This window comes from Dromiciops gliroides, chromosome 3, assembly GCF_019393635.1.
Source record: "Dromiciops gliroides isolate mDroGli1 chromosome 3, mDroGli1.pri, whole genome shotgun sequence".
In the NCBI taxonomy this organism is placed as follows: domain Eukaryota; kingdom Metazoa; phylum Chordata; class Mammalia; order Microbiotheria; family Microbiotheriidae; genus Dromiciops; species Dromiciops gliroides.
The window spans coordinates 21,199,377-21,343,555 of NC_057863.1; the positions used below are offsets into that span (position 1 = coordinate 21,199,377).

Sequence of the window (144,179 nt, forward strand, 5' to 3'; positions counted from 1 at the left end):
TTATTGGATTAGTTGGGCACCATACATCATAACCATGGTTTGCTAGGGTAGAAACCAACTTCTCTTTCCAGGAATTTTTCTGACTGATGTGGGTAGAAATAAGTAGAGGGCAGATTAAAATGCTTTTTAAAAAGCAAGGCTGGCTGCCCCAGGCCCCAAATAGACTCAGCCATTGTGGCCTTGCCCAAATTCTCTACCTCCTACACAGAGGACAGGCCGCAGCTCCCTTCTTAAGCCGGACAAATGAAGCATCAGCTCTCACCAGGGCCACAACCATGACAATTCCAAATGAATATTGCTTTTATTTGTGTAGGGTGCTAGCTTGGAGTCTGCCCCCCACCCCATCATTTAGAATGTCTTCCATTATCAAAGGGGAGATATTAGGTCATGACACAAAGGAAAAGGAGATTGTAGGACTCCCTTCTTTTTATAGTAATATATATGCCAAAAATAAATACATTTCTGCTAAGATGAGGTTAGCATGAAGTCTTTCATAATTTAAGGGGCAAGAAATGTCAGAGGAGAAATTTCTTGATTCATCTGGGAGAACATGATCTTAGCAGTCTAGACCCAATTCTGCCATTAAGTAGTAGTTGTCACTCCTCTAGGTCTAGTTTTTTCATTCACAAACTAAGCTTTTTCCAGGCTAAAACTAATGCCTGACTTCCCCAGGCACTTAAACCCAAGTGTCTTGTCTCTCTTCTGTCTCCTGCCCTTCTCAGTAACCCCCAAAAGACCCTTCTTCCCCTCCCCCCAAATGGGGAAGATAGCAAGAAAGGCATCCTAAAGAGAGATCGCAGGACATCAGTCAGAAGGTCAGAGCAGGCTGCCTTACCTACATTCATGCCTATAACTAAGAGGTGTGAACAGGAATCACAACGGCACTTTCTGTAGTTTATGGAAAACCCAAGTGGGAGAGTAAGTAGTTTTCCTTGTTAAACCTACCTTAAACAAATGGAAGTCTTTAATTCCTGGTTTCCTTCTAAGCTGGGTGAAATGTATTCACTCTAGCATGACCCCCAAGGAAGAGTCAGTGGCAATCTCTTAAAAAATTAGCTAGAAACCAGCCATTTATTTTTCACCTCTCCAACCTCTCCTTGTCTCCCCTTCTCACCCCCCAGAAGGTACATCCTAATCTAGGGTTATGGACACAACTCCAATTTAACATTTGTCCTGGGATGGAGGTAAAAGGGGAGAAGAAAATTATTTAAGAATATTCTTAGTCTTTACCTATTTTTTCCTTCACTGAGAAATAATGAAGCCCTATTTTAGGTGAGCCAACTTCCCAGAGTTAAGTTTATAGCTGTGTTTAAATACATGATCAGTTAATTATTAACATGTCAAGAGAAAATAAACTTGAAAGAGAATGCAGACATTGATCTCCTGGAGGGGGGACAAGAGGGTAAGGGTTTAAAGCCATGGGTTTAAGGGGAAATATGTTTGAAGTATGAAATAGCCCTTATATTTAATGAGATGTCGTGTGGTTCAATAACAAAATTTAAGCAATAAGCTCGCTAGTTTCATCTTTAAAAGTCATATTTACCAAAAGAAGAAAAAAAATGGAAAAAAGGGCCTATGGCTTGATGAAATTATTTAAGGCTTTTAGCCCATTTCTATTGTAAACATTCATTACTAAATCTCATGTGAAAATTATATTTTTTGCACAAAACCCATCATTCACGTGATATTGACATATATCAATGCTGTCAGGGTATAGTTCTAAATATAGTTGAAGCCTTTCATAAGATCATTCTTAAGGGAAAGGTTATTATATGAAGGGAGATAGGATACATAGGTTTTCCCGTGCAAATTCAATGGTTAATAATATTGTCACATCTTGAGGAAATGAAATTGTACAACTAAGCTGATAGTCAGTCTCCTATAATTCTTTTGGTTTTGAGGCAGGTCAAAAGCCTAAGAGGTAAGAAGGTGAGAAAACTTTTAATAAGTGGAATTGTTATGTTGTCTTGTCCTACAAATAGAAAGCCCCTCCCGCAGCGCACACACACACACACACACCACACCCCGTGTAAAACATTGCTTTAAGTTTTAATGTTTATTTCCCCAAGACAGCCTAGCCTGCACTCTACTTGGATAAATTTTACAAGCTAGTTTTCTGCTGCTTCTAGTTTTAAACTTTAACCATGTTCTGATGACAAGGAATGCTGCAAAAATACTCTAGTCCAACAAAGAGTTATGATCACAAAATAATCTTTATCCATTCTACAGTGTTTCAGAATTACCAGTTGATTTTTAAACACAAAGTAGATAACGATGCTAATGGTGGCTAATCTGGTATGTTTCTTATAGCAAACCGCTGTTCATGCAACACGTGTGCTCGAAGGGGAAGGCACAGGGTTTCCTACAATGAGCCACCTTATAAAGAGTTTTCCTTTTTGTACAAATTTATTTGTGTCACATTTAATTTAGTGTGCAGAACCTCAAAACTGAGGTATTATTCCAATTTATAAAAACCACTTGCATGCCTTTTATGCAAGTTTTAGAAATACAAAGTTTTCTCCCTAAAGTGGCTCAAAATAGATTGTTCATGGCTGCCTACATCTAAGATAAAAAGATTCTAAAACGATTGAACAGATCAGGCATATTATTAAAGGTGTTCAAACCATTCCTTGATTTGTACATCTATTCACACCTCGTCATCGGTCTTTATTCGGCAGTACATATGCACCAAATTCCATTTTAGAAGTTTCCATATCATTTTCATAGAAAACAAAGTTTGAAAGCAAGTAACATTTAAACACAGCACGGGATTCTACCACAACTGAAAACTTTTTTCTCTTCTTTACAGGACTCAACAAAATCTAAAACTGAACTAGGCTGTAGATTATTACCACATGCAAAGAGCTTTGTGTTATCTTTGAAAATGAAAAGGACGGCTTTTAGAAAGCACATTTTACTGTTTCTTACTATTATGGCAACTTGTGTACTGCAACACAGTCTATTTGGAGGGAAATTTTGATTTTTCATGCAAAAGTCTACACAAATTAGTTTTGATGATATGGAAAGCTTTTCATAACATCAAACATTCATCTGGTGCAAATGCACAGGGACTCCTTCCTGAAAAGTTATCTGACTTGACAAGCAACTAATAAAGCCATACTGGATAAAGTAATTAGGGGGGAAAAAGAATGAAAAGAAAAAGAAAAAGAACAAACAGAAAGGAAAGGAAAAAAAGGTCCAAGAGAAAGGGAAAGGAAACCCAGGCTGCAGAAGTAAACCAAAGTCTGCTGCTAAACCGGTCTTTTATTTCCATGTCCAGTGTACGCCAACACTTAGGGTCTCCCCCTGATGATTCCCAGGTTTGTCCCCAGCCCCTGAAGGCGAATCAAGCTCCCATGCATCCCCATACAGCACCACAACCACACTCTCGCACACGCGCCCCTCCACAACCGGGGTCTGCTCCCCGAGGGAGGAGCCCTGGGTATGAAAGATGAGCTGGGCTCCCCACCACGGAGGTCAGAGCCTGCTCAATGTCTCCCATTCACACAGGGCTGAAGTCACAGCAAGACCGGGGCTCTCTCTCCTCGGGCTCCGACGGGCCCCCTGTTCTCATTAATGCTTACAAGGCTGGAAGATGGTGCTTCTGCACCCCCCACCCCTGTTGCTCTAGCTCTAGTCCATGTTCCTTCTCAGGCCCGGCACCTCAGTGACCTGAGCCCTTTTCCTTTGAACGACCTAAATGAGCATTCGTGTGAAGTTTTTCATTACATTTTGCCACTCACTCTCACTCGCACCCACTCGCCATCTTGACTTCATTTGGGCTTTCTGTGATTCCAAATGAAATCTTCACGTTCTCTTTCCCCGATTTAATGCAGCAGCAGATCCCATGAGCCAAGCTTGATGGATCAAACCTTTTTTTTATATATATATATGTATATATATCAGTGCTGCATTGTACCCAACACTTCCACAACATCTTTCTAAAACTGGAACCCTTCCGTCGGTACATTGGCAGAGGAATTGAAACCAAATGTTCCCCCTTGTATTGCCTCTGGAACAAGGCTAGGGTCTTCATCAATCTGGAAAGGGGGTGGGAGGGGCAGGGAGGAGAGAAAGGAAAAAAAAGTTAGGGCTAGACATCTTAAAAGTAAATCTTACACAGTTTCAGAAGATTTTACATCAGAATGATTCCCCTTTTAAAGATAAATCTATGACACTTTAAAAAATCTGTAAGAAAGCAGACAAGTTAGCTCAGTGCTTAGCGAATAGCCATGAGCCAAGAATAGTTTTTATAATTTCAAATACTTTATGTGAAAAGATAAAAACCATCCCTAGTTCAATGGGCATCACAAACACCAGGCCTGGTGGATTTAGTTTGTTGAACCCTGATCTATTATGATCCAATTGTCACATTTTAATAAATGTTTCTTCCCACTATTGTTGTGGTTTATATTATAAATCAAATATTAGTTCGGATATTACGTTAGTCTGAATCTATTTTTGGATTCTATTCCTCTAATAAAAATTTCTATTTTAAAATTAATACAATCTTTAAAATATTGGCATTCTTATCTTTTTCTTCAGGTGAACTTTATTGTCTTTTAGTTTTAAAAAATCCTCCTTCCCTGGGGAATTTAATTGGTCCTATATTTTCAATTATATATATTTTGACAATTTTTACAATGATAAAACTTTTAAAAGCTGTTATTTCATGTTCTCTTCATATCTGCTAATTCAGTGAACTGCATCAATACATTTACTCTTTTTTTTTTTTTGGTGAGGCAATTGGGGTTAAATGACTTGCCCAGGGTCACACAGCTAGTAAGTGTTAAGTGTCTGAGGCTGGACTTGAACTCAGGTCCTCCTGAATCCAGGCCCAGTGCTCTATCCACTGTGCCACCTAGCTGCCCCAATACATTTACTCTTTTTTTTTTTTTTCCCGGTAAGGCAATTGGGGTTAAGTGACTTGCCCAGGGTCACACAGCTAGTAAGTGTCAAGTGTCTGAGGCTGGATTTGAACTTAGGAACTCCTGAATCCAGGGCCGGTGCTTTATCCACTGCGCCACCTAGCTGCCCCTCCGATACATTTACTCTTAACAGTCTTTCCAGGGAGAAAGAGGATGGAGCAGAAATGATGCTAAGATTTTATTTTATTTTATTTGGGATTTCTGTGTTTGTGTTCCTAAGGATTACAGGGCTATACTTTTGGCATTCTATTTCTCTTCCTTGCCTCATATGTTTTCTCCATTTATTACTGGAGACTTGATGCTGCTCTACTTTTCTGATACTTGGAAGGACAAAGCTTACAAGTTGGGTCCATAGCCTTTTATATTTTATATTTCTGAGGTAATTTCACTTGTTGAGTTTTCTTCTAAGTGGAACTTTGTGGGTAAAGGTACTAAAAGGGATTTTTGTCCAGATCAGTGATTCTTCTGGTGTAGGGAATGGAAGCCCCAGTGAGACTACCCTCCTCTGCCAATGCCAATCCCCAACTGTTGTGGGGATTTAGAATCAAGTCATAACATTTGCCTGCTAAGGGTAATTTCAGAATAAAAATGATTGTCATTTTATGGATAATCAGCCTTTTAACAATCTCAAGTAAACAGCCAAGTAGCTGATATTGTTTTGCTATTTTGTTCCATCCCCCAAAAAGTACCCTTCAATCCCTACTTTCAGTTTTCTTCAAAAATAACAGAATTAAGGAGGCAGCTGGGTGGCGCAGTGGATAAAGCACCAGCCCTGGATTCAGGAGTTCCTGAGTTCAAATCCGGCCTCAGACACTTGACACGTAACCAGCTGTGTGACCCTGGGCAAGTCACTTAACCCCCATTGCCCCACAAAAAAACAAAACAAAACAAAACAGAATTAAGTTAAGAAATAAACTTAAAGTTAATACATCATCTGATGAGAAGAACTGATCAATGATCTCATAAGCCAGCTTGTAGATGTCTTCATTTTCGTGATTTTGAAGCTGTTCAATCTTTTCAAGGCCTGCAAAAAAACAAAAACCAAAAAAATCCCCAACATTTTATTAAGTGAAAGAAACCACTAATATTCAAAAGCAATGACTAGCAAAATAATTAATTAGGTCTCCTTTGAAATCTTGTGTTTAACTCAGAGAAAGGTCCCTCTAAAATTTCATTCTGGCCACAGTTCTACATGGTATAACTATGTTACTTGAAAATGGAATCAAAGAAAAGGAGGCATGTGCTTTCAAATACTAATTGGTGTATTTATTATTCATCATTTGGAGCAAAAACAAAAAACCAAAACCAAAAACCCCAAAATCAAAAACAAACAAAAAAACCACCAAAACAGAACAAAAACCAAAACCAAAACCCAAAATACCCCCCAAATACATAAGTATTTCTACCCAAAGGCCATTAATTTACTTGTAATATCGACTCTGAGAATCCAGAATCAGTCCAAGCTTTCTCCAACATCTAACTCTTTAAAATAATTTCAGTTTTGTAATTGAAATCTTATATATTACCTTATAAAACAGAAGACATTAACGCTGGACTCACCTCCACACTCTTCTATTAGGTTGGCTATGGTCTCGGCCTCGTCTTCAGCCATCTTTAATATATTACTCAGCCCGTCGAGTACCACCTGCACAACCTGAGCGTCTTTCACAGTCAGCAAGTTGCAGAAAGGCGGGATGACATTCTGCTGGATGAGGTAGGCCACCTAAGGGAAGAGAAGGCAGTGAGTACTAGAGGGTTAGTGCTGGAGGGGCTTCATCTCACACATCAAGGTTCGATGAGTTAGCATGGTTTCCCTGGCAGAAGTACTGAGAAAGCAGCAGCAGAGCCACGACTGAATCCAGGTCCTCTGACTCTTTCCATTGTACACACAACGATCATAAACAACATAATGGAAAAGCAGCACCAAAAAACCACAAAAACCCCAATAACCCAAAACCAGACTTCAAATCACTGCCATGACAAGGTTTGGCTTTTTGACTCCCCCACTCCTGTTGGTGGAAAGGTAGTTGGCTACATATTGGGAAGAGGCCAATATTGTGAGAAAGGGTCCGTGTGCTGTTTTGTTTTTCCTTAAAAGTACAGTTAAAATAAAAAGCACACAAAGGCATTACCATGAGAATTAAATGAAGGCTCAATTAAATATAATAATAAAGCAATTAAATAGATTCTCTTCTTTTTCAGGAACATTGCTAGGGTTCTGTGCAGAACATCAGTTAGGGTCAAGTATTATACTCCAAAGGATGAAAACCAAGTCAAATGCGTTGGTGGTAGATATCACCAACACAACAAAATAAAATTCTAACAGGAAAAATGGTCAGAGGGAAGTGTTACCTAATAAAAAATCTTCTTTTAACAACTCTTTAGGAAATCTTAAATAAAGCCTTATACATTGTCTGTTGGAGGCACCAAACCCAAGCTTCTCTTCCTGGGAGAAGCACTAAAAAGATCCAAATTAGGACTGGGTAAGGCGTGGATGCCTCTCACCTTGGGTTTCTCCCAAGCCTTCCCCAGCATAGGTGTAATGATAGGTGTGGAGCACACTGATGCCTTCCTCACCTGGTCTTTTCTTCCACTGATTGTTAAGTTACTTATGGCCCAAGCAGCTTCTTTCTGAGTTCCAAAATCACCCTGGAAAAAGCAGAAGACAGTCTGAGACTTTTCAAAATTAACCAGTCCTGGAGGGCATGCTAAACACAACATCTGCTTCAATGAATGAGGATGGTCAACAACCAACTGTCTCTTATTCCAAAGAGTGTTAACTCGGAACCTAGTGACCTAAGGACAGATGACTAAATGGATTTCCCTTTCTTGGTCCATCCAGGTGCACTTAAAATCGATGGCAGCTAGGTGGCGCAGTGGATAAAGCACTGGCCCTGGATTCAGGAGTTCCTGAGTTCAAATCCAGCCTCAGACACTTGACACTGGTTGTGTTGACCCTGGGCAAGTCACTTAACCCTCATTATCCCACCAAAACAAAAACAAAAACAACCCCCCCCCCAAAACAACAACAACAACAACAACAACAAAATCGATGGCTTCACCAACGGCAGCACTAAGGAAGGAAGGTAAGCATCATAAAGCTCTATGTGTGACACATCAAAGGGCGAAAGACTTTCGCTAGTGCATTATTTGAGCATAAGGTGCCAGATCTGCTTCCACCCAAGAGACCCACCACAATTGCCAATGGCCATGCCATTCTGGATGTTTTTGTGGTGTAGTAATATTACGTTTTAGAAAATGTTTCAATTTTTGTTTTATTATGTTTCATATCTAACAACTAAGATTCTGAATTCCCTTAGACATGTTTTTAAGAACTCTCATTGTTTGATTTGATTTTTTTTTTTTTAGTGAGGTAATTGGGGTTAAGCGACTTGCCCAGGGTCACACAGCTAGTAAGTATTAAGTGTCTGAGGCCAGATTTGAACTCAGGTACTCCTGAATTCAGGGCCGGTGCTCTATCCACTGCGCCATCTAGCTGCCCTGTTTGATTTGATTATTGACAAAGCTATTTTAAAGTTGTGTTAAGCTCAATTTTGTAGGAAATTTTCCTGGCTGATTACCAGCATCCACACATCAACCCCTGAAGACTTCCATCCCACGACTACATCCAGAGGACATTCCAAGAATCATCTGAGAAAAGACTTCCAAAGACTCAAATGGACATTTTCTTGTTTTTCTTTTCCACATTATACACTGTTTATAATGTCCACTTACTAAAGGGGAGTGCCCCCTCTAGCTTTTGTCAATACATCGCTCAATTTCTTTTTCTCTCTCCCTTTACTTAGTTAGTCATAAGCATCTGTAATGTTATTGCTTCATGTGAGGAAACCATGTTTCTTCATTTGAAACACAGGGGGACTGTAACAACTGGAGTGACGCCACCTGCTGGAGAGTTACTGTAGGAAAGCTCTGCCATGAGGAGAAGGCGTCTGAGGGCAAGCCATGTGGTTTGAAAGGTCAGTTCCTTGGCATCAGGAAGTGCTGTTTGCTCGTGGCCAATTAGCTTGAAGCTCTGTGTGTGTGTGTGTGTGTGTGTGGGGGCGAGCTGTTTCAGTTTTTGGGAAGAGGCTTCTGGGAGGAAGAAGGAAGCGTTGGGTCCTTTTTGTTCCTGACCTCACCAATGGCAGGTCGGATGATGGGGTCTCTTAGAAATAATTAGATTTTTACCTTTCTCTCTGATCATTAGATCCTAATGCCAAGTCTAAACTCTTGCTAAAGCTTCTAATTTATTGGCAACCACTCATTAGATATTTTTAGACAGTATAGCTAGATAGCAACTTTACAGTGGGATGCCCCACTGTGGCATGAACAACACATTCAAGAGGGACGAAGACAGAGGGAAAAGTAACAAGGTCAGAAAATTCAAAATCTCTGAGAAAATAATGTTTTGTTTCTTAAAAATAAGGCAAAAAGGCCTACTGGAGCTAATGGAGCTTAGAAGAAATTTGATAACTCCAAGGCTCCAGTGGCATTCATGGTCCTTAAGGGCAGAGTCTGCTTGGCTTCTGTCCCTCTACCACCACTGCCATGCACATAACAGGTGTTTGATAGATGCTTCTCATATGTTTATAAATAACTGCAGTATCTTAATTACCCCTCTCCTACCTCTCTGTACTACAATGTTTTTTAACAAGCTTCTAAGAATAATTAAAATCTATGCAAGAAGAATTATACATAAAAACCAAGGGAAATATTTTCTATATTAAAAAGGATTTATAAAGTTAGGTATAATAAAGTCTACTAAAATTTGCTGTTTTTCTATCACTTCATTATCAAACCAATCCAGTTACTAAATATTAAAACCACATATAACTTAACAATGGTCAGGCAAGCATTTCCTACTATGAGGATGGAGCCAACAATTGCCCCACAGAATGTTGCCTTGTCTAAAAGGTGCATGATCATGGTCATGAGGCTGGTGGCAACCTATGGGTACTATGAAGATGGGCCCACATGCCCCTGAAGAATGCTCCCTTACCTTATCTAAGAGGTGTATGATCATGGGCACGAGGCTGGCATCAATCACCGCCTGAACCTGTTGCTGATTTCCTGCGGTGATGTTTGAGAGGAACCACACCGCCTCCTAGAAAACAAAATCCCTTCAATAATCGATAGGATTAATTTAAAAATATTTAACTGTTAACAAAATGAATAACCTTTACCATGCTGTCAAAATAACTCATCAGATAACACACTCCTGTTCTCAATGGTGTACAATAGTTATCTGAGATGGCTTCACAATTGCTTAAAATTTAAAAGGAAGGTCCTGTCAAAACTGGCCCATAACAATAAATCCTAAACACAAGATTCAGTGCAAAAGTGAAAACCAAACTAAAACCACATATAAGAATTGCAGTGAATATGTTTGAGAATTTTAAAAAGTAGTTTAAAAGATTGAATGCAATCGTGGTTTTTATTTTATAGAACAAACTTAATTTGCCTTTTAAGGTAATTCTTGATATTAGCCACTAAGCATTTGGTCCCACTGTGCTTCTAGGTCCTAGCTGACAGAGACAAATAACAAACGTATTTTTGTCTTTGTTTTTTTGTTTTGTTTTGTTTTTGCGGGGCAATGGGGGTTAAGTGACTTCCCCAGGGTCACACAGCTAGTAAGTATGTGTTAAGTGTCTGAGGCCGGATTTGAACTCAGGTCCTCCTGAATCCAGGGCCGGTGCTCTATCTACTGTGCCACCTAGCCGCCCTCTAACAAATGTATTTTAAAAGGTCTTGGTGTCTTCTCTGCTCAGGAACTAGGACCAGCAGCAACAATTATAGACAGAAGGAGCTTCCTGCTTTACTGTTTCCTCTGATTGATTTTTTTTTTTTTTTAGTGAGGCAATTGGGGTTAAGTGACTTGCCCAGGGTCACACAGCTAGTAAGTGTTAAGTGTCTGAGGCCGGATTTGAAGTCAGGTACTCCTGACTCCAGGGCTGGTGCTCTATCCACTGCACCACCTAGCTGCCCCTAAATATTTGTATATATTCTTTTTTTTTTTCTGATTGATTTTTGTTCCTATTTGTGATGAAGATCCTTTTAATCACTCTTACCAAATGCTTTGTATTTTTCACCAAAAATACTAAAAGCCCATTAAAAAACACTAAAACCACTGCTCTTATAATGAGCAGAAGGAAAATGCCTGTACAGCAAGTTAATAGAATTTATAGACTCCTAGAGGAAAAAACAGTATAATTGTCCATTCTTTTAGCTGACACAGGGGCAGGGGAAGGACACGTTACTCCAAAAATAAATGACTCATACTACTCAATGAACACTTAGCTCTTATGGATCAGATCACAGGTCCACATTTATGAACCTGTTAGAGACTGTAGGGTGCCAGGCAGGTAGGTGAGCTGTTCCTGGTTATAATCATTGGCAAAGTTGTAATAAATACTCATGTATTTTTACAACAGCCTCAGATGCACTCCGATATCTGCATTGTCAGTCAGGGCTCCCTTTCCTTGGCCTTTATATTTACACCCATGGACACACACACACACCCCCCTACATCCCTCCCGCCCAATTTTAATGTTTACTTAATTTTATAATAAATCTTAAAATGCTCAAATCACACACCATTCAAATGCACCCAGTTATCTCTGTTTCATCATTTCCAAGAGAGCTAGTTTTAAAAAATCATTTTACAACTGCCTTTATGCACCTATTTGATAAATTATCCTTAAAAAACCCATGCTATGAGACAGCATCATAGTTTACCTTAATTTCAAACCTAAACAACTACTTAAATTAATCTGAATTTCTTATTACACAAAATTTGCAAATCTACTCACAATGGAAAGAGGTTTCCAAGCCCAGCTTTGAAAACACATTTCCAATTAAAAGCAAAACTAAATAAGTGCATGTCAATCTTAAGTCAAAACTATCTTGATGCAACATGATTTATGTTAAAAAAATTTCAACCCTATTGAGAAGTCACACATACAAGGCTAATTCTTTAACACAACATGTAATCCTCTTAGACTTAACTCAAAGGTCACCTGTAGAGGAACGAGGACAAAGCAAAATCAACCAGTGTCTGGTCTCTGACAACCTAGTGCAGTATGGGGTTATTATATACAGTGTCTGACTAGGAAATCTGGACCAAAGGAAAAAAATGACTCTTCTCTGTATGGCTCTGAGGATAATGAATTTAGGGTCTTGTAGCAATCAGGCTAAATTTGTAAGTCTTTTTAGTGAACAGGAAGTTTTTATTCCCAAACTTAAACAGTTCATCAACTTTAAAATAATGATGAGTGCTATCTTCTGCCTAGTTAGAGTCACTTAGAAACCTGTCAGAATTAGGAAACCACTCATAACTAAGTTCCACACATTTGAACACTTCTGACAGTCACTGATTGATTTTACAATTTGCATCTTGGGATACTAAGGCCTGAATCACCTGTAAAACTATGAAGTACCTACAGTGGAAAACTAATAAGACTCCCAAATTTAATTTGTCACTATTTGAGAAAATTGTTAAACTTACTAACCATTTCTTTACTAGGAAGACATATCCAGCAAGTCTGCTCTAAAATTTAATAGCTTCAGCTAACTTGGCAGTTTTCTTTTAAAGGGGAAAACAAAAAAAGGCCTAATTACCCCCAAATAGCAGCTGTCAACTCAATCTGACAAGTGACTTCCAGTTTATTCAGTCATAATAACTTAAGTGCTTGAGTTTCACAGACCACAGAAGACAAACACCTGTCAATGTGAACAAGGGAGCTGACAGCGAGCAGGCTGAGAGAAGAAGGGGAGCCAGGGAGGCCATGCTGAAAGCAGTAGCTGAGAAGAGTCTAAGATATTTGAAGTCCTAGAGCTTCAAGTTCTGAACCACCCCCCCACCCCATCCCCCCAAAAGGATCAGGCCCATAGGCACTCAATACGTACCCACCTTATTGATTTTTTCTTTGGGATGTGTCAGAAGTGCAGGGAAGTGTGAAAGAGCATCGCAGTTCAATACTACCTGCGTCTGCTCATCAGTACCGGTGACGATGTTGCCAACGGCTCGGAGTGCAGCCGTCTGAAAAACACAAACGTTTTCTGCACTCTCATGCTATTCAATACAATCAAATGTGAACAGAATTCAAAGGTTAAATACTGTGAACTAACTATAAGCATGGAAAGGTGCCTTGGAAGGACATACAAGATTGTCAGAAATCAATCGATAAGCATTTCTTATGTGCCTATGATGTGCTAGGCACTGTGTATGTGTGCTTACCCAAGTGTGCAGAGGAGGGGATACAAAAACAAAACAAAACATTGTTCCTGCCCTCAAGGATGTAACAGAATAGACGGAAAGTAACCTTGGAGGGGAATTGGGTTTCCCACTTTTCCTTAACGTTCCAGTCCAATGTATGTCATGTCATATGTATCTATTGGCATGACAGAGAATCTCCATTTTTTACTTATAGCAAGTTTTCCTGGTTCACTATTGAGTAAAAATCCAACTACCCAAAATGTCTAGGGAAACTGTTCTATTCCCAAAGGTTCAACATCTGTTATCCAACATGTTTCTGAAATGTAACCCCTGGCTTTGGTACAGTACACGGGACATAGAAAAGGCCTAAGAGAAGCAATTCAACTGATTGCCAGAATGCCCCATTCAAGTCTTGCTCTGCATTAATAAATTCTTTCAGATTGGACATTCGTTTTATGGTCCAGTCTATAAGGTTTCAAGAAAAGGGACTTGCAAATACTTTACTTGGAGGCTTTAAAAGAAGTGGTTAACTAACAAATTTAAGTAACTTCTTTTAAAACTCTTTGGGATGGGGGCAGCTAGATGGCGCAGTCGATAGAGCACCAGCCCTGGAGTCAGGAGTACCTGAGTTCAAATCCGACCTCAGACACTTAACACTGGCTGTGTGACCTTGGGCAAGTCACTTAACCCCCATTGCCCCACAAAAAAAAAACCCCAAACCCAAAACCAAAATAGAGGGCGGGCAGCTAGGTGGCACAGTAGCTAAAGCACCAGCCCTGGACTCAGGAGGACCTGAGTTCAAATCTGACCTCAGACACTTGACACTTACTAGCTGTGTGACCCTGGGCAAGTCACTTAACCCCCATTGCCCCGCCCCAAACCAACAACAAAAAAAACCTCTTTGGGTACCCCTAATTGGATCCCCCCCAACTTTTCCAAGAAATTCTTTACCCTCATCTTAAAAAGGATTAAGTACGTGAACTGTGCTCTGCAGTTCTATTTCTGTCCCACCTATTTATTGTTTTAGCCAATCTTTTCTTGTTTACATTTGGATAAAAAAACCAAACCAAACCCCAAATACACTTACAAAACACTGAGAACAGATAGCAATTGTACATCATAACCTTTAGGTGATGCAATGATGTATCTATGTTCAAATAACATAAGTGACTTCTTCATTCTAATCAACTGATCACTAATGACTAATTAGCTGTTGCCAATCATTTAAGTTTTCCCCAGCTTCATTTAGTTGTTTTCTTTCTTTCTTGGTGAGGCAATTGGGGTTAAGTGACTTGCCCAGGGTCACACAGCTAGTACGTGTCAAGGGTGAGGCCAGATCTGAACTCAGGTCCTCTTGACTCCAGGGCCAGTGCTCTATCCACTGTGCCACCTAGCTGCCCCTTAGTTGTTTTCTTCCAAGATGAATTTAAGTTTCCCAATCTCTGACTTCACAATTCCTATCCCCCGGATCACAAAACATTTTTGTAAAAGCCAAGCCAACCCAAAGCCTTGCTTCACTCCTGGAAGAAGGGTTGGCTGGTTTGCCCACAACTGCCCAGCACCCTCTGCCAGTGGGGGGGTCCCCTTCCCCGGCCAGCGCTGTGGGAGCCTCTTGCTCATTCTCTCTCCTCCCCGTCACCACTTCAGTTCAGCTCAGGTCCTTCCCACACTCAAATGCATTCCTGCCACTTTCTCCTAATTAGCATCCCTCATCTTGGACCACTAAGAGCAGATCTACTCAATAAGCTCCGGTGGCTCCTGAGTGAGCCCAGCATAAAATATCAACCCTTCTTCTGAACCCTGAAATCGCTTCCCAAGCTGCTCGACAACCGCATTTTCTTGTCTCCCTTGACACTGCTCCTATCCCTCTCCATCCCCAGCCAAACTCTTGGTTTCTCACATACACGATGCTCCACTGCCCATTTCTGTTTGCACTGGACACTCCACATGCCTGAGATGAAGCCCCTTGCTCTCGTCCCTCAAGACAAGAGGAAGCCCTTCCTTATCTAGCCAGACTCCTTCCCATCAAACTTCTCTGTACTGACTGGGCTGTGTGCCTGAACAGACTTTATGCCTCCCCTCTAGAATGAGAAAGGACTGTTGCTGCCTGGGCATTCCAGGTAGACCCCAGCCTCCCCAGAGATCCCTACCTCAGGAGGGCAAAAATGAATACCATCTTGTGCTCTTATGGGCAGCCAAAGGAAGGTTTGAGGCCAACATTGAGCAACATGTAGTTGTCCCTTGTTCTTGTTAGGAGCTGAACTTGCTCAAGCATGCAATGAGCTGCAGGGGACAATGAGGTAAAAACAAGTGCTTCAGAGAGCAAGAAGCCCTGAGGTCTGGGCTATAAGGAAAGATGAAGCTCATCTGGAGTCAGGCTTGGGAGCTGGGATGCGGACGACGATGAGATGCCCCCTGTGTCTCATCATTATCCAAAGACATGCCATATTCAGGACTCACCTGCACCTTCACCTCCTGGTGGCTGAGCAGAGGGACTAAATGAGGGACAATGCCCGAGTCAATGACCATCTGGATTTGCTCATTGCCAGCATCAGTCAGGTAAGAGAGGGCCCAAACAGTGTCTACCAGTATCTACAACAACAAAAACAATCAGACACTTCAAAAAATTTAGAAGCATCACAAAGGCCAAAAGCAAGCATCCCATCATTTCCCCTTTCCCGTAACCCCCATGTTTCATCTCACCACTGGGGAGCTGCTACCCATCTGATCTAAGAATGGTTCTTGTTACCTCTTCCTCCCCATAAGCCATACTGGGAGGCTTCTTGGTGAAGTGATGGCAACCCCAGTTATGTGAGTCAGTCCCAGCAGAGCAGCATGACCCCTTGGAGAGGCCTTGCGGGGCCAGGGAAGGCTGTGTCTGTCCTGGGACTCAGAGATATTTTTCCAGCAGGGAGGCCACAAAGGGGGGGTGGAGTATGTTTTTTGCTTTACCATCTCATAGAGGCATCTAGTACGGTCTGGAGGGGTCTCCATCTGCACTGGTGAAGAGAGAATCTTAAGCAGTGAAAAGAGACTGGAAAGTACTAAAAAGAAGCCTGTCATGGCACCCAGGTTTCTTTGAACTACAGGGTCTCCGGTGCCGCTTCTACTCATTCTTCTTATCTTCAGAAGTCACTGAATCTTTCCCTCAACTTCCTCTTTGAATTTCCATAAGTATTATAATGTAGTTCATTATAATACAAAGTAAAATATTTGTGTACGTCTATCATCACTATGATTATACTATAAGCCCCTCAAAGATGGGGGCTGCCCTTATTATAGTACCTTCCCCTTTATATAGCATTTTATAATTTGCCAAATACCCTTCTCCTAACACTCCCATGGGGTAAGCAGTCTAAGGACTCCCAGAGGCCAAAGGGCTAAGTCACACTTTCTTTTTTTATTTTTTGGGTGAGGCAATTGGGGTTAAGTGACTTGCCCAGGGTCACACAGCTAGTAAATGACAAGTATATGAGGCTGGATTTGAACTCAGGTTCTCCTGACTCCAGGGCCAGTGCTCTATCCACTGCACCACCTAGCTGCCCCTAAGTCACACTTCCAATGGAGACGCCATCTGCCTCCTAGTCCTCAGAAGATGCTTCACTGTGACTCCCGAAGATCACACTTCCCACAGCACTGAGCAGAGGGCTAGAAGTGTAAATGCACCCCACCACCTCCAAAGTGCTTAGTACAGTGCCTGGCACACATAGAGGTGCTCTATAAATGCCTACTCTCTCCCTGATGCTGAGGGACGTCAGCTGGTCCAAAGGCTGTTGTGGTAAATCAATGTAAATACCGTACTAACAATGGTCATGGCCCTGATCATCAGGGGTACATCCGAGCAAAGCATAACTGTGTGTCTCCAGGTCAGTCTGATTTGAGCACTTTAAACAGCTAACGCCCACTGGTTGAGGGGGCTTTCCCTAACAGATTTTCCCTCTCAAGAAACCTTCCTCAAGCTATAGATATCCACCATCCTGGGAATGCTATAAACTGATAGTTCTGCCACACCAATCATACGTCCCTTTAAATAGTCTTGCTCTAGAAATGAATCATAATTCTCTACATTTTTCATTATTTTACTTTAATGTAATGTAGTCTTAACTCCCAAATTTAATAAATGCTTGACAAAAATGCAACAATAATATAGATGTGACCTTAATCTATAAAGAATCTTCATTGTAATTCAAAGATTTATTGACAAAAGGCAACCTAGGAAAAAACTGAGTTAAATTTAAAAAATTAAAAAAGGAAAGAAAAAAAGAGGGGAGTTACTTGACATTATTCCTCTTGAAAATTTTCCAAAGTTAGAAATCTTTAACATGGGAAGAAAAAGATATTGTCATCAAATGTTAACATTCATGGGCATGCTTATGTCACAAATACATGTAGGACTATACTGCCGTGTAGGTATCAGTTTCAATTTGCAAATGACTGAGATCTCACCTTACATCAACTTATGCCCAAAATAGTTCACATAAGGCAAACATCTTTGCTGAGTCAGATGACACATGAAGACTAAGTAGTTAAAATTTTAGTTAACTTTTTTCTGTTTATTCTTAAATGTGTCTCTTTAACATGCTCAGGCTGAGCCAGAAGCTTTTATTGGTCACCTACCTCAAAAAAAAAAAAAAGAGAGAGAAAGAGATAAGAAAAGAAAAACAGAACATACATCTTTGCTTATCACTAAATAAGATGGAAATTTTTCAAAGTGTTGCCTTTTACGTATTTAGGATTGAAAAGATTTCCATTAGTTATCAAACTTAAAGAAGCCAAGATTTACTTCTTAAAAACTGCATGAAAAAGCCAGAGAAGCTAAGTTCATCTCCATTAATTTCATTTTTCTTCATTACTGAAATATTGGCATCTAATTCTGTGACATCTGACAATGCTCGTGGTCTCTGCTTCCTTGGCTCCCCCATCACACAGGGACTGCTTGTGATCCATCAGTTTCCAGATTCCTCAAGGTTCTTCTCTTCTCCTTCATTGATCTTGTTCACTCCCAAATCCACATTCCAACTTTTCCTCTGTGTTTTGGGTCTTTTCTTTGGACCCCACAGCTGATGAGCTACCAAGCCCTATACATTTTATCTCTGTATCTCTCATGAACGATCATGATCTCCTCTCATCTACTTCTGTTCAGGCCTTGTCACTCAAGACTCCTGTCTGGTGTTCGTGCCACCAATCTGACACACTCTGCTCAAATAATAAGATAGAGGCAGGAGGCAGGGTGGCATAGTGGACAGACTTTGGCCTTGGAGTCAAGAAAAGCTGGGTTCAAGCCCTGCTTCTGACTCACAGTTGCGATTACTGGCTGAATGAACCAGGCTCTCCCAGACTCCAAGTGGAGAGCAGGCACCAATCTTTCTTGGCAGACAGAACTTCCTAACTGGAAGCTTGCTCTACCAAGAAAATCACTGGCTGAAATCTAAAAACCAACCACTCTGATTCTGGTCCTCTTTCATGAACAAGCCTTTAATGTCCCCCACTATCTACCAGACTATTAATTCCTGGATTCTGGATTTGATGGCCCTCTACAATCTGGCTCAAACTGACTTCAGGACACTCCTCTACTCTGAACCAACTGGACCCATGTTGAGGTCCTATTCCCATTTTCAGGTCTTTGCCCATGTTATGCCTCCCATCCTGGGTGGCCCGATGGAGGGGCCACCTCCATGTGATGCTCCTCTTCCCATTCTCAAGCTCCTCACAGCCCTATCATTGGACATCTTTTTTGTATTTATCATACTCTCCCTTGTATCGCATCTTTTTGTATAGAACAATGTGTATGTCCTATCAATCTTTCTATGTCCTGAGACATTAAACCCAAAGTTCTGGGAGTCTGAAGAGTAGTTTGCCTAATGAAGAACTTAAGAGATCACTGAATTTCATGATGTAGCCTACTTTTAATATTATGTCCCACATTGTATGGAAAGATCATGAACATCACATTAAAACCTTTAGAGTAATGATTTTTTAAAATTGACAATACATTTAAACAGGATTGTCACTTGTTACTTTGGGGCAAGTCAATTAACTTTCGTTTCCTCATCTCGGAAATGAAGCTGTTTGACTAGATGACCTTAAGGCTTCTTGGGGAGAACGATGCGGTTACCTCCCCCACTGGTGTACAGATGCCTCATGCCCAGGTTAACTTTCCTCCTCTGACTCCACGGCTACTTGAGCATTTCAAATACCGGTTCTGCTCCCCTCACCCATCCTACTTCTAGCTGATAGTTAGAGATGGTTTCCTACCTCACACTCAGGGTTTTCATTTGTCATTTCATTTTCATTTGGTCTCCTTTTTAAGGAGATGTACTTAGCTTAATTCCATTAGTTTGGGTCATCAAATATAGCTTAACTGGTTAATCATTTCAGGAGAATAAAAGTAGGCTTAATGAGCAGCTGACATTTATATACAGTAAATGTTTATGCAATTTAATGTTAAAAAAGATAAAGTTGAGGGCAGCTAGGTGGCGCAGCAGATAGAGCACCGGGCCTGGAGTCAGGAGGACCCAAGTTCAAAGCTGGTCTCAGACACTTAACACTTACTAGCTGTGTGTCCCCAGGCAGTCACTTAACCCCAACTGCCTCACCAAAAAAAAAAAAAAAAAAAAAAGTAAGGTTAATATTTGTGCCAGTTTGTGTGTACCTAGGTGCACAATTCAATGCCTTTCTCATAAAAGCTAGTTAATAAATGTTTATTGAATTGACTCTTTTAAAAAGAAGGATAAACTCTAGAAAAATAATAATGTAATGTGGTGAGAAGTAAAATTTTTGGATATTCCCATGGTTTTCAAGGAGATGTTCAAAGTTTATAACTTGTCAATTATTTTTTTAAACTATTCAAAGACTAAATAATAATGTGGACACCCTGAATATTTTAAGGGCTAATGCCTTAAAAAGAACAATCTTTAAGCTGGATTTAGGAAAAAAAAGAAATGCCTTTGTTCAGACCCAATGTAAAGTATTTCTATTTTGGCCAAGATATCACTACCTTGAGTTATGTTAGAAACACTGTGCCTCCCTGAATTGAACTTTCCTCTCTCTTCATCAAATTTATGCTGAAGTAAGGTAGACAGAACTGGGATAAATACTTATAATACTCCCCATTTAACTGGGAGCTGAAACAATAGACAATGTGCACACCACAAGCTTTGCTTTGTAAAACATTATTTTCAGACCACTACCAACAGGCCTGTGTACAGTCTGAGCAGCCTTGAACATACACAGTAAAACTTTTACTCACATTTACGTCTGTGTGATGAATTAAAACACAAAGAGCTGGAAGAATCTGAGGAGAAAAATAAAAATTATAAATGAATATACATTCAACTGTTCCTAGTTTACTTTTTAAAAGGGAAGGAAAATATTTACCTCCTGAATGGTTTCCATGGGCGGTGGTGGGTCTTTGTGGCGACATAAGTTGACCATAACCCAAGTAACATTCCTCAAGAATGTTATGGGGATAGATGGACTGATGAAGGAGAGTAAGGGCTTCACAACCCCAAGACTTATGACATAGTCTCTACACTGGGGCCCGTCACCTGTGAAATCAATTTTTTCCAACAGATTAATAAAAGTACTATAAAAAGCGATACATAATAGCAAGTTTCATACTCATGTCACTGGACTTTCTTCTTCCTTGAGACAATAATATCAGGTCATGACAGAAAAATGGAAACAGGAATATTTCTAAGAGTGAAGGAAAGTCAACACAAGACACAGGGTCTATGTAAACACGACTTCCCCAGATATTTAACAGTTCTCTGCTTATGAAATATTTTTCATTAAAATATGAAAAAGTACACATTTAACTTAGAACAGGTATTGAACAGACTGAGTCTGCCATTTATGAAGAAGGGCCCAATTTCAAAGTTTTCTCTGTATTTCTGTTTCCATGTCCAGGTAATTTTGACTGTAGATGTCATAATTTTCTTTTAGTCTATTCCAACTGTCTCAGTGATGCAGGTACAAAGATCAAAACCCATATATAACTTCTCATCTGACGCAGTTCTTGTCTATCTCCTGCCATAAATCCTTTGCATCTCAGTGAAGTGAAGGTCTTCCCCTTCACAGGGAACGGAGCAGTAAGTGACCTGTCTACCTGGTACATGGCTCTTTCTTTTATGATCATGCATTTCCTGAATGTGTAACACCATTTTTGCATGCAAGTCACTATTAGTACCATGTTGCTGAACTATTTATGCCTACTGTGTGTCTCTATCACACTCTGGATCATTCAAAAGTGTAATTTTTCAGATGTCGTGGTGTCCTGTTGCATGAGAGGAAGCCAAATTGCATCCGTGGACAAATACTAGTGCTATGATGATGGAGGCTGATAACGGCATCGTCTTGTAATTGGTGATAGGGCTGTACATTTTCCTAAACATGACCTAGATTGTTCTATTCCTTCCTTTAAATTTTGGGCCCAATTTCAATGCATGTTCAAGATACATTCTTCCAACAAAAAGCAAAAACAAACAGAAGTTCTTCAACAATTGCACTATGTCAGCCAATGAGCATTTATTATTATGTACTGAGATAATACTTGATATAAAGACAGATACGCTACAGACAGACCATATAGAACCTTTTGGGGTTCTATTCCTTTTATTGAATACTTTACCACGGATGACTTAAGGAACTCTGGGTATACATTTGCTGTAATATACCCCTTAAGGAAACAATAAATCAGTGATTTCCAAATTTTTTTGGTGGTGAACTTTCATCAGTAAAAAACTGAGTATGCGCCTTAAACTTATTTATTTGGGGAGGCTATATAATAATAGCTAACATTTATATAATGCTCACTATGTAACAGGCTCTGTGCGAAGTGCTTTATAATTATTATCTCATTTGATCCTCACAAACACATTGGGTAGTAGGTACTATTATTATTATTATTATTTTGCGGGGCAATGAGGGTTAAGTGACTTGCCTAGGGTCACACAACTAGTAAGTGTCAAGTGTCTGAGGCCAGATTTGAACTCAGGTCCTCTTGAATCCAGAGCCAGTGCTTTATCCACTGCACCACCTAGCTGCCCCTAAACATATACATTAGGAAAATCACTTTGGTGGATATGTAGTAGATGGACTGCAGAAGGAAGAGACTTGAGCCAAGTGATCAACAGGTAAGTGTATTGATATAGTTCTGACTATATCAATAATGAAGATGAAGAAATGATGAAGGTCTGAACTAGGGAAATGGATTCATTAATGGAAAGAGTGGGCCTATACAGGAGATTCTGGGAAAGCAGAAATATTAAAATTGGACAACTGTCTGGATGGGTTAAGTGAATCAAAGAGAAGGGTCAAGGATGACACTGAGGTCGTGAGCCTAGCGAGACTCAAAGCAAAATTATGGTTAGGCTTGGGGAAGGGACGTATGGAATGGGAGTGGGTTACAGGATGATGGGTAAAAGGGGCTAGTTTTGTTGGAAATAAGCTAAAAATAAAGGTGCTGCGAGGCCAATTATTCTCACTTCTCAGGACAACAGAACCCTGAGAAACTAAAGATGTTTCCTTGTTATGGTAGCATGTCTGATAACAGAACAGAGGCTTGGAGTTTGGGGTGAAGAACATAAGACATTTCTGAGCTACCCCAATTCTCTGCAGATTGTTCCTTGGTCTCTGAAGGAGGCCTGAGTCAGATTCCAGGTCTAACATGCATGTCAAGTGCACTAAACATTCCATCCATTGCCAACTCCAAAACAGAAACCTGACCATAGACACTTCTAGTGTCAGAGTACTTTCTGGGTGCCCTTTGTCTTTATGTCAGGCATTTCATTCCACCTCCAGACTGCTCTTCAATTAACCAAGAGTTCAGCCTCCTTTCAGTAATCTTTCTATTTACGTTGTCATCACTGTCATTATGGTGCAGATCCCTCTCTTGGCTCTACTCATTCTCGTCACTGTGAGAGCTCCTAAATCTTTCCATATTCCTTCGGATTCTTCAGGGACCATTTCTCATTGCATAATAACAACTTTTTCCTAGCCATAGCCAAGTAGATGGGCGCGCACCCTGTTCTCTGTTTCCTGCTATCATGGAGCGCTATGACTACTGCAGTGCATCCGGGTCTGCAGGTCTGATCGTTTGGGCGTGTATGCCCTGTGGTAGGATTATAGGCAGGGACAAAGGGGAAGAGGAGGAAATTTAGATTATCTACTCCAACTTCCATATTTGACAGACAAGGAAAATAAACGAGGCTCCAAAAGGCCAGGTCACCTGCCCAAGACCCTAACTGGGAGGATAATCCAGGCACACTAACCACAATTCGGTGTTCTCATTAAATCTGAGGTTAGAAATTACACAGCACATTCAGCCACAAATAAACCCAAGAAAACATTCTCATTCTCTCTCCCTCTCTCTAGTTAATAGCAAAAGCGGGAAAACTCACGTGAGCCCGGAGCCATAAAGTTGTTCCAGAACAACACAGCAAAGGCCTGTCACTGCCATTTTTGAGAAATGGCACAAAAGAACAATCATTTTCAGATGATGTCACCATTCCAGTGAGCTGATGAGCTGCTCTGGTACAAGCATTCCCTCCAGTAACACACTGAGACCTGTCCTGTCCAGTCTAGTCCAGTGTGACATTGGTTCAGATGTCTCCAGAGCTCCTCAATGTACTGGGGACCTTCCAAGAATTCTCTTGACATAACAGGACCAACAGTGGAACATGTGGGGTGTCCTCTGATGATCTCGTTTGTACCGGCTCACCTTCCCTTTGATGATCTCTTTTAAACAACTTCTTTGTGATTCCTTGCTCAAAATGTGTTGTAGCCACTCACTACTCTCTTCCTTTGGGTGACCCCTCAACTTTTCTTCTTTGGAGCCAGGGGGTGTTCTGTGACTCGGATTTATGATACCGGAACACTATTTGGTATGAAAAAGATGTGCTTTTGTTTCAGGGAGAAGCTTGGGGTCATTCTTAAAAAACTCTGGCCTTTCCCAAAGGCAATTCAATCTGCTTTCCTCTCCTTCAATTCTGGGCCTAATTGTCTATTTGCAATATCAGAAAGCATTCTTCTTTCGCTTGTTTTTTTCTGTGTGAATAATATGGGCTAAATTTGTGAGTGATTATGGATCTTGTCAGGGGTTCTTCAACATTCCAGAACTCGATGTAATCAGTACAATGTCACTCACAACAGGATTTCTCTCAAGGACCTTACCGTCTATTAAGAACCAGCTCTTCAACTTACACTTTGACTCAGCTCTCTTTTGTGATGCTGTCAAACATGTTTTTCTATTTTATTCTTCCTTGATATTAAGGATCAGAGGGTCAAACAAAATTATAATTTTGATGTATCTAGAAGACAATTTGTTCTCTAAAAGTCTATTTTAAATGCTTTCCCTGGGGTAGCTGGGCGGCACAGTGGATAAAGCACTGGTCCTGGATTCAGGAGGACCTGAGTTCAGGTCCAGCCTCAGATACTTGACACAAACTTGCTCCCTGTATACACTTGGGCACATCACTCAATGGCTTGGGGTCTCAGTTTCCTCACGTGTAAAATGAGGGCATTTAATTCCTTCTAGCTCTAAGTCTATTCTTTTCCTTGCCAAGAACCCCCAAAACACAAATACTGTGGGATCTCATATTCTCTGCACTGTTAGACAACACTTCATGGCAGAGATGTAGTCTCCTGTGGAATGTCATCTGGGAAAGCTGGCCAGGAGTTCCCTTTTAATGCCTCATCTAGATTCCTCTCCATGCATGCATAGATTATTCTTTGGTTTGAGACATTTTCCACCTCTCTTCGGTACTTTTCTCTTTTTCCATCATGGTCTTTCTCCTCTCTGCATACCTGAACTAGGACTGTCATTCTTTCCAATCTGTTTCCTTTAGTGGCATTTCTATTCATGCACAAATGAGACACTTTGACATGAAGAGTCCAAATGTTTATAGCAAGTTTCTCTGATAAAGGCCTTATTTCTCAAATACATAGAGAACTGAGTAAAATTTATAAGACTACATGTCATTCCTCAATTGATAGTCAAAGGATATGAATGGACAATTTTCAGAAGAATAAATCAAAGCTATCTCTCTTCATATGAAAAAGAATGCTCTAAATCACAATTGATTGCAGAAATGAAAATTAAAACAGCTCTGAGATACCACTTCACACCTATCAAATTGGCTAAATCACAGGAAAGAAAAATGATAAATATTGGAAGGGATGACAAAAAATTGTGACACTAATGCACTATTGGTGGAGTTGTGAATTGGTCTGGGGATTCCTGGAGCAATTGGAACTATGCCCAAATGGTGCTAAAAATATGTATGCCCTTTTACCTAGCAACACTACTACTAAGTCTGTATCCCAAAGAGATTAAAGAAAAAGGGAAAGGACATATTTGTACAAAAATATTTATAGCAGCTATTTCTGTGGTGGCAAAGAATTGGAAACTGAGGGGATGCCTAACACTTGGGGAACAGCTGAACAAGCTGTGGTATATGATTATGATGGAATACTACTGTGTTATAAGAAATGATGAGGGGGGCAGCTAGGTGGCACAGTGGATAAAGCATCGGCCCTGGATTCAGGAGTACCTGAGTTCAAATCTGGCCTCAGACACTAGACACTTACGGGCTGTGGGACCCCAGGCAAGTCACTTAACCCCCCATAACCCCGCAAAAAAAAAAAAAAAAAGAAGAAGAAAAAAAAGAAATGATGAGTAGGATGGTTTCAGGAAAAACTGGGAAGACTCACATGAACTGATGCAAAGTAAACTGAACAGGACCAGAAGAACATTGTACACCGTAACAGCAACATTGTAAGGATGATCAACTGTAAATGACTTGGCTACTCTGATCAGGACAATGATCCAAGACAATGCTGAGTCATGATGACAAATGTTCTCCACCTCCAGAGAGAGAACTGATGAACTGAGTCCAGATTTAAAGTATATATTTTTTTCACTTTATTTTTGTTTTGTTTTTTTTTGCAACATGGTTGATATGGAAGTCTGTTACTTATTAGCTGGATGATCCTGGGCAGTCACTTAACCCTCATTGGCCTCCGCAAAAAAAGAAAGAAATCTGTTTTCCAAAATTTCATATGTATGATTGATATATCCTATTGCTTACCTTCTCAATGAGTAGGGGAGGAAAGAGAGAATTTGGAACAATTGTTTTTCAAAAACTTAATGCCCAAAATAAATAATAAATTAGCTTTTGCTTAGTTGAGTATCTTACCCAGCCTTCTCTAAAAACAGCTTTTCCTTCCATTGCTCCTTGTTTAATGTTTAATAATATTCACAATATTCCATCACCCTTCTCAGTAATAACTTAGAAATGAGTTAATATTATAAAACAGTGCTTCTCTTGGCTGTTCTCTCTCTCTGTTGTCCTTTGGCAAGATGATCAAGTTTTGACTTGACTTCTGTACCAAATGTTATAACCAACGCTGTTATCCTTTCCCTCATTTCTCTCCTCCTATCTTTTTCTCATTTTTATTTTCTCATTCAGCATCACAAATCTAAAGTGGCCATGGACTTTTCAAAGTCTAGCTCTCTAAAACCTCTCGGTTCCAATTTTACATGGCCAGCCATGTCCCAAGTCACATGAACAGTAGCCAATCAAGGCATATGAGGGAAGTTCTGTGCCTAGCCCTCTGGCTCTATAGCTGGCTCCTGCTCTGCTCTACCACCCTGTTTCCATGTTTTTTCTCTAACTAGTTGGTGGTACGCCTGAACACCAACAGCTGACTCAGGAACGATTCAGTTCATCAGCAATGAGTCATTTCCTGTCTTTAAAAAATAATTGATTTCATTTTCCCCCCAAAATCTTACTTAGGACTCACTACATTCATGCTTCCCGATTCTTTTCTTGAAGAAGGTCTTCTGAAGGGCAGCTAGGTGGCGTAGTAGATAAGGCACTGGCCTTGAATTCAGGAGGACCTGAGTTCAAATCCGGCCTCAGACACTTGACACTTACTAGCTGCGTGACCTTGGGCAAGTCACTTAACTCCCACTGCCCCGCGGCGGCGGCGGAGGAGGAGGAGGCGGAGGCGGAGGCGGAGGCGGAGGCGGAGGCGGAGGCGGAGGAGGAGGAGGAGGAGGCGGAGGAGGAGGAGGAGGAGGAGGAGGAGGAGGAGGAGGAGGAGGAGGAGGAGGAGGAGGAGGAGGAGGAGGAGGAGGAGGAGGAGGAGGAGGAGGAGGAGGAGGAGGAGGAGGAGGAGGAGGAGGAGGAGGAGGAGGAGGAGGAGGAGGAGGAGAAGGTCTTCTGAGTATGGAAGTAGGAGGCTTCTAGAGGGTTCACCAGGCTTTGGCCTGAAGCATTCATCAGGGGACTGGGTGCCAGGCACTGTGCTAAGAAATGCGACACAAAAACTGAATGGAAACAACTTCTGCCCCTAAGACTTTGCGTTCTTTCTCCAGAACCATGTTTGAAAATAAAATATCTTTGCCTTAGCACTAAGGCCCCCAAGCAGTGAACTATAGGGTAAGGTAATCAGAAGGGCTATGCTGTGTACTTTGTACACCTTCTCCACCTTTTCTTTCTTTGAGATGGAAGAGGCATAAGGCACAAAGTTTTGTGGCAGTTTTTTTTTTTAAATCAGCACTCTAAGAAAAGATTCCCAAATGTCCCTTAAATGATGTTTCTTATTGCCTTTGAGGCACTGTTAAGGGCTAAAATTCTAGCGAGTCTGTCTAAAATATCTAATGAGTGGTCGCCAATAAATTATAAGCTTTAGCAAGAGTTTAGACTTTTAAGCATTTATTAAGGAGAATAAGAATTTGGTAAAGAGAGAAGAAAGGCCTATATTCCTATATCTATTAAAGGGAGAGCACATTTCTAGCTCCGCTCTCCACCAGCATCCTCAGGAAAGAGCGTGAGACCGAGCGCCAGTCTCTTCCTTCCTCCTCCCACTAGCCCGCGTCACTTCCTGACGCCAAAGAAAAGACTCCTGGTCTTGCCCTCAAAGACCTTTGCTTCATGGGTGGAACTCTTCTACAGTAAGTCTCCAGCAGGTGGCGTCATTCCAATCGTTACAGGCACCTAGGGGGCTCCACAATACACAGGGTGTTGGTCCTGGAGCCAAAAGACCTGAGGACATGTAAATGTCAGCCTCAGACATTTACAAACTGTGTGATCCTGGACAAGTCACTAACCTCTCTTGGCCTCAGTTCATCAACTGTCAACTGAGGACGACAGCACCTACTTCCAGCTTTAGGAGGATGGAATGAGATCCTCTTTGTCAAGTGCTTAATTGCCTGGTGCTGGCACGTAGCAGGGGCTATATGAAAACTGCTCTCTTTCCTTTCCCTCTCTGGCTGGATGACAGAATCAGGGTGTAACTTTTATGGCCTTGTCAGGAAGAGACTATGAGCTGTCAAGCAAGAGTCTCAACTCTCAAAGACTTGAGCGGTAACTCACTACAAGAGCAGAGAGACGTGCACGCTGGGTCCCTCTCCTATTCTCCCGCCCAGCGTTAGCCTGCTGCTGTGGTCTTGTGTTGTTTAGAGGATGTCAAGATTGACACTTAGAAGATAAACACTAAATGTTAACAGATTGAAACTGTCCCATTTCTGCCACTTCCACTGCAAAAGCACAGGATTGAGGGCATTTTGTCTAGTTTGTTTCAGGCACTGTGTGCTGCCATGGTCAAAGAATTCATCCCCAAGTGGCTGCCTTCTGGAGACGTGCCTCTCTGCACTCATCTCGGCTGGTCCTCAGAAAGCCGACAGTCGATGTGTTGACAGAAATATGCCTAGGATCAGGTTCTAAAATTACCTAAGTCCTCTCGGTATTTGGAAGGGACACCAGAAATGGAACCAAATCCAAACCACTCTGTTGACAAAGGCCTGCACAGGGGGCAGCTAGGTGGTGCAGAGGATAAAGCACTGGCCCTGGATTCAGGAGGACCTGAGATCAAATCTGGCTTAAGACACTTGACACTTACTAGCTGTGTGACCCTGGGCAAGTCACTTAACCCTCATTGCCCTGCAAAAAAAAACAAAAAAAATTGGGGCAGCTGGATGGTGCAGTGGTTTAAAGCACCGGCCCTGGATTCAGGAGTACCTGAGTTCAAATCCAGCCTCAGACACTTGACACTTACAAGCTGTGTGACCCTGGGCAAGTCACTTAACCCCCATTGCCTGCAAAAACAAACAAAGGCCCGTACAGAGCAAGTGACTTGCCCAAAAGGGCAGAGCTACAGCATGCTGCCTTTTTAGACACTGGACTCTGAGAAGACACGAAGAAATTCCTCTTTTCTTACTTGCAGGAAAAGTCAGTTACATAGAGCTGAGATCTAAAAAGCTCATTTAGTCATTTAACAGAATTGCTAATGAGGAAAAAACTTTTAAGTGACTTAGTTTTACATCCTCTCTGTTCTTACACTCTCTATGGCAGGAACTAATGAACAATTAGTCATAAGGGGAAAAAAGGACAAATGGAGAAGGAACCTGCATTTTGCACACACTTAGCTGTAATACAGAAGTACATGGATAATATTTTAAAAATAATTTTCACCTTATTTGCTGTGATTTGCGTCTACTAGCAATTTTTATAAGCTAACCCCAAAGCTATTTTTGGTGGTATCAGGATATGCAAACTTTCCTCCATGACAAACTGGCAGAATACTTTTGTTTTCTCTTCCTCTTGGCATGTCTAACAGGATTCAATTGGACTGGTATTAAAACTTTATATTGGGGGGCAGCTAGGTGGCACAGTGGATAGAGTACCGGCCCCGGATTCAGGAGGACCTGAGTTCATATCCAGCCTCAGACACTTGACACTTACTAGCTGTGTGACCCTGGGCAAGTCACTCAACCCCCAATGCCCCGCAAAAACAAAAACAAAAACAACAACAACAACAACAACAATAACAAACCCCAAACAAAACAAACAAAAAACCCCACTTTATATTGACAGCTGTTTGGTTGTTAATAAAAAGCTTAATACAGACCTATGATATTTCCCAATGCCCAGACAGCTTGCTCACACACATTTTGATGAGGTGAATGGAGAAGCCTCAGAAAAAGTGGCACAGCATCTAGGAGAGAAAAAAAGAGGTGTGAAAAGTGAAGGTACTGCTCACTTCTGCATCCCAGCCCAATGAGCAAATCTCTCTCTTCTCCTAGAATCTCAGTCGCTGGAAAATGAAATTAATTTTATTTACTACAGAAGTGGAAACGTTTCTATTCTGTGACAATTTTTCATCTACAAATTTTATTGTGAGAAATCATTAACACGTTATTCAACATTGAAATTACTTTGTATGTAAATTGTGTAAATAAGGAATTGGAATAATACATTTTTTAAACCACCTCAAGTTAAAGCAGAATCACTTTCTATTAAGCACTAGACTCGAGGTTCCTCTATTAGGATAGAAGTTCCTCGAGGGGAAGGACCATGTCCTATTTATCTTGTGTCTCTCCTGACACTCCACAAAGTGCTTTGTGCTTAAGTACTTGCTGTTTAAAAAAAAAATGCCGAATTCTCAGGCCTGATTATAAAATAATGGGCTGAACCTTCACACATGGCTTATGGAGTTGGCTCCAATCTTCTCATTCTATCCTATGTGCATAGCTATGCTTCCATTGTGGGAAAGTGCATATTTACAAATAAACAATGTAGTCCTTCAGAAGAATTAGCAATGCTTGTTAATTGATCTTATCTACTACTGCAGAAAACAAACATTTCTACTGATATTTCTGTACAATTAATCCACAGACATTAAGCATCAGCTACCTGCCAAGCATTGTGCTAAATACCAAGCATATAAAGACAAGGATTCTACATGCTACCAACTACCAGTGTTGGCAGGTTGGCGGGTCTATAGATGAAGAATGTAATATATTCTGCAATATGCTATGGATTGGTTGTTGTTGTATATTATATATAGTTATAGTCAATAATTTTACTTCACTTGGAGGGGAGAGGGATAGGAGAAACAAAGAGACTAGGAGAAAGTAACCGTGTACAAAATAGAATTCATTAATAAAAATGTTCTCTTTTGAAAGCAATATACTCTGTATGTTTGGAGTTTTATAAAACTCCAAATTTTCTTTAGGTGATCCAAAAAGATCCCTTTCTAAACATTTTTTCTTTGTAAATTTATCAGAGGAGAAGCAGTAAGGGATGGTACAGGGCTGGCCTCGGAAGGGCAGGGCAGGGGAAAGAAAGAAAGGAACAAAATTTATGAAGCACCTGTTATGTACATGCCAGGCACTCTACTGAAAGGTTTACAAATATTAACCTGTTTGATTAGAATAAGGGTAGAGGGGGTAGCTAGGCAGCGCACTGGATAAAGTACCAACCCTGGATTCAGGAAGACCTGAGTTCAAATCTAGCCTCAGACACTTGACACTTACTAGCTGTGTGACCCTGGGCAAGTCACTTAACCCTCATTGTCCCATCCAAAAAAAAAAAGAATTAGGGTTAGAAGTTGTGCTCTAACTTGCTAGGTGACTGGAGCAGATTCTTCAGTTCCTCACTATTCATGGGACCGAAGAAGCTACGTCAGGGAAGGAAGCTTCCTACCCAACACACACTGAAAACCCCAGGTTCCTGTCCTGCACAATTGATGAGGTTAACCTGGTTAATGTCGCATGCACCTCATTTCAAAATTGTTACTCTCCAAAGGCAGAAGAAGGATTTGAGGGGAGTGATTATTTGAACATGGGAGTCTTGTTCCTCCATTACCATCTTTGAGAGTCTCACTACCATTTCTTTTTTTTCTTTTTGTCACTACCATCTTAAACACTGAGGGGAATACTGCAAATTCAAATTATTAAGAGATTTTGTAAAATAAAGTGAGGGAAGTAAGAGACTTTCCTAGGGCCACTCAGCTAGTACATGATAGCCATAGGATGCTAATGATATCAGTAACTAGCATTTATATAGCACCTAGTTTGTGACAGGGACCGTGCTAAGTCCTATACACACATCAAATCATGCAGGTGCTATTATCCTCATTTTACAGATGAGAAAACTGAGGCCGACAAAGGTTGTGACTGACCCATGTCACAAAGCTTCTATCTGAGACTTGATCTGAACTCAAGTCTTCCTGACTCTAGACCAGCTTTCTGCCACGAACTCACGGCTTCTTTGTTCAAAGCCTTATTCTCTCAGCGGTGTAGGCAACGCTTTGAAGACTGCAAAGACGGCATCATGCTCTTCTGGGACTTCCCTAGACCAATGAAATCACAGGCCCACTCCCTAGCCCTACAGTATTCCTCTGAATTCCAGAGTCAGAGAGAAGAAAAACTGCACAATCCAGTTTAGCAAACACCAACAGGAGGGCCCTGGTGCAAGGCCTCTTGCTGAGTGTCAAGCATTTATAAAAAAGAAATCAGAAAGCCCTACTCCTCCACATTCAAAGGAAATACCCCAGCTCAGTGTCTATGTAGTTTAGGACACAATTCTAATCCAGCCTTTTCTTGGAATGGGCAGCTGTAGAGGCACATACAAGGACTTTAAAAAATTGTTTTTATTGAGAAATTACCTCAAAATCAGTAAAGAAACACAACAAAATGCAAACCTTTTTCCCCAATCAAATCAGAGCTCACTTTCTCATGCTCTCTCTCCATTAAGACTGACAAGTTTAAAATATGCTTACACTTAGTCTGTGTCAATTACTTCTTTCTTTCTTTCTTTTTTTTTTTTGGTGAGGCAATTGGGATTAAATGACTTGCCCAGGGTCACATAGCTAGTGTCAAGTATCTGAGGCTGCATCTGAACTCAGGTCCTCCTGAATCCAGGGCCAGTACTCTATCCACTGCGCCACCTAGCTGCCCCTGTGTCAATTACTTCAAGGTATTTGTAGAAGGTTCTTTTCTCGAAGGAAAATAACTAATTCTTTTTTTTTTTTAAACACTGACTTTTAAAAATAACAAGGCATGTAGCTGAAATTGTCAAATAATAATCAACTTACTGGACTGAACTACAGCCTGCGTTTGTTCAGAGGTTCCGGAAGCAATGTTTGTCAAAGCCCACGCAGCTTCAAACTGTAAAGAAGGACTATAAGAAGCAAAAGTTTTACCAGCATGAATTTCTTATTATCGGACCAAACCCAATTCAGATTCAATTCTCGTTACATCTCCAGATATCTCCAAGATTTGTCACCCTAAACAGCCTATATCATCATAAAAACAACTATTCTTTGTGGTGACAAATCTGACATTTTCCTACTAAATGTATTTCTATCTTTGCTCCTTTATTTTTGCTATCAACACAGTGGACAAGGACTACAGCAAATTGGTGGGTCTGTAAGAAAGTGCTTCCAAGTCTAAAACCAAATAAGGGAAGGTGCCAATTTTGTAGTCTGAAGTCAGGGATGTGACTATTAAAAGTCTCTTTCCCAAATAAGCAGTTCACAAAAATTTATTATTTCAAGCCAGTATACAAATTTCTTGTAATCCACAATCATCCTATTCACCACATATTCCCCATCTTGGAAACATTAAGAAAAACATACTAAAAGAGTGATTATTATTAATAGTACACTTGAACTTATTCCACTAAATATACTAAACAGAAAGAAGACTTTGTGTCTACATTTCTGTCAGTACCCAATACTGTCCACTGTTGGTTTTTTTTTTTTAATCTGAGTTTTCTTCCTGTTCAGAGTACAATCAAAAATTTTAAAAGTACTTACTTGTCGTCTCTTTCAAGACAATGGACTAAAATAGGTAATATTCCAGATTTTATTAAGTCATCAATTGGTGGATTTCGATCACTGGACAAAAGCTTTCTATGAGAAACAAGACGAGGGAAAACTCACTAGATTTAATGATATGCGATGGAATTTTAAGATAGATACATGGTGTAAATATTCTCATACATGTGAAATTTTGACAAGCAGATGTCCTCAGACAGCTTAGATAACTTATAATCACTTCTACAAAAGTTTTTTAAAATTCCAAGGGCAAACTCTGATTGCTTTTGCATAAAATCATCTCATGTGACTTTCCTGCTTAAAAACCCCTGCCTCTCTATTTTCTATGGTCTTACTGAGATCAATCTGTGGGCTCTTGGGGTGCTCTACTTACAGATCTGTTATTGACATGCATCTTCCATCTAACCTAGTGAGGCTGCCCTATTAATATGGCAACATTAACTTCCATGCCTGGAATGCCTTTCTGCATCCTTGCAGATCCTCACTGTACTCCAAGGGCAGACCCAAGGTGTTCTTCTTTTAAGAAGTCTTCACTGGTTATTTTAGCCTTCATTCATTTTCTGTCCCCATTCAGTTTGATAGTAAAGGGAACAGCAGTTAGGTGATAAGCACTAGGGAGACAAACAGCAAAGGCGAGACAGTCTCTGGCAATTGGAGAAAGGGATAAAAGAAAGGGAAAAGTGGACAGAAAAGTCCAAAAACCCTGTGTGTAAGGACTGATGGCAGCCTACTTTTCCAAGTTTAGCAACCTTCCTCATGCATTCTCCCCTCTGGCCAACTGTCTCCTTGCTATTCCCATGCACCATCTTCCACACTTTAAAGGGCTTTAAATTCCAAACTAAGGAGTTTCTATCTTATCCTATTGGCAAGAAGGAGTGCTCAAATTTTCTAGAGCATCGGAACAACTGGTCAAACCCGTGTTTTAGAAGGAACATCTATGCAGCTGTGTGGCAGGTGGATTTCTAGGCCTGTAACCTTGAGATTTTGCTTGCTCGGCATGGGAATAGTGGTGAGATGGGGAGAGTTTTTGTTACACTAATAGTATTGGAAACTGTATACAATTAAAGCACACTGGAAATTTAGCAAAAACCTGAGTTTTATACAATCGTTTTTTTCTTTCTGGGCTATGGTCTTATAAAGTTAATCTTCTTAAAAGTTTTTATCTTGTACACATATCACATTAAAAGCAAAAGTACAGGAGGAATACTACCAATTTTAACGCTATTAATTATAACAATTACTCAAGAAATATTTGTTGGATGTCCTCAGTTAGCTTGAGACTTCTTGTCTGATTAAACTATGCATTATGAATTTTCAAAAGGTTAACTCATACATATAAGCTACAATGGCCAACAATTTAAAACTTACCTAGCAGCTTGAACAGCACTTAGCTGGATTCCTTGGTTATCACTTGAAGCATTCTATAATAAAATAAAAAATAGTTTATAACATGGTAATAATATTTATTCAGGAAAAAAAGGTGACTAGGAAAAAACTTACTTGCACAATTGCTTCTAAGGAGGTATTTTGCTGGAAAACAAAAATTACACAAAGCATTAAGTAAAGTCATTCTCAAATTGTGTAGTTCTTTTATCTGCAGTCTTAAAACATAAGCAAACTTACCACTCTGTAATCACCATCTATATCAGAATCTTCACAAATATCTTCATGTGGTACATTTCTTCTTTTTAAGAGATGTTCATCTCTTTTGTTCTATAAGGAGGGGGAATAAAATAATTTTATTTAAAACCTAACACTTTTTTGAGTCAGAATATATAAAATGTATGCCTACATTAATGAAAATAATCAAATCCTTGTAAAAAATTCTTAAGACAAAATAGAAACTGACAAATCAAATTTAATTTGAACCGCAAAATAATCAAATAATAATAATAATAATAATACGCATAAAACCAACCAAGAGTTTTTTTAAAAATATGCTTGTGTTTCATATTTGAAATAGGAAAGATGTTCTTAAATTACTGAACCAGGCCAGGGATAGGGATTGGACCTATGCTTTTATTGACAGGGATTCTTAGACTAGGAAACTCGCTCTGGTGATAAAGGCCCAGAACTGAGAGTCACCATGATCTGTCCAGGGTCACATAACCAGCACATGGCAGACAGCACCTGAATCTGGTCTTCTTGACAGTAAGATCTCTTTTTACTAATTCACTCTCCAGGCTGATTAACTGGTGTTTATTTCATGTATCTCATGCAGAGATAGCTAAAAGTCAGAATACAAAGTGAACTATTCACTACTGAACCATTACACGTTAAGATACACCTTTTCCAAGAAGCAATGAAAGGTTAATTTAAAAGCTCATCATTTAATCCAGGACATGCATGTACAAATGACTAGATGATAACACAAACTTCATAAAAAGAAAGTTACAGGTAATGTTCCTACTTAAAGTGCCTATTATTTTCTGGCCTAAATCGTATTTTATAAACAGCTAACTCAGTGCATTACCCTTTTAACTTTTACACACACACCAAATTTCATGACGATCCAAAACAGGTTAGGGATAGGCATTCTGGAGGCAGAGCATTGGTCTGAGAGAGCTGCCTGGGGCAGTAAGAGGGAAGAGATTTGCTTGGCATGTGTCAAGAATTGAAACCAAGTCTTTCTGACTCTAAGGCTGGTCCCCTATCCACTATAACCATGCTGCTTGCCTCTCATTAAAAGTGAATAAACCTACATATGTAATGTTGTTATAATCCTCACCCAAAAATTATGTCTGCAACCTTACTGAAGCAGTGTTTGTTAAACTGCTGCACCAGGACCAGGGAGTTTTCCGTCTAATTTGCAACTGAAACCTTTCCTGTGGGATGTGTTTCCCATTAGAATGAAACTGCCTGACCCTCCTGTTTGTATCCCCTGCACTTTGCATAGCACTCGCTAAATGCCTTGTTCATTCATTCATTCATTCATATTAGATTTAGAGGCATAATTTTCTTCAGACTCACCTTCCTTAACTCGACAACAACTTCATTTCGCTGTCGTCTCATAGTCTGTTAAAAAGAAGGAAAAAATCCATAATTATGACTGCAACCTCTTGCTCTACTTGTAATACCCCCCCATAGCCACTACGAAATATTCTAGGTTCAGAATATTTTGTAATATTTCTTTCCCCATGGCTCAAATGGACCTTCATTGTTCTGATAGAGAAAGAGAGTTGTGACACTTTTTAAACCCATCAATAAAAACGTTGGTTGAATCATGGATTCAAGGCTGTTGGAACTGAGTTCATGCAAAATCACCACCCATGACACTTGCTTCTGTCGAACATGGCATTCTGTCCCAACGAGGAGCCATAGCTGAAAAGAGGCCTGTGCCTGAGGTTGGAAAGTTCTCCTCAAAGCACGGGCTTCAACAGGCATAGCCAAAAGCTCAGAGCACTAGAGGAGGTCTATCACAGCTTTGGTATTCTTTTTAGACCCAGTCTATGAGCTTCCAATTATTAACAAAAAATGATAATGAGGCTCTGTCACACTTAAGAGAATTCCCTGGGGAGTCTACCTGCAAAGACAAACCCAGGAACTATATAACCAGAACTATAAAACATTTTTCACACAAAATAAAGTCAGATCTAAACAACAGGAAAAATATTAATTGCTAATGAGTAGGCCAAGCCAATATAATAAAAATAACAATTCTACCTAAGTTAATTTATTTATTTAGTGCCATACCAATCAAACTATCAAAAATATTTTACAGATCTAGAAAAAATAACAAAATTCATCTGGAAGAACAAAAGTTCAAGGATATCAAGGAAATCAATGAAAAAATATGAAAGAAGGCGGTCTAGCAGTACCAGATCACAAACTCTATTATCAAAACAATCTTGTATTGCCTAAGAAATAGAAAGGTGGATCAGTGGAATACAACAGGTATAAATTATATTATAGTAGATGACTACAGTAATCTAGTATGTGATAAATCCAAAGATCCAACCCTTTGGAAGAAAAACTCTTTTTTTTTTTTTTTTAGTAAGACAATTGGGGTCAAGTGACTTGCCCAGGGTCACACAACTAGTAAGTGTTAAGTGTCTGAGGCCAGATTTGAACTCAGGTACTCCTGAATCCAGGGCCGGTGCTCTATCCACTGCGCCATCTAGCTGCCTCCAAAACTCATTATTTGACCAAAACTTCTGAGAAAAGTAGAAAATGGTATGGCAGAAACTAGGTAAAAACCAACATCTCACACTGTATACTAAAATAAGGTCAAAATAGGTACATTATTTATACAAAAAGGGGGATACTATAAGCAAATTAAGAGAGCATGGAATAGTTTATCTGTCAGTTTTGTGGATAGAGGAAGAATTTAGGACCAATGAAGATACAGAGAGCAATACAACATTTAAAATTGATCATTTTGATTATATAAAATTTAAAAGTTTTTGCACAAACAAAACTAATGTAACCAAGATTATAAGGAAAGCAGAAAACTGGGAAAGAATTTTAAAAATTATCTCTGATAAAGGCCTCATTTCTCAAATATATAGAGAGCTGAGTCAAATTTATAAAATACAAGTCATTCCCCAATTGCTAAATGGTCAAAGAATATAGTTTTCACACAAAGAAATCAAAGCTATTTATAGTCATATGAAAAAAATGCTCTAGATAACTATTGATCAGAGAAATGCAAATTAAAACAACTCTGAGGTATCACCTCACACCTATCAGGATGGCAAATATAATAAAAAAGGAAAATATTGGATGTTGGAGGGGATGTGGGAAAGCTGGGGTGCTAATCCACTCTTGGTAGAGTTGTGAATAGATTCAATCATTCTAGAGAACAATTTGGAACTATGCTGAAAAGGGATACTCTTTGATCCAACAATACCACTGCCAGGTTTATATCCCGAAGACATCCCCAATATGAGAAAAAGACCTATTTGTACAAAAACATTCAGAGCAGCTCTTTTTGTGATGGCTAAGAATTGAAAATCAAAGGGATGCCCATCAATTGGGGAATGGCTAAACAAGCTGTGGTATATGATGGTGATAGAATATTATTGTGCTATAAGAAATGACAAGCAGGATGATTTCAGAAAGGCCTGGAAAAATTTCTATGAACTAACATAGAGTGAAGTGAGCAGAATCAGAGAGAACATTGTGCACAGAGACAACGATATTGTTTGATGAAGAACTGTGAGTGACAACTATTCTCAGCAATAAAATGATCCAACAATCCCAAAGGACTAATGATGAAGCATACTATCTACCTCCAAATAAATAATATTGATTGAACACAGACTAAAACATGTGATTTGTCTTTTATCCCCCCACCCCTTTTCAAGTTTTCTTATATGGTAATGTAAGAATATGGTAATGTTTTGTAAAATTGCATATGTATAACCTATGTTTCAGTACTTACCACCATAGGGAGAAGAGGGAGGGATAGAATTTGGAACTCAAAACTTTAAATAAAAATGTTTATTATTGAAAGATTGAGAGAGAGAGAGACAGAGAGAGAGAGCGAGCAAGCAAGCAAGCACTCCCTGGGGCATTGAGAAGCTCTGTGACTTGTCCAAACCCAGTTCTTCCTTATTCCAAGACTGGTTCTCTATCCAGATGTCATATATATATATTTGGGGCGGGGGGGCCCAGTAAGGATTGACTTGTCCAGGGTCACACAGCTAATAAGTGTCAAGTGTCTGAGGCTGCATTTGAACACAGGTCCTCCTGAATCCAGGGCCAGTGCTCTATCCACTGTGCCACCTAGCTGCCCCCCAGATGTCATATAATATTAAAGCATTACTCAGTATATGGGAAATGTGTCATCATTGACAATAGAAGTTTTTTGTCAAAAAGACGCTATTAATGCTTCTGCTTTGTACAAAATGAGACCGGAGAATTTCTTCTGAATAAAGGTAACTTTTAATTGATACATCTATATCAGCTATTATGGAAAGTAACTTTTCATAAACATTTCTGACATAGGTCCTTTATTTTCTTTAGTAAAAGAATATATTCATTTATTGATACTGACACTATATCAAAGATAGTCTGAAGTATCACTTGTGAAGAAAACTTATTTATGACAGTGAAGAGAAATAAGATTTCATATACTCTCCCACTTTCCAGAGTCTGAGCAAGATTCTCCCCTTCTTTGGGGAAAAAATAGTGAGATAAAAGAAGACAAAGTGGGGGGAAAGTGGGATGAAGTTAGAGAGGAAGTTTATGCAGTAAAAATCAACTTGACCAAGTCACTAGATTCAGGACAAAAAGGGACCTTGAAGGTCACTTGCCTACTTTAGCAAATGACAACACTGAGAGGCGATTGCCAGAATTTGAACCCAGGTCCTCTGGCTTCCAATCTAGAGCCTTTTCCTGTTTCTGGAATATCTCTCTTCAGGATCTTTTGACTGCCCCTGGCAGGAGGCATGAACGATGTGCTGAGATGCTATCACCAAGGGGAGCAAGGAGCTTTTTTAGTGTCTCCAACTTCTCTGGAGTTGGAGACACTAAAAGACACTTATCTCCTTGATAAGGCTTGCTTTTTGTAGAACCAGTGCCTCCAGCTATATACCCAGCACCCTCCCCAAAGCACCACATGGCAACCAAACGAAGGCAACACCAATATAGTTGGGTTTTGTTAACAACAAGGCAAAGGTGGACACAGAGGAAAATGGTGAAAAGATGTATTAGGGCAATGGTTTGCAGCTTATTCAAAAGCCTCATATCACAAATATTTTACGAAGAGTGTCTGAGGGGGCAGCTAGGTGGTGCAGTGGATAAAGCAACTACTGTGGACTCAGGAGGACCTGAGTTCAAATGCACCTCAGACACTTGACACTTACTAGCTGTCTAACCCTGGGCAAGTCACTTAACCCTCACTGCCCCACATTTAAAAAAAATAAGAGTGTCCCCCAACTTGGTAAGCATTCGATCACCACAAAAATTAAAACTATCTTGACAGTAAGCTGGCCATTTCCAAATCAACTAATTAAAGCAGAAGTGAAAATCAATTCCAAATTAAAAGACAGTATAAGATGAAAAGATACTTCATCTAATTATAATAATTATACTATGTAAACAAGCAATGCTTTAAAAAAGTGGGGGGAGTATAAGGAAGGGACCTGTGGACTGCCCCTATTTCTAATAGTTTAATAAATAATTGCTCCAGGGGGAAAGCCAACAAGACAGCAACATCCGGTCTCCTTGCCAACTAAGTGGCAAGGAGACCAGTTGGAAGGGCTGGGGGTACGAGCATTGGACTTGGAGTAGAGAAGACCTACATTCAAATCCCACTTCACACACATACTCGCTAGCCGACTGATCCTGGCCAATCACTTAACCACCCTCAGGCTCAGTTTCCCCACTTTGTTCATTGACAGTTGAGTCAATAGGGACACAACCTGTACTGACGACCTCACAGGATGGTCATGAAGCTTAACTAGTGACCTCTGTTAAGCCTTCTGCAAATTTTGAAGCATTCTACTTCGGTTGTTGCTGCTATGAAGCCAGAAAGACAACAGGTAGGTAGATACTGGGATCAAATCGCAAAGGGCTTGAAAGTGAGTAGAGGGGCAGCTAGGTGGTGCAGTGGATAAAGCACCAGTCCTGGATTCAGGAGGACCTGAGTTCAAATGTGGAAAAATTCAGTCTGACAGAAGGCAATCTGAGGACAGAAAGTGCCCTACCAATAAGGGGGAAAGAATATCGAAAGTGTATATATCACTCGAAGGCTGTAAAGTACTTCCCATTTATCATCTTATTTGAACCCCATCACAACTCTTAAGTTCACTGAATACAGCAGGAATTATGACCCTCAGTTTATAAGTTAGGAAACTTGCCCGTATCTACACAGTCAATAAATATTAGAGAAAGGATTCAAACCTAAATCTATCCTGACTATGTAATGCTGCCATCAAGAAATATGGCCAAAAAGTAGTGGAATGGTCACATAGAACTAGATAAATTAACAAAAAGATAAATAAGAAAGACTTGGTTAAAGGACTAGAAGGGGTTTTAGAAATGTTAAGACATGGGGGCAGCTAGGTGGCGCAGTGAATAAAGCACCAGCCCTGCATTCAGGAGGACCCGAGTTCAAATCCGGCCTCCTCAGATACTTGAGACTTACTAGCTGTGTGACCCTAGGCAAGTCACTTAACCCTCATTGCCCCCCCCCCAAAGAAATGTTAGATGTGCTAGATCTTAGGTGATTACTGAAAAGTAGTTTGTGTATTTGTTCTTCTAAAAATTAAGCATGTGGGTATAAGAATATAGAAACATAAAAAAACAAAGAAGGTAAAGCCAGATTTTTAAGGCCTTTAAAGGCCAAGCTGTGTAATTGGCATTTTATTCTAGGGGCAAAAGGGACCTGAACTTTAGAGAATGTGTTTGTTGCTGAGTGAAGGATATTCTAGACAGAAGAGATTAGAAACAAGGAGAGTCAAGAGGCAGAAAAATAATAATAGCTGGCAATTATGTAGTGCCTTAAGGTTTGCAAAGCACTTACCATATTATTTCATTTGATCCTCAGAACAACCTTGTGAGACAGATACTAGTATTATCCTCACTGTGCAGATAAGGAAACTGAGGCTGAAGGAGATTAAATGACTTGCCTGGGGTCCCACAACTCAGAAAATGAGGCAGAATCTGGGCCTGAACCCAATTCCAGTATGCTATCCACTGCACCACCTAGAGAACTGGATTTGGAATAGCAACTTATAAAATCATAAGTCAGGAAGATTCATCTTCCCAAGTTCATATTCAGCCTCAGACACTCACTAGCTGTATGACCCTGGGCAAGTCACTTTACTGTTTGCCTCAGTTTCCTCATCTGTAAAATAAGATGGAGAAGGAAATAGCAAATCACTCCAGTATCTTTGCCAAGAAACCCCAAATGGGATCATACAGAATTACCTGGACAAGACTGAACAATAGCAAAAAATAATAAATTCTGGTATACAGTGTTTGTAAATTTTTTGTTCTCTGTTCCTAATTGTAAAACAGAAGGGTTGAAAATCATGTGTTTCCATCCCCAAAGTGTGTTCACATCAGCAATTTCTGAGAAGAGGAGGAGTAAAGGACTTAACATATCTGACCATGTGATTATTTTCCTCCTCAATCAACTCAAGTGCTTTTCCTTTTCCAAGCGGGATCAAAGACAAGCCCCTGTTTAGCTTTAAAAGTACTAGAACCTGGGTCCAATGTCTCCTTACTCTCTCTCTAGGCAGGTGGCAATCTGAACAAACTGTCCTTTTCTGTCCCTCATCCCCTTCCTTCATCCTCTCATCTTAGAATGGGCTCTTTCCTCACTTCTGTTTCAGAGAATCCCTCCTTTCTCAAGTACCACCTTCTGCATGGTCTTTTCTAATCTTACCTGCCTGTGCCCTCCCTCCCAAATAACCTTGTATTGAAAACACACACACACACACACACACACACACACACACACACACACACACCCTGGGCAATGAGGGTTAAGTGACTTGCCCAGGGTCACACAGCTAGTAAGTGTCAAATGTCTGAGGCCGAATTTGAACTCAGGTCCTCCTGAATCCTGGGCCAGTGCTTTATCCACTGTGCCACCTAGCTGCCCCCTATGCTGTATTTTTTATAGGTACTTGCCTCTCCCTTTAGAAAGTGTGTAGAAAAGGTTTCATTTGTACTTGTAGCCCAGTGACTAGCATAGTACATATGTACACACTTACAGCATGGTACAGTCTGTGTTTAATAAATACTTGTTGACAACCTCATGGAGTGAAGTGGTAAATGCACTTACTTCCTATTAGCTCCACTTTTTTGAATCCTTTAGGGTTTAGCTTCATTCTGAGGATTTGGCTGATGTCAGGCCCTCTTCCTACCCCTAACCCCAAGTTGTCAGTGCTCTGCCTGCTTTGCCTGGATCTTCCTGTACAATGTATTTTAGTGTAGATTGTTCCAACCTAGGAGAATGTGAGATGGGGTGGGGGTGGGGGGCAGGCATGTGCCTCACACAGTCGTGCCACAAATGGTAAGACTTTGATGTTTATGGAAGAGGAGTCGTGTTTATAAGCAGGGAATTCTCCCTCAGTCGGGTGCCGCACCAACACCCATCTGGTAGCAGTGGTAGTTCTATAAATATGGTCAGTGTCCCAGGCTCTTGCACTGGCTTTTGGAATGCTGAGAGGTTTTTACAGGAGAGGCAGACCTGTGAATAATGATGAAAAGTAACACAAGGCTTCTGGCTTAGCACAGAAAGAGGGGCTCAGAATGAAAGAGGTGTCTATATCTCAGCCGATGTCTGTCTATGTGAATATATGAAAGACTCAACCAACAAAGGGATGGCAGGCCCTTAGGTGAGATGCTCTCCAGACATGGCCGGAGGAGAAAAGGGATCAATGACTCTGTCAGTTTCACCTACGAACTGACACCTGGATTATGACAAGGAATCCTAATCTAATGCAGGAAAATATCCAGGTGCTATCCCATAAAAGAAGGCAGCTCAGTGATGGTGACAAGCACAAGGGGTTTGAAGTGAGAGTCAAGGTCTAGCAGGGATGCGATCCAAATGATTTCCCATTTGTGATATCACAGGTAAGGAGGTTCTAATAAGTGACATAGGTCATGTAACTTTCCAGGCACATCAAATTCCAGAAAAAAAAGAACAGTTATCGGGCAAAAGAAGACAGTCTGTTGTCATCATGGTTCTCCCCCTCAAATCAACCCTCTACCAAAGCTTCCTGCTTCTGTCACAAACACCATCTAGTCTCCCAGGTTTATAACGTTAGTGTTATCCCTCGCCTCACATTTCCAATTAGTTGCCAGATATTGCAATTTTCTTCTCCACCACCTCCCTCACATTTGACTCCTCTCTGCTAACTTATCCCCCTAAGATCAAGCCCTCATCACCGTACCTAGACTTACAATGGCCTGTTGCTCCTTGCTTCAAGTCTTTCCCCACTCCAATCCAACCAAATGCCAAAATTCTTTTCTTTAAGCACACATCTGACCATATCACTCCCCTACTCGGCGGCTTCTCATTGCCTCTAGGACCAACTATAACCCCCCTGGCTGTTTTTTAAAGCCCTTCACAACCTGGTCCCAACCTATTTTTCCATCCTTACTACACATAACTCCACTTCCCATATTCTACAGTTCTGTTGAATCAGCCTTCCCTACGTTCCTCAAACAGCATTTGAACTCCTACATACATCCCTCATATCTGGAATTCACTCTCTCACCTCCACACAAAATCCCTCATTTCCTTCAAGAAGGAAGTGCAACTTAAATACCTACCACCTTCTACACGAAACCCTTCCTGATCCCAAGTGGCAGAGTTCTTCCTTCCTAACTACTGTGCATTTGTTCTCTAGTATGTATTCTGCATTTACTACATACAGATCTTTAGTAAGCTCCTTGAAGGCAGGGCTTGTCTTTTGACTATTTTTGTATTCCCATTGCTTAGCAAAGTGTCTGGTACATGAAAAGCACTTCGTAAATGCTTACTGACTGACTTGGGTCAGAACCTTACTCCCTGTGTGACTTTGAAGCCTCAGTTTCCTCACTGGTAAAATAAGGGGCTGATGAGACCTCTGAGGTCCCCCCCAGCTCCAGATCTATGAACCTATGAATTGACATATGTCCATATTGTCTCTCCTCTGAGGTTCTTGGTTCCTTGAGAGTAGGGATTGTTGCATTTTTTGTCTGTTTCCCTATCCCAGTGCCAGGCACAGAGTAAGCACCTAGTAATGGCTGAGTGATGCAAGTTATATCAAGAACTTTATACCATGTAGTCGAAGTCAAGAGATACATTTCTCTTTGTTAATAAGTAAACCATTTTAGGGGCAGCTAGATGGCGCAGTGGATAGAGCACCGGCCCTGGAGTCAGGAGTGCCTGAGTTCAAATCCAGCCTCAGACACTTAACACTTACTAGCTGTGTGACCCTGGGAAAGTCACTTAACCCCAATTGCCTTACTAAGAAAAACATAAAAAAAAACAACCCAAAAATAAGTAAACCATTTTCCAGGGATTGTGTGTACTTTGTTTAGGTGCGTGTCGTGTCCAAATAAAATTTAACATTTCCTCAAACTTAAAAAAAGGACGGCTGGAACTTTCTATTTCATCTGAATAGGTGGAGCCCATTTCTATTTAGCCTATCTATATTTTTGGATCCTAGCCCCCACATCTCTCCACTCAATGTGACCTATCCTTTAGCCTCAGATACACTGAGCTACCTCTGAGCTAAAACATACCCAAACACCCAAACACCCTGAACTCCTCTGACCCCTGTACCTGTGCAGAAGACTGATACTGGAATTGTGGTGCTTGCTTGACTAGAAAATGCTAGTTTTGATTGGTGGTCTTCTCCCTTTACCTTTTTCTTTTTAGTGAGGCAATGGGGGTTAAGTGACTTGCCCAGGGTCACACAGCTAGTAAGTGTTAAGTGTCTGAGGCCTCATTTGAACTCAGGTCCGGTGCTCTATCCACTGCGCTACCTAGCTGCCCCCTTAAAGCATTTCTTTTTTTTGTTTTGTTTTTTTGTTTCTTTTTAGTGAGGTAATGGGGGTTAAGTGACTTGCCCAGGGTCACACAGCTAGTAAGTGTTAAGTGTCTGAGGTCGGATTTGAACTCAGGTACTCCTGAATCCAGGGCCCGCGCTCTATCCACTGTGCCACCTAGCTGCCCCCGTTGTGGGCATTTTTTTTTTTATGGAGAATAATTTTTTGGGGGGGGGGCAATGGGGGTTAAGTGACTTGCCCAGGGCCACACAGCTAGTAAGTGTTAAGTGTCTGAGGCTGGATTTGAACTCAGGTCCTCCTGACTCCAGGGCCAGTGCTCTATCCACTGTGCTACCTAGCTGCCCCCTTAAAGCATTTCTTTTGTTTGTTTGTTTGTTTGTTTGTTTTTAGTGAGGCAACTGGGGTTAAGTGACTTACCCAGGGTCACACAGCTAGTAAGTGTTAAGTGTCTGAGGCCGGATTTGAACTCAGGTACTCCTGACTCCAGGGCCGGTGCTCTATCCACTGCACCACCTAGCTGCCCCCTTCCTATACCTTTTAAATTGATTTCTAATAGTTGATCTCATTTATTTTAAAATGTGATAAGTATTCTATCTATAATTAAAATGGACATGTATGTATCTATGCCTTTTAGGTGTTAATTATAAAAGGTGAACAGAATGGGGCCAAGGATAGAATCTAGTGGTAATAACCTTGTGTGTCCTGGACCCTTTGGGCTATCAGTCTGGGGAAGCCTAAGGACCCCTTGTCAGATATTTTGAATACATAGGATCATACATGGCCCCCAACTGTTTTAAAATAGTTATCAAAATATTAAAAATTCCAGGTTCACGGACCCCAGGTTAAGAACTCATATGGGGGGGCAGCTAGCTTGCACAGTGGATAAAGCAATGGCCTTGGATTCAGGAGGACCTGAGTTCAAATTAGGCCTCAGACACTACAAAACAAAACAAAGAACTCATTCGACAAGGTCTGACTAACTGCTTTCACACATCCCACATCTTTCCTTTTTGCCTACAAAGAAAGATTTTGTCAAATATTGCTGAAATGTAAATAAACTCATTCACAGTGATCTATTAGCTTGGTAACTATGTCAAAAAACAAAATGTTAGCCTAGAATGACTAGTTCTTGCTTCACAGCAATCTTTGCTTCCCTTTCTAAATGCTCCCAAATAAGCCATGCCATTAATTTAATTCATTCTAAAAGTCTGACAGCAAAGTCCTATAGTGTGAAGAGTCTACTTTTCTTTCCTTTGAAGAACATTTGCTCGCTTTTACTCTTAGTGTACCCCCTCCCACGCTTCATAATTTTTCAATCACTAATTGACAAAAGCAGCTCAGCAAGCACCTACACAAATTCGGTATCCTAGGATCCAGATTTCTAGGCAAAGTGACTTGAGTTGGTCCCTCATACTCACCTTATCCATGATGTCAATTTCATTGTTGGCTATTATTTTTCTATAGTCTAAAAGAATAGTCATGTTGGTAAAGACGGTCAAATGAAAAACTAGTTGAATTCAACTGCTTTTTCTTTGAAGAATATTCTTTCCCCTTCTTTTCCTTTCTATTCTATGGCGTTCCTGTTCTCAATTATCACAAACTCAAGGATGATTTGGTCACTTCTTCCCATTTCTACTCCAGCCACCATTCCTCCTCTCATTGTTCAAGAGCAGGTCTAGAATAGCAGTGCCTTCCTTCTACTTTCAGAAAAAAAAAAATGATCAGCAAGATAACCCAACTATTCCCACCAGCCCCATACACCTCTTCTGCCATATTCTAGGTATGATCCTACCAAGACTCAAAGACATGAAGTTGAATTTACCTCCTTGCACTAACTCACCTTCCTTATTACCCATATGGACATTTGAGGCCATAAGTAATATTATTACTCTTTTATAGAGATATATTACTCTGAATTACTGGGCCTATGCATTCTTCCTTTTTTGTTGTGTCTGCTAATTTATGTAGTACCTAGCTTGGCAAAGGGATGTAGGGCATTATCTCCCTCTTCTATTTTCAATATAAAACTCTTCTGATAAGGTGGTTAATAATAGTTCAATGTCAACATGGCATGAGAACCCCATAGGGAGTACCGTAGGGATCTATACTTGGCTCTGTGATATTTAACATTTTTTATCAATAACTGGGATAAAGGCATAGAAAGGCTCATCAAATCTGCAGCTGACAGACACAATATGGCTCAGGATAGCTCATACTGGTTAACAGAGCTAGAATCAAAAAGGACCATGACAGTCTAGAGCACTGAAATGAATCTAATAAGATGAGATTCAATAAGGATAAATGTAAAGCTTTACACTTGCTTATAAAAGAATCAATTTTGCCAGCGTAAGGTGGAAGAGCATGGGTAGCAAGTAGTTCTGAAAAAGATCTGGAGGGTTTAGCAGATTTGTGTTCGCAATGATTCAGCAGTGTGATATGGCAGCTGAAAAAGTTACTGCCCTCTGGGGCAACATTAAAAGGAATTTGCATTCTAGGAATAGGGAGGTGATAGTCTCATAGTTCTGTTTATCTGTCAGACCTCACCTGGAGCAATATGTTCAGTTCTGGGCACTATGGCTTAAAAAAAAGACACAGATTAGAGTGTCTACAGTAAGGCAATCAAGGGCCTTGAATCTGTGTCGTATGAATGACTGAAGAAACTGGACGTATCTCGTCTATCAAAGAGAAGATTCAGAGGAACGTGACGGTTGTCACTAAGTATTTAAAGGGCCAGGATTTGTAGGAGGCGTTACTTGTTCTGTTCAGCCCCGGAGTTTGCTTCTCTCTGCTGCATCAGAAGCAATGGGTTCAAGAGAAAATAATGCAGGCTTAGTGTCAGGAAAAAATTCTTAACAGTGAATGCTGTCCAAAAGTAGAATGGAACAGTCAAAAGAAATGATGGGTTCTTTCTTTCCATCAGAGACTGGCCACCCATTTGTCAGGTAGGTATGTTACAGTAAGAGATTCCTTTTATATATGGGTTGGACTGGATGGCTCTCAAGGCCCCTTTCAACTCCCAAATCTTTTAATAATGCTATGCCAAGAGACCAATGATATTGAATTCTGAACAATTATTTTATATTCGTGGTACCTACAAAACCAAAAACTATTTTTTCTGGCCATCATGTAACCTGACTAGCATAGGTAACTTTATAGAAGATAAAAGTTTGAAAACTAAGATTATATATTAAGGAAAGTGCAGCTTTCAAAACTGCAGATTTGAGGGCTATGAAACCAAAGTTATTGCAAAGGGTCTAGAGATCCCTATGTACATTAAACATTGTCATTTTCATCTTTATCTATATTGTGACTCATTATGTGAAATGAACATACCTTCAGTAAACTTGGACAATTAATGTTTTGCAAATATGTATTAGTGTTTTTTCAAATATAGGCAAATGTCATTAATACAGGGGCAGCTAGGTGGTGCAGTGGATAGAGCCCTGGCCCTGGAGTCAGGAGGACCTGAGTTCAAATCTGGCCTCAGACACTTGACACTAACAAGCTGTGTGACCCTGGGCAAGTCACTTAACCCCAACTGTCTCACACCCCCCCCAAAAAGTCATTAATACAAATTCATTTATAAGTATCACTAAGGTCATAATAGCTTTTTGTAGTCACATTTTTTCTCAAACAACGGACACCAACAGTACAGCTATCATCACATAAGGAGAGGATAAGGGAGGGAGAATGCACAAACCTTTCTGATTTAAAAGTTAGTCCTTATAACAGAAAAGGATGGGGAACACTGAAACAATGTATGTGTTAATTCTAGGAAAGGGGATAAATACACTGAGTGGAAAGAATGAAGGAAAGGTATAGGATGGCAGAAATGGGTACTTTTCTCATTTGTTGGGAAAGATTTAATTTATTACATTTAAATTTATTAAATAAAGTAGGTTGAATTCTAGAAGCTATCTTAATGACAAGCAAAACAGGGAATGCCTTCTACATATTAAATGCAGCCAAGTCTAGTCATCACTACCTGGAGGCCTATCTTATATTCACCCCCTTCATTCCAGTCACATACCACCATCAGGGTGCAGTGTGACTTCCTCACCTCACATCTGAAATACTCCAATTGTCTGTTGGTTGGACTTCCAGACTCAAATCTCCCCCCACTCCAATCCATTATCCTCTCAGCTGACAAAATGATTTTCCTGCAGTGAAGGTCTGACCTCCCCTATACTCCAGTGGCTCTCTACTACCTCCTGGATCAAGGAGAAAATCCTCCACTAGCTTTTAAGTTCCTTGCTACCTTTCCAATCTTCTTGCTATACTCCACCCCCTCCACTTACTCTACCAACCCACTCTATTTCCCAACTATATGCCTTACCTCACTTCTTCCTCTAGGCTTCCAATTCCACAGTGGGTAGGAAGCCTTTCCTGAAAAGCTCCCCAGCTAGAGCTGCCTTCTGCCATTACCTTCCATGTTTGCATGGCGTCTCTCCCACTGCATGGTGAGTTCCTGGAGGGCCAACATTCTGGGTTTTGCCTTTCTTTGTATCCCCAGTGCTTAGCACAGTGCCCAGCAAACAATGTTTGATAAATGCTTGAGATAAGAGCTGAATCCTGGGGTCATTTACTGAAGAAGCACAGATAATATACAAGGAAGGCTTCATGGCCATGATGAAAGAAGATGATAAAGGCTGTGGTTCTATTTCACTGTGTATATGATTAACAAAAAGTGACCCTTTCCCCCCATCTACAAAATTATGAAGTTTTTATGATTTCATATACAATTTAATATCACTCACTGCTCCAGGAAAAAGGAAAGGGACTGGACCTGTGATTTCAGAGGTAGAGAGATTCCCAGAGAGGAAGCTCTCTTTACAAGGCAGGCCAGCATTTTCACATAAAGACCCTTAAAAACCCATCTTCTGCTACAGCATTAAATTTCTTTAAGTAAGCTATGTGTTTTCCTTTTGCCCACAAAGGTTTGTTTTCAAAACCACCCCACTCCAGAAGTCTAAAACTCCTTACACAGTTTTTGAAGATAGTTTTCTTAACTCCGACTTGCATTTTCTACACATTAGGAGAGACATCCCAAATTAGCATTTTGAACTGAAGTATAGCTCTCAACAGATGATTTCCTTAAAACTTTAGTGCTAAAATATTCTTGCTCATATTAAGAAGACAACTACTCGAGTACAGCCAATTGAACTCCAGAACAAGAAAGATCTAAAGCATAACTTATGATAATTAGAGAAGAGTATATAATAAATGTAAAATTTGTAAAGCACTTTACAAATACTATCTCATTTGATCCTTATGATAACCCCCAGAGGTAGGTGTTAGCTGTCACCCTCAGGAAACCATGGCCTATAACACATCCAGGGTCACACATCTAATAAGTGTCTGTGACAGAATTTGAATTCAAGTTTTCCTAATTCTAGATATAATGCTCTGTCCAAAACAACACCTAGGTGCTTCTCTCCCCTAAGTTTCCAATCAAATTAAGTCACTAACACTACAACTTTATATAGTACTTTGATATGGCTAATGTCCACCACACCAATAGGTACCAGGCAGTTTTCTGAATACTGGGCTCTGGCACTATTTCCTTTGCCAACTTCCTTATTTAAAGCCTCCCAACACTTACCATTCCTCAACTATTTGGGAATGCTGGTAAGGGACTTCTTACCTCATATCATATATATTCTACTTGTGGAGCGAGGAGGAAGAGGAAGAGGAAGGGGAGCTGGGGGGGGGGGGGAGACAAGAAGCCAAAGTCATCATGACTCACTCACTCAATCAATAAACATTTATTAAGCACATACAGGATATTTCCCACACTGAGAATGTTCCATTCACCAGCCCCAAATACTTTCCTGAATAGCTCCACTACTCAATTAAAATCCATCCCATATTTTACAGACATATATAAAATGCTTTCACTACTCTGCTGCAGGCCCATTATCATCCCACACCTGGACTACTGAAATTACTTTCTGGTCAGTCTTCCTGCAGTAAGAGACTCCCAACTCCCATCCATCCTCCAGTCAGGTGCCACTCTGACCGAGTCATGCCCCTAATCAATAAACAATAAAGCAGTGACTCCCTAATACCTGTAGGATCACACATGTAAGCCTCTGTATGCTGGATCTCTGGACCTTTCCAGTCTGCTGTCACTTTACTCTCTTCCACACACTCCACAAACCAAGGACACTGGCCACCTTCTTGCAGACCCCGCCCCCCCCCCCAAAGGACACTCCATCTTCCCACTCTGCCTTTCCCTGGCTGTCTCCCATGACTGTAATGCTCTCCCTCTTTCCTTTCTGGATTCCTTGAGCTCGAATCCCATCTTCTCCAAGAGGTCTTTCCCGGTTCTCCCTCGCCCCTAACAATCACGCCTTCTCCCTGAAATCACCTTCCATTTACTCTGTGCATATCTTGTTAATTAGGAAAGGAAGGGGAAAGGAAGAAATATTCATATAATGTCTACTATGTGCCAAGCACTTGGCTAAGTGTTTCACAAATATCTCATTAATGACATACATGCTTCTTTGCATGTTTGTCTCCCATTAGAATGTGGGCTGCTTGAAAACAAGAGCAATGTGGATCCTTTTCTTTGTATGCTCAGTGCTTAACATGTAGTGCCTGGTAAGCCTAGTAAACACTTAATAAATGCTTAGTGACTGACTGATTGCTGGTTGGAAGAAAGCTGAATGAGATGAAAGTATGTCCAGACATGTCTGAATGAATGTGTGATCTACAAACTGCTATTCTTCATCGGTGCACATCATAAAGAACACAGTGTCTTCTAATAGAAGCTTTCCCTGAAACGTCATTCCATTGATAACTTCCTTCACTAGCACTGATTTACTCCATACTGTAAGTACTGCATTTTTACATATTAGGAAGTTACTTTTCATGATCACAGAACACCCCTAACTAAAGGCAAATCCTCATTTGTTGCAAATGCACAAAATTGGCCATGAGGATATTGGGACTGCACTCTTGGAAAGAACATGCCCAAAAGTTGGTGGGTAGGCAAGCTGTATGTCTTTGTATATGAGGCTAAGTAGCCCAGTAAATCTTTTCTAACAGTTTCATTTATGTATTCTTTGTTTTGCTAACTAGATTGTAAGATTATTGTCCAGAAAAAAAAAGCATCAATGGGCCCAAGGACAAAAGCACTAGGCATGAGCAGCACACTACACTGCTTAAACATTTTCACTCAAATCATCATCTTTGTAGCTCCACAAAACTCCTCTAAGGCAGGTGGGGCAAATTCGATTATACCCATTAGTATTTAAGTCAAGTGACGTAACTGAGGTCACAGAGCTAATAAGTGGGGCAGCAGGGATTCCAAATTCAACACTATTTCTACATACCACTACAGGAAATGGAAGAGGTGTGGGGGTAGAAGTTTACTAATCTACAATGGCTAAAGTCAATGGAGATGAGCATCTCAAATATCAATGACTTACCCAAAGTTACAAAAACCAGTAGCCAAGTTAACTAGAAGAAAAGCAAAGATTATCTGCAGGCAATTTAAAACAGTTTATATTTATAATTTCCTTTCTCTTCAAGTTCTCAGCAACTCTTGGCCTGGCAGAGCCCCAGCTCCCAGTGCTCAAGTCTTCCCACAGGGCTGGCTGCATCTGGAACATGCTGACAGACTTGAACCTCCAGCTTTGGGAAATGAAGGGAAGGTGTGGCCAGGTGGCTGAAGAGCTTGGAGAAGAATGAGTGAGGAGATGGGACTGAAGAGACCACAGCACTAGATTAGACTTTAGAGAATGTCTAGTGCAATGCCTTCCTGTTTTACATTTGAGGATCTTGAGGTCCAGAGGAGTTAAGTGACTGGCTTAAATTAATAGACGGGGCAGGAGAGTTACGATTTGAAACCTAGCTCCTTATTCTAAACCCAGTGTCCCTCCCACTACAATGCTAGTCAACCCACAGCAGGCATTCCTTTAACTGGAAATGTTCCTATTTATATAGAACTAGGGTTGCTGTTTTGGGGATGAGACCAGAACTAGAATGTCATCCAGCCCAGAAGGAATGATGGCATTTAGCTCTGAAACTCTAACCCCCCCCCCATCTTGGGAGCTGGGCAGCACAGTGGACAGAGAACCTGACGTCAGGAAGACTTGAGTTCAAATCTAAACTCAGAGACTTACTGGCTATGTGATCCTGGACAAGTCATTTAAACTGTTGCCTCAGTTTCCTCATCTATAAAAAGGGGATAACATCTCCCAGGTTGAGAATCAAAAGAGATAATATTTTTAAAGTGCTTTTTTTGGGGGGGTGGGGGGCGCAGGGCAACAGGGTTAGGGGTTAAGTGACTTGCCCAGGGTCACACAGTTTAAAGTGCTTTTTTAAACCTTTAAGTACCATGTAAATGTTAACTATGATTATTAACATCATTGTCATCCCCCACTGCTGCTGCTGTTGTACCATCCTCACAAAGACGACAAAATGCCCTGCTTTGGAACTCTCTCCCTGGAATCAAACTGTCCTGACCAGTGAGACCACAATTCTATCCAGCCTGCTCCTGACACTTGGCTTGGCTTCTCCGGGGCCATCTTTCTGCTGCACCACCTTGTAGGTACCTCCTCTTGGGCTGGGAACAGTGATCAAAATGCCACCACTGCTTTCAAAAAGAATATGTCAAATGACTGCCCTACCTAGCTCCATTCAGCATCCCAGGGGCTTTTCACTCCCCTAGGCAGGCTGTCTCTCCCTAGAAGAGAAGTTCCTTGAGGACAGGGATGATGGTTCCTTTTTCTATTTGTCCTTAGCACGGTGACCGCACATAGTAAACACTTAATGCTTTTGTTTCCTATTCATAGACACCAGCGAGGAAGAAAAAGGGAAAATGTGGCGTTGTTTGGAATAACTTAGAAGCCGTTTCATTCCCACTGACATATTCACTGTATATGAGATTCTTTCCAAATTAATTAGGATATAGTCAACTACCATCCCACAGACAATTGGATAGCGGCATAAGAAAAAGTCACCTTTAAAAACAGGATTAAGCCTCAGACCACTTCAAAGAATGTATCTTTGAATGTTTCCTGAAAAGGTAAGCCATTCAACTCAATGCAATGACTATTTCCTAAGAGCCCACTGTGTGTCAGGTGCTAGGGATACAAATTCTGGTCTTTAGATGGAGGCAATCTAGAGGCAAAGTACTAGCATTAAGGAAGATATGGAAAGGGAAGCCGGGAGGCAGATTTGAGGGAAGAGAGCCTTCCAGACATGGGGGACAGCCAGCGAAAATGGAGAGTTGCATGATTATGTGTTGTGACTCATACAAAGGACAGCAAAAAGGCCCCTGTCATTGGACTGCAAAGTATATGGAGGAAAGCAAAGTGTTAGAAATAAGAAAGGAAGGAAAGACTTTCCAAGCCCAACAGGATTTTATATTTGCTCCTGGAGGTAATGGTGAGCTACTGGAGTTTAGTGACTAAGGAGGTGACACAGCCACATCTGAGTTTTAGGAAGATCGATCCCTCTGATAGCTAAATGGAGGTCGAACTGGAAAGCTGCGACACTTGAGGGAGGGAGACCAATTAGAAGATTACTGCAATACTACAGGCATGAGGTGATGAGAGCCTACACCAGGACAGCAGTGTCAAAGGAGAGAAGGCAGCAATAAGATGCTAGAAAGGAAGAAAAGGCAGGACCTGGCAACCAATTAGATATTGGGGTGGGGAGGGGGAAGAACAGTCAAGCTTACAAGTCTGGGTGCCCTGACAAGAAGAGAGAGTCAGGAGGGGGCGGGGAGGGTTTGGTTTTGGACATGTCAAGTTGGCTATGTATACTGGACACTCAGTTCCAGAATTCCAAGGGGGCAGTTGGAGATGGGAAACTGGAGGTCAAGAGAAGCTAGGACTGGATAAACCATCTAACTGCCCAGAGATGACAAACAGACTCCATGAGAGTGGATGAGAAAAGGGCCCAGGATTAAAGTACATGACCTAAATGAAGATCCAGGGAACGAACAGTTAAATAGGAGAACTAAGAGAGAGGAGAGGTGATATTAAGGGTGTCAAGGGTCAGGACAGTCGATGAGGACTGAGACAAGGTGGGCAGGATCCTGATGGTTCAATTTAGAGGAAGACCTAGGCTTTAGGCCTATGAGCTTGGCAGCTTGGTGAATGAAGGACAGACTGGAGAGGGGGAAGATTAGATAAGGAGGAGTCTATTATTAAACACTAGCAAGCATTTATGAACTTCCTATTGTGGCCCAGTGAAAAGAAGGCTGAATCCAGAGTGTGAGGAGCTGGGTTCAAATTTAAGCCCTACCAATTACTGTTACCCTGGATACATCATCTCTCTATGTGCCTTAGTTTCCTCTATAAAAAGAGAGGGTCAGGACCCATGACCTGACGGGGCCCCATCCATCTCTAAATCAGTTTTTCACATACAAAGTACCGGGGATACTTGGCCCTCAAATAGCTTACAACATTCCATTGGGAGAAAGAAAAACACACATAAAAAAGTCAACACAAAACAGATACAAAATGCAAGGTCACTAAGGAAGGGGCCTGAGCTGAGCTTTGAAGAAGACTAGGAATTCTAAAGGGTAATGGTGAGGAGGGACCTGGACTAGACTCCCACAGGGATTTGTAGACAGTCCCACATGATTTCCCTAAATTTTACAGCAGGATCTGGCCTCCATTACCTTTAAAGGTTCCACATTAGTACAATATGTTGATGACTTACTTTTGGCCTCTCCTAATGCTGAAGTTTGTCAGGAAGACAGCCGTCACTTACTACTAGAGCTGCACAAGAGAGGCTACAAGGTGTCCAAGTCAAAAGTACAATGGTGTTTACCCCAGGTAGAATACTTAGGATTTATTCTGGCTGCTGGAACTTGCTCTCTCTCGAGTCCAGGCCATTCAACAACTTTCTGCCCCCACTACGAAGAAGCAGTCAAGAGCCATTCTGGGAGCAGCTGGGTACTGCAGACAATGGATACCCTCTTTTGGTGAAATTACTAAACCTCCCATAGCTCTAACAAAAAATTCTGTCCCAGAAACTTTACATTTGGATCCCCAGCATCTCTCAGCCATAACAGAATTAAAACAGGCTTTGCTATCATCACCTGCCCTAGGACTCCCAGATTACTGCAAGCCCTTCACTTTCTTTGTGCATGAACAAAGGGGGTGGCTTTTGAAGTTCTGAGTCAATCACTTGGGCCTAACCAACGCCCCATAACCTACTATTCAGCCCAACTGGACCCTGTAGTGTCTAGGGCACCACCTTGCCTTAGGGCAGTGGCAGCCACAGCCCTTTTGGTAAAAAAAAGCCTGATTTGGTCCTAAGTAACCCCCTAATTGTGCAATGCCTTCATGAAGTAGAGGCTCTTTTACTACGTCACAGGACACAAGCCTTTTCAGATCAAAGGCGACTACTCATTAGATATTTTAGACAGACTAGTTAGAATTTTAGCCCCCTTACATGTGAATGCCAGGCACTGGGGAACCGCCTGTGCAAAGGCATGGAGGCAGGAAATGGACAAATTGTAAGTGGGTCAGTTTGGCTAGAATTAGAGTATGTGAAGGAGAGTAATGAGCAACAAGGCCAGGAAGGGATGCTAGAGCCAAAATGTAAAAGGATTTAAAAGCCAGAAGTTTATCTTTTTTATCTTAGAGGCAAGAGGAAGACACTAATGTGTTTATGAATATTCATTTGGCAGCTACAAGGAGGACAGACTGGTAAGGGGAAAGCCTAGATAAGGCAGCTGTTACACTAGTCCAGGAAAAAAGTGTTAAGGGCCTACCAAATGGGATTAATTGGAAAAAAAAAAAGTGAGGGTTTCACCAACTCAGTCAATATTGACAAATTATCTAAGATCAGCCCTATTTTTTGAAATTATAAAGTATTGAAGCAAAGTATAAATAATTAAACCAAATTTAATATTTGGTTCTAAAAAATTTTAACCAGACCTTTTTTGGGGGAGGAGAGGGAAGAATTTAGGAAAGAAGCTGCAGAACCCTGAGAACTAAATCCAACAGATTTAGATTTAGGTAGTTAGATGGTACAGTGGGGATAGAGCCAGGCAAATGATCATTTGGTGATCATAGGCAAGTCACTTAACCTCTGGCTCAGTTTTCCTAGCTGAAAATAACAGCATCTAGCTCACAAAACTGCTGTGAGGATCAAATGAGGTAATATTCATGAAGTGCTTAGCACAATGCTCAGCACATAGTAGGTGCTATATAAATGCTTATTCCCTTCTCCCTCAAAAGAAAAATGTACACAAAGGATACTATAACTACAGTGACTAAGTACAACATAGTATTCACTTTTATTAATAGTCATATACATTCAAGTACTATCTCAGGTAAGGTGATAAACATAACATCCTTGAAAAATACAACTATAGACTGTACTACAAACCTATGACAAGCATTAATTCTATTTTTCAACCCAAGCATTTTAAGGTTCCACTGTGTTTCTAAAACCACTAGCTATTGTAATTGTAGCCTTCCCCATCACATACAAAATACATGAAGAGAAGAGGTTTTAAAAAAAAAAAAAAAGAGGGGGACAGCTAGGTGGCGCAGTGGATAGAGCACCAGCCCTGGAATCAGGGAGGACCTGAGCAAGTCACTTAACCCCAACTGCCTCACTTAAAAAAAAAAAAAGAGAGAGAGAGAGAGGAGCTGAAATTTACATTTCTGATCCCAATGAAAAGAACAAATAAAAATAAAACCTTGCCAGAGTGGCTGACTTCCTGGAGTAGCAGCAGCTTACATGTGTGAGGAAGTCCTCATGCACAAAGTCAGCCTGGGGAAAATAGATAAACTCCCTCATAAGATCTAAGGACATGGGCAAAGAGCACACAACAGCAGATTCCCACTGTACAAATATTAAAGCAAATAAATCTAAGTAAAATTTCCTTTAGGGAACTAGAAAAGGAATGCTTAAAAGTTTAAGAAATATCAGTAGGTAACTAACTGGTCAATTACTATTTTTGAAAGTGAAGTAGAGAATAATTGTTTCCTCATCATAATGATGGCCAAATTAGGCACATATTGCCGTAGGCCGTTTAGTAATAAAAATTTAAGGATTTCCTTATAATAAGATGACATGTCAAAGTGTAACAAAATGAAGGCACAAGACGAAGGTTAACTGACATGCAATAGGGCAGCTAGATGGCGCAGTGGTAAAGCACTGGCCCTGGATTCAGGAGTACCTGAATTCAAATCCGGCCTCAGACACTTGACACTTACTAGCTGTGTGTGTGACCCTGGGCAAGTCACTTAACCCTCACTGCCCTGCAAAAACAAAAACAAAAACAAAAACAAAAACAAAACTGACATGCAACTTAATTTTTCCTAAAAGTAAATGAAGAGAAAGCATGAAATCACATGAAACAAAGTATCCCTAAGACATACCAGCAGAGAATGTTTACTGCATACTCATTTACGTATATAGTATTTTACTTATTATGTAGTGTGGAGAATAAAGTAGAGCTTATTCTAGAACCTGGCTTCTTAAACTGTGGGCCATATGATCCAAGTAACTGAATATGTGTGTGGGGGGGGGGGGAGGCTTGAAAAATTTGGCAACAGTAAAAGGTTATGTATACCTATTTAATATACCTGCATACCAGGGGTCATGTAAAAATTTCTGGGTTAAAAAGGGATCAGTAGTGGAAAAAGTGGGGGCAGCTAGGTGGCGCAGTGGCTAGAGCACTGGCCCTGGAGTCAGGAGGACCTGAGTTCAAATTCGGCCTCAGACACTTAACCCTTACTAGCTGTGTGACCCTGGGCAAGTCACTTAACCCTAATTGCCTCACCAAAAAAACAAAACAAAACAAAAAACAAAATAGTGGAAAAAGTTTAAGAGCCCTTGTTCTAGAGAAGCTTACACATTATCTGGAAACAAAATCAAATACATGTGTGGTTAAATAACACTAAATATTATACACATAGAGAAAGCTGCACCCTCTCTCACATGTATGTGTGCACGTTTAAGGGTGAGACAAATGGTTTGGACTACATTTAGCAAAAGTTCCCCTAGATGACAGGTTTTCACCCAAGTGCTACAGAGGGGAAGTAGACATGAGTCCCATCTATGTGTTACCACCTAGGTTAAAACACAAAGATGGGAGAGATTATCAGTATACAAGGGCACGTTCATCTAACTGGAACCACAGAGATAAAAGGAGGGATGAAAACTTTGTGGAAAAGCTGTAAAGGGAGGAAACCTAATGACCCCAGGGCTGTGGATCAGTCACTTAGTCACCAGGGCAACTTTCAAGAGGAAGTTGCAGAAAAAAGGTACTGGGTTGCATTGGTTTACTTTTCTCCTTCTGTGGAGGAAAATCCCCACTGAAATCACAGGTCCAGTCCCTGCCCTATTTAAATTCTGGGTCCCAACATAAAGATTATTTTAAATGACAAGGTGAGATGCCAAGGCCAATCACAAACAAGCCATCTGTGATTAAGTAGGTAAGTCTCAGGGATAAGAGAATCACAGAAGTAGAGCTGGGAGAGCCACTGGAGACCATCTAATCCAACACTGTCATTTTCTAAGTGAACAGACTTGCCCAATGTCATCCCAGGCCCAGATCTTCTGACCCCCAACCAACACATGATCCACTTCTTCCCTCTGGTGATGGTTCCTCAAGGCATGCACTTGCCTAATAGAACTTCAGAGGAGGTATCTGAATCCAGGTCTTCCTTACTCCAAGCCCAGGATCTTAAAGCACAAATGACATATACCAACCTTTCTACAAGATGAAACTATTGCTCCCAGTAACCTTATACCTTTTCTCACTTTTAATATGACTAAGGCTAAGGTCCATGTCAGTGAGTAATGCTTTTAAAAAAAAAAAGGTTGAAAGTTGCTTTAGTTTTTACCATTTAGCCTATAATTATTACTACACCCCTTTTCACTACTTTGGAGCACTTATTAAAAGAGATTAGTACACATGAAAACTAGCCTTTAAAACTTTCATTTAAAGAAAATGAGTAAAACACTTTCATATTTCTAAGTGTAAACATGTTCTGGAACTCATGTGTTAACATGAATTACAGGTAAAGTAAAACATTAATTCATGGTAAGTACAGAAAGTTAATTCCCAACTACATTTTTTATCAACTAGAATTAAACATTAGCAATACTCAGTCAGATGACATACTTTCTCCTTAAAGATGTATAAGTATTTCATGTGGTTACATGTTAGATCTATGAAAAATAATCTTACACAATAATTATTTTAAGTACTGAACATATGTTTGAAGATTTGTGACCAGAGAGGTTAGTCTCTAAAATTTAACAAAACCTAACAGCTTAACAATGCATTTACTTTCTCTCTTTTTAAAATGTATTTACTCTCAACAGAGTTTAAATGACAGGCCACACCCACCCCAGATTGTCCCTATACAACGAAATATCTGGTCAACTCAGTTTAAAAAGCTCTAGGTCCTTTACGTGATCTGTGAACACACAGATGATTCCAAATAGTCATGATAACTTAGTTAAACAAACAACTATGTGTTTTCATGTTATAAGGTCACGGCCATAATTAGGGGGTACTTTTTTTAAAGGTCAAAAAGACCATAATAATATTATTTTATATTTAGAGTAAGTTGTCATTTTAGTTGTTATTTTGCTTTTCATAAAAGAAACCCAATCAGTTCCAAAACATATATCAGGCTTGAGAATAAATGACACTTAAATAGCCCTTTAAATTTTGCAAACACTTGGCATTCATGAATTCATATAAGCCCTACTAATAACCTTATGAGGGGGGGTACTAGAGATACTGTTATCCCCTTCTTAGAAATGAAGAAACTAGAACCCAGAAAGTGACTTGCCCATGGTCACACATCCAGTGAGCATCAGAGGCTGGATTACAACCCAGATTTTGTGGAATCCATTTCAACACTCCTCCCACTTTATCATGCTTCATATTTATTTATTCTTTAGTTTATCTGAATTTTACTATTTATTTTCAGAACTATTTAAGTAAAAAGCATGAAAAGACCCATTTTAAAATGAATTCCTATGAGAAAATTCTACCATATGTTAAAAGCAAAAATCAGGTAAGCTTTTAGTTTACATTTTAGCTACATTTCCCTAGGAAAATTGTCCTAGAAGCCCAGGCACCCTCCACTTCCTTTGTTGCCTTGTGTCCCCTCTCTATGGTTACTGTCCACAACTCAACAGCAATACTGTTACACTCTAGAAAAAAAAAGTGAAATCTTTACAGGTTCTGTCACCTGAAATGCCCTGAAACTTATTTTGAATAAAGTGGGGGTCAGGGATGGGAAGAGAAGTGTTAGGGATCAAAGGGACTTTAATTGATACTAGTTAACTCAAACTGAAAACTTATTATCTCAGACATGCCACAAAGTTGCACTTAAAAGGTCCTTTTACTTTTATAATTGGAAAATGAGTATTTTTAAATCCATTTCCAGGGCTTCAATGTAACTTAGGTAACTTAAGAAAGAAAAACAATGAAGCAAAATAGTCAACTACTACGAATTCTATTAAGTACTGGGGTGGTGGTGGGGTGGTTCAGAGCTCCTCCCAAATCCTACCGAGGAATTTTGAAGGTGAAAAAATGTCTTGAGGATTGCAAGGTATTTTCCTAACATTAACTTATTAATCTTCACAACATTCAAGAAGCAGGTGTCAGATTCTTCCAACTGTATAGATGAAAATACTACAAAGGTAAGTGATTTGCCAAAGTAACACACAAGACTTCAGAGATGAAACTAAAACTTGAGGATTCTTGACTTCATCCCCTGCACATTACTAATGAAATGCTGAAAAAACTTCAGTTATATGTCTCCTGTACCACACATTTCTTTTCTAAGCTCACAAAAACAGGTGATCAAGGAATCAGGGTAGCTTTTCCCCTAATCAAAACAGCCACAAAAGCATAAAAAAACTTTGTCAATTTTTTTCTTAAAAGAACCATAAATTATACTTTATTTAAACGCAACTGTGGTACCTGTCAAGACTTTACTGGAGGTACATGGAGTAAGGGGTATACAAAATACATCTAAGCAGGGATGCCAGGGTGGGGAGACGAGTATTCCCGTGTGGACTCTACTAGCACAGGTAAGGCCTTGATTCCCACCCACTGTCTATTACTGGTCTTCTGTGACTTTAAGTCACACCTCCTTCGTACGAAAGGTCGATTTGCTGAGTATGGGGCTTGGAGACATCAGGTGCATCACTTTATATTCACACTTCATACGGTCTCGTGTGAAAAGGGAGAAAAATAGCTTTCCCCTACAACGCAGGAACAGCATGCTTACCCGGTGTCTTTAAGTGATTCTGAGTTTCCCAAATTTGTTTAAGTAAGTCATATGCTGGTTAGGGAGAGCCAATATCTGCTGCTATGATTTGCCTCGATAAAAGGGCCTAAGTCAAAGAGAATTTCCTCTTCTTCCGATGACTTTTTCAGAAAAAAATGCTTCAATTCTTAAGTCACCGCCGTACTAGCCCAGCCCAGCGCATTCGGCCGGGATGCCCAGCCCGCCTCCCTGCAAAAGCTGGACGGGAAACGGGAGAGCCGGGTACTGGGTCCCAGCGAACCGGGGCTAAAAGGTGGAAGCTGGAGCGACGAGGAAGGCAGTGCCGGCCCCTCACGACCCCCCGCTGCCCGCCCGCAGCAGCCCGGGTCCGGGGGTCCGGGGCCCCGGCGCTGACAGCTCCGCGTCGGACCCTCGGACCCCACGCCGGGGACGCGGCCCGAGCGGGGGCCCTCGTCCCGGGCCGCCCCCGAGGTCCCCCAGGCACGACGCGGACGCGGGCCGGCCGGGCTGCGGGGCCCCCGGGAGGCTCCACGAGGCCTCCGCCGTGGCCTCGCCTCTCCCCCTCGCGCCGGGCAACGAGAGCGGCGGCCGGGCCTCTCGGGGCGGGGCGGGGGCCTAGGCCGGGCCTCCCTCCCCGCGGCGGCGGCGGCGCAGGCCCCGGCCCCAAACTTCCAGGCACGTTAGCGGAGGCGTCACGAGCGGGCCCGCCCCCCGCGCCATTCGCCGGCGGCCGGGCCCCGCCGGCCCCGACCCGGCCCCGGCCCCGGCCCGGCCCGCCGGCGCCCGAGGTGCGCACGCGCACTCACACTCACACACTCACCTCACACTCACGCTCTCACACGCCCGCCCGGAGGCTCTCCTCACGCCGGCCCGACCCCGGCCCGCGCTCCCGCCCGGCCGCCCGCCCGGGGGGCCCGGCGCCGCCGCGCTCACCTCCAGGTCGCGGCCTTTGTTCTTGAAATTCTTGAGCCGTTGGTTGTCCAGTTTCTCGTTGTCCGCCATGGCCGGGCCGGCGCCTGCTTCCCCCGCCCGAGCCCCGCGGGATCCGCCCCAACCCCCGCGCCGCCCCTCCCAGGGCCGCCTCAGCTGCCGCCCTCGCCCGCAGCCGCCGCCGCCCGCCTCCTCCTGCAGCTCCGGCCGAGACGACCCGTGCGGGGCCGGGCCGCGGCAACGGCGGCCGAACGTGTGTGCGGCTGCGGCTGCGCCGGCTGGGGCTCCCGCTCCTGCTGCTGCCGCTCCTGCTGCTGCTGCCTGCCGGCGGAGAGGGGGAGGCAGCCTCGATCTGAGGGCCCCGGCGTCGCGGCCACGCCCCCCGCGCCAGACCCGCCCGCTCATTGGCCCGCCGAGCCCGGGCGTCGGGCGAATCAGCGACGCCGAGGGAGGCGGAGGGGCGGGAAGGAGGGAGCGAGGAAGGGGAAGCCTAGGGAGGGGCCGGCCCAGGAGGGGAGGGGAGGGGAGGGGAGGGGAGGGGAGGGGAGAGGAGAGGAGGCGGGGAGGGCGGCTGGCGGGAGCGGGGCGGGAAAGGGAAGGGCGGGGGAGGAGAGGAGGAAGAGGAGGAGGGAGGTGAGGGGCGGCGGGAGCCTTCCCCTGCTTCCTTGGCGGCTTCCTCTTTCACTTTCTTCTACTCTCTCCGTGTTCTTTCCTTGGCTCCTAGGTTCCGTCCTCCTCTCTCACACTCCCTTCTCACTTCGGGTGCTCCCCACCCTCTCTCCCCCTGCCCTCCCTTCTGCTCCCCCTCCCCTTCTCTCCCCTCACCTGTCGGTCCTATCTCTCCTCCCCCCTCTCCATTCCTCTCTTCTCCTCTCTGCCCTCCCCTCCTCTCTTCTCTCCCTTCTCTCTCTTCTCTCTCCCCTCACTCCTCCTCCCCTCCTCTCCTCTCCCCTCTCCACCTCTACTCCCTCTTTTCATTCTTCCCTCCCCCTCTCCTTTCCTCCCTTCTCTCTGCCCTCCCCTCCTCCTCTTCTCTCCCTTCTCTCTCTTCTCTCTCCCCCTCCCCTCCTCTCCTCTCCCCTCTCCACCTCTACTCCCTCTTTTCATTCTTCCCTCCCTCCTCTCCCTCTCCTCCCTGTCTCCTCCCTTCCTTCTCTCCTTCTCTTCTATCCCCTTTCTCTTTTCCTCCCTCTCTTCCCCCTCTCTTCTCTGTTTTCTCCCTCTCTCCCTGTATCTCTTTCTCATTCATTTTTCTCTTTCTTCCACTCTTTCCTGGAACCAGGCCCGAGAGATTCTCCTCTTGCCCTCCCCAGCTCCAAGTAAAGGGATGACTTAAATAGGGGAATGTTACAGGGGGGTAGAGGAGGTGGGAAAGACTAACCTGACATGCATAGATCCTAAGGTGGTTGGTTTAGAACTGGGATGGGAGCCTAGAAGTCATCAAGTTTAGCTCCTCTGCCTCCCTTTTTTTTATACTGAGAAACCAAGAGATTAAGGGACTTGCCCAGGGTCATCCAGTTTACCAACCTGTTAGGCAGCATTCAGAGCTCCATCCACTGGACCACCCAGCTGCCTCTTAATGTTTGGTGGAGAGATGAAAGAAGACTTCAGAGCTGCTCTCACTCAATCTCATATTTATAGATCTTTTACAGGAGTTGGAGTTTTGGCAAAGATAGAATTTCCAAAGAACGGGCAAGGATCAGAGCTTTTTTTGGCCATCTATATATGATTCCTAAGGTTGTATAAGTAATCTAACAATTTTTTTTTTAAGGAAAGAGATGAATTCCAGTGACATCTTCATTTGTTAAAAAATACTATAGAAAGCACAGTCTTTTCCCAAGGCATCTGATTTGGGATGGGGGTGGGGTAGAGTTATGAAAAGAAAGGGAACCTGGAAGGGAACAAGCAGTTATTAAGCACTTACTATCTGCCAATGACTGTGCTAAGCACTTTACTAATCTCATTTGAAAATATAATTATTTTCTAACTAAAATAATAGTGAATCTCTGAGTTATCAGGCCTGAGGCAGAAGGGAAGGGGAAGGACTTGAGATTTGAGGGCTGTGGCTGGGGGCTAAACTTATACCGAAGCTGACTGGGGAGTAGAGTCTTGGGGAAATTGCTTTAACTGGGGACAAAGCCTTTCATTCATTCATTAGAGATAAGACCCATTAAGCCATCTCTAAATGTGGACTGGTATCAAATTGGGTAAGACTTGGAGTCAGGAAAACCTGAGTTCAAAATATTGCCTTAAACACTAGTGGTGTCCCTCATGTGTCCAAAGATGATAATATCACCCACCTCACCGGGATGTTGTGGGGGTAAAATGAGACAACATAGGTTAAACATTTTGTAAACCTCCAAGTGCTAGTTAATGCTATTTAAATGTTAATTATATTATTAATGATGCCGATTGTATCTTGTGGATGAAATAGATAGGAGGACTTTGAGCTGCTGGAGTTCCGGAAGAGTCAAAAGGGAGAAAAGAATTAAGGAGAGGGAGGTTATTTCAAAGGCTCTAACCTTTGAGTAAGGTCGGCTCATTTTAACCATAGCTGGATGTGGACACAGTTTTTTATGTTCTGCCACAGATGCATATAACTCTACTGTGAATGACTTTAAAAGATTCCTTTTTTTTTTTTTTTTGGCGAGGCAGTTGGGGTTAAGTGACTTGCCCAGGGTCACACAGCTAGTAAGTTTCAAGCTTCTGAGGCCAGATTTGAACTGAGGTCCTCCTGACTCCAGGGCCAGTGCTCTATCCACTGCGCCACCTAGCTGCCCCAAAAGATTCCTTTTTAAGAAAAAGATTCTTGTTTTTTTTGTTTGTTTGTTCGGGGCAATGGGGGTTAAGTGACTTGCCCAGGGTCACATAGCTAGTTAAGTGTCAAGTGTCTGAAGCCAGATTTGAACTCAGGTCCTCCTGAATCCAGGGCCGGTGCTTTATCCACTGCGCCACCTAGCTGCCCCCCAAGAAAAAGATTCTTAAAAACAGGAACTTTGTTCCAAAGGAATTTTATCCTGGGAGACTTGTTAAGTGAACCATCATCATACCATTCGTCTGAGTTGAAGATGAGAAAACAATAGACAACCAAGGAGTTATTTACTAAAATTTCTCCAGGGTGAAGACCAAACAGTCAGGATTCAAAGAACCGAATATTATGGAAGAGGCCCCACCCTGTGATTAGACAACATCTTGCCGAAAGGCATCATATAAACATTGGTCCACATGAGCATCCGGGAGCAAATCACGGCTCTTGTTTCAGGATTGTGGCAGCTTCTTGCCCCCAAACTCTCAAAGATCCTACTGAAGAAGTGACCTTGGGCTTCTGGGAGTAGCTTCCCCCTGCAAATCCCAAAGCTGTCTGAAGTATTTAAGAGGAGTCGTACCTTTCATTTTTTACCAAGAGAATGACAGGAATCAGAATGCCTTGTCAGAAAGGGCTGCGGTTCTAGGGCGAGAAGGCCAAGGTTCAAAGCCTGCCTCTGATGTTACTTGTAGGCGCTTAAGGAGGTCGTTGGTTCTCCCTGGGATTCAGATGAAGTATCGGACACCCTAGGCTATGGAATCCCTTTGTAGTCATCTGATTCCAAGATGTCTGCCGATTGGGTTTGGAGGGTTTTTTGACTGAGCCTCTCCGCTGCTAGTGCCTTCTCCCTTATGGCTAGTTTGCATGTATTCTGTATTTCTTTGGGGGAAAGAGAGAGGGAGAAGAGAGGAGAGGGAGAGGCAGACAGATGACATAGATAAGTGGTAGAGGTAGGTAGATATTTGGATGTTAGAGGTAGATGGATAGATAGATACTTCCACTATTAGAAAGTAAACTCTTGGGGGCAGCTAGGTGGCACAGTGGAAAGAGCATTGGCCCTGGAGTCAGGAGGACCTGAGTTCAAATCCAGCCTCAGACACTTGACACTGGTTGTGTTGACCCTGGGCAAGTCACTTAACCCTCATTATCCCCCCAAAACAAAAATTTGTTTCCAGCTCATTTGTCAAATGAGCTGGAAAAGGAAATGGCAAACCACACCAGTATCTTTGTTTTGTTTTGTTTTGTTTTTGTTTTGTGGGGCAATGAGGGTTAAGTGACTTGCCCAGGGTCACACAACTAGTGTCAAGTGTCTGAAGCTGGATTTGAACTCAGGTCCTCCTGAATCCAAGGCCAGTGCTTTATCCACTGTGCCACCTAGCTGCCCCTACACACCACTATCTTTGACAAGAAAACCCCAAATGGGATCGCAAAAAGATGGACATGACTGAAACAGCTGAACAATAAAGCACAAAAGTAGGTAGTATTTGCTCCAGTAAATGAGTCAGATTTTTAATCTTCATTTAACAACTATTTACTGAGCACCTACTATGTGTAAATCATGATACCAGACAGAAGTGGAATAACGAAGGATAGGCCAAACCTTTTCTTTTTCCTTTTTTGGCCAGCCCAATGCAAGTGAACACTACTCTTGAAGCATCTACTGTTGGACAGGTTCCACATTAGCTGTAAAAGGATAAACAGCCCAAATGAAACAATCTTGCCCTCAGGGAGCTTTTTTTTTAAATTTTTTTTTAAGTGAGGCAATTGAGGTTAAGTGACTTGCCCAGGATCAGGGAGCTTTTTTATTGGGGGCGTTGAGGGGGCAGAGAAGGTAGACAACTGCTGCTCAGACAAGTAAAAACATCATCTACCCAAAGCAAATGCAAAGTAACTTTGTTGAGGGTGGGGAGATGCCTAACATGCAGGAATTGGAATCTATTTCCTTTTCACCTGTAAGAAAAGGTGTTAGGAACAGACTGATTTGCTCAAGGATGTGTTAGAGTTTCATCTTCTAACTCTCCTCATTCTTGCCTTTTTTTTTCTGTCATGTTTTTGAGACAATTAAAAATACAAGAGACATAGTTTCTGGGTTATCTAATAATTTTATTAATAAGACCAGCAGGTTATCAGTAAAATGAAGTCTATGGCCATCTATCTCAGACAAAAGACCCTTAAAGGTCACAGATTATATGCTCTTCAAGGAGGAAGTATTCCTGAGGGATGCCTAATCACCTATGGTTGGTCAATTTAATTTGGAGGTAGGCCATATTAAAATGAAGGGCTGATAGCAGACCACCTCCCAACCTAGGGCTAATTATTAATCCTCACCAGAGACCAAAATGTTAACTGCCCTAACAAGAATTTAGAAGGGTCATTTTTGTCTTATCAAGATTCCTAAAAGTTTATAAGGGGGCAGCTAAGTGGTGCAATGGATGAAGCACTGGCCCTAGATTCAGGAGGATCTGAGTTCAAATCTGGCCTCCGACACTTGACACTTACTAGCTGTGTGACCCTGGGCAAGTCACTTAACCCTCATTGCCCCACAAAAAAAAAAATCAACCACCTAAAAGTTTATAGCCATGACCAGGGCCAAGGAGAGTATATTATTTTATAAGTTTCCTTTCTGACCATGACCAAGGAGAGTTGGCTTTATTTTATCAAGAACGACATTAGGGGGAAGTCAGGATTAAATCTCCAAGATATTAATTACAAAAATCATTTCTCACAGTTTCTCTAGACTACCTCAGACAGTTACTTTCTTTTTCTTTCAAATAGTATTTTATTTTTTCCAATTACATCTAAAGACAATTTTTAACTTGCATTTTAAAATAAAAATTTGAGTTCCAAATTTTCTCCTCTTTCCTCCCTCCACCCTAGGACAGTAAACAATTTGATATGGGTTATATATATGCAATCATATAAAACATATTTCCATATTGGTCATTTTGTGAAACAAGGACCAGAACAAAAGGAAAAAAAACCCTATAAAAAAACAAAGTGAAAATAGTAAGCTTTGATCCATATTCAAACTCCATAAGTTCTTTCTCTGGTGGTAGATAGTATTTTCCATCATTAATCTTTTGAATTGTCTTGGATCATTGTATTGCTAAGAACTGTCAATCATAGATGATCATTGTACAATATTGCCATTACTATGTACAGTGTTCTCCTGGTTCTGCTCACATACTTCACATCAGCAAGTCTTTCCAAGTTTTTTTGGAAATCTTCCTGCTTGTCATTTCTTTAGCATAATAGTACAGCCATTCCCCAATTGTTAGGCATGCCCTCAGTTCTTTATCACCACAAAAAGAACTGCTATAAATATTTTTGTACAAATAGGCCCTATCGGGGCAGCTAGATGGCGCAGTGGATAGAGCACTGGCCTTGGAGTCAGGAGTACCTGAGTTCAAATCTGGCCTCAGACACTTAACACTTACTAGCTGTGTGACCCTGGGCAAGTCACTTAACCCCAACTGCCTCACTAAAAAAACAACAACAACAACAAATAGGTCCTATCCCCCCTTTTTATGATCTCTTTGGGATACAGATGTAGTAGTGATATTACTGGATCAAAGAATGTGCACAGTTTGCTATTTGGGCATAATTCCAAATTATGTTCAGAATGGTTGGGTCAGTTTACAACTCCACCAACAGTGCATTTGTTGAAACAGTTACTTATTAAACTTGACTGTATTTTCCAAAAAGCATATCTTGAATTCCAAGGTGCCATAAGACAAAGCATATGTACTTTAAGAGTAAACTATTCCTTTCTCCTATTATTTTTCATGTTGGTTTATTCAAAAATAAAAGGGGCAGCTAGATGGCACAGTGGATAGAGCACTGGCCCTGGAGTCAGGAGGACCTGAGTTCAAATCCATCCTCAGACACTTAACACTTACTAGCTGTGTGACCCTGGGCAAGTCACTTAACCCCAATTGCCTCACTAAAAAAAAAACAAAAATAAAAAACTAAGCCCTTTAGACTATACAAATCTATGTATTTTAGACCAACATATTAATAAATAAAACTGTTCAGTCTATACACAGTGGGAGAATCCAAAACTCCTTTGTATTTGCCATAGCTTTAGTTTATTTCAATCAACATATTGCTGGGTACAGGGCACTTCTAGCTACTGAGATTGCAAAGAGGAAGCAAGATAGTCCTTACCCTGCAGAAATTTAGGGTCCTAGTAAGGGAAAGTATTCAGTACCAGACAAATGACTAGGATACAGACTCAGGAAGAAGTTGCAGGTTGGCCAGATAATCTCGAAACTTCCACATAGTTATAGATTTACAATCAGAAGGGACCTCACAGGTCATCTAGTCCAATTTTTTTTTTTTTTTTTTGCAGGGCAATGAGGGTTAAGTGACTTGCCCAGGGTCACACAGCTAGTTAAGTGTCAAGTGTCTGAGGCTGGATTTGAACTCAGGTCCTCCTGAATCCAAGGCCAGTGCTTTATCCACTGCGCCACCTAGCTGCCCCAACCCATTTATAGTTGGTTTTTTTTTGTTTTGTTTTTTGCAGGGCAATGAGGGTTAAGTGACTTGCCCAGGGTCACACAGCTAGTAAGTGTCAAGTGTCTGAGGCTGGAATTGAACTCAGGTCCTCCTGACTCCAGGGCCAGTGCTCTATCCACTGTGCCATCTAGATGCCCCCCAATTTATAGTTTTTACAGATCCGGAAACTAAATCCCAGAATGGGGAAGTGACTTGCCACTGCCTTCTATCTCTAAGGCAAGGCTTGTTAGCTTTGGATCATTCCTGTAGGAGGTGGGACTTCATCTGGGTCTGTCGAATATCCAATTTAGATATTTAAAGATAGAAGCAAAGGCAGGTGACAAAATTTTATACAAATGCATGATATAGTCCTGTAAGTACAGGGTCAAGAGTGCTAGACCTCAGATTAACTGGGTTGATGAGAAAAGCTAAGAACAACCAAAAGAGTCTGGGGAACTTCTCTATAAAGAGAATTGAGGGCAGCTAGGTGGCACAGTGGATAAAGCACTGGCCTTGGATTCAGGAGGACCTGAGTTCAAATTCAGCCTCAGACACTTAACACTTACTAGCTGTGTGACCCTGGGCAAGTCACTTAACCCCAATTGCCTCACAAAAAAACAAAAAAATAAAGAGAATTGAAGCATTGGATTGCTGTTCTGTGTTGGTGATAACTGGCAACAGAAGGCAGATTTCTCAGTGTTCTTGTTTTTATTTTCTATGCTGAGAAGAATGATTGTTGACCTGGAAAGGATAGAACAAAAATGTATAATAAAAAGGTGATACCCAAGATTAGTAAAGAGGTGGTAGTAAGAGAACTGCCCATGCTGAATTGTCACCCAGTCCATTTGAACTATATCATCAGTTATGGAAAATTCTTGAGGATGTAGTTACTGAATCATTGTCATTAATCTTGAAAAATCATGGCTAATAGAAGAGGTATATACAGCAGGGTAGATGGACAAAGAGCAAATGTGTCCATTTTTCAGAAAAGAGAAGTCTATAGATAGAGTCTAAAAAGTATAGAACAATGAGGCTAATGTTGAACGTTAGAAAAGCCCTGGAATATATTACTAAAGTGATGGTGAATGAATGTCTAAAATCACAAAGAGAGCTGCCATGTCTTTGACAAAGCCAGACTAAGGTAATTGGCTTTTTTGACAGAGTTACTAGATTGGCCAATGGAGAGACTGGTGTAGACAGAGTCAACTTAGATTTTATCAAAGCGTCTAACTGAGCATATTCTTGTGAAGAAGATGGAGAGATGGGGGCTAGATAACAGTTCAATTAGAGGGGTTCACATATGATTTATTTCCATAATGATTTGATGTTAGTTTAGGCATAGGAATGGAGGAATCTCAACTTTGCCCTGTGCTGATCAACATTTTGTTCAGTGACTTGGTTTAAGGCTTAGATTTATTTATTGAATCTCCAAGTGACATGTTGGGCCAAATCTAATAAGATAAAATTTTATAGGAATTTATAAAAAAAAAAAAAAGAAACCTAATAGGAATAAATGCAGAATCTTAAACTTGGAATTAAAATAGAAGCCACAAGTATAAGGTAGGAAAAATGTAGCTAGATAGCAGTTTTGGGGGAAAAAAGGCGGGGAGTTTTTATGAAATCCATGCTCAATGTGAGTCGATGTGATATATGGTGGCCAAAAATATAGTGCTGTCTTGATCTGCATCAATAGGCACAGAGTCCAGAAAGAGGGGTGGTGACAGTTCCACTGTACTTTGCATTAGTTAGGCCATACCTAGAGTATTTTGTTCAATCTGGGAGGGGGGGGGACAGTTTAGGAAAGAACATTGATGAGCTGGAGAGGGTCCAAAGAACCCTCTCTTATATGATTTGAGGATCTGTTTGACACGTTTATCCCAGGAAAGACTAAAGGGGGAGATGTAAAGTAAAGAAGGGCTATTGCCCCAAAGAGGGGTTAGACTTGTCTTGTGTAGCCCTAGAGGGCAGAATGAGAAGCAATGGCTAGGGTCTTCAGATTAAGGCTCCAAGTAAGGAAACCCTAAAAATTAGAGTGGTCCCAAAATACAACAGGCTGTTTCAGGAGGTCTTCTGATGACTACTTCTTTTGGGTATAGTCCAGAAAAGAAGGAAGACCTGAGTTCAAATCTGGCCTCAGACACTGAGTAGCCATGTGACCCTGGGCAAATCACTGAACCCTGTTTGCCTCAGTTTCTTTATCTGTAAAATGAGTTGGAGGAGGAAGTGGCAAACCCCTCTAGTATCTTTGCCAAGAAAACCCCAAAGAGTTAGACATGACTTCAACCACTGAACTTGTTCAAATCAGATCGAACCAGACGGCCTCTGAGATCCTTTCTACCTCTAAGGGTCTCTGATTTTGTGGGGAGTGGGAACAGAAAGCTTTTCACACCTCATCACAGTCACTCCCCCCCCCCCACCAGAATTGTCCAAGTGATCTGGAGGGTTTTAAGCGTCTGAGAACTTCCTCTGATCACAGAGTGGTTCAAACAGGAAGTTTAAGTGCAAGGTCTCTGCCTAGCAAGCCACTCTCACTTTGAGGAAGCCAACAACAGTTACAAACAGAAACCTGTCTCCCCACAAACACTCACTGATGTCTCACAAGGTTAGGACCATTGTAGTTCTTTACTTTTTTGTGTGTGTGTTTTTTGTTTTTGTTTTTTAGTGAGGCAATTTGGGTTAAGTGACTTGCCCAGGGTCACACAGCTAGTCAGTGTCAAGTGTCTGAGGCCGGATTTGAACTCAGGTACTCCTGACTCCAGGGCTGGTGCTTTATCCACTGCACCACCTAGCTGTCCCAGTTCTTTACTTTTATTTAGAGATCATTTGATATGTAGTCATACAGGCAGCTAAATGGCACCAAGCCTGGAGTCAGGAAGACATGAGTTCAAATCTAGCCTCAGACGCTTATTAGCTGTTTCTTCTGGGCAACTCACTTAACTCTGTTTGCCTCAGTTTTCTTATCTGCAAAATGAGCTGGAGAAGGAAAGGGCAAAGCACTCCAGTATCTTTACCAACAAAACCCAAAATGGGTTCACGAAGAGTCAGACGCTTACTGAACAACAATAACATTCTTCAATGTGATGACAATTTGATTGGCATCAGTTTCCTCCAAATTCATGTGGCATGGACCAGCCTACCCGGGACCTGCTTATCCCTTGATGTGCTCTCCATCAAAGATGCAGAGCCTTACTCCAACATGTTGTGGCGTGCTATTGACATAAATAAAGGTGGGCTTGTAGTTTCTTATTTGAAGCAGTAAATAATCTATTTGGGTATTTGCTTCTGATGACATGCTGCTTAGAAATATGTTGCCTAGGAGGCAGCTAGGTGGCACAGTGGATAAAGCACTGGCCCTGGATTCAGGAGGACCTGAGTTCAAATCCAGTCTAAGACACTTGACACTTACTGTGTCACCCTGGGCAAGTCATTTAACCCTCATTGCCCAGCCCCTCCCGCCCCAAAAAAGAAAAAAAGAAATATATTGCCTCACCAATGGAATTTTGTATATGTCAACCCTTTTTGACAGATGCATACAAAAATGGATATTTCCTAATTGAGTTCTAAAGTTTTCAACAAAGAGTGAATTTATTCTGGTTTAAAGAGCTATCCTTGGGTGACTAAAACTGTTGGCATTTGACCTTCGTCTTCTCGGTTAGCCTGAGTTCACGCTCTAGTCACTTACCTCCTCCTTGACTAGGTAAGTAGCCCTGGGAGGTAGGGTGTACTGCTTGTAGCAATAAGGGGGGAAATGGTGTTTTATTCACATATGCATATAGATGTGTGTATGTATATGTGTATATACATCCATCTAATCCATCTAGCCATTCATACACACACACACACACACACACACACACACACACACATTTATCTGTTTTGCTTTTTGTTTTTGTATCCTTGGTGCTTTGATACTTGGTGCAAAGGACTGTGGACCCTCAAATGATTCTTCATTTATTCATATGTGTATCCATGTAAATCTATATGTGTGTGTCCTTTGTATACAAGTGTGTTAGGATGGAAAGAAAATTAAGGTCCATATGGGGAAATTAACTAGAAAATTCATGAACTGGTGTTGTGTTTACATACTATTATAAGAAATTATAGGGGGCAACTAGATGACGCAGTGGATAAAGTGCCGGCCCTGGATTCGGGAGTACCTGAATTCAAATCCGGCCTCAGACACTTGACACTTACTAGCTGTGTGACCCTGGGCAAGTCACTTAACCCCCATTGCCCCACAAAAACAAAAACAAAAAACAAAAAGAAATTATAATTTGTTGGTTTTAAACTCTCATGCCTTAATTTTAGACATGTCAAATTCAAGACTGGTGGGTTTCAGACATGTTGGTGAAAATCAGTTTTTGTTAGTACTACCAGCTTTAGTAAAGACAGCATCATTGCCTTAAAATAGATGATTTACTTGCAGGATTCTAGTTATGAATTATTTCTTCCCTGTTACTATTGGACAAGAGTATATAGAATTATTGTTATGGAATATGAATTAGAAAATAGTGAGAGAAGAAAAACTTTTTTAAGGCTGAGAAACTACTCCTGAAATATATACACCCATAGGACGCATCGGCTTTCCATTTATAGTTCTGTAATGATGTTATATAAGACCCTGAAAGCTCTTGGAGAAGGTCTTGAACATAGTTTCACCATATTCTCGAGATGCTTCCAAAGGCTGTAACTGTCAGCATGCCAACTGAACTAAACAGTCACCAGCTACCATCACGTAATCGATGCTTGCCCAATCTCACCCAACAAATATCTTGCATTGGTGTCTCCATACACTTTGACTCTTCCACGTTGACATCCCAGAAATCTTGGCTCCATCCCTTGCATACTTATTTGTAAACTCTTCACTTCTTAGAGAGCCAGGGAGGGCAGGGTGAAAAGAACCCTGGGATTAGGCAGAAAATCTGGGTTCGAATCCTGCCTAAAGACCTTGCTATCTGAACCTATAGCAATCACTTAATCTCATTTTCTTCACTTGCAAAGATGAGAGTATCAGGACTTTCATGGACTCCCTCAAGTCTGTTGTGGATAAAGTGCTTTATAAACCCCAAAAGACTACACTAGTAGGAGTTTATTATTATTAGGATTTGTGAGTGATTTTCATCCTTTTAATTAATGAGAATAAGGGCCTATGTGTTAACACATCTCATTTACTAAAGGGCATTATTAGCATATCTTGTGTTCCTCCTTCCCTTTGGTGACCATCCCAAGAGCTGTTTGATATTCTATGTAATAAAACATAAGCCGCCCTGCTGAGCCCAAATTACATTTGCCAGTTTTTCTTCTGAAAGTGTGTTTATTGTCTTTCCCAGTCCCACTTGTCAATAACAACATTTAGCATGTAGAGAGCTCAGGTCACTTACTGGTGATTACATATATGACTTTAATGAAGTCATCCAGATGGTGCAATGGATAGAACATTGGGTCTTCAGTCAGGAAGTCCTGAGTTCAAATTCAGCCTCAGACACTTAGTAGCTATGTGACCTGGACAAGTTGTTTAGCCTTTGCCTGCCTCAGTTTCCTCAACTGTAAAATTTGTTGTTGTTGAGTCATATCCAACTCTTTGTGACCCCACTGGGATTTTCTTGGCAGAGATACTGGAGTAGTTTGCCATTCCCTTCTCCTGTTCACTTGACAAATGAAGAACTGAGAAGGCAAAAATGGTTAAGTGACTTGTGTAGGTCCCCATGGCTAGTAAGTATCTGATGCCATATTTGAAGTCAGGAAAATGAGTCTTCCTGATTCCCAGCTCAGTGCTCCATCTACTGTGCCTCATACCTGACCCAAACCGCAAAATGAGGATCATAACAGAACCTACCTTCTAAGGTGGTTTTGAGGATCAAATGAGAGTGATAGGGTAACCAACTTGAAGGGATAGCAAAGAGCAAGGGGTGGGTTTTTAGTTTTTAGTGTGTTCTTCAGAGTTGTGACAAGTTATAGAAGTACCTTGGCAACACCTAGGAGCATGGGTAGACATTCTGTAAGTGGTGATGGCCGAGTGGTGCACCACAGCCTGTATGGTCAGCAGCCCCAAAGTGTCTGAGGCTGCAGGTGAACTCAGGCCTTTCTGGTGAGGAGACCACTTGCTGGATCACAGGGCCTCACATGGCCTACATGGCAATCCTCAGATATAATTCATGTTTCACCTTGGCCATTTTCCTTCTGTCGGCCTCCTCTGCCATTTTATCTTCTAGAAAGGGCATGTCCATCAGCTCTGGGTGATTTCATTCACCATCTCTGTTTCTTTCCCAACCAAGACGCCCCTTCCTGACCACAGCTTTCTTACATGTGTTGTCTTCCCCACTGGAGTGGAAACTCCTTGAAAACACATACAATCTCAATTTTATATTGAGATTCCAAATTCCAATACAAAGCTCCCACATAGTAGGTACTTAACAAATGTGTTCTCACTCACTAATTCACTCTCTGGTGACCACAGAGTGGCTCTGAGGCATGTGGGAGGGGAGATCAATGAGCTCATTGGAGATGACTTCAGGCTTCCCCGTAGAGTAGGAGGTAAAATTATCTGTTGGGTGGGCAATGGCAAATTTAGGGGCTGAAGGGGCAAAAGATTTGGGTCAGTTACCTTGGGGCTGAGGCTGAAGGAATAATCTCAGAGGCTCCAGGCCATCTTTAGCATTGTGCTTAGTATATAATAGGCACTTAATAAATGCTTGTTGATTTGACTGGAATCTTAGTCGCAAGAGAGTAAGTGACTTAGCCACAGTCACACAGGTTGGTCAGTCAACAAGCATTTTTGTTGTTGTTGAGGCAATTGGGGTTAAGTGACTTGCCCAGGGTCACACAGCTAGTAAGTGTTAAGTGTCTGAGGTCGGATTTGAACTCAGGTCCTCCTGAACCAGGGCTGGTGCTCTATCCACTGTGCCACCTAGCTGCCCCAAGCATTTTTTACTAACTCAGAGTTAAGCAATGTGCTGGGTCCTAGGAATACAAAGAAAGGCAAAAACACAGTCCCTGGGGCCAGAGGTGGAATTTGAACCCAGAACTTATGTCTTCAAATCCAGCAGCGTCTGCCCTGAGCCTGACGGCCTTCCTGTTGCCTCACTAAAAAGGGCAAAACCCAGAGCCTAACCAATAAATTCAAGTTGAAGACATCTTGTGGGTTCCAAGGTGATGGAGAAGAGTGCAGTTGGTCTTCATGTCAGCTGCCATGTCTGTGGAAGGTGGGCAGAGAGCCCCTCATCCATCAACTAAGAGCAGCTATGGTCTGCAGGTATTCACTTCTAGCATGTAGATAGAAAGGGTTACCATATGCTATACTTCATAAAAAAGATCTCCCCAAACAGGGGTGACTGGTAGGATTGAGATATGGCAGTAATAAGTGCAGGGGATTGCTCCATCACTTATTCCTGTCTCTACAGCTGAGAGTGCCGCAAAGAGTGAGGTGGGTCACAGCAATCACATTGGTCACTGGTCAGAGAAAAGGCCGCCCAGAACCAAGGCTGAGGAACTGCATGGTCCATGGACCAGCAGAATGTTTACTGAAGGTGCCGAGGGGGATGGTAGGGGCTGTTGGGGTAGAAAGAAAGCTTATACAGGTGCTGAGGTCATTGAGGGAGTTGAGGAATGTCCTGGAAGGTGGTCAGTGGAAAAGCAAGGGTTGGGACTAGGCCTTGTAAAGATGCGGATGTCAAAGGAGAAGAAGTTGTTGAGTGAGGGTGGTCCACTGAGAATCCAGAGGCAGCAGCAGCAGTGAGGACAGAGTACCAGGTTTTCCTTCCTGCCCCGGGAGGACATGAGAGAAAGTGTGGCCAGAACAGTGGATGGTGGCAAGCACCGTAGTGTCACCGCCAGAAAGTCAGCAATAATAGGAAGCAGGGGAGTTAGTTCACAACAGAGAAGGCCAGTAGAAGAGGAAGATAAGATCAAGGGAATCATAGGACTGAGCTAGAAAGGAAGGAGAGACACAAGGAGAGGGAGACCCTATAGAATGACTCTGCAGGGTTCTTGAGATGGTGATAGGGATGGAGCCCTACAAGAGAACAGGGACAGGGGGTCGCAGACTTAGTCCTTTAGTGTAGAATGACAGAGTATTAAAAGATACCTTAGGGGCAGCTAGGTGGCGCAGTGGATAGAGCACCAGCCCTGAATTCAGGAGGACCTGAGTTCAAATCTGACCTCAGACACTTAACACTTACTAGTTGTGTGACCCTGGGCAAGTCACTTAACCCCAATTGCCTCACTAAAAAAAGAATGACTTTGAGAGAGTAAGTTATTTTGACTATTATAAATAGCCAGATTAACTACAAAGGACATGTGAAGAAAGACTCTATGTGCAACCAGAGAAAGAACTGATAAATATAAGTATGTAGAGAATAATTTTACATATATACACCTATTTGTGTCTAATGATAGTCATCTCTGGGGTGGGGGGGGGCGGGGCGGAGGAGGAAAGAAAAACCAAGAACTCTAAATGGTAATTTTGTTGTATATTTGAAAGGAATAGCAAGTTGAACATAGAAGATTTACAACGTCATAGGCAATCATCTTTTTTATTGTATTGTTGTACAAATACTTGTTTTATTCCATAAATTACAAATAAAAATTTTAATCTAAAACAATATTTCTACTGGACATCTGGTTAGAGATGTCTGAAAGGCAGTTGGAGATGGGAAATTGGAGGTCAGCCGAGAAGTTGGGGCAAGATAGGGACATTTAAGAATCATCAGCGGGGCAGCTAGATGGCACAGTGGATAGAGCACCGGCCCTGGATTCAGGAGGACCTGACTTCAAATCTGGCCTCAGACACTTGACACTTAACTAGCTGTGTGACCCTGGGCAAGTCACTTAACCCTCATTGCCCTGCAAAAAAGAAAAAAAAAAAGACATTCACATAGAGATGGTCATTAAATCCATGAGTGCCAATGAGATCTCCAAGTAAAGTAGTATAGGGGGAGAAGAAGAGGAGAGGGTCCAGGACAGAACTCTGAGGGCCACCTGTGGTTAGAAGGCCTGGTCTGGAGTATCCAGCAAAGGAGACAGAGTTAGGACCCAGCACCCAAGAATCTGGTTGATTGAGGGTTCCGAAGCTAAAAAGACTTTTCTTTAGATGAAGTATTTGTGGAAAGGAGACCTGGGGGGGGGGGGAAGATTATACAATTTTTTTTCTTTTGGCAGGACAATGAGAGTTAAGTGATTTTCCCAGGGTCACACAGCTAGTAAGTGTCAAGTGTCTGAGGTCAAATTTGAACTCCGGTCCTCCTAACTGCCTGGGGGCAGGGGCGGGGCGGGGCCGGGAGAGGTGGGGAGATTAAATGGAGGTCAAAGGAGAAACAGCTTTTTAAACTAGAGGGAATAGGAATTCATGACAAATTTGATGAGACCAGGTTCAAAAATCTTATTCAAAGTTGGTGTTACATGTTCTGTTTTGTGTAAGGAAAACAGGCCCTTGAAAGACAAGTTTCTAAGGAAAGCTCAGAAGTGATTTTCTCAAGTGTTGGCCAGTGGCAACAGGTTATTCGAGGAGCTGGAAGCTTGACTGTCTACAAAATGAAGGGATTGAAGGTTCTTTCCTGTTCTAAGTTTTGTGGTTCTCTAAATATGGAACTTTCTGTATGCAAATCTCCCCAGCTGAGAAGTTAAATGACTGGTAAGAGAGGGAAAACTTAGAGTGAATGAATGAAAAGCTGTTATCAAGCGGGGACACTGCTACAAAAGCAAATTCCTGCCCACAGGAAGCAGATTCTAATGTAGAAGATAAAATTGACTGGGGAGAGTGTTTGGTTTAGGAAGTCAGAGGGATGGTGAATGGGCTGACTGGATCGAGAGGCAGGAGCACCAAAGGATGAAGCCCCCAAGGGCAAGGACTCCGAAGGTCTGGTGGTCCAGAGGGTGCAGTGGCAAGGCAGATGGCAAAAAGACAGCCAGGGGGCAGCTAGGTGGTGCAGTGGATAGAGCACCGGCCCTGGATTCAGGAAGACCTGAGTTCAAATCCAGCCTCAGACACTTGACACTAACTGTGTGACCCTGGGCAAGTCACTTAACCCTCATTGCCCCGCCCCCCAAAATCACTTAAGCCCCATTGCCCCCCCCCCAATAAAATAAATGAAAAAAAGAAGTGATTCTGGGGGCAGCTAGGTGGCGCAGTGGATAAAGCACCGGCCCTGGATTCAGAAGGACCTGAGTCCAAATTTGACCTCAGACATTTGACACTAGCTGTGTGACCCTGGGCAAGTCACTTAACCCTCATTGCCCAGGGTGGCTAACTGGCTGGTATGTGAAGCATGGTCCGGCTGCAAACATGTGGAAAGTTCTGTAGATGGCTACCACTGATGAATGAGTCTGGTAGCACCCATGATATTCAAATACAGGGTTTGGGGTGTTTTTTTGGTGTTTTTCTACATTTTTTCTGGAAGTTAAAAATGTAAAATTAAATTTATGAAGTGGTGACATCATGGAGCGTTAAGGAGAAATTGTAGTATCTTAGAAACACCTTCCCTAGCTTGCAGCACATAGTAGGTGCTTGAGCACATAGTAGGTTCTCAATAGGGGTAGCTAGGTAGCGCAGTGGATACAGCAGAGGACCTGTAGACAGAAAGATCTGAGTTCAAATTGGGTCTGAGATCTTTACCAGCTGTGGCCAAATAAGACGTTTGTAAAGTAGAGGCCCGGTACATAGTAAGTGCGATATAAATGCTTATTCTCTTCCTCCCCTATCCCATGTCACCCTGGACAAGTCACTTAACCTCAGCCTACCTCAGTTTTCTCATCTGTAAAATGAGGATATTATAGCCACCACCTCATGGCATCATTGTGAGGTTCAAATGAGATATTTGTAAAGTGCTTGGCGAAATGCTTGGCACACAGTAGGTACTTAATGAATGCTTGTTTCCTTTCTCCCTAATAAATGCTGGTTGACTGACTAACTCCAGGAAGCTGTTCGGGACAGCCCTTTGAGATGTCATATCAAAATTTGGATTGTCATAAAAAGGATGATGGGAATATGTTTAAGAAAAGAATGATGTTTCAGAAATGGAAGTTACTGGGATGAAATATTCAAAAGGTGAGCTAGGAGAGAAATTGGTCCAACTTTTAGAACTAAAACTTGAGATGGAAACCTGGTTCTCCCCTGAAAACACTGTCTCCCTAGATGTCCTTTGTGGTGCCGGGTATTCCTTCTTTCCTCCTTGAAGCCCTGGGCCAGCAGGAAGAGGAGTCATTCTTGTTTCCCACTCTCATTACTAGTCCATTCCTTGGCATCATTGCTCAGCCTCCTTCTAGGTTCTTTTCTTTTTACTTATTTATTTTGGAGGCAATCGGGGTTAGGTGACTTGCTCAGGGTCACACAGCTAGCAAGTGTCTGAGATCTGATTTGAACTCAGGTCCTCCCGACTCCAGTGCTCTATCCACTTTTCCACCTTGCTGCCCCTGTAGGCTCCCTTCCTCTGTCTGTATCCCCTGTCCAGATCCTTATCACAGTCTTTTATTGCCCAAACTACAAAGGTTTTGAATCTAAAGAGCTAAGTGATCCGTATCAGGATGGTTCCATTTATCCAGAAGTGACTTTTATAAGGGCTTTCAAGTTTGCAAAGTGTTTTACATACATTAACTTGTTTGAGGACCCATTTTATAGATCAGGAAACTGAGGATTAGAGAGGCTGGGCCTTTTGCCCTGGGTCACACACCTGGAGGCAGGATTTGTGAACTCAGATCTTCTTGCCTCAAGCACAGTAAATGACCTGCTTTGTAGTTACCTCCCATGGTGTTGTCTGCCTCTGGTGGATCCTTGGGAATCCCAAACTTCTTTTCCTCTACTTGTAGACTGCCTGGTCCTTGGCTTTTCTCCCCTTTTTGCTTTCTAGGTTTTTTGGTTGGTGGTGGTGGGTTTTGTTGTTGTTGTTTCACTACTCATTAGCACTTTCACTGGAGTGTGAAGCCAGGAGAAAGTGAAAGGTGAGCAAACACTTAGGTTTGTTATGACAAAAGGAGTAATGGAAGGATTGAAAATCCTGGCTAAAATAAAGTTTGGATCATTCCTGCTCACTCCCATAGCCCCACTGGGTTTACTTCCCCAGGCAAAATCCTTTTTTTGGTGGAAACCCAAGGGATATCTGAAAGGTATGGGGAATATCCTAGAAATGCGCTCTAGTAAGCCACCTAGTGCAGATAGGAGAAAGCAGGTAGAGAGGGGGGGTCGCCAGTGTGGCAAAGGGAGGTAGAAGAGACATCTCTAGTCCCTTCTACCCCCAGCCTTCTCCAAGAGAGACTCTTCCTTCCTGCTGGGAGGGGAAGCTGGTGGTTGGGGACAGAGGCCCCCACTCTGCTCCCCTCAGACCAAGGGGCTAGCTACCAGGCTGGAATTAGATTGATCTGCTCCCTTAAACACTGTTCATCTAGAGGATATGATCGAGTTCTAGCTAACTTTTAATTACGTTGTTGTTTTGGGGGCAAAGGGACCCCAAACTCTCTATCCAAGGCTTGACTACTTTCCCACCTGATACCGGATCCACAATAAACACATGTTGAGAATAAAAAAGAAGCCCATTTATCTAAATTGTAGCAAAACAGAAATCAGAGAAGGCGTACATAGGAGAATATATGCCAAACAACACAGAATGAAGGAGCTCTCTCAGTGGCTGCAAAGATAAGTCAGATCAACTGAGAGAAGGTCCTAGATCTGAGCCAAGGGGAAAGACCCCGCAGTCTCTAGAGTAGCAAGTCGAGGACAGGCCATGTGTTCCCAGACTTTTATTCAAGTAACCTGAAGGGTGTTGGCCTCATCTGTCTTCTCTCTCAAAGCTGGAAGCCTGGAAGACCCCCAGATTCTAGACTAAGAAAAGCTGAAGCTTGATGAGTCACCTAAGGGGGTACTCTTGATTAAGAGTCCCCAAAGGGGAACTCACTAAGAACTGAAACTCTTGCCTCTAGACAACTCTGCCCTGATCCTCATGTAGGGCCTGGCATTCATCTCCACCAACAAGGAGAGGATCCCATGGCAATGGGCTTTGGCACAGGGCTTGCTTATACTAGCATCCAAGAAAGGATTTCTGAGCAGTACTATCAGAGAAATGGAAATGTTAGCAAGGCATGGACCAAGCCCAGAACACATGTTAGACTGACGAGAGAAGCTGTGATGGAATCACAACCCAATCTTTGTTTCTAGAACTATTAGAAAAAAAATTTTTTTTTGGACTTGGGAACAGTTTGCTTGTTAGAGGGAACCCTGAAGCGCAGGCTTTTAGCCATTCACCTTTCCTAAGCGATTGTGCAATAGCAGTTCTAAAGCTTTGCCATGAGTCATTCCTCTCAGGTTAGGGTTTAACTTGGCATTTTGATTTCTGTAGCAAGTAAACATTGGGGAAAAAAGGAAATGCTCAGCAGAGATCTGAAGTCGTTTCATTCAGGTGAATAGCTTACGGAAAGCTGGGACCTAAAGGTGTTCATCTTTCCACCCTGGATATGACTGGATCTGTCTATTTAAAGTTAGTATTCTCTTTATGGATCTGAATGACTTTTTTGAAGACGCTTGAGCTATATTTGCAAAATAGCATATACGTCTTGTTTTGGAAAATGACATAGGGATTTCTGAAGAGGGATTAATATACTTTAAGAAAGATCCATTTGCCCTAGGATCATTTTATAAGGGAATAAGTCTAGGCACTGGATCTGTAACTTCATTGATTATAAGGAACTCCAAGATAAAGAAACTTCCTCTACCTATGAGGTTAAGTGATGCATTCAGGGTCACAGAGGCAGAATTTGAACCCAGTGCAGTCTTTTATATTTAATATTCTGTGTACTTTGTGCAGTTGTTGTAGTTATTATTATCCAGACCATCTTCCAGAAGGATTTTTAAAAATCTGCTCACCACTTTTTTTTCCCCCCCTGGGGTAATGGGGGTTAAGTGACTTGCCCAGGGTCACACAGCTAGTGTCAAGCGTCTGAGGCTGGACTTGAACTCAGGTCCTCCTGAATCCAGGGCCAATGCTTTATCCACTGCGCTACTCACTGTCCCCTGCTCACCACTTTTTAATAGTCTTAAAAAGTGGCCTTGGGGCAGCTAGGTGGCGCAGTGGATAGAGCACTGACCCTGGAGTCAGGAGGACCTGAGTTCAAATCTGACCTCAGATACTGAACAACTAGCTGTGTGACCCTAGGCAAGTCACTTAACCCCAATTGCCTCACCAAAAACAAGAAAAAAAAAAGTGGCCTGAGGCTCTGAGAGGTTAAGGGACTAGCCTATCTTGGATGTGTCAGTCTGGATTTGAACCCAGGTTTTCCTGATTCCAAGGCTAGTATGCCATTCACTCTGTCATGCTGTGTCTTATTATATTTTATTACATCATAAAATAAGATGTCACTTATGATTCTCATGGGCCTTTGATGTCTGAATGCTAATTTTAAAAAATCCTCCTAGGTTTGGTCCTTGGCTTTACTTTCAAAAATATATATGTTAGGGGGCAGCTAGGTGGAGCACCAGCCCTGGAGTCAAGAGGACCTGAGTTCAAATTTGACCTCCAACACTTGACACTAGCTGTGTGACCCTGGGCAAGTCACTTAACCCCAATTGCCTCACCCCCTCCCCAAAAGAAAAAAATATATATATATAAACATTAGACAAAGAATGGGAAAAAACATTTGTGTTAAGATCAGCAGTGGGGACAGCTAGGTGGCATAGTAGATAAAGCACCAGCCCTGGATTCAGGAGGAACTGAGTTTAAATCTGGCCTCAAACACTTGATAATAACTAGCTGTGTAACCCTGGGCAAGTCACTTAACCCTCACTGACCCCCCCCCCAAAAAAAAATCAGCAGTGATATTTAATGAAGAGGTAATTTTATGTTCTTGATTTTCCCCCCCTGAGAATCACATGCCCAAGAGCTTGGAAGCCAGCATCTTCTAGGAACACTTGAGATCATTTCCCCCAAAATGCATTGTTACTTCCTTTTGCTCATATTTTTCTGCCCACCTGAGCAATTGGAGATTTTGCATCTCTTCTTTTGACTTGGCCCTCTGTTGCCTCGAAAAACTCCAAGTCATTACAACTCTTCCCCTCCATTTATGAAAATGTTACAAAGACTGGTCTTAAGATCCTTTATTCCACTTCTCTTAATCCAGAGTAGTTGCCTGTCTGTGACAAATCATCTTTCACCTTTTCCTCCCTTGCTGCCGGTACTAGAGGATGCCAAATTTAATCTGCCCCATTTAACCTACCCCGCCCAGCTGGTGGGTAGCTTCGTCAGTCATTTTGAAAGTGGCGATAAGTGATGCTTCAGTTACACAGCCCCTCACAGAATTCTCCCCCGTGTGATTTCGACTTATTGGAGCTTTTCCTCTACCTATCTAAATGATGCTCCTCTTTACTGTAGTAGATCTCACTATTCCCTTCGATGAATAACTTTCTTCTAGAATGTTTCTGTTTTTTAAAAAAAAATTATTTTAATGTAATTTTCAATTCCAGGAAACATTTCTTATGAACTAAGAATGACATGAGCAATTTTTCCCATTCTCTTGCAAAACAGTTACTGGTCAAGACAAATTTGACATTTTTGGCCTGTGGCTTGGCAGATGGGGTGTGATGCCTGGATCCACATCTGCCTAGGTTATATCAGTTGTGTGTCTTTTTTTGTGGGGGGGCAGGGCAATGGGGGTTAAGTGACTTGCCCGAGGTCACACAGCTAATAAGTGTCAAGTGTCTGAGGCCAGATTTGAACTCAGGTCCTCCTGAATCCAAGGCTAATGCTTTAACCACTGCGCCATCTAGCTGCGCCCTGATAGCACACATAATGAACACCCCTGGATGGTGCACAGGTCTGGAGAGGGACACGCGGTCAGTTGTCAGAAGGTGTTACTGATGACCATCCTGTTCCTGTCCAGTAGAGAGAATCAGGAAGACCTTGTGTATTGCCCCTCACTATGACTTATAAGCACCCACCCAGCTTGGTGGAAGGACTGGAGCGAGGCCAGGATATCCACAGTTCTCAGAGTGGAGCTCCCTCAATTCTGCCTCTCCTCCCCACCCCCATAGCTCACCTTTCTCTTCAGGGCAGTGCTGACTTGTGGTCTGGGGGAGGGGTCCATTGTGACATTCCCCAATGAAAATCCGCTCTCAGGCAAACCCTGTCTCTTCCCTGAACTTGCTATATTTCAATGAGTCTTAGTTATGGGTCAATGGTATAATTACATTTCCTGCCTACAGTGATGGACAGGCATATTTGACTCTTAGCATGAAAGCAATAAAAATAATAATCCTAGGAATGAAAAAAGTCCACAAAACCACCTCCTGCTCAACTGTACTTGGGTGGTCTCTTCCAGAGTCAGAGAGGACAAATTCCACTTCAAACTCAAGCACTCTAGGAAGTGCCCAATTCAGTTTACCCAGTCTACCTTTTTGAGTGGGCAAAGGAGTATGGGTACTGTGAGACTGGTGCTTGACTCCCATCCAGCAGGGATGGCCATCAGGCAAAGACTCAGTAATGCTGCAAGAATTAGGGTCCTCTCCCAGCAAGGGACTGGAACTCAGGATCAGGTGTGAACTGGAACCTTGGACAGCTGGTGTTGGGGCAGTTCTCTTACTGGAAAAGACCTCCAAATAATTCTTGCTTCCACCAACTTCTTTCCCATTGACCTAGGGTAGTGCAGTCAAAGACAGGACAAACAAAGAGAAATTCTCTGCTCTGTTTGCTGTCTTGTTGCTCCTGTCCCTCCTCTCCAACTCTCTTGAGTCCTTCAGTTCTCATTTCTGGTGGTAAAGAGATAAAGTTGATCCCTTCGGTCTCTTCCATTTTTAGTGTTTATGAGCCGAGCTGACCTCAAGTTATCAGGTCAATATTTAGTACTTCTGTTACACACTCACAGGGAATGCATGTGGCCAGAGCACACGTGACTGATGCTGCAGGACCAGGGATGCCTTCTGGTGATGTCATCCCATCGCCCTCACTGGTCCTGCTTTTCCACTAAACATCTTTTCTGCGTGTGTTCCATCTCCGCTTGACTGTTCTTGTTGCTGCCACCTACTGGGCCTCAGCTGAGATGCTACTTCCCTAGAAGAGAAAAAGTGCATTGACCTCACAATTTAGAACCCAGAAAGGAAGTGTCAGCACTTTTAGTGAGAAAGGGAAACCTTTATTTGACCAGTCATCAAACTAGGGGAAAGTCCTTAACCCCTTTCTCTGTGTAAGAAAACACAGCTGTTAATGAGAGGTCAGTCAGCACCCTGAGTCTTTTAGTTGTTTTTTTTGAGGCAATTGGGGTTAAGTGACTTGCCCAAGGTCACACTGCTAGTAAGTGTTAAGTGTCTGAGGCCAGATTTGAACTCAGGTCCTCCTGACTCCAGGGCCGGTGCTCTATCCACTGCGCCACCTAGCTGCCCCAGCACCCTGAGTCTTAGTCTCCAGGGGTCAATCTTTTTTGGGAAGACAAAACAGCTAGCTTGTAATTAAAGCCCTCATACATGAAATTTGTCTTTGAACCCACCTTTTCTTTCCAGAAGGGACTATGTCTTTGTTCCAAGCCTTTATCTGACTTAAGGTTGGAAAGTTTCCTCTAACTCCTGAGAGTTTGCCAACCTGTATACCCTTCAGATCATTTCAGGGACAGCCTTCCAAAAAACCCCAAAAGTTTGCCTGAGGTTAAAGCACTATAGTTTTCTTCAGTCTATGAGGAAGGAGGTGAAGGCAAAACTTAAAAAAAAAAAAAAGCCAGGCAAGCAAGGCATAGTCACCTTCCTTTTCTATCTTTTGTTCCAAATTCCGACTTTTCTCATATATGTGTTGATATGGGATGGATTTAGGGTCAAATTGATCATAAGTTGTCCCAAGAGAATTACAAGACTCAGTGATTCAATTTCCCAAGTTTTATTGCAATACTATGAGTGAACACAGGGAGAGAACCAAAAAAGTGGAAAGGTATCTCTTGAATAGGGAAAGAAAAGACAGTTATATTTATAGTATGGATAAATTGATTATCAGTCTCATTATAATAATCTCCACTTTAAGGCAGTACAGGGGAGGGCTATCCTAATTTGGAGTTCCTGAGGTCCTAAGCCAACCCCCAAGGTGGGTACCTTTTTCTGTGGAGGTATGTTTTTGGGGTTTACTCATCATAAGGTGATCTGGGAACAAATTTGGCCTTTTCTGCACGTTACCTCAACTTGCCATGGTCAGAATGTTCATTCCCATGCCCAGTCTCTGAGCATCAATGTATTTATCAATTAAAATTTCTATATGTCTTTGTTATCGTTAAGGTCTCTATGACCTGCCTCCTTATGTTCTTGTTATGGGTGGTGATTAATGTGGGTAACAAGCTCCTGGGCCCTGACTTGTAATGAAGGCCCAAGTTATCCATGAATCCCTTTCAGAGCTGGGGTCTGTAAGTTATAGCCCCTCTTGGAGCTCAGAGCTAAATTAGAGCTCAGGTCTTAGGTTTTTCTGTTAACCCCTTTTTTGCCTCCTACATAAGTGTGACCAGCAAAATAAAGACAAAAACAAAAAAAGTGCAGGCTTTGAGCCGCCCTACTTGTAAAGTGAGATTGGCGATACTTGTAATACCTTCATTGATAGGATGGCTATGGGTAGTAAAAGGGATAATGCATATAAAATCCCAGTGTAAATGTCCTTTTTCATCATGGGTCCTCTGGAATTGTTTTTGGTCATTGTTTTGATCAGAGTAGCAAAGTCTTTCACTGTTGATCATCCTTACAATATTGCTGTTACTGTGTAAGATATTCTCCTGGTTCTGATCACTTCACTTTGCATGAGTTCATGTCTTCTCAGATTTTTCTGAAATTATTCTACCTCATCATTTCTTACAGCAAACTAGTATTCCATCATATTCATACACCACAACTTGTTCAGCCATTCCCCAATTGATGAACATCCCATCAATTTCTTTGCCATCACAAAAAGAGTTGCTGTAAATATTTTTTGTACAAATGAGTCCTTTCACCTTGTCTTTCCTCTCTCTGGGATGCAGACCTAGTAGTCAAAGGGTACACACAGTTTTATAGTCATTTGGGCATAGTTTCAAATTGTTTTCCAGAATGGTTAGACCAGTTCATAACTCCACCAATAGTGCATTCGTGTCCCAGTTTTTCCACATATCCTCCAGCATTTCTCATTTTCTATCATGTTATCCAATCTGATAGATGTGAAGTGGTACCTCAGAGTTGTTTTTTTGTTTTGTTTTGTTTTTTGCCGGGCAATGGGGATTAAGTGACTTGCCCAGGTTCACACAGCTAGTAAGTGTCAAGTGTCTGAGGTCGGATTTGAACTCAGGTCCTCCTGAATCCAGGGCCGGTGCTTTATCCACTGCACCACCTAGCTGCCCCCTCAGAGTTGTTTTAATTTGCATTTCTCTAATCAATAGTGATTTAGACCTTTCGTGTCTCAGCGCCGCGCGGGTGAGGAGCTCCCGTCTCCGGCTTCTGTCGCCGCCGCCGCCGCCAACCCCGCTCAGAGTCTGTGCCGCCCACCAACAGCATGCGGTCCAAGGGGCCGCTCCAGTCCGTCCAGATCTTCGGGCGAAAGAAAACTGCCACCACTGTGGCCCACTGCAAGAGAGGCAATGGGCTGATCCAGGTAAACGGACGCCCACTGGAGATGATTAAGCCTCGAACCCTGCAGTACAAGCTGTTGGAACCTGTCCTCCTACTGGGCAAGGAAAGGTTTGCTGGCATAGATACCCGGGTCCGAGTGAAAGGAGGAGGCCATGTCGCTCAGATCTATGCTCTCCGGCAGTCCATCTCCAAAGCTCTGGTGGCCTATTATCAGAAATACGTGGACGAGGCTTCCAAGAAGGAAACCAAAGACATCCTTATGCAGTATGACCGGACTCTGCTGGTGGCTGACCCGCGTCGCTGCGAGTCCAAGAAGTTTAGTGGGCCTGGAGCCCGGGCTTGCTACCAGAGATCCTACCGATGAGGCAACTGCTCGGATTGTGGGGTCTTTATGCAATAAATTTGGTATATGACCTTTAAAAAAAATAGTGACTTAGAGCATTTTTTCCATATGATTTATAGCTTTGATTTCTTCTTCTAAAAGCTGCCTGTCTTTCCAGGTGCCAGGCCTGGAGTCAGGAAGACTCATCTTCCTGAGTTCAAATCCAGCCTCAGACACTTATCATCTGTGTGATCCTGGGCAAATCGCTTCATCCTGTATGCCTCGGTTTCCTTATCTGTAAAATGAGCTGGAGAGGTAAATGGCAAACTTTGCTAATGTCTTTGCCAAGAAAACTCCACATGGGGTCATGAAGAGTCAGACATCACTGGGAAAATGACTGAGCAACAAAAAAATTAAACACCCTCTTTCTCTTTTTAATGAGTAGTTTTTCCTGCCTCGTGTTTTATTTTCCTTGACCTTCCTGGGTAAGGTGAGGTTTGCCCTTTATTTGCCTTCTTAAAGTATCCAGTTGGGGTTAGGTTAAGAACACAAAAGGAACTGAAATGACTCGTTGCATGATTTAAAAAAATTTTTTTTTTTAATTTTTAGTGAGGCCATTGGGGTTAAGTGACTTGCCCAGGGTCACACAGCTAGTAAGTGTTAAGTGTCTGAGGTCGGATTTGAACTCAGGTACTCCTGACTCCAGGGCTGGTGCTCTATCCACTGCGCCACCTAGCTGCCCCCTGGATGATTTTTTAAAGGAAAGGAAAGGAAAGGAAAGGAAAGGAAAGGAAAGGAAAGGAAAGGAAAGGAAAGGAAAGGAAAGGAAAGGAAAGGAAAGGAAAGGAAAGGAAAGGAAAGGAAAGGAAAGGAAAGGAAAGGAAAGGAAAGGAAAGGAAAGGAAAGGAAAGGAAAGGAAAGGAAAGGAAAGGAAAGGAAAGGAAAGGAAAGGAAAGGAAAGGAAAGGAAAGGAAAGGAAAGGAAAGGAAAGGAAAGGAAAGGAAAGGAAAGGAAAGGAAAGGAAAGGAAAGGAAAGGAAAGGAAAGGAAAGGAAAGGAAAGGAAAGGAAAGGAAAGGAAAGGAAAAGGTTGTAGGAAGCTGAGAGTACCACCATGAATTTTTAAACATGAGTTAACTGAAAAAATGGGGGCCATTCAGAAAATTGAGATTTTGAATGTTACCATTAGTGATCATAAACTCAGATTTGACTTGGTTAAAATTTGTCCTGAAACTAAAATCGTAATGTGGTCTCACTTACAGTGAGAAACATTCTCCTATTAGGATAATTGTGGTAAATCAGAACTTAATGCAAATTACATTTGCTATTTGGCATTAAGGAAATACACTAGAAAATGCACTGATCAGGAGAACCTGAGTTAAAATCCAATCTCAGAAATTTATTAGCAAAAAAAAAAAGAAGAAGAAGAAGGAAATTTATTAGTTGTGCAACCTTAAGCAAATTACTTCACCTTTGCTTGCCTCAGTTTTCTAAACTGTAAAGGGGATAAATAATAGCATCTACCTCCTCAGGGTAGTTGTGAGCCTAAAACAACATTATAATTGTAAAGTGCTTAACTACAACACCTGGCACATGGTAAGCACTCTATAAATATTAATAAATGTAACTAGACTATATTGTTGTTTTTTGTGTTGTTTTTTTTTTGCGGGGCAATGGGGGTTAAGTGATTTGCCCAGGGTCACACAGCTAGTGTCAAGTGTCTGAGGCCAGATTTGAACTCAGGTACTCCTGAATCCAGGGCCGGTGCTTTATCCACTGTGCTATCTAGCCGCCCCATATATTGGTTTTTAATGCAATCAGTATAGAATGTCAAAGGGGATAAAATGAATTATTTTCTATATAAGATAATTTGGAAATTCGTTCAACTGAATTGATGTTGCTGTGGGAATGTAGTGGGACCCCAAGAAACCTAAAGATACCAACCCCCAAGTAATCCTTAAAACTTTCCCAAGGGAAAAGCAGCACTGTTTTCCACCTCAGGAATGGGTGTTCTGCTACAAGCCTTTATTTCAACTCTGTGTGTATCTTTCTGTTTTAAGTATGTCTCTGGTAACAACATATTGTTGGATTCTGGTTCCTAATCCAGTCTGCTACCTGCTTCTTCTTCTTCTTTCTTTTTGTGGGGCAATGGGGATTAAGTGACTTGCCCAGGGTCACACAGCTAGTAAGTGTCAAGTGTCTGAGGCCGCATTTGAACTCAGGTACTCCTGAATTCAGGGCTGGTGCTTTATCCACTGCGCCACCTAGCTGCCTCCTACCTGCTTCTTCTTTATGGGTGAATTCATCCAATATCCATTCATAGTTAAGATTACTTCATCTCATTTTCTTCTGTTTTTTCCTCTCTCTCTCTCTCTCTCTCTCTCTCTCTCTCTCTCTCTCTCTCTCTCTCTCTCTCTTAAAGTGAGGCAATTGGGGTTAAGTGACTTGTCCAGGGTCACATAGCTAGTAAATGTTAAGTGTCTGTGGCCGGATTTGAACTCAGGTCCTCCTGACTCCAGGGCCAGTGCTCTATCCACTGCTCCACCTAGCTGCCCCTTTTCTCTCTCTTTTTATCCTGTCTTTCCTCAAAAGTATTTATTGCTTCTAACCACTGCCTCCTTTAATCAGCTCTTCCTTTTATCATCCTCCCCCTTCTCTTATACCCTTCCCCTCCTATCTCCCTATTGGGTAAGATAGAGTCCTATTCCCTAGTGAGTGTGTATACACATTGTTCCCTCTCTGAACCAATTTCAGTGAAAGGTTCAAACATTTTCCACCCTACCCCCATTTTCCTGCATAATAAAAATTCTTCCTTGCGTGCCTCTTTTATGTAAGAAAATTTTCCCCATTCTACCTCTCCCTTCCCCCTAGTACAGTTCTTTCTCACTCCTACATTTTAGGGAGATCATTCCAACATAAGCGACTCAAGCCATACCCTCTGTCTATTTAAACTCCTTTTAATTGCCCTAATAATGATAAAGTTCCTGGGATTTACAAATATCTTCTTCCCACATAGGAATATAAACCGTATAACTTTATAAAGACTTTTATGATTTTTCTTTCCTGTTTACCTTTTTATGCTTCTCTCATGCCTTGTGCTTGAATGTCAAGTTTTCTACTCATCTCTGGTCTTTTCATTAGAAATGCTTTAGGGGGGCGGCTAGGTGGCACAGTGGTTAAAACACCGGCCCTGGATTCAGGAGTACCTGAGTTCAAATCCGGCCTCAGACACTTGACACTTACTAGCTGTGTGACCCTGGGTAAGTCACTTAACCCCCATTGCCCCGTGCAAAAAAAAAAAAACAAAAAGAAATGCTTTAAGGGGGGGCAGCTAGGTGGTGCAGTGGATAGAGCACTGGCCCTGGAGTCAGGAGTACCTGAGTTCAAATCCGGCCTCAGACATTTAACACTTACTAGCTGTGTGACCCTGGGCAAGTCACTTAACCCCAGTTGCCTGACTAAAGCAAAAATAAAAACAAAAACAAACAAACAAAAAAAAGAAATGCTTTAAGGGGGCAGCTAGGTAGCGCAGTGGATAGAGCACCGGCCCTGGAATCAGGAGTACCTGAGTTCAAATCCAGCCTCAGATACTTAACACTTACTAGCCGTGTGACCCTGGGCAAGTCACTTAACCCCAATTGCCTCACTAAAAAAAAAAAAAAAAAGCACACAGAAATGCTTTAAAGTCCTCTATTTCATTAAACATCTGTTTTTCCCCTGAAGGATTATACTGTTTTGCTGGGTAGGTTCTTCTTGGTTGTAATCCTAGCTTCTTTGCCTTCAAGCATATTCCAAGCCCTCTGCTCCTTTAACATGGAAACCACTAAATCTTTTGTGGTCCTAACTATGACTCCATATATGAATTGCTTTCTTCTGGCTGCTTGCAATATTTTCTCCTTGATTTGGGAGTTCTGGAATTTGGCTATAATATTCTTGAGAGTTTTCATTTGGGGATTACTTTCAGGAGTGGATTCTTTCCATTTCCATATTACCTTTGGGATCTAACATATCAAGGCGATATTCTCTTATAATTTCTTGAAATATGATCTCTAGGCTTTCAGGTAGTCCAATAATTCTTAGATTATCTCTTATTGATCTATTTTCCAGGTTAGTTGTTGTTCTGATGAGATATTTCACATTTACTTTTTTTGTTGTTGTTCTTTTTGATTTTGTTTTATAGTTTTTGTGGGGTTTTTTTGTTTGTTTGTTTGTTTGTGAGGCAATTGGGGTTAAGTGACTTGCCCAGGGTCACACAGCTAGTAAGTGTTAAGTGTCTGAGGCCGCATTTGAACTCAGGTCCTCCTGAATCCAGGGCCTGTGCTCTATCCACTGTGCCACCTAGGTGCCCCTGTTTTATAGTTTCTTGACGTCTCATGGAGCCATTAGCTTCCACTTGCCTAATTCTAATTTTTAATGACTTCTTCTCTTTGGTGAGATATTGTACCTCTTTTTTCCATTTGGCCAATTCTGCTTTTGAAGGAATTCTTCTCTTCAGTGGATTTTTATATCTTTTTAAAAAACCATTTGATCAATTCTGTTTCTTAAGGTGTTATTTTCTTCAGTATTTTTTTTTGCTTTTTTTACCTACTTGTTAATTGTCTTTTATAATTTTCTTGTTATCATGCTCATTTATTTCCCCATTTTTTCCTCTACCACTCTTATCTCTTTAACTCTTCCAGGAATTCTTATTGTCTTTGGGGCCAATTAGTAATTTTCTTTGAGGCATTTTTGGTCACTGTTTCCCGTTGTTGTCTTCTGAGTCTATGGTTTATGTCTTGGTCTTCCCTGCCACCATAGTAGCTTTTTATGGTCAAATTAATTTTTTGTTGTTTGCTCATTTTTCCCAGCCTATTTCTTGACTTTGAACTTTATATTAAGGCTGGGATCTACTCGCCCTGGGGGGGAGACACTCTCCCAAGCTTCAGGGTTTTTTGTGCTGCTGTTTTTAGAGCTAATTATGGGCATTCACAAGTTTTTGGTACTTCTAAGGTGGTAAGATCCTATGAGAGGTGTGGTCACTGCTCTCCTGGTCTATGCTCTGGTCTTTACCCAGGAAGTCCTCTGGTCCTCTGCAGCCACAACGGCTAGCACTCCTTGCTTTGGAACTGTGACCAGGTCTTTGCTCCCTTATAACCAATCATTGGTGCTCCTCTCCACCCTGAAATTGCAACACAGGACAATATATGGGCAATAGAGGTGGTGATCAGCACCAGTTGTACCTAGTGATAGCAAATGGCCCCTTGTAGTCTCCTCTGACCAGTCATCCAACCCCCTTATCCTCTCCAGGCTGAGAGTTTCTGTAGCTACTGCTGCTACTACAGCCATTCTTGCTGCTGCCACATGTGTGGGCTCTGGACAGGCCTCTACCCCATAATACAGACTTTCACTGCTGACCTCATAAGTTTCTTTAGGGCAGAAAAATGTTTCACCTCAACCATTTGTTGTTCTACCACTCCAAAATTCAGTTTGAGGTGTAATTTTAAAGTTCTTTGGAGGGGAATGTTGAGAGTTCAGCTCCTGTGACAAAGTAAGTCCATGTTTTAACTTTATTCAACTTTTGGGTAAAGTGCTCAACCAGCCTGCAGAAGAGAGCTATTCTCATCATCTGAAGGCTACTCCCATCACCTAAGGGCTAATTCCATCTCCCAATGATGCTGTAATAGGGAGGAACTAAGGAGATGCTAATCCTACTTCCTTTTTGAAAGGTCTACCAATTGGGATTGTTTTACCTTCACATGTAAATTGTTTTGCTCCTGTCTAATAACAGCAATTTGAGGTTGAAATTTGGCAGCAGGCTGCTTTCTAACTGCTTGATACCTTGGGGTGCCAATAAACTCCTTTTGGTTTTTTCCAGCTCATTTTATAGATGAGGAAAGTGAGGCAAAATGGGTTAAGTGACTTGCCCAGGGTCATACATCTGGGGCTAGATTTGAACTAATGACGATGAGTCTTCTTGACTCTAGGACCAGTGCTTTGTGCACTATGGTGCTACCTAGCTGCCCAGTCTCCTGTGTGTGTCTATATACAAACACACATATACACATATATATGTATGTATGAGTATGTGTATGTACCTAATATAGACATACATACCCATATATAGATATTTATATGTAAAAATGTATACACAAATTGTACATATGTACACAATATATATACAATATATTGTCTATGTATGTATACATACATGTACATATACACACACATACATATAGAAATGCTTTCTTTCTTCAGGAAAGGAATCCAAAGGCACAATGAGCACCAGATAATATCACCAAAAATGAAATTGATTATATTTTAAGATAAAATGATTCATCAATGTAAGAGTCAGTTCTGAATCAACTGCTTGTATAAAGTCAACTGCTGACTAGTTTAAGCAAAGGTCAAAGTTAATAAAAAAGCAGGAAAAGGGTGGGGGGGGGGGATATGGTATATAGTTAAAGCAGTTCCAACCTGACTGTTTAAGTGAGTTATTGATACCCAAAAATGGAAAGTGGATGGAAGGTGGCGGCTAGGTGGTGCAGTGGATAAAGCACCGGCCCTGGAGTCAGGAGTACCTGAGTTCAAATCCAGCCTCAGACATTTGACACTTACTAGCTGTGTGACCCTGGGCAAGTCACTTAACCCCCATTGCCCTGCTAAAAACAAACAAACAAAAAAAAAGAAAGTGGATGGAAGAAAAGACATCAACATGGATTAGAATACTTTTATACAGAGGTTAGTGATGAAAATCAATTGTCAAAATGAGATGAGAGGAATATGAAAGTCACCTCAGCAAACATCAGATCTTCTTGCCAAAGAGGGAGAGATCATAGTCAAGGGCAATAACAGTTTAGAATCTAAATGCATTTACAAGATCTCATGGAGCGAGATCTTGCAAGAGGAGGAGCATTGCTACCTCTTAAAGCACTCAGAGACAATAGGAAGAAAAACACATTTGAAGAAAACTTGGCTAGAGATCCGACAAAGCAGCAAAGTCATCCTGACGACATTGAAGGATGCAAATAGGAGAATGACAAATGGGAAAAAATGAAAAAAAAATCTCCAAAGATTTTAAGACTAGCTCCTTTCCAATCAGAGACAAGGGAGCTAGTGCGTCTGGGTGCAAACACCACATTCTTGGTGGGTTGTGCTTCTTGTGGAAATGGAAATGACACTTGGGAAGACAGATAAGAAAGTGGCTGGACTAGGCCACTACATAATTTTTATGAGAATAATCTACTGAGATCATTCTTGATAAGGTTATTAGAAGGAAATGGGCAGGTTTTTACAAGTTCTATTTCATAGTAAATTAAATCTTTACCTTTACATATCTGAGTGAAAAATATTTAGTGTATACAAGACTTTACTAGGCTTATTCCTTGTGGACAGAAATTATTTGATTAGGTAGACCAAAACTACCTAATCAAACTGTCTTGCCATATAAATGCTAGTTATTGTTATTGTTATTTTTATAACAATAGCTAGCATTTACAAAGCGCTTTAAAGGTTGCCAAGTGCTTTACAAATATGATCTGATTTTATTTATTTTTTATTTATCATTAATATTAAAATATCATCTTAAACACCTTCCTCCAACAAGCTGTCTACCATGGATGTCTCGAAATTATATGAGATTCCTTAAAAGATCTATAACAACAGAGACAACTTTATTTGGTATAAAATGGAGATTTCCAAGCTTGCCAAAGAAGCTCAGCATCATCGTGGAGAAGATGGATTGAAGACCTCACGTAGAAGAAGAATTCCTTATAGTTTGTGATAGCCTTCTGAACCTCCTGTTTCCAGATACCATTGTGCTCCTCATCAAGTCCTGAAACATGGCAGAAACCCCTGAAAGAATGAATTAAGAAACATTTATTAAATGAGATTCATAATCATTCAGAATGAGCTAATCATCCATACAGAAAAAACTAAGTGGATGAGGAATATTTATTATCCAAACTATAGTAAATGTTGGATGCACATCTATAGATCTTTTCTATCAGTGTACACATACATTAATATATGTGTACATATGCATATATATACACATTTGTACTCAACCCTCTTTGCCTCGGTTTCCTTATCTGTAAAAAATGAGCTGGAGAAGGAAATGGTAAACCACTTTAATATCTTTGCCAAGAAAACCCCAAATAAGGTCATGAAGATTCTGACATAACTGAAATGGCTGACCAACAACAACCCCCCCCCAATTGTTTTAATGGTAATGCCACACTGTATACAGGGTCTTCTAAAAGTCTTTTGTGGGGAACTGAGGGTTAAATGATTTGCCCAAGGTCACACAGCTAGTAAGTGTCAAGTGTCTGAGGCTGGACCTGAGTTCAAATCCAGCCTCAGACACTTGACACTAGCTGTGTGACCCTGGCCAAGTTACTTAACCCCAACTGACTCACCAAAAAAAAAAAAAGCTTCCCTAAGATTTTTTGGGACTCCCTGTACTTTAGATAATTCAAAAGACCCATGGCTTCATCTGTGTGGGTATTGCTTCATTGCTTCCACAAATGCCAGTCACAATCTCTTTATACCTTAGTATAAAGAGTTCCTGTGCAAAGAGTATTAACCTTTAACAAATATGGGGTATAACAGTCTTGTTAGTTTCTAGTGGAAGGATATAGGCAGGCAGTTCAGTAAATATCTTCCCCTTCCAGTCTCTATAACATTTTTTTTTTTTAGTGAGGCAATTGGGGTTAAGTGACTTGTCCAGGGTCACACAGCTAGTAAGTGTTAAGTGTCTGAGGCCGGATTTGAACTCAGGCCTGAGTATCTTATCTCATATGAACCCCACAACAGCTCTAGCAGGTAGGTGCTTATTTTAATTTACAGATGAAGAAACTGAGGCAGACAGTGGTTTAGTGACTTAGGGTCATGTAGCTAGTAAGTGCCTGAGGCCCAATCCAAGGTTGGTGTTCCTGATTCCAAGGCTAACCCTTTCTCCGCTGCGTCCTCCTTCCCCCCATCTTAACATAGTCCTTCCTGCCTGGGCTTGAATTCTAAGATTTGGCAGCTTGCCAGGACCTGGGAGCTTGTCTTGCACAGGTACAGACTCCAAGCCTTCAGGAGGATCTCCATTCCACTCTGAGGAACTGGACACAGGAGACCCCTTGTAAAGATCCCACACGATTTTGATTCTTCCTTCATCGACTTCTCATTTTACTAAATCAGCCTGTGGCACTGACCTCTGAAGTGCATACCACGCAAAACTAAAATGGTCCCTTCCTGTCTAGCAGGACTTTCTCCACCAGCATGTTGAAGTGTTAAATGGGTTGCTTTATACTTCCTTCCTAGAGGAACCAATTCAGACTTGCTGGACTAGACAGGAAAGAACATTTTCAAGCCCAGGCTCTGCGGGTAATTGATGAAGTACTCTGAATGATCTTGGTTTTCCAAAGCAAAAGTTGCTCTCCACACCATGGAAAAGGACCGCTTGGTTCAAGCCACAATTTCAAGCTGCATCAATTAATGAACAGAGGGAGCAAGTCTGGGTAGTGAAGAAGGCTACTGTTGATCGTCCCACATACCCCAATAGTCTCTGAGAGCACCACTGTCTCAAAACACAATACAGCCATATAAGTGTGGGGTGTCCCCAGAGTCTCAGGGCAGCCTCCAGCTTTAATACTCTGGGGACACCCTGCATTTACATGTGGATAGCTTATATTCCCTCAGCAGAAGGTAAGCTCCTGCATATTATTTTCACTTTTTGTTTTGTTTTTTCTTTCTCACTCACCGTTTTTCCTTTTTCTTCTGATTTTTCTTTCGCAGAATGACTAATGTGGAAATATGTTTAACATGATTGTACTGTATAATCCGTATCAGATTGCTTACTGTCTTGGGGAGGGGGGAGTGAAGGGAGGGAGAGAGAAAAATTTGGAACTCAAAATCTTACAAAAATGAATGTTGAAAATTATCTTTTCTTGTAATTGGGAAAAAATAAAATACTATTAAGTGGGAAAAAAGGTAGGCTCCTTGCAGGCAGGAACCATGCTTTTTTTTTTTTTTTGGTGAGGCAATTGGGGTTAAGTGACTTGCCCAGGGTCACACAGCTAATAATTGTTAAGAATCTGAGGCAGGATTTGAACTCAAGCCCTCCTGAATCCGGGGCTAGTGCTCTATCCACTGAGCCACCTACCTGCCCCAGGAACCATACTTTTTTGTCTGTGTATCCCCAGTATCTGGCATAGAATAGGTGTTTGATGTTTCAATGGAATTGAATTTGATTTTAGAATGACAGAACTTGTGCAATTGACAAGGAATGGATGAATGAATGAACGAAAAGGTATTTGTTTAGTACTTATTGTGTACTACTGTTCTACATGTAATAGTATGTCCAAATGGCTGGGTCTTCCAACAGAAAGGCAAGACAATCCCTACTTTCAATAGTCTCACATTTTAATGGAGGAGATAACACATTCAGGGTGTCCCAAAATTCATAGTGCAGTTTCAAACTTTAATAAGTTTAAAACTACTAGCTCTGTGATGCTGGGCAAGTCACTTAACCCCCATTGCTCCGCAAAAAAAAAAAAAAAAAAGAGAGAGAGAAAAATAAGTTTAAAACTTTTGGGGGGCAGCTAGGTGGCACAGTGGATAGCGCACCAGCCCTGGATTCAGGAAGACCTGAGTTCAAATTTGGCCTCAGACACTTGACACTTACTAGCTGTGTGACCCTGGGCAAGTCACTTAACCCTCATTACCCCACCCAAGAAAACCCCACAAAACATTTGAGGACATTGGGGACACCTACATAAGAGGTTTCAGTGACAAGTCAAATGAAAAGGACCCAAGATCTTAGGTTTTACCTCAAACTGAGCTGAATAGGACAAGCCTTGGGCATCTTTATTCTTGTTGCTACATTTTGTCTATATCAACATGACACCAAACTTGGACAATTCATATTTTTTTTTCCAGTTTTCACTAAGATGTTGGGCTTTACACACTTTTTTTTTTTTTTTTGCGAGGCAATGGGGGTTAAGTGACTTGCCCCGGGTCACACAGCTAGTAAGTGTCAAGTGTCTGAGGCCTGATTTGAACTCAGGTACTCCTGAATCCAGGGCCGGTGCTTAATCCACTGTGCCACCTAGCTGCCCCCTTTATATACTTTTTGATTGAGTTACATGGAGCTCGAAGTCTACCAGAGCTTGGAGATCTTTTTCTCATCAACTCTGGTCCACTCATGTCTTTCCCTTATCATGCATAGGCAATTGACTTGTCCAAGTACGGGGGATTTTAGGTGGAATTCACCAATTTAGAGGAATTTAAGGGAAATGGAACAGAGAAAAGATCAGAGGTGTGTGTGGTATGTGGCAAAGTGGGGTATGGGAAGTACCTTGAAGGATGTTTAAGCTCTGCTTAGGCAAGGGTGGGGTAAGGTAGAAGTGAGGGGCAGTAGAAAGCATAGGTGTGATGTTGGGACCCTTTGACCCACCAATACCACCAATAGGCTTATGTTCCAAGAGATCAAAGAAAGAGGAAGAGGTCCTGTAGGTACAAAAAGATCTATAGAAGCTCTTTTTTGTATGTGATATCAAGAAAACTAGAAACTAAGAAGATGCCCATCTATTGGGCTGAAGAAGAAGATGCCCATAAATAGTTGAAAAAATGATGGTATATGTATGTGATGGAATACTATTGTGCTTGCAGAAATGAAGAGAGAATTTCAGAGAAACCTGGGAAGATTTGTTTGTATTGATGCTGAGTGGAGGGGGCAGAACCAGGAGAACAATTTATATTGTAACGTAAACATTTTAAAAATGAAGTTTGAGGGGCAGCTAGATGGCGCAGTAGATAAAGCACCGGCCCTGGATTCAGGAGGACCTGAGTTCAAATCTGACCTCAGACACTTAACACTTACTAGCTGTGTGACCCTGGGCAAGTCACTTAACCCCAATTGCCTCACTAAAAAAAAAAAATGAAGTTTGAAAGATTTAACTTGACTTAATCAGTCGTGATTCCAAAGGACCAATGATGAACACTCTCTCACAGAGAGATGATGGATTGCTATGCAGAATGATGCACACATTTTCAGACATGGACAATATAGGAATTTGTTTCACTTGATTATGCTTATTGGTTGCAAGATTTGTTTTTCCTAATGGTGGGGGTGGGTGGGGAAGAGAGAGTAAATGCTTGGTCATTGAAATTTTGTTTGTTTTTTTTGTTTGTTTGTTTTTTGGTGAAGCAATTGGGGTTAAGTGACTTGCCCAGGGTCACACAGCTAGTAAGTGTCAAGTGTCTGAGGCCGGACTTGAACTCAGGTCCTCCTGAATCCAGGGCTGGTGCTCTATCCATTGCGCCACCTAGCTGCCCCTTGGTCATTGAAATTTTTAAAATGTATTGAGGGGGCAGCGAGGTGGCACAGTGGATAAAACACTGGCCCTGGATTCAGGAGGACCTGAGTTCAAGTCCGGTCTCAGACACTTGACACTTACTAGCTGTGTGACCCTGGGCAAGTCACTTAACCCCCATTGCCCTGCAAAAAGACAAAAAACAAAAACAAAACCAAATAAAATGTATTGAGCATAAGTGAAAAAACTCAGACATGATACTGGGAAAGTACAAGATGGAATCAGGGAATAGATAAGCAGATTGATTTGGCTAGGAGAGAGTATAAGAGAATTAGAGCCAAAGGCTATTAATAAATTGGAGACACTATGGAATAGTGGGTGGGGGGATGGTTTATTATAGCCAGGGAAGTATCTATAAAATAGGAAGCAAAGCATAGGAAAAGCGTAAACAGGGAACATCCGGGCATTTTCTTCCTTAACATTTTTATAACTAATTTGGCAGGGGAAGTTCTTCACTGGGAGATCTCTACAGTAAGGAAATCACATGTCCAGTCAAAATAGAAATACATGGTCTGAAAGGGAAGGGAATAAACATTTCTATAGCACTTACCATATGCCAAACACTGCTGTGCACTTTACAAATAGCATTTCATGTGATCCTCACAACACCCCTGCAAGGTAGGTGCTATTGTTATCCCCATTTTAGGGTTGAGGAAACTGAGGCAGATGGAGGTTAAGGGATGACCAGCTAGTGTTTGAAGCTGAATTTGAACTCAGCTCTTCCTGACTCCAAGTCCAGCACTCTATCCAAGCTGTTGAAGACAATAGGATTTAGAATGGAAAGAGGCTTTGAGAGCATTCCCCACCCCATTCCCATTTTGCATATGAGGAAAAAAGAGGCCTAGAGAGTTGAAATCCTTAACCAGGGAAATTATGGGTCATACAGGGAGTAAGATCCTTTGACTCTCAGTCCTGCTCATTTTCTCCTACACCCCAATGTATGCCTGGGAAGAGGACCTATGAGGTGACAGACGATTCTCAGCTTTTCTAGGTATCAAAATCTCAAGAGAGAATGGTAGGAAGACATTCAGAAGCTCAGGAGGGTACAAAAATGGTAGATACATTTCAATATGGCGTCACTCTCAGAAACATGTTTGGAGTGGATCATCCCAACTCTATGGAGAGGACATGTAACGATTGGAATAACGCCACCTGCTGGATACTTACTGTAGAAGAGTTCTGCCCATGAAGGGAAGGTCTTTGAGGGCAAGACCAGGAGTCAGGAAGTGACGCAGACTAGTGGGAGGAGGAAGGAAGAGACTGGCGCTCAGTCTCGGGCTTTCTTTCCTGAGGACGCTGGCGGAGAAGGGAGCTGGAAATGTGCTCTCCCTTTAATAGATAGGTATCTAGGCCTTTCTCTCTCTCTTTACCAAATTCTTATTCTCCTTAATAAATGCTTAAAAGTCTAACTCTTGCTAAAGCTTGTAATTGATTGGCGACCACTCATTAGATATTTTAGACAGACTAGCTAGAATTTTACCCCTTAACAGATGGCTGACCACGAAGAGGAAAGCTAACCCTCAGTCTTCTGATCTTCTGGTTGGGTAAGAAATTTCCCCTCCCTCTCCCTTTAACTGCTAAGTACTGGTTTACTGGCTGTGTTTTCCTTTAAATTTTTTCAAATGGACCTTTTAAACTCCCTAATTATCCTATTTTTGATTTTAGTCTGTTTAACCAGACAAATGGGAGATAAGATCATGTTAATGCTTTGTTTTTGTGGATTTTCTATTTTTCTTTTTATTTTTGTTAAAAGAGCCAGCAACTTACTCACACAAGGAAATATCTCTCCCTCTCCCAACCATGCTTTTTCAGAGAAACCTGAAGAGATTCCCGCAGCTTTTCCCAGTTCTAACACTAATTGTTGCTTTAATTTTGCATGCCTGGAGGCAATGACCCACCCTCTAGAAGCTTTTAATCCCCTAGCACCTGGAGGCAAAGTGGGGGAAGAGGAATCCAGGCCTGAGTTCAAAATCAAGTCTGATTCTAATTGCGCTGGTCCCTCCCCTCCTCTCCAAACCCCACCCTCTACTCCTCCCATGGCCAAGCCCATTGCTTCCCCTGCCTGGGAAGTCCAGAGATCTGATGCGCATGCTCAACTTTTTCTACCTGCATTTGCAGCTTCAGGCTCAGCCCTTCCCCGGCCTGGCTGTGCTTTTGAGACAATCTTAGAAAACTCTTTAAATTCCAGATATGCTTGTTTTGTTCATAATTTTGCTAACCTGCTTTTGTCTTTAATTAGTAATCTTATAAAGCATTTGTATGGTGAAAAGACTGACAGACAATATAAAGGGGTTAAAGAAGAAAAACTTAAGCTGAATAAGAATGACAACCATCAACATAGTTCAAGACTCTGCTTCTTTTGCCATGGAAGGGTATATATTTTAGAGAAATGTAGAAGTAAGCAGCAAGGTATTGATATGAGTGTTGGGGATTTTAGATATCGGAATCAAAAGTGTTCTGAATTCACTCAGAGTATTAATGTCAGTTCAGAGGTTACATAGGATTTCTATGCTATTATATATACATTTTGAAATTAATGGTATGGGTTTATTTTCATAGAGATTTTCATGCTTTTGAGATTGTGTCTTATACTTAGTTTTTAAAACAAGGAGAATATTTGTAAAAGCTTTTTATAGTCATGTGATCAAGTTTATATTTTATAGTACTCTTATTAATATTAAATTCATATTCATTTAGATTTCCCTAGTTTGAATTTCATTGTCTTTTATTATTCCACGTGTATTTTCTTCTATTCATTCATCTATCTAATTTTGAAACATGGTTTTGATTTCATAATACAATGTTAATTCTAGGAGTATTGTGCTCCCATATTCTGAGTTGTTTGTTTTTGTTATTTTTTTTTCCTCAACTGATTATTTGATCAAACTCTTTAAAGCATTTCCCTGGCAAATTGGTTGCCATGGCAAGTGTAAATTGATTCTAGAAGTATTATTTTTGATAAGCATATTCCCCCCCCAAAAAAAAAAAGAGGGGAACATTTGTAAAAGTTTTCTTTTTTCAAAAAAAAAAAGTTCTTTGAGATTCTGTTGTGCTTTAACTTGTATTTAAGTATGTTCTGATTTTTCACAAAAGTAATTGTATACTAAGTAAAAAAAAGGGTATTATTTGAAATTGTTGCATAATTATATATTGTGTTCTGAGTCAAGATGTATTCACATTTTTTGCAATCATTTATTATCCTCAATTTTTAAATCCATATGAGACTTGGATTATGGGAATTTATCATTTAAGACATTAATTGCCTTTATTCTGAGTTATCAGATGCCAGTTGGCCAAGATGCCATCCAATCACAAGAGGAATACATGCAAGAGCAGACACTGAACTGTCACATGAGGGGAGACATGCATGAAGTCAAGGTACGGCCGAGGGAACGGCTTTTGACAAATGTTGAGGTTGGATTCTCTTGGTTTAATATTTTATTCTCTTTTTCCCCACAATATTGTACAGATGGCTGGAAGTATTCATCCCACCCATCTCACTTCTACACCTGGCTTCTATGCTCCCTCCTATATGCCTGATGCCATGGACATCTCAATCCCATGCATCTGATTAAGTCTGACTCAGTTTCCTCCAATATGTTCGGTGGCATGGACGTATATTCCATCCACCTATTTTAAGCCTGGCATACTGTATGGGCAGTATATATTGCTCAAGTGTGGGAATGCTCATATCCCATCATTTCTCTGTTCTTTTATGGTAACCCCCATAATTATCTCAGGTGTCATGATAAATACAGTGTTGAATTTGGCCTTGACACCTGTTACCAATTATATTAGATTTTTTAATTTCTCATAATGGCATGAGGATAATTAGGCAGATGATGCAAAAAGTGATGAAACAAAGATAAAAAATTATTTTTAATAATTAATATCGCAGCAATTGTCTTCTCAATTACCCTCCATAAGGGGGGGACTATAGTAATATTATAATTTTAAAGAATGGTTCAATTTTTGTTTTATTATATGTTTCATGTGTAACAACTAAGATTCTGAATTCCCTTAGACATGTTTTTGAGAACTTTCATTGTTTGATTTGATTATTGACAAAGCTATTTTAAAGTTGTGTTAAGCTCAATGTTGTAGGAAATTTTCCTGGCTGATTACCAGCATCCACACATCAACCCCTGAAAAGACTTCCATTCCACGACTACACCTAGAGGACATCTGAGAAAAGACTTTCAGAGACTTTAAATGAACAGTTTTGATTTGTTGTTTTTGTTGTTTTTTTTTTCTCTTTCTGTTATAATATACATCATCTGTAACATGTACCCTCTGCAGAGGCCCTCCCTTTGCAAGAGTAATGTCAAAGCGTCGGTTCATGAGGACAAAAAAAAAAAAAATCGCCCCTCTGGACAAAACTTTCCTCTCTTCCTTTTCTATATTATTGTTCACATATTATTAGTTAGCAATAGTTATTCTTTTTACTGTTCCGTCAAGGAAACATTTTGTTTCTTGAGGAACAACAGGGGGGACTGTAACGATTGGAATAACGCCACCTGCTGGATACTTACTGTAGAAGAGTTCTGCCCATGAAGGGAAGGTCTTTGAGGGCAAGACCAGGAGTCAGGAAGTGACGCAGACTAGTGGGAGGAGGAAGGAAGAGACTGGCGCTCAGTCTCGGGCTTTCTTTCCTAAGGACGCTGGCGGAGAAGGGAGCTAGAAATGTGCTCTCCCTTTAATAGATAGGTATCTAGGCCTTTCTCTCTCTCTTTACCAAATTCTTATTCTCCTTAATAAATGCTTAAAAGTCTAACTCTTGCTAAAGCTTGTAATTGATTGGCGACCACTCATTAGATATTTTAGACAGACTAGCTAGAATTTTACCCCTTAACAGACACCAAGTTCTAAACCACTCAGGACAAGGGTGTCCCATGTGGACGGCCCCTTCAGAAGAGTCTGAGTTGGAATTTAGTTGAAATGTCTTCCCCAGTCCCTTGCCTATCATTTTCTTGAATTGCAAAGGTGAGCATCTCATCCTGGAGAAGATTAGAAATTCAACACTCAGAAATCAAATACAAGCAAAGATTGTCCGTGAAAAAGTATTTTTGAAAAGAAGCTTTTGAAATAATAAAATGATAAACATCTACAATAAAATCAAGGTGTTTACTCTCTAGTAGACTAATGTCCTTTAGAAAGTCCTGTCTGATTACACATTGAAATCCAACCCTAGCAAAATATGTTACCTTGTGCAAAGAAAATGGCTTATCTTTAAAAAGCTACACAGATACCTAAAGATAATACTAATACCTTTAAATACTCAGAAATTCAAGGTGAAAGAAATCAAATCTTCCCATAATAGTTTTCCATATTCATCAAAATGGAATTATGTCAATGCCTGGATGAACATATCAACATTTTGCTATTTTCTTTGTCATTATCATTCTAGCCATGAAGTAGAGCTTCAGCTACTGAGGAAAAAGAGCTATTTTTTTCACCCTCAATCATTCAACTTTTCTGTCTCTGTGGATCTAAGGCCAAGTAACTGATTAAACCTTAACCTCATTTGCCTCTGTGGTCCTGATGTTGCCTATATTCTTTTATTCAAAAAGCATTAGTGGCACCCTGTTGTAGAAACCACTCAGCCTAGGATTCGGGGCTATCCACAATTACTGTAACCTACTTTCTCAGTCTTATTTACTTTTATTCTCCTTTATACATTCTGGTTTTGGCCAAACTGGACTACTAGCTGTTCCTTGAACTGGACATTCCATCTCATACCTCAGTACATTTGTCCAAATCATTCACCATACCTCAAATGGACTTCTTCCATACCTCAGTCTCTTAGAAAGAATCCCTAGATTCCTTCAAAACTCAACTCCAATGCCATCTCATAAATGAGACCTTTCCTAATGTTCCTGACTGTTTAGCCCTCCACTCTCAAATTATCCTTATTTTGAATATATATGTGTGCATATGGTCTCCTCCAATAGGACGTCCTTGAAGATAGACAGAGTACCTGCGACATTGAAGACACTTAAAGATTTGTTGATTAGTGGAAGCCTCATTTTCCAGTGTCTTCCTTCAATTTTCAGGTGCTCAAGTACTATATCCTCCATGAAGCTGTCCCTCTTATCAAGGTTATTAGTCTTCTCCCCCCTCCTCAAATCATCTGGTTTCTCTTTTGACCCTTTAACTTCCTACTCTACATTATACTTATCTGTGTCCTGTCATATTCCTCTAGAAGAATGAAAGCTCCTTCAGGGAAGGGGTTGTTTTAATTGCTGTATTCTCGTTGTCTAAGCACATAGTAGCTATTTAATAAACTTTTGTTAAACTGAATTGAATTATCAGTAGCTTTAACCAGAAAACTTAGTATGCTATTAAGAGCTTTTTCATGCATACTCTTCTTGGTTTTTATGTTTCTGCCTTGATCAAACAGATACTTAGCAGTGTTTTAAAAACACATATTGAGGGGCAGCCAGGCGGAGCAGTGGTTAGAGCACTGGCCCTGGATTCAGGAGGACCTGAGTTCAAATCCCATCTCAGACACTTGACACTTATTAGCTGTGTGACCCTGGGCAAGTCACTTAACCGCAATTGCTTCACCAAAAAAACCCCAAAACCCAAAAAACAACCAAACAAAAAAACCCCACATATTGATTCATTTATTTATCAAATATTTATTGAACCCCTACTGTTGTTGTTCAGTCATGTCCAACTCTTTGTGACTCCATTTGAAGTTTTCTTGGCAAAGATACTAGGGTGGTTTGCTATTTCCTTCACCAGCTCATTTTACAGATGAGGAAACAGGCAAACAGGGTTAAGTGACTTGCCCAGGGTCACACAGCTAGTAGGTGTCAGAGGCTATCTTCGAACTTGGGTCTTCCTGATTCTAGGTCTGGTGCTCTAACCACTGTGCTACCTAGCGGTCCTGAATACTTACTACATTATATGTATAACATCCCTTTGGGAATGATGCATAGATGGGTGCTCTGCCACCCTTCCACCCACTTTAAAAAAGATATCCTGGGGCAGCTAGGTGGCACAGTGGATAGAGCACCGGCCCTGGAGTCAGGAGGACCTGAGTTCAAATCCGTCCTCAGATACTTAACACTTACTGGCTGTGTGACCCTGGGCAAGTCACTTAACCCCAATTGCCTCACCAAAAAAAAAAAAAAAAGCTATCCTGTGACTATTTTCTAATGACCATGATGGGGCAGCTAGATGGCACAGTGGATAAAGCACTGGCCCTGGAGTCAGGAGGACCTGACATCAAATTTCACCTCAGACACTTACTAGCTGTGTGATCTTGGGCAAGTCACTTAACTCCAACTGCCTTAAACATCCGGAGCCATCACCCCAATGTCATGGTCCTCTTTGAAAACAAAGGATCAAGAATGAGAACTAAATCAACCATGATAATGCCAAGTACAACTCCATGGAGATACTAAAGGCGCAGTCCTTAACCCACAGGACATTCCTTCTTGCTGGCCTCAAATCATAAAGATGACCTTCTGAAGGTAGAGAGGAGGAAAGCTCTGTGTCCCATGCATGGGGTGTAAGCAATCAGCCTCACAGGCTCTCAGGAGCCTTTGTCTGGGACGGGGCTGCTTCCTGTGGGCACATTCTTCCCTTTGGTGCATGATTTGTGAGCTCTCCAAAGGCAGCTGGGGGGCTTCCTCCAATCCTGAGCAAGATGGTAGCAGCTCCCAGAGTAATTGCAGCAGAAAACTCAACAGAGGCAGCCAAGTCCAATGGGAATGAGCTGCCCACACTGAGAGAGGAAAGTCAGTAAGAGAAGCCCTTGGCATTGACCTGTGCTCAGCAAGGGGGATGGAAAACAGCTGATGAGCATCCTGGTGGAAAATGTCCCGACAAGGCTTGAACACTAGCCTCTCCCCAACTGTAATTGCATGGTTCTTTACTGCTTAGCAGTCCCCTCTCTGTTGTCTGCACGTGAACAAAACTGTCTCCTCACCTGGTCCATGTTGGTGCCCTGTGTACTTTTTTTTTAGTGGCCCCTACTTGCTAGGTACTACACTTGAGGCTAGAGGCAACAATAGAATCATTCCTCCTGAATCTGAGGTGGGGGTGGATTGGGCACCCAGGTTAGAGGAGAGCCTTGTTATTAGCTAGGTACAAAGCACTGCAGTTCCTAAGCCACCAAAGGACTAACGAGGCTGGCATCCTCAACATCTGGCATCTTAGAGAAAAGCTCTGGGCATCCTGCCATAGTTATGGCTGCGGTTTTTGATGGTGTGACCTTCAGACTTCAATCTGAGATGCTGACTTCCTTTGACCACAATGACCACAACCCACCTGACCCCATGACCCATTCTCATATTCTAGGGAGCCCTTTTAGGTTCAGATGAATACTAGCAAAGTGAAGTAGGGAATTGAAGTAATTCTCCAGATTAATAGGGCAGCAAGGTGGCCCAGTGGATAGAGAGCCAGGCTTGGAGTCAGGAAGACTCATCTTCCTGAGTTCAAATCCAGCCTCAGACACTTACTAGCTGTGTGACCCTGGGCAAGTTGCTTAACTCTGTTTGCTTCAGTTTCCTCAGCTGTAAAATGGGCAAAGGAAATGGCCAACCACTCCAGTATCTCTGCCAAGAACACCTCAAATGGTGGTATGAAGAGTCAGACACAACTGCAAATGACTAAACAAGAAAAAGCCACATCAATGAAACCAAAAAATATTTGAATTTTAATTATTTGGATTTTTCAGGCAAGGTCATTCTTTTTATTGAATCCTCCTTGTAATTACTTCAGTTCTCCATTTCATTTCTATGGCACAGATTTAGACCTTTTTTGGGGCTATAGCCTTAGCAGCATTATTATTATTATTTGGTTCAGACCTGTGATTTCATAAAGGAACTCTAGATGTAGAATCCTCCAGATATAGATGGGCACTTTTCATTATCTATAACATAGAGAAGTACATGGGGCCTGAGGCCACAGACCTAGTATAAGTCAGAAGCAGGATTTGAACCCAGGTCTTCCTGACTCCAAGGCTGACCCTTGATTGCCAATGCCACACGGCCTCTTAGTATTCTTTTTTTTTTTTTTTTTGCGGGGCAATGGGGGTTAAGTGACTTGCCCAGGGTCACACAGCTAGTAAGTATCAAGTGTCCCCGGATTTGAACTCAGGTCCTCCTGAATCTAGGGCCAGTGCTTTATCCACTGCGCCACCTAGCTGCCCCCCTTAGAATTTTTTTTTTTCCTCTTAGTATTCTTACTGGGAACATGTGATGTCTATTGCATCATGTTCTTCCTCACAGAGCATGCTGAAATAGAATGTTTTACTTATTTTTTCTTCTTTTAAACTTTCCCAACTAAATATCACTCAGCCTTTTGAGATTAAAAATTTTAAGTCTCTGCTACTCTCTCGTGACCTCTAAAGTTGTTTGTTTTCTTTCCATTTATTTAGTCTCTTCGAAAGGACATTCCATTTTTGGGCCTCCCTACTTAGCATGCTACTAGCTCTTTGCATTTCCAAAGCTTTGACCATCTTTGGTTAATGAATGAATGAATCCTCACACAGTTGTCTAGGATGGACCAGCAGTCTTTATAGATGAACCTAATAGGGCACAGATAATCAGGGAGTAAATATTTGCTCAGTTCCTACTATGTGCCAGGCACTGTGCTAAGTAAGTACTAGATATGTTAATTGACTTGTCCAGTAGTCACACTATAGCTATATCTACACAAGCATGTAGAGTGAATTCAATTATCTGAATTTTTAAGGAAATCCCTCCCTCCCCACCTTGCCAAATATATGGATGAAAAAGGTTTTGTTTCACAAGAACCTTAGAGACAATCCAATTCAAACCTCTCAATTTTTTTAGGGAAATAAAATCTTTTATTTCCAGCTTTTGGCTTCTTAAAGCATTGGGACTAAAGAACTTGCAACAGTGTTTTTCTGCCTCCAGCCATTGGGTTTCTTGCATTTTATGCTCAAGAGAAATAGAGCATTATAAACATTTTCTCAAAGTTCCTTATACTTCCCCCACTCGTTTTTATAATTCTAAAATGTCTATCTCTGCTCCTTTCCCCATTTTGGAGACCAGAAAACAGAATATGAATTGGCCACATCTCACAGGTCCTAAGTAACAATGGCAGGGTTTCAACCCTGGTCCTCTGATGCTAAAAGCCAATACCTTGTTCAATGCCCCAAATGGCATCTATTTCTCTCTGTTCCTCATGATATTTTTTATATTGGGCATTATGCCAGATCCAAGGGCACACAAGCTTTTCAATCTGTTTTTTTTTAATCAATATTCTTGGGTCTATTTTACAATTCATTCTTGATAAGAAGTGGCTTGACCTTTAACAGTGATGCCTAACCATAATGCTGTGGTTTGGTTGAAAATACTCCTCAGCCTGGGGGAGGTAGAAAATCACTGCTTGCCTTCCCCAAAATAGCTAAGGAATAAGCAACATTCTTCTTGACTCGGTATTTGAGTTAGATTTCCTGCTTCTTTTAATTGGCGTTAAGAAATGGACCGCCCCAGATAATTTTTTACTAATGGCTCAGCTACAAAATGTTAGCTTTCCAATTCTTTCTTGTCAGATGGCAAGTCGAGAATCTACACACTGAATGCACTGCCACAAAGGACAATACACACACCAGCAGAATTTATTTTAAAAAGGAGCTGTGTCATTCTGCACTCTTCGAAGCCGAGGGAAAACTCCTGTAAAATGGAAATGCGAGCTTGTTGTCATTAAATTTAAAAATTGAGCAATACTTCCAAAAGACTGGCTTCCTCCAGGGAGGAATTTACAGATGGGGCATTTATTAATTTAGCTATGGCAAAATTCAGGGAAATTGGAAGAGATTGTCTCATATTTTGGCAGATATTGACATAACCACTGCAGATAATTTTTCTTTGAATGTCGCTTTAAAGATATTCTCTTGAAATCATTTCCTGGATTAAAAACAAAAGTAATTAGCAACAATAATAGTTTCCATTTCAAACTACCCCTTTAGAAATACCCCTCGGGTTAAGTTTTTACTTGTCAAATTTCCCCTGGGAAATCTAGGTTATGTAGAAATATTTATAAGGTATCTTATCATTGAATTAGACTCCAGTGAGAGCTCTCAAATAAAAAAAAAATGTATATAAGATGTCCATAAAGATAAATCCAAATTTTTGAAAGTGCCCAGTCCCACTGTGATGCAATGCAAAATAATATAGAGATTTTTCAAGAATCATATTAGAAGAAAGTTGCTTCTGATATGATTGTCACAGCTGCCATCTCTTGGCAGAACATAGTGGTTTGCCCCAATGCAGAGAAAACAGGTTTGAGAATCTAGAGTGAATAGGCTCTGAATTCTGTCTTTACCACTAAGAATCCGATGAACTGCTGAGCCTCAAGTTCTTACCTTCCCACCCAAATGGCTTAGTGGTATTTTCAGGTTTTAAGGTGGACTTTGAAAATTTTTGTTAGGGGCAGCTAGGTGGTGCAGTGGATAAAGCACTGGCCTTGGATTCAGGAGGACCTGAGTTCAAATCCGACCTCAGACATTGATACTTGCTAGTTGTGTGACCCTGGGCAAGTCACTTAACCCCCATTGTCCCACCCCCCAGAAAAAATTTTTAGGGGCAGCTAGGTGGCACCAGCCCTGGAGTCAGGAGTACCTGAATTCAAATCCAGCCTTAGACACTGAACACTTACTAGCTGTGTGACCCTGGGCAAATCACTTAACCCCAATTGCCTCATTAAAAAAAAAAAGAAAAGAAAAGAAAGTTTTTGTTGTTGTTTTGCCAATTAGCTGTGTCTGACTCTTTGTGACCCCATTTGGGATTTTCTTGGCAAAGATAGTAGAGTGGTTTGCCGTTTCCTTCTCCAACTCATTTTATAGATGAGGAAACTGAGACAAATTGGGTGAAGTGACTTGCCCAAGATCACACAGCTAGTAAGGTGAGGCCAATTTTAGCCTTTGGTCTTCCTGACTCTAGGGCTGGCATTCTATCCACCATGTCACCTAACTGCCTCTCTTTGAAAGTTACACATTCTACATGACTTTTTTTTTTAAAGTGAGGCACTTGGGGTTAAGTGACTTGCCCAGGGTCACACAGCTAGTAAGCATTAAGTGTCTGAGGCTGGATTTGAACTCAGGTACTCCTGACTCCAGGGTCAGTGCTCTATCCACTGCGCCACTTAGCTGCCCCTGAAAGTTACACATTCTAAATATAGAACATTCCAAAAATCTTACTTAAATTTAAGGTACTAAAGCTTAAAACTGTGCCAAGATTTTTGGGACACTCTGTCTTACTAAGTCTCAAGGTAAAAAGGGAATCCAACAGGAAAGGTTCTTTTTTCATCCCCATCAGTATTTTCATGGATTTCTTGGGATCGGGGGAAACTTCTTGGGCTAAGTTTAGAGCCTAGCTGGTGGCTCCAGATGTCTTATTTTTGATTAATCCAAGGTCTTTCAGTTGGTCTTGTCTAATATAAAAATATGTTTTTTGTATCTGCCTGTCTCCTACAAACAGATCATAGAAATAATATTTAATCCCTCTTACAAAATTAATAAACAGATCAGAGAAATTATTATAATATCTTATAATATCTCCTACAAAATGAAGCAGATCAGAGAACATGATACCTGTCCTCCTACCAAGCAGATCAGAGACAAACAGAGAAACATAATATCAATTTAATATTTTGTCCCAAGAAGAAAGATAACACAACGTGATCATGTGGAGACTCCTCTCCTAAGAGAGAAGCTTGGGGAATTCCCATTTCTGAGGGTATATATGGGTATATATATATGCCCTGATTACAGGGCATTGTCAGTTTCAATAGTATGATACAGAAATCAACCCAGAAGCAAAAAGCAGTTTAACAATTTCAGTTATAATAAATATGGAGTGAATACAGAAGCATCATGATGAGACTACAGGATTCCAAAAAAAAAGGTTTGGCAAGGATGAAGATACCCAGATGTTACCATAAGATAGGGACTTACTATCCTGAGGGAAAAGAAGTCACTAGGTAGGATCTTTTATCTGCTAGCTCTCTGGGTTCAGTTTGGAGTTCAGTTGAAGGACATTTTGCTCCTATTAACCCAAGGTTTCATAAAAAATACTTTTGGATAATAAGGTACCTCCATAAAATCCAGTTGATCCAGATATTCATTTAACATTCCCCATTTTTGGTCAAGGGGTCAATTTCAATGACCCCCATAGACCAAGGAGCTTCTGTTTGGAGCCTAACTTTTGCAAGAACACCATTTAATCAAGGTGAGGAGTCAGGGAGATAGGAAGGCCTGAAAGTCCTGAAAAATCTGGCAAAGGCATGGAGGTTCACTGTAGTGGCACATGAGGGATCCCTGTCACAGGGGTACTAATCCATAAATCAGAGTGGGATAGCCAGGCTTCTGTCTGAGTAGTTATACAGAGCCAAGCAAGAGGATGGATTCAGGAAGGTTGTAGCCTACAGGTCTGAGAGGGTGTGGGGTCACATGTGAGGGACTGATCATTGTCAAATGGGGGGGCAGAGCTGGCTGCAAAGAAAATCCCCACAAATACCAAACTTAGTCCCACCTGTAGTAAAATTCAAAACCACAGGGTGACCTGACAAGGTGGATAGGACACAGGGAAAGGCCAGCGTCTTTGGGATGCTGCGTATTCTCAGCGTTTGTCCAGTCTAATCTTGGGGTGCTCTCTTCTGGATGCCATCTACTTCTTGTCCTCGGGATCCTGGGGTTGTGGTCTGCAGCAGCTGTCCCCTGCTTAGGTCTTGGACATTACATTCTAGAATCCCACATTGATAGTGACTATAAGAGAGTTTCCTTAAACCTTCAGGAAAAGATTGACAAATAACTACATATCCCTTAACTTCACATTCACCCTTAAATCAAAATTCATGACTTCAATTGTAGGTGAGAAGGGAGTGGGGGGAGACACCTAAGACTGAAAAGTTACAGCAGTTTGCAAATTATGTTAGCTATTTGGATAGATGAATAATAAAATTCCACATTTCTAACTTGAGATTATTGTCACTAGCTGGTCTTAATCACATAGCAAACCTGACTGGCTCCAAACTAAGCTCATGTTGTAAATTCAAGGAGCCCAGCTTTCTGGGTGGCTGCTTTATTATCTGTTTGACCAACCACTGTCTGTTAACTAACTAATTGACTTCTCCAAGGGAAGAGTAATCTCTAACTGACCCCAACGAGCTGATCACCTGTATTTCTCCATGGTCATAGTGTCCCCCTCAGTGCCTACCAGGCTGCTACTACATTCCCCACTTTTTCTTTTTCTTTTTTTTTGGGGGGGGTGAGGCAATTGGGGTTAAGTGACTTGCCCTGGATCACACAGCTAGTAAGTGTCAAGGGTCTGAGGCTGGATTTGAACTCAGGTCCTCCTGAATCCAGGGCCAGTGCTCTATCCACTGCACCACCTAGCTGCCCCCACTTTTTCTTTTAATAGCTAAGGGAGGGACCCAGGGCAAGTCATTTAACCCTCATTGCCCCACCAAACAAACAACCCCCCAAACCCCCAAATAGCTAAGGGAAAAGAGGGCAAAGATCTCTTCTGTAACTGCTTCAAGCTGAGTAAGGTTGTAGAGCTGTCCCTAGATCTTAGTGGAAGGAGTAGAAATCCTTGCAGGCCTGGTCCAGAGGGTGAAGAGATGTATAGTCCAGAATTATTGCTGCCATAAGGTTGAAAGCCTTGAACCAAAAGAGAGAATCCACTAACCCCTGGATCCTGTTATAACATGGCATACATGATCCTAAAAATCACTACACTATCTAGAATCACGCCACAGAAGCTTATGGGCAAACAGGTAGGTGTATAGTACTCAAAACCTTTGTCAGTAACATATTTTAAAAGACAGGACTGTAATAAAAATGGTAGCACACTTTTATATATGCTAACTGATTATAAAATACAGAAATACCACAAACACATAGTGGTAGCAGCTTAGGCCTCAGGCTGAGGATCATGGAGAATCAGATATGACTGAAAAATGACTGAACACTATGTGCCAGGAAGTGTGCTAAGTTCTGGGAATTCAAAAAGAGGCAAAAGACTATCCCTTTCCTTGAGGTACTCACAGTCTAATGGGAGGGAACATAGGAAATAATAAACATTTATTAAGGACCTACTATGTCCCAGGCACCATCCTAAGTTCTTTACAAGTATTATTTCATTTCATCTTTACAACAATCCTAGGGGGCAGGTACTATTATTATCCCCATTTTGTAGTTGAGGAAACTGAAGCAGACAGAGGTTAAATGTCTTACCCAGGGTCATACAGCTAGTACATATCAGAGGCTGGACTTGAATTCTACTCTTTCTGACTCCAAACCTAAGACTAAATGGGGAAATGCAAACAACTATGTATAAACAAAATATAGAGGGGCAGCTGGGTGGCACAGTGGATAGAGCACCGACCCTGGAGTCAGGAGTACCTGAGTTCAAATTCGGCCTCAGACACTTGATACTTACTAGCTGTGTGACCCTGAGCAAGTCACTTAACCCTCATTGCCCTGCAAAAAAAAAAAAAAGAAAAGAACAAAATATAGATAGGATAAATTGGAGATCATCAACAGAGGGAAAGTACTAAAATTAAGGGGCTCATCCTACTGATGCCAGACTAGGGCACACACTTGATTGGCTCAGTCCACTACAGAACCCAAGCTCCAAAGATGTGCCAGCCTTCCAGCTAGCAAGGATCACAGGCAGGCACTACCCCCACTGACCACTCTGGGCTAGGACCAGGAAGATCCAAAGGGGGCAGCATTGGGGATGCTTCTCTCCCTCTTCCATTTCCATTGAGATCCATGGTTGAGAACATGTTTTACACATGGTGTTTGTTCTTCATAAATTGTCACACACAAAGGTCTTTCAGTGAGCAAGAGCCTCCTGGAAGCTGCCAATTAAGCACAAAAGTCCTTTAGAAATCACATAGAGCAGGGGGTGGCTAGGTGGCACAGTGGATAAAGCACCGGCCTTGGATTCAGGAGTACCTGAGTTCAAATCCAGCCTCAGACACTTGACACTTACTAGCTGTGTGACACTGGGCAAGTCACTTAACCCCCATTACCCCACCAAAAAAAAAAAGAAATCACATAGAGCAAATTTCCAAGTGGTTAGAGGGACTCTCATGTTCTTTTACCTTTCCGCTCCAACATGCTGATTCCAGGATTTACACCAACCAATCACCACCACCACCAAAATGTTATGGGCCCAGAGCACCCCAGAAATTCTCTGGGGTACATCAAGGAACCTTCTCCTTGGGAAACTAATCCAAAGGACAGACACACCTAAAGAGATAAATGGAACTAGATTGCAGCAGAGCAACCTCAGGGACCCCCACCCTTCATTGCAGTTTCCTCCACCCCTGGGGAGATAAGATTAGGTGTGGCTGCTGCCTTTGTATCCTGAGGAGATGGCTTGAGAGATCTGCAGCCACCCCTCACCCAACTCCTCCAGCCACCTTCAGTGGGGGATGGTCCTCCCTCACTAAGGGAACTTTCCACAGTCAGATGGTCACCCCCATCAGTCCTTTATAAAAGTACCTGCCTGTCTCCTGCTCAAGGAGATTGGTATCTCAGAGCCATGCTCTGTGCCATGCCTTTCTCCCCATGAGAAGTCCAGTGGTTTCTCTCTTGGTTTCCCTTCCCTTCCCCTGCCTCTAAATAAACTACTATCCTATTCTAATTGCCTTTGTGTGCAAGAGGGTGTAATTCTTTTTTTTTTGAGGTGACAAAGGCTTTATTTTCTTCTCATGAGAAGGAGGCACCCTAGTGTGCAGCTGTTTTATACCCTAGTCCCTAATGCGAATGGACCTTCCCCTTTTTCATCACTGGTCGGGGTTACAATCTACACAGAAAAACTAGCTAATCGGAACGCAGTATTCCCACCCCTCTTCCTTGTATGGGCATAACTCAGGAGTGGACCTTATACTTCCTTATATGGACAGAACTCTGGAGAGGACCTAATTGAGACCAGGGCTCCTTGAACCATGTGACCTTGCTAACCTGAGGGGGAGGAGGGGATCTGAGACCTTTGTCCTACAAACAGGTCAGGGAAGTACGACTGACTGTTATATCCACAATGAGAGGAGACAACTACCCATTTCTCACAATCCCTCCTCTTTATTTTTGACTATTTGGCTCCTCTCATTCTATTTATTGAATATCTCCTCTGCTTTTGGTCTAAATCTGTGACTCCTATACTATCTAGGCAGATTAGAGCATCAGGTGACCCTTTGGGTGTAATTCTTTAAAGAGGAATTCCAAAGGTCCCCAAATCCCTAACCTATTTTTCCCACAACATAACCAAAACAAAACAAAAACAGCACCCCTGCTAAAATTCTCTTCACCTCTCTCATTTGAAGGCAAATAGGACTGACCCCTGGAAAGATTGCAAAGTCTTTGATATTTGTCTTCTTTGTCTCCAGCTTCTTCTTTCTGGGCTGTTTCCCTATTGGAGGATGATGCTTTGCCCCATTTAAAGCACTCAGTTTCCTTTTGCTTTCCTTTTCTCTTTCCTCCCAGCCAAAAACAAGGAGAGAAACTGGTATCAGTCCATTCATTCATTCATTCATTCATTCAATCATTCATTCAACCATTCAGCAAATGTGTGCTGAATTGAACAAATTAGGCATTAAGAACTTACTGGGGGGAAAAAAGAACTTACTGAAAGTACAAGCAGTCAAATGCATGCACTCAAATAGCATTCACATTTTAAGCTTTGTATTGCTAACTGTGGAAGAAAAGTCTTTTACTAAGAGAAGTTCATATACCAACAAGAAGGTGAAAAGATTATCTGTCTGCCTGTCTGCCTGTCTGCCTGCTTGCCTATCTATCTATCTATCTATCTATCTATCTATCTATCTATCTATCTATCTATCTATCTATCTATCTATCCATCCATCCATCCATCCATCTATATCTATCTGTCTGTCTATCTAATCATCTACCTATTTTTAACCTCCAGGTAGCATTTCTAGGTATTAACCTTATCCTATTCACTAAAAGGACCAGGTCCTAGGAAGTCCCATGCTCACCTGGGAGATTTTGTGTGGTCTTTTTGAGTTCTAGGCTCGTTCTGTATATTACCTCACAATTGTGTTCCCACTGGAAAACCAACCTAGCATACTTGTCCCCTCGGCTCCGTACCCTGTATCCTCTGAGAGTGGCCAAACAGCTTGCTTGGGCATCTCAAATCCTACTACTTACTTGTGAAGGGAATTTCCTTAAGAGCCAACAAAGAAGACATTTACAGAGGCAAAGCAATGAACTCCAAGAATGAAAAAGTCAACAGTATATCAATAGGTCTGTGATCTCATTGATATGCTATGTCTCCTTCACTAATGCTGATCACAACCTGTCCACATTTTATCATCCCATTTGACTTTTCCATACCCTTCCAAAATTTCTCCATAAAGGAATTATCCAATATTTAATACTAAATGAAAAACACATTGTCTTTAATAACCTCTGTTTTAAATTTAGGGACCCTTCAATACACACTTAAGTGTTAAAATCATGTCATTTCATATGTAAAGCCTTGCAAGTATTATTGGAAATTTATTTGTCTTCCTTTTTTTTTATGGAAGCTTTTACAAACTGATACAACTTAAACCATGAAAAAGGGCAGGAAATAATTTATGAGGGGGAATTTTTTTCTTGGCAGGTTTATTTCTTTTAGATCTTCCCATTCCATTAATTTGCTTATCCACATTCATTGCTTTGGGGCTTTTGGTGAGCACTTCCTTTCCAATTCAGGATTGTTCCAGCTGATTCAAATGCTTCTTTCTCCTATCTCTGCACACCATGGGTATTGTGTCCTTTTTTTCTTTTTCCTTTTGGATATTCACATTGTAGCAACTTAGTCAGACAGGAGCTTCTCAGATCTAGATCTAGATCTGGATCACTAACAGGAACATTTATTGTAAGGATTATAATCTAGTCAAAGGACCAAAGGAAGATCTCTTACTTGGACGAACCTCCTATGGGGGTCCATAGAATCATCGATCTGGAGCTGGTAGAGATCTCAGAGGCCATCCCAACCATCCATCTCCCTGCGCCATCTTGTCATCTGCCCTGCCTCTGACCAGATTCTCTGCACCAGGAACACTCTGGACCTGAACGCCAGAAATCAGGTCTTCAGTCCTTAGAAGAGTTAATACTCTCAGCTTTGGAACTCCCACTTTGGAGCTGAGCTGAACTGGTGAATGAATGAGTTCTAATTCAGCTTATCCAGTATAGCAAGCCAGTCCAAATCAGACTATGCTTCTCACTGTACCTGATCCATCTTGTCATCTTGTCATCTGCCTTACCATCACATGAATTACTCTCCTACCTTCCCCTTCCTTGCTCATCAGACACAATAATCAAATCAATCATTTTTTTCTGGAAAAGGAGATATAATTGACTGTTCAAAGGACCAACTCACAATCCTTGTCTCTCTAAGATTACCTTGTTTCTACTCTATTAGTATTTTGTATATACCTATTTATATACATACTGTCTTTCCCCATTAGAATGTAAGCATCTTAGGGGGGCGGCTAGGTGGCACAGTGGATAAAGCACCGACCCTGGAGTCAGGAGTACCTGAGTTCAAATCTGGCCTCAGACACTTGACACTTACTAGCTGTGTGACCCTGGGCAAGTCACTTAACCCTCATTGCCCTGCAAAAAAAAAAAAAAAAGAATGTAAGCATCTTGAGAACAGGCACTATTCTTACTTTTTCTTTTTGCTCCTAGACTGGCAATAGTAAACACTCAATAAGTGTCTTTCATACACCCATCTCTCCATTCATGCTTTTGTTCATTCATTCAATCTTGTCCAGACCCCTCGTTTTACAGATATACAGAGCATAGATAAGACTCTTACAGGATGAGAAGGCATGGAAGGGTTCTAATGTGTCAGTAAGTCAACCAGCTTTTATTGTGTTTACCAGGTCCCAGGCACTGTACTGAGCACTGGGTATATTAAAAAAAGGGCAAAAATATAATCTCTGACCTCAAGGAATATATAGAAATACTCACGTGGATGGGGTTTTGTATCTACCAAATCATCAAAGAAAACACATTATTATCTTTATCTTATAGATGAAAAAAGAGACTAAAAGAGGTTAGATGATTTGTGTGCATTGTCATGGCCAGTAAATGTCAGAGATGGGCCTTAGGCCCATGTCTTCTGATTATCAAGTCCAGTCCATTTCTGTATCATTAACTTCCCACTGGACATGATGGATGTCCCATTGGCATCTCAAACTCAATATGCCAAAATGGAACCGATTGCCTCCTCCCACCAAAGTTCCCTTTTCTTCTTGAGGATATCTGCATATTCCCAGGCACCAATATTGTCACCTTGGACTCTTTCTTGGTCCTACCCTCTTCTTTTTTTTTCTTTTTTCTTTTCTTTTTTTTCTTTTGCGGGGCAATGAGGGTTAAATGACTTGCCCAGGGTCACATATCTAGTAAGTGCCAAGTGTTTGAGGCAGGACTTGACCTCAGGTCCTCCTGAATCCAATGCCAGTGCTTTATCCATTGCGCCACCTAGCTTCCCCCACCACACACACTCTCTTCCTACTTGCAAATATCCAATCACTTGCCAATTCATCAATTTTGCCTCAATAACATCTTTTGCATTTATTCATTTCTCTCAACTCACATGACAACCATAGTTTAGGCTGTCATCATCTCTAGCCTGGACTGCTGTAAAAGCCTCTTAACTGGTCTCCTTGTTGGTGGTCCTTAACCCTCGCTAGCCCATCCTCCACACAACTGCCAAAATACTATTGTGACCAGCCTGACCACATCACTCCCTTCCTCAAAAAACTTCAGTGGCTCTCCATTCCTTAAGGATGAAATACAAACTCCTCAGCTCCATACATTTAAGGTTGAAGTTAGATACATCCCATCTACTCTCTTTCATAAACTCTACATTACAATCAAAATGGATTAGCTGTTCCTAGAACCCATTCTATTTCCCATCTCCATGCATCTGTACAAGTTGTTCCTCATGGCTGGAATTTCTGCCCTCCTCATCTCTGTGTCTCAGATCCTTTCCTTCAAGGGTCAACTTGTGCTACCTTCTCTGTGAATCCTTTATTTTTCCCAGTTGATAATGATTTTTTTTTTTATCCAAATAACTTTCTAGACAGTCAGGCAGTCGACAAGCATTTATTAAACTCCTTCTATATGCCTAGAACTTTGCTGAGTGCTGGGGATACAAAGAAAGGCAAAAACATGATTCCTGCTCCCAAAGAGGGCATTCCGGGGCAGCTATATGGCGCAGTGGATAGAGCACTGGCCCTGGATTCAGGAGGACCTGAGTTCAAAACTGGACTCAGACACTTAACACTTACTGGCTGTGTGACCCTGGGCAAGTCACTTAACCCCAATTGCCTCACACCAAAAAAAAAAAAAAAAGAGAGGGCATTCCAATGGGTAGATAACATGCCCATGGGTGGGTCCATATATGACATAGACTAGATGAAGAAACTCTGAAAAATGAAGGCATTGGCCTCTGAGGGCAACACGAAATACTCCCTGAAAAAGGGTCATTTGAGGGAGGTCTTGAAGAAATCCAGAGAAACCCAGAGGCAGCGGTGAGGGGGCAGAGCATTCTAAGAATGAGGGATTCCCAGTTGTTGTTGTTTGTCCTTTGTTCTCAAAGGGGACCATGACAAATGTCATGACTTGCAATGGATTGGATTTAAGTGAAGAAAGGCTAGTGCAAAGGAAGGAAAAGAGTGGTGTGATTGAGGAGTTGAAAGTAGGTCTATGTGTCTGGATTGTAGAGTTGGTGGAGGGGAGTAAGGTGAAAACCTGGAAAGGTAGGAAGGGTCCAGGTTATGATGAACTTTAAATGCCAAACAGAAGATTTTGTATTTGATCCTGGAGGTAATAGGGAACCACATGAGCACCCAGAGGGAGGGAATGGAAGAATGGTCAGATCTATGCTATAGATAAATCACTTTGGCAAGTGAATAGAGAATGGATTGGGGTGGGGAGAACCTTGAGGCAGGGAGAACAATTAGGAAGTTATTGTAGCAACCCAGGGGTGAGGTGATGAGTGTCTGAACTGGAGTTGTGACTATATGAATGGAGTGAAGGTGCCAAGAGATGTTGTGGAGGTAAACTTGACAAAGTTTGCTGATGGATTGACTATGTGGGGTGAATAAGAGTGAGGAGTGGGGGGCAGCTAGGTGGCGCAGCGGATAAAGCACTGGCCCTGGATTCAGGAGTACCTGAGTTCAAATCCAGCCTCAGACACTTGACACTTACTAGCTGTGTGACCCTGGGCAAGTCACTTAACCCCCATTGCCCCTCAAAAAAAAAAAGAGTGAAAGAGTGAGGAGTGAAGATAAGTTCTGAGTCAAGGTTGTGAAGCTGGGTGACTTGAGAAGATCGTGGTAATAAGGAAAATCTTAAAGGAGGGGGGATTTTGGAGGAAAGATAATTAATTTCCCTTCGGATACGTTGAGTTTGAAGCAGTCGGAGATGTGTGATGATAGTGTAAAAAAGAAACTAGGGTGTCAGATGGAGATACCTGGAAATCATCCACATAGGGATGATAACTGAATTCATGGGAGCTGATGAGATCACTAAGCAAAAAAGTATAAAGAAACAAGAGGGCCCAGGACAGAGCCTGGAAGGATCACTACCATTAATGAGCATGACTGGGATGAAGAACCAGTAAAGAAAACTGAGAAGAGAGGGTGGAATGGGTGGATGGAGCACCAGGAGAGATTGGCGTTCCAAAACCTAGATAGGACAGACTATCTAGGTGAAGGGTGATTGACAGTAGTGAAAACTCAGAAGTCCAAGGGGGTTGAGAAGAGGGCAATTTCAGCTGGATGATGAGGTCCAGAGCTAAATGACAGAGGGTGCAAATCTTTCCACTGCAGAGGTTCTCCCATCCCACCTCCAGCTGGAGTTGATGCCTCATGTAGTATTGATCTGGGCAGCCTTGTGTCCTCCTGACCCAGCCAGGGCCCCTGAGCCATGGAGGCATGGGTGACTCATCCAGAAAGTCAAAGGGTGTGTTCAGTGCACCTTCTAGTTTATAATTGGATAACTTGATGACCAAACCCTTAAGCAGTCAAAGTGCTGGTTGGACAATGCCCCTCTTGGGTTTTTAGTTGCCTCATGATTTAGCTATCTTGGTAACTGAGACTTTGCCAGACTCACATGACGCTGATACCCAATTTGCTCTCCTGGTTCAGTTGACTGTGCTGTTTTGATTTCTCTTGTCTATACCCACCCACCTCAGTCTTGCAACATAGCTTCAGATCGATCCTTCTGATTAGTTGGCTGTACACCAAGCACCTCCCTGACTGACTCTTCAAAATAGTTGGCTGTGTCCCTTGCTCCTCCAGAGACCTGAATTATGCTATGCAACCCTAAAAGGGCTCAACCTTGGATCAGGGGATAGATGTAGGTGGGCATATGCTGGAGGCAGTGTGAGTCTGCTCTAGAGCTGGTTGTTAAATTTTCAATCAGAGCATTTACACCCCAGAAATCAGCAAAGGCTACAACATCAGGGTTTGTTTGATTGTTTTTGTTGTTTGTCTAGACTTAAGAAAGTGATAGAAAAAATGTTAACAATGTAAACTTCACAGTGTGTTGTGTGCACATTTTTTCCCCCAGAGAGAATAGTGTTAAAAGTTTATCAAAACACAGCTGAGTATAGGGTAGAGCAGGGCTTCTTAAACTTTTTCCTTTTGAGACCCCCTTTTTTTTTTAAGTGAGGCAATTGGGGTTAAGTGACTTGCCCAGGGTCACACAGCTAGTAAGTGTTAAGTGTCTGAGTCTGGATTTGAACTCAGGTCCTCCTGACTCCAGGGCCAGTGCTCTATCCACTGCACCACCTAGCTGCCCCGGGACCCCTTTTTGCTCAAGAAATTTTTACTTGACCCTGGGTATATAGGTATATAAAATAGGTATATATAACCTTTTACTGTTGCCAAATTTTTGAGACCCCCACATTCAATTACAGAACCCCATATGTGGTTGGGACCCATAGTTTAAGAAGCTTTGGGGTAGAGCATTCAGAAATGTGGTGATTCCCACAGTCAGGGCCTAGAAGTAGGGATTTAAAAAGTCAGGTGACAATGGGGAGTGCCTAGAAGGGACTATTTCATGATTTATGCCTCCTCTGTGTAAAAAGAGTCTTTATCCTTGATTTATCACAGTTGCATATGGAGAAATAGCAAGATCTAGTACAGGGAGAACTGGTCTTCCTGGGAGAGAGAGCTAACTATGTTTGTAAGGGAAGTTCAGTTAGTCAGTCAACAAGCATTTATTAAGTGCTGCCTATGTGCAAGGCACTGTGTTAAGGGCTAAGTATACAGAGAAAAGAAAAAATAGTCTCTGCTCTGGGCGAGTTCCCAGTCTAATGGAGGAAACAACATGTAGATAACTAGGTTACACAAGATACACTCAGTGTGTATGCATGTGTACAAGTTTACAAATGTAATTAGGGAGCTAACACTCAAACAACTAGATACAGAGAAGGTATATACAGAACACACATGTAATATGTACATGTTCTGCACACCTACATGTATGTGCTGTGTACATGCACATGTTCATATATCATATCATTTCTAGTCTCCATCTAAAACAGGGGAAAACAAACAAAAAAGAGCAAAGGACAGAGACCTGTAAATGTTGGTTTTAGATGAGAAGTGAGCGACTCCTCTTCTATAACCACTGTCTCATCTGACCTGCATCTAGGCAGGAAAGGCCTGACCAAGGGCCAGACCCTGGCTGACTAGCATGCTGAACCACGCCACTCCTTGATACACAATCAACAGTGTGCTTCTTCATCCGGTTAGCAGACCAGAACCACTTAGAGAATGTCTGCTCTTGTTCCAAGTTGGGGAGCAAGGAACTTCTATTACATGCCTCTTCCATGCATGCAGAGGATTTCATCAGCCTCCTGTGACATAGAGTCCCTTCCAGGTACTTGCTGTATATCTATATATGTGTGTGTATATATACATATATGTGTGTATATATACACATACATACACACATATGTGTATATATACACATACACATCTACATATATTTTTATTTATAGCATATACACACATATACAATATATCCACATACATATAAGTATGTCCATATCTATAAAATTAGACATTAATACTATAAATATATTATAATATCTTATTGTTATTCAGTCATTTCAGTCATATCCTGCTCTTCATGACCCCATTTGGGGTTTTCTCAGTAAAGGTATTGGAGTGGTTTACCATTTCCTTCTCCAGCTCATTTTACAGATAAGGAACCTGAGGCAAACAAGGTTAAGTGACTTTCCAGGGTCACACAGCTAACAAATATCTGAAGAGGGATTTGAACTCAGGTTTTCCTGACTCCAGCCCCAGAGTCTATCAACTGAAACATCTAGCTACCTCATTATGATATATTAAATGAATTTTATACTGGCATAAAAAATGAACTGTGTTGGTTGGACGGCAGTGAACAGATAAGAAAAAAGGTCCTCCCAGGGAAGGAAAAATGGGGGAAAGCTATAACCCAAAATGATGGTCATTGGTAGAGAAATCTCCCTTCTTTTTGCCTTTGGATGACAGCAATGGAAGGGGAACCCTGGGGTCTGGCAGCAATGGGACTAATAATGGGATATTTTGGGTAGGTTGCAATCTTCCTAGAGACAAAAGGCACCATTTGGGGTCTTCTTGGCTCCCCCAGTGCCTAGCGTGGCACCTTACACACAGAACAGAATTGAGAGAGGCTTTCTGGGAGAATGCTTGGCAGGTTAGCCCAGGCTTTTGGGTGGGAATCTCCATTTCTTTAGTCATGTTACTTTTTTTTTTTGGGCAGGGCAATGGGGCTTAAGTGACTTGCCCAAGGTCACACAGCTAGTAAGTGTCAAGTGTCTGAGGCCGGATTTGAACTCAGGAACTCCTGAATCCAGGGCCGGTGCTTTATCCACTGCACCACCTAGCCACCCCAGTCATGTTACTTTGACTTGGAAACTTCCTTTTCTCTCATTCTACCACCTCTCCTCTCCCCAGCTTTCTGAAGTCTGATTATGTTCACTATCAAAACTGTAATTGGTATATATTAGTGCCCATATACATATTATGCAACACGGAACTTGGCCATAGCATCTCCTCTCCTTCATGAAAGAAATCAGGACAATAATTTGGCAATTTATTTTACTGCTCTCATTTTATTTCTATGCTTATCACAGAATGGCAATCATAAAAAAAAGATAACAAAGAAAAGTAAGTGAAGGACCAAAACAAGTATATAATGTGAACTGTAGACCTCATTTTATTCGGTCACTGTCATACTTCTGTAATCTCTTCATATACGAGCATGTATATGTATATATATATATACATGTGTATATACACGTATGTGTATATGTGCATATATATCTACATCTACACATACACATACACACGCAGATATATAGTATTGGGAACTTCCATCAGTATTCTCTCTCTCCATAATTTGATTTAGGGAACCAGCATGGGTTGTTGTTGTTGAATGTGTCTGACTCTTTGTGACCCCATTTGGAGTATTCTTGGCAGAGATACTGTAGTGGTTTGCCATTTCCTTCTCCAGCTCATTTTACAGATGAGGAAACCGAGACAAACAGGGTTAAGTGACTTATCCAGAGTCACACAGCTAGTAAATGTCTGAGGTCAGATTTGAACTCTCAAAGATGAGTCTTCCTGACTCTCATCCCAGCCCTCTATCCACTGTGCTGCCTACCTGCCCCACCAGTGCCCTACAGGCACTGGACTGAGGTGATAAATGCCTATAATCCTGTTACAGCTGGTAAACTAGCAAAAATGGCCACTATCCTAAGAGAATTTGGCAAATTCAATTAATTGTAACATGCATTTATTTAATACCTACTGTATTCCAGGCAGAAATAAAAGTCCTTACTGTTGAGTAGATTTCTGGACAATAATATCATACCCATGTTCTTATGTACCTGTAACTGAGATACTGTGTCAACTCACAGTCAACTAGGGAACAGTCCCTGGGGTGGATGGTAATTCTGGTGTTAGAGGATGAAAGGACATGAAAGCTTTTGGTCATCATAACTGAACCTGTATGAGGAAATCAGAGCCCCACAACTAACTCCTTTCAGTACAAGTCTCTGAAGAATCATGGTTTGATGGGAATAGGGGGAAAGGACTTATGGAAGAGGATCTCTCTGGTCTGGTCTGGTCTGGAATTATAGCACTAGAGCTTTGACAAAGTAACAATGAAAATGATAATCTATCTCATAGAGGCATGAAGCATGGTTAGCTTTGCATTCCATGATGAGTTTTGTGGTTTGTGAGTAGATTTTCCCTGCCTGGTTTTAAGTTAATGCATGCTTGTGACAGATTTTTGTATTTAGCACTTATTTTTCATGAAGGAAATAAATAGCTGTCCTATACCTAATTAATACTGTATACTAACCAACTTTCCACTGCCTTCTTGGGCCTCAGTTCAAGTAACCGTCCTATATGGGAATCAAAGTCATTGGGGGGATTTTTCTGGGGATCTTTATGACAAATGGTTACTCATTCAAGACATTCTGCTTTGTTTTACTCTTATTAAAAACCATTTTCTTCTATAATACTGCAAAGGACATGCTTGAAATTAGACACACACAGCCTCAGCATAATGACTTGTAGGTATAATAAAAGGATTTTCTGGACTTCCCAGGGCCTGAGTCAGGAGAAGTGAGAACATCCCCTAAAGTGTTTCCAAGCTCTTGATGCCAGAGGAGCATTTGACATAAAGGTTTTGTACATAGGTATCAAATGATTTGGAATCCATTTAAAGTGAGAACATTTTACAGGTGGCCATTTTAGTTCAAGATGGCACCTGAACCACAAAATGAACAGAAGTTTCAACGTTAGTGGAGCATTGGGAAGTAGAGGAACAAGTGATGGAGTCAGAAGACTTGGTTCTTTCACTTGCCTGACCTAATCAGCTCCAACGAACCAAACAGAAAAGCTCCAATATACTTTGTGTCCATTACATATTGGTTTGCGTGTTGCCTCTGCTTTAGAACAGGAGTTCCTTGATAGCAGCTTTGTTTCTTTGTATCTCCAGAACTTCCCACAGTGCCTAGCACATAGTACATTAATAAATGCTTGGGAATTTGCCTTGAAAAAAGAGGAGTTTGAAGGGCAGCTAGGTGGTGCAGTGGATAGAGCACTGGCCCTGGAGTCAGGAGGACCTGGGTTCAAATCTGACCTCAGACACTTAACACTTACTAGCTGTGTGACCCTGGGCAAGTCACTTAACCCCAATTGCCTCACTTAAAAAAAAAAAGTTGAAAAAAGAGGGGTTTGGATTAGATCATCTTTAGGCTTCCTTCGAACTCTAAATCTATGTTTTGCCTCTTTAAATTAGTGAACCAAAATCTGTTAACTAATTTAAAGTTTTTCATACCATAAAATCAGAGCTCTTACACGTGGATGAAGAAACTGAGGCCCTGGAAGGCTGTGACTTTCCCAAGGTCACACGTATAAGAAGTGTGAAAGGCAGGGTTTGAAAGGTTGACTCATCCCTGGCCCAGATCCTCGGAATTCATTCATTGCTCTTTCTTCTGTACTAGCAAATAGCAAATAGGAAATTGCAAATTGCAAATGCTAAGAGATTCAGTTGGAACAAAGGTATCAATTCTTTGGTTATAGGATTATAGATCTGGGGTTTTGAGGGGCCTTAAAGGTCATCTAATCCAACCCCTTTATTTGACAGAGAAGGAAACTAAGCCCCAGAGAGTTTTAGTGATATGCCCAATATTACAGACAAAACTAATAAGTAGCAAAGTCAGGATTTGAATCCAGATCCTCTGACGCCAAACCCAGTCTAAAGGACTGTGGACCCTGTAAGCAATGCAGACTGATTTTTCATGATCCATCCCTTCCCTACCTTTCTAGGTTTCTTATACCTTATTCTTCCTCCCACCCCCTCCTTGGACTCTGCAATCCACTGACATTCCTGTCCCTCACAAAACACTCCATCTCCTTGATGTGGGATAGAATTTAGGGTCAAACTGATCGTGAGTCGTCCCAAAAGAATTACAAGACTCAGTGACTCAGTTTCCCAAGTTTTATTGCAATACTATGAGTGACCACAGGGAGAGAACCAGAATAGTGGAAAGGTATCTCTTGAATAGTGAAAGAAAAGACAGTTATAGTTATAGTAAGGATAAATGGATTATCAGTCTCATAATAATAATCTCCGCCTTAGGGATGTACAGGGGAGGGCCGGTCCTACTATTATAATATTCTCCACCTTTGGGAGGTACAGGGAAGGGTTTATCCTAATTTCGAGTTCCTGGGGTCCTAAGCCAACCCCCAAGACGGGTACCTTTTTCTGCGGAGGTGTGCCCAATGATCTTTTTCTTTTTTAAGATAAACCCAGATTTGTTTATAATGATAGTGACAATGGCATTGAGGATGACAGCTAACTCTTTAAAGGTCTGTAGGGTGCTGCTTTTATGCTACCTCCTCTTGACATTTGACTTGCTAAAAGCGACTTACCTGTCAGTTAAATTTAGAGGCCTAGAAAGCCCTTGATGGGCTTGTCTAGCCTTCAGGGGCTTTTGGGTGAAACAGGTAACAAATAGACAGGCAAGTGCACCTAACATCAGGAAAATAAGAACCAAGCTTCCTCCCACCACCAAAAAGAAATAAATCAATAACCAGACCAAAAACCCATCCAGCCTTTCCCCTAAGCTCACTTTGCTTGGCAGACCTTTGGCACAGATCAGAGCATTCATCATCAACTGTGACTATTAAGCCTCAAGAGGCCCTTAGAAACTCTGTGGTTGAGCACAGAAGCACCCAGACTGGGTGGGAATGTCTTGGCTTATTAGAAAGTAGAGACTTTCTGCTCAGAAGGGAATGAGCATATTCATTCCCTGGAGGAAAACTGCAGTGTAGCACAGAGCTGGAAACACCAAACCAAACCAAACCCCCCCAAACCAGTCCCCACTCTTGTGATCACCTCTTTCCAATTAAGCCCCATTAGCTCGATTAAGGGGAATCTGGGATCTTTTGCCCATCGGTCCTTCAAGTCCTCCAGCAGAGAACCACAGAGAATGTCCCTCAGAAGAGCCCCTGCCTGCCCCAGTTCCTTAGGGGCCACTTTGCCCATGGTCGTGATGCTGGCACAAAAGCTTTTCTTCAAATAGATGTATTGATTTTAATATCTATTGGTGATTGCAATGCTTTATGTGTTCTAATTCATTGCCATTCATCTCTACTTGTGCCCTAAGACAATTTTTTTTCCAGCACCAGGGAACAATTTTCAAAATTTAATAATAATATTGAAGTGATATTTATTTTCAGGCCCCTTTCCTTTTTCCTTGAGGGGCATTTTGGAGCTGTGATGCATAGGCTTGGCATCATTAATCAAGAACTCTTGGATGAGTCTCAGACTTTACCTTATGGAAGATAAATAGGGATAATAAAATACCATGAAGAGCTTGATGAGATCATAATGTGCTGGGGAAAAAAGTTTTCTCTTCAAACAGAAGACCTGGTAGAACAGGTTTGTGACCCCAAAAAATGGTCTCCAACTTTTCCAATAGGTTGTATTCCAAAAGTTCATTTTTCAGGGGTTCTGTGGAAACTAGATGATATTTTCCTATCAAAATAATGTTATACAACTTCCCAGAGAACAAATTAGATCATAAATCACTTTCTGGCTGTGAAGTGCTGTAGAAATGTGGGCTCTTATTATTATTACTATTTGGGGAAGTGAAGTGAGGTTCCCAGGTTAGTCTTTAAGAAACCTATTATACTTACTGTAGCCATGTATGGTACTTTGCTAAAATAATCAGCATAAAACAATATTTCTTTGTAAAATGTTTTTCTTTCATTTTTATATCACCTTCATTTCTAAAAGTATTTCTTTCTCCTTCCTTTACCCAACAAACCATCTGTTTTAACAAAGGTTAAAAAGGGGGGGGTACTGTTGGGGAGGGGCAGCTAGGTGGCACAGTGGATAGAGCACTGGCCCTAGATTCAGGAGGACCTGAGTTCAAATCCAGCCTCAGACACTTAACACTTACTAGCTGTGTGACCCTGGGCAAGTCACTTAACCCCAATTGCCTCACCAAAAAAACCCATAAAACAAACAAACAAACAAAGAAAAACTGTTGGGGGAAAAAAAAAACAATCAGTGCTTCAACTTTGTCTAATGGTAAATGCAACATTCCATACCCAGAATCTCCTACCTGTGCAAATAAGAGAGGGAGGCACACTGGAGACAATCTTGGACATTAGATAGAGTTCGGGGCAGCTAGATGGCACAGTGGATAGAGCACCGGCCCTGGAGTCATGAGTACTTGGGTTCAAATCCAGCCTCAGACACTTCACACTTACTAGCTGTGTGACCCTGGGCAAGTCACTTAACCCCAATTGCCTCACTAAAAAATAAAAAAAATAAAAAACAAGACATTAGATAGAGTTCAATTTTAGATGTTCTTTCATTTATGTTGTGTGGCAAAGTTTCTGTGGGAAAGACAGCCATAGTTTTACCTTGGGATTCTAGGAACACACCTCCCCATACTTCTGTAGTAGGCTCAGAGATTTCCCTTGTTCCCCCTTCTCAGCTTGCTAACTGGTCCAGAGCAAGGGCTGTTTCAGTTTTGAGCCACCAGTGGTTGAAGGCAGGGGATATTTCAGGGTGGAGTACCGGGGGAGGAGGATGGAAGGTGGAGGCTCCCTCTCTCCATCCCACCCCACTTTTTGACCCCACCCCCAATCAACCCCTGGAACTTCGCTTTTCGTGACTATCTCCAAAGTCTCAGGTTTTTCTACAAAACCTGTCTCTTATGCAGGCAAACGTCATAGTTGGCATTCTCTCAGCCAATCAAGTCGCATCTCCTTCTGTAGCATGAAACAAAGGGCTGCCCCTTGGCAAAACTGCCCCATGCACTGGTGGCAGCAGAATTATGTTTGCATGGGAAGAGAGGGTGGACAGAGACCTAGAATGATAGCGGTGTGATGGTTTGGAAGCTTGGGGACCTAGTGAGGGCTGAGGAGAAAATGGCCAGGAAACTCTAGAGGGTTAGCTGTCAGGAGCTTCGGGGAGCCTGGGGCCTCTGGCCAGGAGATATTTCATAATCTTGGCTGGCTTCCCAGTCATTCCCTTTCTCTTCTTCTGAGGGGTCTGGGGCAAAGGATGTTTTTTGTTTTGTTTTGTTTTGTTTTTTGGTGAGGCAATTGGGGTTAAGTGACTTGCCCAGGGTCACACAGCTAGTAAGTGTTAAGTGTCTGAGGCCGGATTTGAACTCAGGTCCTCCTGACTCCAGGGCTGGTGCTCTATCCACTGCACCACCTAGCTGCCCCTGGGGCAAAGGATGTTAACAAGAGGTCCCAGGATTGATTTTGAGGTGTCTGTGAACATGGATGAGAAAAAAAGAAATTACATCTTTATTTTCACTAACTTCTAATGAATATGTAGCATTTCCTTTAATTATTTAAAATACTATTTTGAGAAGTTCCTTAAGGCTTCACCAGATTGCCAAAAAAAGGTTTGGAATCTGTGGTCTAGGGGTTGAACCAAGTGCTCTCCACTGCCATTAATGCATCTAAAAATGTATGGGAAGTATGGGATGCCTGTCCTTGGCTCCCTGCGGAATAAAACCTTGTAAAACTTCTTCTACAGCTTTAAAAAGGATTTTTAAGGCTAGTTAAAAAAAAAAAAGCCAGGGAGTAAAAACCCAACCCAACCCAACCCACCCAGCCTTCACCCTCCTTCCTCTGTCCTCCTTGAACTCCGTCCCTCCCCCCTTCTTTCTCCTTTTCTCTTCCCCCTCTTGTTCTCCCTCCTTCTTTTCCTGACCCCCCCCTCCCCTCTTTCTTCTTCTTTTAAACTTAAAGAACAAAAACTACACCCTGGCACTGATATTGGTCTTTGCAGACCGAAGACTAAAATAAGATTTAGATTTCAGAAGATAAAACACTCGGTCTATTGTAGGCATTCCGTACCAGGAACTGGAGTTGGGAAAGGGGCCTCAGGGTGGCGGACAAGGAAATAATATGAAGGAGAATTATTTACATTTCGATTTCTTTTCTAGAGCTTACAAAATACTTTCCTTGCAGCAACCTTGAAAAGTAGATACTGTAGTAGCGGGTGTGTTAATATTTAGCAGATCAAGCAATATGGGGCAGGGGCAGGATGTTGGAAAGGCTGACAGAGAGAGAGAGAGAGAGAGAGAGAGAGAGAGAGAGAGAGAGAGAGAGAGAGGAGTCAGTAATGATGGTGGGAGGAGCCAACCTGCCTTTCTCAGGCCTTTTATTTGCCTTCAGAGGGACTTGGATAACTAGGCGTTAGTACTATTGCCCTCTGGGGAAGCCCCATTGACGTTGTTCTAGTGCTGAAGGGATACCCTCAAGAGCATGTGTGGAGTTGAACTAAGTTCCACTGGACAGTTGGGGGAGGGGAGCAAGACAGAAGAGACAGCGCTTAGCACCAACGGCCTTTGAGATGATGCAACAACCCTTTCTTTGTTCCCTGTGACAGCAGCAGGATGAAGGTGCAGTGAATAAAGAGGACTGGCCACTGAAGCAGAAGGAGGCCATCCAGTAGACCTTAAAAAGTGCCATCACTCTGTGGCATTCTACAAGTGTGCGATGACCCCGTGAGCCCCTTACCCATCTCCACCCCAGAATCTATGAAGGCTGAATGTGATGATGAACACCTCTGCCTCCTGGGAGAGCCTGAGTCTGGATCTTGGCCCTCCCAGCTGCTATTTCTGCTTGGATTTCTTTCACTGAGCATAGGTTTCCAAATGGCTATGATTCCTTGGAGGCAAACTCAGGAGTTTGAAACATCATGGGGCCCCAGAGGCCTTCACTTGGTGCCAGCTGCAATGTGGGATTTTTGCCCTGAACTTACAACAAATGCTTCTTGGATGAGAAAATGGCCATTGCTGGAGAAAAAGCCCAAACCTTCCCTTAGCTTGCCAGGAGATAGGAATCTTGAGGGGGTTGCTTAGATAGTGTGGAGCTAAGATGAAGGTAAAACGGCTATTCAGGTAGTCTACAAAATGTCTCATGGTTTGATTGAAGAATCAGCTTCCTGAGAGTATAATAGAAGTTATGAGTTACTATTTAGTATTTAAATATTTTAAGTTTTTGTGATCTAAGAATGTACTCATTGTAAACAGACATAGGACAGCTATTTATTTATGAGTATTTTTGTACCTCTCCTTTTTGGAGGGCCCTGCACATGAGCCAAACCTAAGCTTTAAGTGATTTTTTTTTTCCCCTGGGGTAGAAACATAAAGGGTCAGAGATAACGAGAAAGAGCCTAGACCTTTTCTTTAGAGGCCAGGTTCTCCCAGGACTCAACTGGACTGTCTGAGTCCAGAGCTCCTTTGTCGGAGAAGGTGCTTCCATTGCACCCAGACCAGTCCCCACCTCTTGTCACTGAGGTAGAGATTGGTGGAGTCACCTGACATAGAGAGACAGAGACACAGATAGACAAAGAGACACAGAGACAGAGAGAGACAGAGACAGAGAGAGAGACAGAGACAGTGACAGAGAGACACAGAGAGAGAGATGACCACAGCAGAGCACGATAGAGGCCAGTGACAAAGATGACGACTGCCTACAACAATTTAGGTGTCCTTCATCAAGGCACCCTACGTTCCTCTATTTATCAGCCATGGGGTTTACAATGATTGTGGAGTCATAAAACCTTGGTTCAAATCCTGCCTCTGACACCATCTACTTCTATGACCATGGGCAAATCACTTCGCCAACCTGGGCCTCAGTTTCCTTATCTGTAAAATGAAGAGATTGGATGAGATGATCTCTGAGGTTCTTCTAGCTTCAAATCTATCACCCTCTGCCTCTTTGTGAATGAATTGTCTTCAGAGACAACTAAGACCTGAGCTTTCTGTTCTTTTGTCTTTTATCTTGAGAACTGGAGAAGAAACTGTAGGATGGTAGATACCTAAAGTACTCACCACCCTGAAGTTCCTTCTCCAATACCCCCCAAAATAATAAGATAGCTAGCATTCGTATAACACTTGAAGGCTTGCAAAGTCTCACTCTTCCCTTACAATAACCCTGGGAAGAGGGTGATATTATTTCTTGTTTCATAGAGGAAGGTAGGTGGTGAAGTAGATAGAGGGCTGGGTCTGAAGTCAAGAGGACCAGAGTTCAAATCTCACCTCAGACATTGACTAGCTGTGTGACCCTGGGCAAGTCACTTAACCCCAATTGCCTTAAACAGCCAGAGCCATCTCCAGTCATCCTGATATATATTTTGCTACTGGACCCAGATGACTCTGGAGGAGAGAGTGAGGTTGCACAGCCCTCCCTCACTTAAATCCAATTCAGTTCAAGTCATGACATCACCCCAATGTCATGGGCCTCTTCAAGAATGAAGGACAAACAGGCAGCTAGATGGCGCAGTGGATAGAGCACCGGCCCTGGAGTCAGGAGGACCTGAGTTCAAATCCAACCTCAGACACTTAACACTTACTAGCTGTGTGACCCTGGGCAAGTCACTTAACCCCAATTCACACAAAAGAATGAAGGACAAACAACAGTAGAAGAAGAAACTGAGGAAGCCTGAGGTTAAGTGACTTGCCCCGGGTCACACAGCTTCTGAGTGTCCCAGGCAGGATTTGAACTCAGGTCTTCCTGACTCCAGGTCAAGTCCTCTATCCCCTTCACTACCTACATGCTATTATACTATGCTTTCTATTACCACAGCTATTGAACACTTTTTAAAGTAATGACTTTGGTAAAGGTGATTTGATGAGATAGAGTTTAAAGGAATGGAGGGGAGTTTAATAAGTAGGTAGGCAAATGTGACTAGAGCAGTGTACACAGGCACACCTCTTGGCACAGGTTATAGAACTGCAGGTGACTGGCAATCACTTCTCTCTCAAGCTCCTTCAAGGAATTGACCTTCTGATTAGTCTTCAATTGCTCCCCAGTACCCAGGTTGCTTCCTTGATGCCTTCAGCCACACCATGTTCTCCCTCAACCTCAAAACAATCCAGACTCCAAATCTTCTCTACCAGCTCATCTCCCTGACTTTCCAGCGAGGGCATGGGCGGGTTAATGCCTTTCGATGGAAAGGAGGGAGAGCGTTTTTGTGTGCACACCAAAAACTAGCCTTAAGGGAAGTGATATTGATTTGAGGTCATAAATATTTATTATAAAATTTTTAAATGGACTTCCTGTTTCCCCGGAAGTGTCGCTGGACTCTGGTTGCCAAGGTCCTGCTCTTCTGCCAGCCCGGGACTGCCGTGCTAACCCTTTTTGCACTTGTCAATAAAGATATTGGCGACTCTAAAAAAATTTTTTTAAATGATAATAATATGAAAACTGTTCATATCTTGCTTCAGCTGCCTGACTTGTTACCTTGATAAGACGTTAAGAGATAAGAGAATTGTGAAATGCCAACAAATGGGCAGGACACCTGTAGTGAGGTGTGCTGTCACCCTTCCCATCCTCCTTCCCACCTTCAGGGTGGCAAAACTGGGAGCTGTGGGCTCCCTAAATTTGGCTGAGCAGCTGTAATAACAGCAGCAGGGGCAGCAAAGACAACCACCATTTACAGAGCATGGGAAAGCTTGCAAAATGCTTTGTACACATTGTGCCACCTGTTCTCACTAGAAGCCTGGTGAGGAGGGAACTTTGGCTTACACAGGTTAAGTGACTGGCTCAAGACCACATATCAAGGAAGGGTCCCTGAATGCTAAGTCCAGCTGTCATAGGAAGTTACCTCTAGTGCCGAGTCTCAATAGGGATTTTTGTCCCAGCATAATATGATTTAGAATCAGAAACCCTGGGTTAAAATTTCAGTTCTATTTCTTACTAGGTGCGAATCACCTTGGACCTCAGTTTCCTTATCTGTACAAAGAGGAATTTGAACTAGAAGATCCCTTAGGTCTCTTCCAGCTCTAAAATCCAATGATTTTATAAGGAGGAGGGTAAGGTTGTACATCTTGGGTTAACATAATGAAAAACACAGGCTTTGAGGAAACAGTGATTGGGCACCAACTAAAAAGACCTGGAGGGGTCATAACTGACCATGGGTGGGAGGATCTAATTCTGGCAGCAAAATGCACGGCTCTTCCATTTACTAGCCTTATATCTGTGGGGAAAGTCTTAATCTCTGAGCCTCGGTTTTGTCATCTGTGAAATGGGCATGATAATACTTGCATTACTTACCCACTCTAGTACTCCCATCTGGGATCTCTTCTGCTTTGGGGGAGGTTAGTTCCAGGGCCTCGGGGAAGGTTCTGAGTCATGCTTGGGGGAATTCCAGTTCAGCCTAAATTTCCTTTTCCTCCCTGCCCCCACCCCATGCCCCCAACTCCAGGGAGTCTCCTGCTACTTGATTTAAAACTCCTAGATTATCTTGGAACTGACCTAAGCCTCCGGAGGTTCTTAGGATTTGAGAGCTAAATCTGAGCTCGGAGCAGGTCCCATAGGGTGGTTATATTCTCAAACAGCCTACCCTGGCCCCAGTCCAGACTCAAACCCTAGGCTAGTGCCAGGAGCCTGTGAAATCACCCCCTAAGCTTTAGGGTATGAGTCAGCATACCCAACCGCCCCAGAGCAGCCCCACGGCAATAAATAACCTGTGTTAAATTGGCTTGAGACTAAGGTAGGAAATTCTGGGCAGCGGCAGTCCCTCCAACCTGGCTGGGATCCAGGTGAAAGGTACCCAAGGGCCGAACCGCAATTTTCCCCTTTCCCAAATCTACATCACATTTCCCCCGCCCCCTACCACGCAGCTATTTCGGGAGAGTGGACTGGGAAAGCGAGCCCCCAAGTCTCAGAGTAGAGCTTATTCAGGAGGCTCCCAGAGACCTTTCTGCAACAATGTACCCGCGGCCCCGGACAAGTGATAAAGCAATAAATTACTGTGTCCCGTAAGGGAACGTCGCCGCAGCCGCATTCTAAGAGGCTTACAGGCCCGACCAAATCCTCCTTTTCATTTCTCCTTTCGAACCGTCCAAGTGAGCTAAACACCGGGGCTAAAAATAGAAACCCTCCAACTATAGCGTGCTGAGCGCTTAAATACAAATTTAAAGGAAACGGCCCCTCCGGACAAGTTTGCTAACAACAGTAAGAAGAAGCCACCAACACCCACGTGACAACCGGCTTGACTCACTGGCGTTCCTATGCTCTGACTGAAAAGAACTAAATAGCTAACTTGCGATAGTTCCTACAGATAGCATTCCCTTCTACAGGCTGCCGCCCCAACCCCCCCCCACCCCCATGCCTGGAATGCTCTGCCAACCGCTATTGCTACCCCCCACCCCCACCCCATTAGTTTGTATATAATTTACAATGATTTATAAGCTCCTCGAAGGCAGAGCCTGTTTTGATTTTGTGTCCCTAGTGCCTAGAACAGTGCTTAGCATACACTGGGTGCTTAATAAATGCTTATTGAATAAATGGCTTTTGAAAGTGGTTTTGGGGCAGCTAGGTGGCGCAGTGGATAGAGCACCGGACCTGGAGTCAGGAGTACCTGAGTTCAAATCTGGCCTCAGACACTTCACACTTACTAGCTGTGTGACCCTGGGCAAGTCACTTAACCCCAATTGCCTCACTAAAAAAAAAAAAGTGGTTTTAGTGTTCTCCAGTTTAAATTCCTGGGTCACAAAACACAATTCTTCAACCAGCTTTGACATTCCATCCTTATACAATGCTTATTTAGTTTTTGGGGCAGCTAGGTGGTATAGTAGATAGAGCACCGGCCCTGGAATCAGGAGGACCTGAGTTCAAATCCAGGCCTCACTTAACACTTACTAGCTGTGTGATCCTGGGCAAATCACTTAACCCCAATTGCCTCACCAAAAAATTAAAAAATAAAAAATGTAGTTTTTAAATAGCTTATTTATAAATATATCTCTTTCCCTCTTCTCCCCAGCAAGTCATCCCTTGTAACAGAATATACTTTTTAAAAGTACAGGAGAAGTAACAAAAACACCAATAACTTTGGCAGTTTAGGTAATGGTCCACACCTGGAATACCCTTTGCAGCTTTAATTCTGTCTGAAGAAGGACCATGTGGCTTCTGTGGATTTCGTGTAACTTTTGATGAACTGGGTCACTTTCCAGAAACCTTCAGCCAGGCCATCCCCCGAGGTGGCACAGCAAGGCTGGACGTACCAGTCCCGGTCACCACAGTTTTTCTTCATCTTGAATTTCCTGGTGACATCCTCAGCGGTGAGGGCTCCAGGCAGATCTTGTTTGTTGGCCAGCAACACGACTGGTACATGCTTAATGTGCTCATTCTTCAGAATGAGTTCGAATTCTCTTCGGGAGTCCTCCAGGTGCTGGTGGTCAGAGCTGTCCACCACATACACCAGCACATCCGTGTTCTCACAGTAATGGCTCCAAAAGCTCCGCATATGTTTCTGCCCTCCAACATCCCAGACTGTGAAATAGATGTTTTTCTCCATCTCTATCATCTCCACATTGAAGCCAATGGTTGGGATGGTCATGAAGTCCTTGTTGTGCTTTAGTTTGTAAAGGATTGTTGACTTCCCTGAGAAATCCAGTCCCAGGAGCAGAACTCGGGCATGCTTGACCTTGGAGGGTTTAGAGTTCCACATACCCATTTCAAGCCCCTTGTCCAGAAGCTCTAACTGGTCCTCCTTCAGCTCCTGTAGAAAAAGGCAGAGAAAGAAAGAGCAGAAGCTGCTGTTGGCTAAGAATAGGGACCTTTGTACATTTATACTTTGCCTTTGTTGACCCAATTATAGGCAAATAGTGTTTTATGAGTGCTTGGTCTGGCCAGCCTATCCTAGGGGTGGAGGTACCATGAGACGTGAGACATGAATAATCAACCGGCCAATCAATCTTGCAGCTCAAAGGTTGAAATATTTTATGAGTGAATAGGATCATGGTAGTGCCATGCTCCAGGAAAACTGCAACTTTATTCTTCCCAGGATGCCAAAATTTGAGTTAGAAAAGGAAGTTAACCAACCAATCAATCAACATTGAGTGTCAGGCATTTCAGAGAACTGCCCTTGGAGAGCAGTGCCCTGATCTCACTATGGAAAACTGAGTTTGCAAATGACTTGTAGAATCATGGGACCTCAGACCTGGGAGTGACTTCTGAAGGGGCCATCTGGTCTGGCTCCATCTAGATCCTGAATCCTTCCACAATGCTTTAGGCATCCCACCTCATCTTCCAGATGGAGCCCATTCTGCTTTGGGGTCACCCTATTTGTTTGGAGGTTTTCCTTTTAACCAGGAAGGCTCAACTTTTTCTGTGTGTGTTATGAACCCCTCCACAGTTTGCTAAAGCCTGTGCACCCCATTGGAGAATAATGTTTGCAAATGC

General features: G+C 41.8%; 3 protein-coding genes and 1 non-coding gene across 5 annotated transcripts; 1 reads left to right on the forward strand and 3 right to left on the reverse strand.

The window, feature by feature from the left end:
• Positions 1–2,030: 2,030 nt before the first annotated feature.
• Positions 2,031–64,736, reverse strand: KPNA4 (karyopherin subunit alpha 4). The gene is made up of 17 exons (XM_043993113.1): positions 64,407–64,736; positions 36,742–36,786; positions 35,395–35,484; positions 35,272–35,301; positions 35,140–35,192; positions 33,751–33,846; positions 33,028–33,113; positions 30,058–30,144; positions 20,521–20,690; positions 20,393–20,437; positions 15,604–15,735; positions 12,838–12,966; positions 9,928–10,032; positions 7,506–7,577; positions 6,489–6,651; positions 5,858–5,952; positions 2,031–4,040 (listed from the first exon to the last, which is right to left on the reverse strand). Exons 1-17 carry the CDS (start codon positions 64,473–64,475, stop codon positions 3,942–3,944), a joined length of 1,566 nt encoding a protein of 521 aa, XP_043849048.1. The 5' UTR covers positions 64,476–64,736; the 3' UTR covers positions 2,031–3,941.
• Positions 11,231–11,562, reverse strand: LOC122752448. The gene has a single exon (XR_006356183.1).
• A 26,384-nt stretch (positions 64,737–91,120) lies between the features above and the next one.
• Positions 91,121–91,604, forward strand: LOC122751631 (40S ribosomal protein S16-like). 2 transcript variants are annotated; one of them, XM_043998755.1, is made up of 2 exons: positions 91,121–91,262; positions 91,314–91,604. In XM_043998755.1, exons 1-2 carry the CDS (start codon positions 91,164–91,166, stop codon positions 91,602–91,604), a joined length of 390 nt encoding a protein of 129 aa, XP_043854690.1. In that variant the 5' UTR covers positions 91,121–91,163. The 2 variants fall into 2 exon arrangements, with proteins under 2 accessions (XP_043854690.1, XP_043854689.1); XM_043998754.1 differs by having other exon boundaries at positions 91,121–91,604.
• Positions 91,605–99,190: 7,586 nt separating this feature from the next.
• On the reverse strand, positions 99,191–143,532 carry ARL14 (ADP ribosylation factor like GTPase 14). Its single transcript, XM_043997166.1, has 2 exons — positions 142,853–143,532; positions 99,191–99,390 (listed from the first exon to the last, which is right to left on the reverse strand). Exon 1 carries the CDS (start codon positions 143,449–143,451, stop codon positions 142,873–142,875), a length of 579 nt encoding a protein of 192 aa, XP_043853101.1. The 5' UTR covers positions 143,452–143,532; the 3' UTR covers positions 99,191–99,390; positions 142,853–142,872.
• Positions 143,533–144,179: the final 647 nt, after the last annotated feature.

What these genes read in the sequence shown, in the direction of transcription:
- ARL14 (XM_043997166.1), bottom strand. Translation starts at nt 143,451, where the DNA reads ATGGGTATGTGGAACTCTAAACCCTCCAAGGTCAAGCATGCCCGAGTT.
- LOC122751631 (XM_043998754.1), top strand. Translation starts at nt 91,164, where the DNA reads ATGCGGTCCAAGGGGCCGCTCCAGTCCGTCCAGATCTTCGGGCGAAAG.
- KPNA4 (XM_043993113.1), bottom strand. Translation starts at nt 64,475, where the DNA reads ATGGCGGACAACGAGAAACTGGACAACCAACGGCTCAAGAATTTCAAG. An exon ending in ACAAAGGCCGCGACCTGGAG is followed by an intron (nt 36,787 to 64,406) that starts GTGAGCGCGGCG and finishes TCTTTTTAACAG; the next exon opens with ACTATGAGACGACAGCGAAA. An exon ending in TTCATCACACAGACGTAAAT is followed by an intron (nt 15,736 to 20,392) that starts GTGAGTAAAAGT and finishes TTGTTGTTGTAG; the next exon opens with ATACTGGTAGACACTGTTTG.